This window comes from Podarcis raffonei, chromosome 1, assembly GCF_027172205.1.
Source record: "Podarcis raffonei isolate rPodRaf1 chromosome 1, rPodRaf1.pri, whole genome shotgun sequence".
Classification (NCBI taxonomy): Eukaryota; Metazoa; Chordata; class Lepidosauria; order Squamata; family Lacertidae; genus Podarcis; species Podarcis raffonei.
The window spans coordinates 40,355,814-40,478,986 of NC_070602.1; the positions used below are offsets into that span (position 1 = coordinate 40,355,814).

At 42.5% G+C, this 123,173-nt stretch overlaps 1 protein-coding gene across 1 annotated transcript; it reads left to right on the forward strand.

Annotated features, from left to right (window-relative positions):
* Positions 1-18,057: 18,057 nt before the first annotated feature.
* On the forward strand, positions 18,058-93,844 carry SPRED1 (sprouty related EVH1 domain containing 1). The gene is made up of 6 exons (XM_053381827.1): positions 18,058-19,068; positions 64,949-65,123; positions 73,431-73,599; positions 75,216-75,265; positions 84,882-85,040; positions 91,777-93,844. The coding sequence occupies exons 1-6, from the start codon at positions 19,037-19,039 to the stop codon at positions 92,434-92,436; spliced, it is 1,245 nt and encodes a 414-aa protein (XP_053237802.1). The 5' UTR covers positions 18,058-19,036; the 3' UTR covers positions 92,437-93,844.
* The last annotated feature ends 29,329 nt before the right edge of the window (positions 93,845-123,173 follow it).

Here is a 123,173-nt window from a genome sequence, read left to right on the forward strand (position 1 = left end):
TGTTAGTCCATCTATTTTAGTACAGTTGTACCTCAGAAGTCAAACAGCATTCGTTCCGGAAGTCTGTTCAACTACTGAAACATTCGGAAACCAAAGCATGTCTTCTGATTGGCTGCAGGAAGCTCCTGCAGCCAATCAGAATCCAAGGAAGCCCTGTTGGACGTTCGGCTTCCGAAAGAACGTTCGAAAACCGGAACACTCACTTCTGGTTTTTGATCATTTGGGAACTGGAACTTTTGACTCCCAAGGCGTTATGGAGCCAATATACGATTGTATTTGCACTGTCTAGCAATGGTTCTCCACAGTTTCATGGAAGAGTGTTTCCCACCCCTACCTGGAGATACCAGGGTTTGAACGTGAGACCTTCTGCATGTAAGGCAGATGCTCTACTGTTGATGCGCTTCTATTCCCTTCAGCATACTTCAGAGGTCAGAAAAGCAGGTGCCTTTGCTTACAACAGAAAATTTCCTGGTCATATCAGCACCAGTGAGCACATGAAGGCCAATGAGGACATTTGCTCTTTCCCTACGGCCCAATCTAGGAGACAGTGAGATTGTGCTCTGCGGACATCTTTCCTGTAATTAACCATGCATTTGGAAGAGCAGTATGCACCAGCAACAGGAGGGCATTGGTGTCATATGCCCAACCATTCTGACGGAGAATTTTTATTGGCATCAATGGCATAATGATTGTGTCAGCTTCCTCCTGTTTGTGTATCATCAACACAACCAGGAGGAAGTTGGCACCATCATTATTATTCTTCATCAGATGTTCAGTCTTCATCAGATGTCTTCATCAGATGCCATGGCTGCAATCTGTTGCTGTTCCTGCCACAACCACAAACTCTCTGTCACTGTGTCTTGAGGACCACAGTAGAGACTTCTCAGCCAGATACATTTCTCATCCAACATGTTTCAATAGTGCGCTTATTCCTCAGTTTTTCTTTTTTCAATCTACCTCCTCATCCTGCTTTTTAATGCAGATATTAGTCACATGTGATCAGTTTTCTGAGCTGTATTTGCCAGCGCCTTTTCACCCAACGGTGCAATCCTTCTCTGAGAAGCTTCAGGTACTGGGATATATTGGACATCTGCTAGTCGCTTGGTAGTTTCCACCAGTTCTGACATGGGGAGGGAATGAAATCTCAGGCTCAGGGGTTGAATGTGGATCTCCAAACTTCCCTGTCTGGCCCTAGGAACACCTTGCTGTTTGTCCTGGTCTGAGCCCTCCTTGAATGCTTTTGCCTAGCTGGAATATGTGCTAATGCCTCTCACTTGCTGGATGGAAGGAGAAGAGTAAAGCCTCTGACTTCTGCATTGCTGGAATGTAGCCTATTCTGTAAGAACTTGTGGCCACATACATTTTGCCTCTGGCCCTGACCACCACTGATATGAGGTCCTCAGCAGGTTGTCCATGAGGGAATGCAGACCTTGGGTTAAAAAATGGTTCTCTACTTGTGTTCTGGGGCAGGCATGGCTTTTGTTTGTGTGATGCAATAAGCTTGTTCCGTTTGCAGTAAAGAAGGGCCTTAGGAAAGCTGAGATGCCATACTGCCCAGGTATGCGTGGCTGACTTCACATTAACTAAATGAAAAATATGGCTTCTCCTGAGGATCTGAAAACCCAGGCTCAGTCGTACAGGAGAATGCAAGCTTGAAGGTAAGCCAAGTCGTTGAGGGCGCTATAGATCATAACTAGCACTTGGAACGGTGCCCAGAAATGGATTGGTAGGAGCCAGCTATGTTGCTGCAACACAGTTTACTTGCAAGATCACCTTACCCCGTACATGCGCACTCAACCGCTTCAAACTGCAGAGCTGGCACTGTTACAGGTGCCACATAATATTCATTCAGCACTTATAAAAGACTGATCTTCTAGTGTGCACTAACTTTGGAACTCACTGCCTATTGACCTCAGGCAGGCTCCTTCATTGTATTCTTTTTGACGCCCGCTGGAAGCATCCTTTAACATGGTTTTAGCTTATTGCTTCTTTCAATTCTTTTTGGAATATTTTAATACTTGTTTTTGACTGACATTTTTGTTCTTTTGTTCTTTTCTTTTTTAAAAAAAATAATTTTTATTAACTGGCCAATCACGTCAAATTAAATCACATCGTATAAATTCCAAATTCCAAAGCCAAATTTTTAGATTTTGTTGGGGGAACCCATACTTCAAGATTCAAAGGGGGATTCAGATCATCTTCTTATTACTGCGTTAGTGTCCAAATCAGTCCCAATCAGTCCAAACAAAGTTCATAATTCTATCCAGTCTTATCTTGGTGTTTCCACATCATATCTTGTTCATATAATTTCTCTTTTTCCTTTACGATCTCTTCTGTTAGTCTCCTTAAGCCGATAGCAAGTATAATAATCCTGTGTGGATTTCCCATTCCTCCACTAAGTCCAGGTGGTTTCCATATATCTCCTTCGTAGATAGCATCGCTCTTTCCATCATAAATTTTGGCATTTGTCGCTCTTAAGTCCCACCGAGGAGTTGATCCACGATATGTAAACAACTCTATTTCTCTCTTTCTCCTCCCAGACCCAAGAGCTCCAACAATGCCTCCCAAAATGGCGACGGCATTTTTAACTGCGTCATTCCAAGACTCTTAGCTTTCCAGCTTCATCTTGAAACATTGCTTTGGATCGAAAGTTTATCTCCACACAGCCTTAAATCCACAGCTTAAGTCCTTAATTTCTGACTCATTAGGGGAGGGGATTCTTGTTAAATCACATGAAAAAAGGGAAGGCAGGTTTTTCCCCCCTCCCCCCTCAGTCATGTCATACCGTATCTTGACGTATCTTCTCATATTTTATTCTTGTCTTGTTATCAGAGATCTCTTCTGTCAGCAGTCTTTACTCCCCTTTTTCCTTGAAGCATGTGCAATTAATCTCATCCAAATTGTTTCTTTTGAAGATGCTTGCAACTAGCGGCGTGAATCAGGGGCGGCGTTGAGGAGTGCCGGAATCCCACAGGAGGGCTTTGTGCCTAGTGCCCCCACCCCCACAAATTCGGGGGTGGTATAGGGCACAGCAGGCAAGGGCCGTCCCCCCCCCACAATCCTGGGGGGGTTAAGGAGGCTAATTACCCCCATCATAGCCTCCAAATTACCTCGTGTGGGTCGGAGAGATGTTATTGTCAGCCATCTTCTGATGCACCACCTAGTGCCCCCCCCCCCGTTCTTTTGTTCTTTTCAATTTTTTTTATTACAATCAAGCAGCAGATAAATGTTGTGAAATAAAACTAACAAACAAGCTTCCCAGTTCCAGTCAATAGTCTGGCTGCAGATTTAGAACCAGGTTTTCCCAGTAGTGATGTATGGAAATGAGAGCTGGACCATAAAGAAGGCTGATTGCCGAAGAATTGATGCTTTTGAATTATGGTGCTGGAGGAGACTCTTGAGAGTCCCATGGACTGCAAGAAGATCAAACCTATCCATTCTGAAGGAAATCAGCCCTGAGTGCTCACTGGAAGGAGAGATGCTGAAGCTGAAGCTCCAGTACTTTGGCCACCTCATGAGAAGAGAAGACTCCCTGGAAAAGACCCTGATGTTGGGAAAGATGGAGGGCACAAGGAGAAGCGGACGACAGAGGACGAGGTGGTTAGATAGTGTTCTCGAAGCTACCAGCATGAGTTTGAACAAACTGCGGGAGGCAGTGGAAGACAGGAGTGCCTGGCGTGCTCTGGACCATGGGGTCACGAAGAGTCGGACACGACTAAACGACTAAACAACGACGTTTCTAGATACTAAGGTTGACCCACCTAGAGCATCTGCAGTAGATCAAACACGATGTCATTAAAGCATGTACCACAGCTGTGCAGTTGCTGTCATCAAGGCAGGGCAGGGCAGAACTGTACAGCTTACCTGGCTTTGCTTTCCTGGTTGCTGCTGAATACTGAGAGTGGTGAGGTGGCAGAGAGGTCAGCGTGGTGTGGCTGCAGCGGCAGAACCAATCTGATGCTGAGACACGTCCCACGGCACGTTCCATGGTTTAGAACAGTGTTTCCCAAACTTGGGTCTCCAGCTCTTTCTGGACTACAATTCCCATCATCCCTGACCACTGGTCCTGCTAGCTAGGGATGATGGGAGTTGTAGTCCCCCCCCAAAAAAAAACCCAGCCAGAGATCCAAGTTTGGGAAACACTGGTTTAGAAGCACTCAGAATCACGTTTTGGTTGCACGGTTAGTGGTGGCAAAACCTTTTAAGCTTCTGAGTAATGTAACCACTCTGGTGTTAATACCTGTCTCTGGATTCTAGTAGCTTTTAATTACAGTATTTCTATATCGACTATGTAAGTGCATACTTGCCCACTAAATTTAACAGCCAGGTATAAGGCATAATTGAGCCTAGTGTGCGAGATTTTTAAAAAGACTTTTTGCAGACATTTAAGAGATGAACGACTTAGCAATGGAAGAATTCCACCAAAAACAGAGCACCTTTCCAACCACATGTTCTGTGTTATACTTGTCTAAATTTCCTATTTAGAGTGAATAACTGGAAACACTCTGTCAGTATCCCCGATCACAACAGCTGTAGTATGTTTTTGAATGACCCACATTTCTCAAATAAGAATAGGCTGTTTGAATGAATCACCATAGTGTTATGTTAGGCCGAGCTGAAAAGAATTCTCACAAACCTACAGAAAGCTTACACCTGAAGAGTGCTATTTTGCCAGAAAAATGACACCTGAACGTAACTATTCTATATATTTGAAATCCAAGGAAATGTGAATTTGATACACTGTGTTAGTAATAAAAAAAATGTAGATGTCCATAGGCAAACTGCGCCACACAATCCTATGCATTTTTACTCAAAGTGTGTCCAACTTTGTTCATTGTGGCTAACTCCCAATAGAAGTATGCGCAAGATTGCAACTTCAGAGACGTTTGGACTGCAGAAACTTGCACAGCAGTAGCTAGAGGAAAGAAATTCAAACTGCGCAACCAAGAGTCAAATCCTTGTTTAAGTGGGCTGCAAAATTTAATCACTAGGTTAAACAGTAGTCAACTGATTAAACTGTTGATGATGATGCTTAAGTACCCATTTCTGGTGTTAGTACAGTTCTCATGTATTATGTAACAACGGGGACCTGAAAAAAATGTTGGGGTCACATCCACACCATACACCATAGGTAGGCAAACTAAGGCCCGGGGGCCGGATCCAGCCCAATCGCCTTCTAAATCCGGCCCGCGAACAGTCTGGGAATCAGTGTGTTTTTACATGAGTAGAATGTGTCCTTTTATTTAAAATGCATCTGTGGGTTATTTGTGGGGCCTGCCTGGCGTTTTTACATTAGAATGTGTGCTTTTATTTAAAATGCATCTCTGGGTTATTTGTGGGGCATAGGAATTCATTCATTTTTTTTTTTCAAAATATAGTCCAGCCCTCCACAAGGTCTGAGGGACAGTGGACTGGCCCCCTGCTGAAAAAGTTTGCTGACCGCTGCCATACACTGAAAGGACATGTAAAACCCATGACTTCCTCCAAGAATCCTAAGAACTGTGGTTTGTTAAGTGTGCTGTGAATTATAGCTCTGTGTGGCATAAACGACAGTTTCCATGATTCTTTGGGGGAAGCTATGTGCTTTAAATGCTTGTTCAATGTATGGTGTGGATGTGACTGTACTGTGAAATACTCCCTGTTTCGAATGACAGCTACTATTTAATTACCCCTTCTGCCTTGTTTTCAGGCACCACCACCAGTCAGCATTCCACCGGTCAGCATTCCACAGCCACTGAGCATGCTCAGTGCTCATTGGGCTTCCCTCTCCACTTTGGAGTCCCCCCCCCCATTATTTTGGGGAAGCTTCTGCAAACGACTACCGACTGGAGTCTGTTGACTCCTCTTCTGGGTGGATTTTGCTGTTTTGGATAGATAACACCTGAACACCCGAAACACGGAGCATTAAAAATAAAACGGGATGTTTCTTCTAGCAACAAGTGATTATTTTCATTTATAACACTGTCAAGTCAATCTTTGCAATGTTTACTCGAAGGTAAGTCTCTATGTTCAGTCAGGCTTGCTCCTAGTGTTATTATTTTTGAAAAGACTCCTAACTGAGGCATTTGGTGGAACGCGTTTTTTAAAAGGAAGACCTGAATCCAAAAGAACAAGAGAAAATGAATTAGTGTTGTTCCAAGGACTTTTGCACAAGCGCTAGTGGAAGACATCCACAATGTGTCAGGGGTTGTGAATAAGGAAGATACTGATTGTAGCCATGTTAAAGACTTAAGAAAGCACTTGTCCAGTCATGCACAGGAGTTTGCACAAATAAATGAACTTCTCTAGATCCAGCGTCACTTTTATGATTCACAGCACACTTCTTCTACCCCTTCCAAGAGAAGAAGAGGCTTTCTATTAGAATAGGGAGGGAATCCAATCCACAGCATCCATTCCACTGACTGGTTAAAATGAGGTGATTTGTTACCCAACTGAGCTACTGTTCAGCAACAATCTTACCAGGAGGCCTTGGGCAAAGTATTTTCTCTCAGCATCAGTTTACCATCTATAAAATGGGAGCAAATTATTTTGTAACATAGCACTGAGGATAGTGTTGTGTATGGGCCCAACCCCTCTGAACTAAATGACCCTATGGAAGTGATAAGCAATAATAATGCAGATAAAACGACTATTTGTTTCTCGTTTGGCTACATATAACTGGGTCTTTTTTATTGACCCATAACACCTTATTCTACCCTCTGGATATATATTTTTTTGCAAATCCATTTAAGACAGTGGAGTATTTCTGCTGATAACATTTGCTGAGAGGCTCATAGTTGCCCAGAGTTCCTGTCACACCACCGATGGCACGGATGGTTATTATTTTCAGTTTGCTGCAAAAAAAAAAAAAAAGCTTCAATGACCCCATTAGCTTGTGACAGCTTTGAATAGCCAGTGGTTTCACTGGTTTCTTTTCATTTGACATAGTTAAACATTTATTTAACATTGTCAGCCTGGTGCACAGATCTTGTCTCTAGTGGGCCTAAAGACTACCTTATTTTCTTCTCTCTCTCTCTCTCTCACTGGTTCAGAGGTTGTTGCTGTAATCACATTGGCTATGGGCCTAAAGCAAGCTGTGTAACTCAGTGACAGTTGCAATCCATACACTAGAAAAGGACAAAGAACCAATACATTTGAAAACTGCAACAATGAATGGAACTGGTGACAAGGGATTTTTATTTTAAAATGATTTTGCACAGATAGTTGAATGGAGAGCGACAGTTTAAACTGTGAATTTAAAAAGCACCCTTTTCATTAAGAACCATGTTGCAATGATTGGGCACGTCTGGCTATTACTGCATTGCTATCAAGTTTCAATATACTTCAGTATTTGCCTTTTCCTGGCATGAGGAATGTAACTGCTACACTTGACTAAGCCCTCGTTCAGTAAAGCACCAGGACAGGAAAAAACAACAACTCCTGATCAGCCAAACCTGCTTGACTTTAACATGTACGTATACCTGAAGGCATGTTTTCAAATGACAGGAAATGTCTCATCACAAAAAAATCTTGTTATTTGTCTTATTTATACAGGACCGATTTTCCCCCTTTTGTTTTACAGCGGGTTACATATGCTTCAGGTTACATACGCTTCGGGTTACAGACTCCGCTAACCCAGAAATATTACCTCAGGTTGAGAACTTTGCTTCAGGATGAGAACAGAAATCGTGCTCCGGCGGCACGACCCCATTAGCTAAAGTGGTGCTTCAGGTTAAGAACAGTTTCAGGTTACGAACGGACCTCCAGAACGAATTAAGTACTTAACCTGAGGTACCACTGTACATAAATAATATACTTTTAAAAGATCGCACTAACAGCTTAGGCCTTTGCAGAATTAGGCATTTCAGTGGGCTCAGGTACACCTAACGCTGTACAGGATGAAGCTGTAAAGAAAAACAGAAAGGGGGAAAATAAACTATGGCTACAATTCTAATGTTTCTTGGAGGGCTCTCAAGAGGCCATAGGATGTTTTGGGTCTCCCTCTCTCAGGGTAGAGAGAGGGGTCCTTAATCGGAAGGGAGATGTGACTTCATGATAGCCCTTCCTGGACACAACTCGGCAGCTGTTGTCCTACTGCACAGAAATGCCTATGTCAGTAAAGGCCTGCCTGGAGATCAGGGGAAAGGTTCCCATTCCAGCAGTTCCCCAAAATGTGGGTGGGCGGGAGATGGGGAACGTGGACAAACACCAGTAGTGGAGCTGTCATATGTTTTTTCCTATTTTCCCTGTCACTGATTCCAACGTAGTTTTTATTTTATTTGAAAATACCTATGTTTAATTTTTAAAAGTTACTCTTTCCGGGCACTGTACAAAAATGGAAATACAAAAAAAATGAGTAAGAATAAAATCCAAAGCTTTCCAATATAGCCAGCAGTAAAAAATAAATAAATGTTTGAAACCATAACAGTCAGCATCGCCCAAGCCAACAAATGAAAAGTTGAACAACATGTGTCAGAACTACAGCAGCACCAGCACATTCCTTTTATTAGGAAGGAAATTGTTTTAAGGAAGAGGGGGATAAACGGAACAGGAAACTGAAGAACAACAAAAATCTTCCCATTGCACTGCTGACGCAGCCCAGCAGGACATTCAAAAAGACAGCTTATACAACTTTTGTCGGTCCCCCCTTTTTAAATTGCACATATCAACTAAGAGAATCTAGATTAAAACATGATACTTTTAAAGAAATGCTAATCTCAACGTCCTCAACACTTTGTCTGCCGATCAAGCAGCTGTTTAAGGCACAGGGGCAGGCCACAGCAGTTTTATCCTGGTCAGTTGGCAACCCAAGGTGGCAGCAGATATTGGTAGCACTGCTTCTATTTTTGTAGCATAGTTGCTGGGCTGTCCTCTCTTGATGCCCTTATCCCTTTAAATTGCAGCCCACATGGATTCCATGTGTCAAGCATGCTGATTCATCAAACATGACACTATCGGGTCATTCATTCTGGTAGTACCCTCAGACCAGTTCTATGCAAATTTGCTAAGACGTTAATCCATCCTGGATTTGTTTCCAGGTATGTATGCAAAGGATTGATGCTTATGTCAGATTGCCACTTTTTATTCATACAAATGACAGACACTTCTGCAGAAATCTTCCAGCAATACCAGATTTAGAGCAGTGTGGGTGGTTCCCCCCCACAGGGGGCACAAAATAAAATAATAATACTAATACCTGTATTATATGGGTACCTATTGAAAAGATCCATAAAAAAACAACTGTACAAAAATGAATTCTTGTGAAAATAACAAGTATTTTGGGTGTGCCAATTTTTGTTGTCACTCAGGGCACTATATTATCAAAGTCTGCCCTTGCTTCCAGCCCCTCAAATCGACCCAGTTACTGAGATGATCTGCCAACCCTCTTCTCTAGGTGTACCACACTATCAAAAGGTGAGGTGCCATGGTCAGATCGCTTCCTGGTGCAACTGGACTTCTCTGCGACCCATCCCCTCTGCAGGGAGGTGGGACCGATTCGGATGGTCCGCCCCCGCCACTTAATGGATCCAAATGGTTTCCAGAGAGTGGTAGGGGATGCTTTATCCCATGTTGATGGCCTTTCAGCCGATTCCCTGGTGGCCCGCTGGAATGTGGAGTTAACCAGGGCTATTGACTGTTTGGCTCCGAAGCGCCCTCTCCGATTGCATGGAGCCCGGAGAGCCCCGTGGTTTTCCACGGATCTGAGGGCAATGAAACAATCGTTGAGACGGCTAGAGCGCCGGTGGCGGATAACTCACTCCGAATCTGACCGGACACAGGTTAGAGCTAAACGTTGAGCCTACCAAGTGGCGATAGCGACAGCGAAGAAGACTTTCTTCGCCGCCTCTATTGCATCTGCAGAAAACAGCAGCAGGAGACTTTTTCAGGTGGTTCACAATTTAGCGGAACCACCTGCGACATCGGGGCCCAGTACGGGCCACATGATCTCCTGCAATGATTTTGCAAAGTTTTTTGCAGATAAAATCGCTCAGATTCGGGAAGAAGAAGAAGTAGACTCCACCGTGGGAGCAGGGCCAGGGCGGGAGAGTGCTAGAGTCCTGTCTAGTCAAGTTGTGTGGGATCAATTCCAATCTGTTACCTCCGAGGATGTGGACAGGCTGCTTGGACGAGTGAAGCCAACCACCTGTCTCCTGGATCCTTGCCCATCCTGGCTTATAAAAGCTAGCCGGGAAGGACTGGGCGATGGGCTTCGTGGGGTGGTGAATGCTTCCCTCCGTGAGGGAGCCTTCCCAGACCCGCTGAAAGAGGCGGTTATTAAACCGCTTCTTAAAAAACCATCTTTAGATGCGGCCACAATTGCCAATTATCGCCCAGTCTCAAATCTTCCATTCTTGGGCAAGGTGATTGAGCGAGTGCTTGCTGAACAACTCCAGGCATGCCTAGAAGAAGCGGACCATTTGGATCCCTTCCAGTCGGGATTCAGGCCTCATCATGGGACTGAAACTGCCTTGGTCGCACTGGTTGATGATCTCCGGCGGGCTAGAGACAAAGGTGAGAGCTGTTTCCTAGTTCTGCTGGATCTCTCAGCGGCGTTTGATACCATCGACCATAACATCCTTCTGGACCATCTTGAGGGGCTGGGAGCTGGGGGCACTGTCATACAGTGGTTCCGCTCCTTCCTCCTGGGCCGTGTTCAGAAAGTGGTGGGGGGGATGAGTGTTCAGACCCCTGGGCTCTCACTTGTGGGGTGCCTCAGGGTTCTGTCCTCTCCCCCATGCTTTTCAACATTTACATGCAGCCACTGGGAGAGATCATCAGGAGGTTTCGGCTGGGTGTTCATTAGTATGCGGATGATACCCAGCTCTACCTCTCTTTTAAATCAGAACCAGTGAAGGCGGTGAAGGTCCTGTGTGAGTGTCTGGAAGCGGTTGGAGGATGGATGGCGGCTAACAGATTGAGGTTGAATCCTGACAAGACAGAAGTACTGTTTTTGGGGGACAGGAGGCGGGCAGGTGTGGAGGATTCGCTGGTCCTGAATGGGGTAACTGTGCCCCTGAAGGACCAGGTGCGCAGCCTGGGAGTCATTTTGGACTCACAGCTGTCCATGGAGGCACAGGTTAAATCTGTATCCAGGGCAGCTGTTTACCAGCTCCATCTGGTACGTAGGCTGAGACCCTACCTGCCTGCAGACTGTCTCACCAGAGTGGTACATGCTCTGGTTATCTCCCGCTTGGACTACTGCAATGCGCTCTACGTGGGGCTACCTTTGAAGGTGACCCGGAAACTACAACTAATCCAGAATGCGGCAGCTAGACTGGTGACTGGGAGTGGCGGCTGAGACCATATAACACTGGTCTTGAAAGGCCTACATTGGCTCTCAGTACGTTTCCGAGCACAATTCAAAGTGTTGGTGCTGACCTTTAAAGCCCTAAACGCCCTCGGTCCAGTATATCTGAAGGAGCGTCTCCTCCCCCATCGTTCTGCCCGGACACTGAGGTCCAGCGCCGAGGGCCTTCTGGCGGTTCCCTCACTGCGAGAGGCCAAGTTACAGGGAACCAGGCAGAGGGCCTTTTCGGTAGTGGCGCCCGCCCTGTGGAACGCCCTCCCATCAGATGTCAAAGTGATAAACATCTATCTGACATTCAGAAGACATCTGAAGGCAGCCCTGTTCAGGGAAGTTTTTAATATGTGACATTTTAGTGTATTTTTCATCTTTGTTGGAAGCCGCCCAGAGTGGCTGGGGAAACCCAGCCAGATGGGCGGGGTACAAATAATAAATTATTATTATTATTATTATTATTATTATTATTATTATTATTATTATTATTGGGTCCTTGGGGCTGCTGTCCCCATTGGCCAAGGGAGGTTTGACAGCACATTCTTCCTCAAGGAAGCGGAGACCACGATCCAAGAAGCCAACTCCTTCCTGACGACACCACCTGTGCAGCCAGTGGTTTATCTCAAGTATTTTCCTCTTTCTTCTTGGGCCACAACCTTCAACAAGGAGTGATGAAAAGACTGCCAGTGCCCCAAGTCTCTTCGGCTCCCTGCCCAGTGTCTCATAGTCCCTTGCTATGTGCGGCAGTATCATTTGTACCCGCATGGATCAGAAATAAGGGGTAGTGGTCACTGGGCTTTAGAAGACTTGGCAACTTCTCCATCACATCGTGATTCTTTGTATCCGGAAGACAGCAGACCTTCTGTGACATCCTGTTTCCTCCACACACTACTGCCTCTGTTCCCCTCAGTAGGGAGTCACCTATCACCACCACTCGTCTCCTCCTCTTCTGGGGAGTAGCAGGGATCATTCTATGAGCTGTGCCTTCCAAAGGCCGCTTGGAGTGTTCTGAGATCTGCTTCCGTTGTTCTCGAGTCTTCCCCTCTTGTTTATTGGAGCTTATTTTGATATTGTTGGGATAAGTCACAAAGGCCGGAAACTTATGGTTTGAGTGCTTCCTAGTCCTTCCTCCCAGTTTGTCATCTCTAGGCTGCAATTCCCTTTTTCTAACATCGTCGCCACAGAAGGTAGCAAGTACATTATCAGCATACTCATCCGCGGTCAGTTGCCTTGGATCTGATCAACACATCCTTTTGCTATCACCATGCATTCTCAAAAAAGAAGGGAATGTTTCTAAATATTTTAAATATTCTAAATTGCTTTAAAGCTTGCCTCCCCCCCAAATAAAAACAAAAATGTTAAAGTAATGGGTATAAAATTGCTTCTTCCCTCCTCCAATCTTGGTTATACCTTCTTCATGAAAAAAATAAAACAAACCCACATGTCATTTGTGACTTTATTAACGGTGTCCCTAAACAGCCTTCCTTATATAACAGTCCTCCCACCTTGCTACAGATGCATTGTTTCCCCTCAAAGAACTGTCTCTGTAAATAGTTTTTCCCCAGTTGCATACATCCTCATTCATTTCTCTTGATCTAAATACATCTTTATTGTGCCATAAAAGTTCCTAAATGGACATTTTCGGTTTTAGAAAACCTAAAAATCTTTAAATTATTTGAGTGGAGGCTTACAGACAAATAACAGGGAGTTCATGACGGATGAGATTCCTAAATGTGAGGTATTGAACTGCCTTCCAAGAAATAAAAGTGGGAAGCATCTAAAGAAACTGGTGTGGCTGTATAAGGAGCTTTCAGATGAGCAGGGATTTAAATGTGACATGTATAAGAAAGAGAAGGGGCAAATCACAAAGGAAGAATATAAATGAGTAGCCAACATGGGCATGGAGTTTTCTGCTCGTCTCGTACTTTCTAGGCATGGGTCCAAACCATTTTCCATTTGCCCTGCCGGTTTGCCCAGGGATACCTGCTTTTTTCTGTGGAAAGTAATGCCCAGCGACTCTACTTTGCCACTCCAGGGTTTGGCCACTCTGCCAGTACAACCATTAAAAATATGAGAAAAGCAGAAGACAAAGGTTTACCAAGAGATCCGTCATCATACATCAACCAGAGAATGAACAGTGGCAGACAGATTGCTCCTCGCACCATCCATGCCAGCAAGGACCATCAGAAGCCAAGTAGGATCACTGGTCCATTTAGCTCAGCATTGTCAACAATGACTAGAAGTGGCTAGTTTCAGGAGTCTTTTCCTAGCTCTACTTGAAGATACCTGGGATTGAATCTAGGACTTTTCATATGCAAAATATGTGTTCAATCACTGAGCCCCACCTAGAAAGAACATACAGCCTCAACTGCCAAATGCAAGGAGGTGTGTTTTGGATGCTATGTTGTATATGTGTGCTTTGGGGTGTGTGGCTTTCTCACTTTCTTCCTTTCTTCCATACTTTCCATCAGTCTGTAATCACTGGATTGAATGGTCAGTATAAATCCTTAAAACAAATAATAATTAAAAATTCCCTAAGTGCACAAATGGTGGCAGAGAACTATGTAAACTATGCTGAGCTGGAAGGGTAAGATAATACATATGAGACATTGTGGAAGACTCTGGATGACTGTGTGGTGCAAAGATTTTACAAGATACAGTGGTACCTCGGATTAAGTACTTAATTCATTCCAGAGGTCCGTTCTTAACCTGAAACTGTTCTTAACCTGAAGCACCACTTTAGCTAATGGGGCCTCCTGCTGCTACTGCGCCACTGGAGCACAATTTCTGTTCTCATCCTGAAGCAAAGTTCTTAACCCGAGGTACTATTTCTGGGTTAGCGGAGTCTGTAACCTGAAGCGTCTGTAACCCGAGGTACCACTGTGTGTATTAAGCATTCCGGTTTTTACAGTCAGTGGGAGAGGCCCTCCAAAGGGAGTGGCAACTGAGGTGGGGGGAGTTGCCAGAAACATGGAACAGGAAGAAAGGTTTAAATTCACATATCCCCAATAGTTCCTGATACTAATCGTCTCTCTGTGTCTGCTGCTTCTGTTTGAAGTGATGCATTTAACCATCTGCTGCAAGAGTCTTATGTTATGAGTTTGTCATGTCTGACATAGATGTTGTTGCAAGTATTATTGGTTTTTTAATGCTTAGTCAATATATTTCTGTTCTGGCAAGCTTTTGGCCTGCTGAGCTTAAGAATTTTGGTGGGGGCTACTCTATGGTGTGATATTTTTTACGTTGGTAACTTTTGGTATTTTTTTGATGATGATGATGATTAGGGAGTGCAATTTTTAATTTTTAGCAAGCCACCCTGAGTATTGTGATTTCAACCAAAGGGTAGGGTATAAATTGTTTAAATAAATACATATATAAATGCCAATTTACTTTTAAACATCAGTTGTTTAGAATCATTTGCAGAAATTGGTGTATCTAGTCAATAATGCAGTTCCTCCCTTTCCCAACACATAGATCTGGTAGAAATCCGTTTATGAGATTTGTTAGAAAACCAATTTAGTTTAAGTACACAATTCTGTTATGCCCAGAAAGTATTTTCTCCATCTGACATTTATATGTGGATTCTCATTTAGAAATTAACAAGATCAGATATTGCTGAAGTGCTAATATAAGCAGCTCAGTCCAGCTAAATCCGTTATTAGCAGGATCTGGGCAATGACCTCTGTTTTGCCAGCCAAAGGATTGTGACTACAGAAAATAAGAAGGAATGCTAAGGTTGCAAGTCTGCATATAGTTAGGATCCTTAAATCTCATCAAGTTCACTGGGAGTTTAGGAGCTAAACTATGTGTTGGGTTGCAGCCATTAATCAATAAGGTAAACAATCATTGTAAGTGTCCCTTTTACATTCTATTCATTTGGAGACATTCTACTAATGAGTCCTGTCAGTACAAGGATTTCCACTTGTGAAATGGGACTTTATCCCCTATCCTCCTTTTCTGCACCCCATGCCCTCCTCAAATCTGTTCCAGAGGGCTGGAGGAAGCCCTAGAACCGTTCTAAAAGGTGAATGTGGCACAAGCAGAAATCTTTGTGATGATGAAACGATTGCCTTAGCACTACCTTGGATTCAACCCGCTGTTCCTTAGCCTGAAGATGCCTGCTGCTTTACTTTACCAGTGTAATTAATTTCATGACAGGTTTTCTTAGACTGGTGGGCATGCTATTATTCCAGGATGACCATAGGTTTCATCAAGGAAACTAATGGCAGATACTGTCCTGAAGGCCGAGGATCTCTAACGTTTGCAATGTGATAGCAATCAAGAGTTTGCAGAAACTGACACCGCACTGGGAGTTGTGGAGTTTGTGACCATAGTTTGTATTAAGTGGTCTGCGCTGCGGAATGTGTGCAGATCTCTTTCTGGCTGTCTGAATGGCTAATTTTAAGGATGTCTTCAGGTGGAAACTTCATGACTGGTGTGCAGCAATAAGCTTGCCAGCAACACTGTAAGGATGTCTTGTCAGTGTAGGTGCTTGTTTTTGCAGCTTTTGTTTCCCTTCACCACATGCTTAAGCCACTGCAGTTTACAACCTGCAGTCTTACCCTCTGCAGAGTTTGCCCAACGAGATGAAGAGGATTAGGAGGGGCCAGTTCTTCACAGGAAGGGGCTGTGCAGTTCCATCTTCACACCTGAAAGGCTGCAGGGAATTCTTTAGGAGTGATGTAAATTCCAAAGGGACATAAAAGGAGGGGGTGGATGAGGGGAGGGATCAAAGGCAAGTGTGGCTGATCAGTATCAATGTGCCTCTCAAGTGCAGGTTCTGCATTATGAAAGTAGCAACAGTTTCGGGATGCTGTTATATCCTACACACACTTATAAGGACTCCAATTCCCCAGTGTAACAGGACTTACTTCTGACTTGTGCTGCCCCCATTACCGCAGTCACAAAAAAGTGATGTCAACAAAAGCAATGAGAGAGGCCAGATTATAGGAGTGTCTTAAGAATTCACTTAAGCCTCTTTGGTACTGCTTTTCTTGCAAAGATGGTACATCGGATGCTGCTTTTGGGATTCCTGTTGCGACACAAGGAAGCAGCATCTGAAGCACAACAGAACAACTTAATGTCACCCTTTTGCTATGTGCTGATGGTTCAAATGTGTTGAAACCACAGATTGGGGCTGCCTTGTATGAAATGCTTGCCGCATTGTGAACATGCAACCAATTAACACAGCTACCACTCTTGCAACTGCTACATTTAAATTAACAATTTCATCCCTTTATAAAATCTAACTATTACCAGAGGGGTAGCCAGGTTAATAACCTGCTGCAGTACAAACAATAGTTTTGTGGCACCTTAACAGCTAAGATTGCCACCTTAACTAGTGGAGGGTGGGGGGAGGCAAAGAAATATCGGTGAACAACTACTGCAACGCTGGCAAGAGAGGAATGCATGCCTAAGGAATCAAATCCTCGCAGGGAGAAGGGATGTAATCACAACAAGGCCTTGCTCCCCCTTTCCCCGCCAGAAAAAAAGGCAGGGTTTTCACAGGAGTCAGATCTTAGGTGGGTTATTGCAATCACCCCCAATTAATTCCTCTCTTCAATAGGTGCAGCAATGCAAAGCTTTTTTCCCTTTCTTTCTTTCAAAGCAATGCAACCTTTTACCGTAGGGCTGCGAACGCGAAGCGAGTCCGCCGCCCGCGGCTTCCACTGCGCGGAGTTCTAGCACGGAGCGTGCGTAAGCAGCTGCACGCCTCGTGCCCGGAGGGTGCTAAAAGCGGAGCGCGCCAGCCCTTCCTTTGCAGAAGAGGAAGAGGAGGCGGCCACGGGGAAAGCCAACTTCGCGGAACGGAGGCAAATGCACGCGCCTTGCACCGTGCAGGCTCCAACTGCTTCCCTCTCTTCTGCAGCAGGGCTGGCTCTCCGGCCCTCGCGCCTAACTCTCCTCGCTCCCCTCCCCGCGCGTGTGGTCTTGTGCACAACTCCGCGTATCCCTCCGCGGTGCGCGTGTGAGACACTCGCAACTCTTTGAAAATAAGCGAGCGAGGGAACTACTTTCGGGAAACTATTTTTGCATGGCGGGCTGGGAATGTGGTCATTTAGTCTCTCCTCTCCCTCCTGTTCTTCCTTGGAGGGAGCCCAGCAAAAAAAGGGGGGGAAAGAGCGACTCCTTAGGAGAGGCATGAGAGACTTCAGGGCCTCGGTAGCGAGAGCCTTTTTCTTTCTAGGCACGGCGTGGTAAAGCAAACCACCCGAGAACTTGTGCTCTCCACTGTTCTATTGGGAGGAACCCGCTTCCTCGGGTGGCCAGCCAGTCTCGAGCAGGAAGAGAGCTTTGCGTGGCCTCCATAATAAAATCCCTTTGCGCCACAAGCCGGGGTTTTTATTGTGCAAACTTGAGGAACATTCCCGATATTTGCTTATCGGCGAATGAGCAGCCAAAGGAAACCGGCCTTCAAGCGCGCGAAGGAAAAGCAAGTTTGTGCTGTTCGGCTGCCCAGAGAGAGGGGAGGGAATCGGGGCCCTTGGCAGCCGTGTTCCTCCGAGTGAGGGGGCTCGGGGCTCCAGCCGCGTGCAAAGAGGGAAGGCGACGTAGCCCGCCTATGTGTGTGGGGGGGGCGCTTCTCCGCCCTTCCCCAGCCCCGTGGCAAAAAAAAAAAAAGTTCTGCGCCCTTCGGCGGCTCCTTCGGACGGAGGCGCTTCCCAAGTGCCCGGGGTCTCCTTCCCCGTCCGTAGTCTCGGAGAGTTGGCGGCGGAAGGAGCGTGAAGTCAACGCTTCCGCCCAGTTTTCCAGTCAGAGGAGGGGGGGCGCAGAGAGAGAGAGGATCGGGGGCTGTCGCTGCTCCGGGTGGGCCTGGGGAGCTGCTGAACTTGCTCGCCTTCTCGGTTGGGGAGAGGGCGGGGTGCCAGGGCTGGTGGCGGAGGAGGAGAACGAGCTCTTCCTACTTCTCCTCTTTCGTCCTCCTCCTCCTCCTCCAGCGCCACCAGCCGTGACGCATCCTCCCCTCCCCTTTTCTAACCTCCGGGCTGCTTTCAAACTCCCCCCTCCTTCTCCTTTCCTCCTCCTCCTCCTCCTCTTCCTCCCTCTTTCCCTCCCTCTCCTTTTCGCCTGCCTGGGGCTGAATTAGTTTCCCTCAGTGCTGCCTCTGCTTGTTGGCGGGGTAGTCGGACTTGAGCCGCCTGCTTCCCCCCCCTTCCTTTTTTGTAAAAATCGGGTTTGCAGACGCTGCTGCTGCTGCGGGCGTCCGGAGGAATTTCTGCCGCGGTGCTTTTCCGTCCTGCCCCGGGGGTTTGGCAGCGAGGAAGGGACGCGGCGGGGAGCGGGGGGACCTGCTCGTGGGGACGAGGGGAGGGGGGCGAAGCAAGGAAGCCAGGAGGCCAGGCTTGAGGAGGAGCTGCTGCCGCTGCAGCAGCGGGAGATGTGGGCTCCTGGTGCCGATGCGGCACAAGGACACGGCTAGGGAGCCTCGCTTGCAGCTGAGGCGCCAACAGCCGCCCGGTTCCCCGTGAAAAAGACCAGAAAGAGCTTCGATTGCCGCCGCCGCCAAATCAGAAATCGGTCCCAACTCTCGGCCGAACAGGATCCCTCCGTTTCCGTGCGAAGAAGAGGCGGGGAAGGCTGCTGCTGCTGCTGCTTTCGGAGGGGACCCATCTCAAGGATTGAGGCCATTCTGGAGGAAGGGTGTGCAGTGGGGGCATCGGTGGGGTTTAACAATGGTGAGGTTTCTGGTGAGCTCCTGCTGCGCCCTGGCTGCGTCGGTGCTGCTCCATCTCCGGATCGGATCACGGTGAGGAAAAAATGAGCGAAGAGACGGCGAATTCTAACAACGAGTAAGTTTCTCGGCTTTTCTTCGGGGCGGGGGGGTCTCTTCGGCTTGGCGTTTCTCTCTCCCCACCCGCCCCTACCCCGCCACCTCCGTTCATTGACCTGCTCTCTTCGGGCTCCTTACATAGCTGGATATGTTTTAAACGTGCTGATTGATGTGTGTGTCTCTCTGCATATGTAAACACCCCCCACCCCCCGAATCTGACTGTTTTGGTAATTTGGAAAAGTCATGGCAGACCCAGGATATGGTGAAAAAATTGCCTAGCTATGTGTGTTGGGGAAATGGACCCTCCGTCTCCCTCCTTCCCTCCCGCCACCCCCCTCGCCCCTCAACTTCCAGTGGCCTACGTGCAACGTTTTGTGGGGGAAAAAGAAGTCTATTTTCGTTTGCATGTTTCCTATAGAAAGTAGCGAGTGGGAGCTTCATCCCGAGGGAAACTGTTCCTGAATTTTAATTGGATGAGTCAGTGTAAATACAGTGTTAAACCTTTCCCCAAAGCTTTATATATACATTTTAACGAGCTGTTAGGACTCTTCCCCCTTCTTTAAATGGGGAATAGAATGAAGATATTTATATATATGAAGTGCAAGATATTAATATATTTAACATGCTTGGCTTGGATGAAATCTATAGGGGGCTTATGTTTTCTTTTTTACATCTGTAAGGATGTAGCCTTCAAAATTGCTAGGAAATATATAATTTCTGAAACAGGGTAGTCATGTCAACAATCCTGAACTTTCCCATTTCTTCTAAAGAATGAAAAATGTTGACGCTGCCTGTGACTCCTGCATCCTGCCCTGTCAATGGTTGTTCTTTTCTGCAAGAATGAGTTGCGAATTAGTCATTTTCTCAAACATACTTTGCAATAGTTGTGGCTCAATTATAGTGCAAAAGCATCCTTCTGGCAGAATTATCACACGGTAATTATTTTTTCAGTGCCTGTAGCAAGTAATTTGAATTGTAGGAGGAAATACTGGTTTTTGGTGGAGAAGGGAACACTTGTCAATTGCATACATTCCTCCATATAAAACCTTAGTTCCTTAAGATGGATCGGTAAAGGAACAGGCTTCTGCTTCTGCTTCTTCTTTTTTAATGAATGGCTTTACTCTTAAGCCAGAATCACATAATATAACAAGGACAAATCCTGAACTGTAACAGGAACAATTACAAAACATTGCATTGAGCTACTTGGGAAGATGAAGTGCTGCAGTGCCCGTGGAACCGAGAGGGAAGCGGCCGCCATATTTTCTTTTTTGTGAATCGCTCTAATTTGCATACCACAGTCTTCATTCATAAAAAATAATAATTAGACCTGTGCCACCTTCGACATTTCGACTGAACTTGGCTTGCAAGAAATGGGAAATTTTCATGAAGGTAGAAAGAGCCTAGTATGTTCGAGGTTTAGGGTTTTCTGGGTTTTCGTCTCGAAAAATACTGTTCTCTGCTTGTTGACACTGTTATGTGGGAAATATCGGCTCGGGGAAGTGCTGGGAGCACGTGATCCTCTCCATTCATAAAATACCTGGCTGGCCATTCACAGTGCAGTACACTGTGTCTACATGGATCCACTTTCACATTAGACCTGTTTTTCTAAAAGAAAGGCACAGATTTGTGTCAGGGTATCTGCAGAAGCACCACATTGCTTGCCAGAATATGAAAAGAAGTGTGCTTTTAAAGGAAAAAAATCGAGGCCATAATCTGAGGACTGCTGTAGTGTCACTAAGGGATCTTTGGGCTGGTGGAGGATAGAATCTTCTAGCAGCTAGCTTCCTTTTTTTAATGTGGCACATCAGAAACTGCCAGTATTTCTAAAACAATACAAGATTATGTGAAAGTGGCTTAAGACGTAAACACTGCTATAACTGAAGCAGCAGCAAAATGTTTCACCCTGTTTACTTGTGCAGTTTTGCAGACCTTGCTGGTTGATATCCACACCGTAATCAGCCCCTGTATTTTAATTGAAGAAAAGTTAATAAGATAATTAATTAGATATTGCATTTTACAATAAAAGGGCTTTTATGTAGTCAACTTTCATTAAGCATTTTAAAGCCAGTCAAATGAAAAAAAATTTGAAATACATTCTCAAGATTAGTCACAAAAGCTGCCTGAATGTGATTGCTGGGGAAGAGCCCTTTGTTAATGCATATATTTCTGTGTGCCACTTGGTGCATGTATTTCTGTGTCACCCCATGATTCTATGACACTTTAGCATAAATATTTGAACAAAGACCAATTGATTATGCTTTTTCGACAACATAGAATATTTATTTAATTAAGAGAAAATGTTTTCTTCAATAGTTAGGATGCAAAAACACCTTCAGAACATTTGATTATAACGTAAAATGTGTTTGTCAGTTTGAATTGTATTCATCATCTCTTCGATTCGTCTTTTGTATCGCCATCATACAGGAATTTCATAACTGAAGAAAATGCTAGAACATATCTACATATTCATACCGATTTTTCCTTCCTTGTGTTCTCATCAGGCTCTCCAGTCACATTTTGAATTTCTCTTCTTGGAACTGAAGTGATCTTCTATGCTTTGTGTGGATTAGCGTAGGGTTTTTTAAAAGTTGATTTTATGAACTTGGTATAGTGGAAAATACAGTACACTTCTGCTGCGGCTGCGGCTACAATCATCCATGCTTAAATATGGCAACCAATAATTCTAGTTTGGATCAGTTCACGCAGTTTTCACTTTGAAAAGTTCCTTGCATTCTAATGAATTGTGTAGTATATTGTCCATACTGAGTACAGTTAGTTAGGCCTTAACTGTGTTATGTGTGTCTGACTGTAGATGCAAAAAGCAACTCGCAGTGTTCAGCATACAACCATTGATATTACAAGACCGTTGTTAATTGTATTTTTCTCTTTTGAAAGCAGTACGTTGGTTAGATTTTCTTATTGCACCTGCACAACTCAATTTTCCGGGAGTTTTTAACAACAAACATCACCAGTTTGTGTTAGCCTGGTATGCTGTCAGAAAAAGTGTTTATGGTTTCACAATACCATGCATTATATAAATCTTGTTTAGCTCATCTTTCTCTAGCATGCTTTTTTTTGTTTTGTTTTTAAGATACATATTTCCCAAGTCTTCTGCAGTTGTACTTTTTCAGTTGCTTGCTGGATGGGCCAAATTACTATGGCAAGTTGTATATTGGTGACTAATCACTTCATTAATTAGAAAGTAGTCTGATATCTGTCCACAATTGCAGTTGCAAATAAATGTTGGATATTTTTGCTTCTAAAGTGACCTGACACTGTGTTTTGTCATGTTCATTTGCATTTTAAAAGAAAGATACTAGGTTTCAGTTCAATAGGTCAGGGCTTTAAATTTTTTGAACATTGTTGAATTCCATTTTAGGGAAAGTAACTATATGCATTGGATTGCAGATCTGAAGTGTGCTTGATAAGTTGACATGTGGCCTTACTGTAACATATGTGTATATAGTTTTGTTCAGATCCCTTATTAAGCATGCCATTTCAAAGGGAATCACACAGAAAATGCCCCCTGAGTAAAATAAATAAATGGAGGTAATGGTGGTTCCCTATATGCTAAAAGTAATATTCATGCAAACATTATGATACCAAAATATTGTCTCCATAGACCACTGCTTGAGAGAATGAAACTCTATGGTTCTCTCTCCCCCCAATCATTCATGGAAACTGTTCAGAGGTTATTACTTGGTGCTTGGGATTCTACCCTGGTTCCAGGCCTTGGCCACTCTCTTGGGTAGAAAGCAACTAGTGGACAGACAGACCCTGTCTACATTTGATTGTAAGGTTGCTCCCTGACCCTGCAAGATGAAACCTGCCAGGAAGGCAAGTTCTGTAATGCAAGGTCCAAAATCCTGTGTTGGATGCTTGTTAGAGGAATGAGAGAGGAGGTATGCAAATCTGAGGCTCTGATGGTAAATCATGCAATTCAGTGACTTGCAACCAGGAGTCCTTTTTGAATCCTGCTTCTACAGTAGTTTATTTGGGACTAGTTTAGCTTTTATAGGCCATATTCGCATGCCGTTGAATGCCCAGTAAGCTGTCTTCTTGCTATTATGTTCCAGTTTTTCTTGTAACAAAAAAATAAAAATGCATGTTGTACATTTGGGGGGGGGGATTGTGATGCCACATTCAAAGGCATACCCGTGATTGTCCTTTTCTTAAGACTGCTTAAAAATCTACCATGCAAAAGCATTGATTCTAATTCAATATGGAGACATCCTTTAATGTCACACACACACACACACACACACACACACACAAATATATATACACAGAGAGAGAGAGAGAGATATGCACCTTTTGTTTGCATCATGTATAGAATGTGTGTGTCAGTGTTTGTACTTACTAACAATATCTGCAAGAAGTTTTCATGATAGATAAAAATTCCATAATGAAAGTATTTTAATTGTGTCCGTTGGATCTCTTTTTATTGATGTACAGAAGGAGTTGCATGACAGCTAAGTTATTTTTTCTGCAAGTAATGCAGGATGAGGAGCACAATGCTTTGTCAAAAGAGCTTTCCCCAGTGAATTGCAAATGCAAAATTGCAAACAGAGGAATAATTCATTAGGAGAGGATAAGTGGGGAAATGGTATCTAGAGAAAAAGGACACAGAAAAACGAATTGTAGAAGGGGTTAAAAATTATCACTGGGTTGACTGAAAAAAGGCAAGACAGGCCACTGGATTTCAGTGAGGCTTAAGTGCACATAGTACTGTGCAGTATCGTGGTGATCTAGCATAGAAGTGAACATTCTTAAATTGCAGATATAAGCAGATTGAAGCATTGCATGACTTTAAAGTAATTGTCCAGTGTTTGGAGTGTGTGCATGCTCTGTAGATGTTACTAGCTGCTGTTGCAATTTCTTGCACCAGGTTGTGGAACTGTCTGGAGATAGAAGGAACTCAGACACCCAGTGGCCTACAAATTTGACATGGATGCATAAGAACTCAGTTTTTTTAAAATAGCACTATATTCTAGGAGTGCCTATGGTTACTAAACATCAGGTACTGACCAATAATCCAGTCATGGTTCCCTACCACATAGGTGGTTAAATAAATACACACATGAATCATTCAAAGCAGACCTTAGAAGGGCATGGGGTGTGTGAAGGTGAAGAGGAATCCTTACACAATTTATTTGCCTTTTCCTCCACATCCCTATCCTTATGACTGTTTGGTTCCCATTTTCTGAGCAGATACAATATTTTCCTCAAGTTGTTTCCCTGTAACCCATAAAATCTTTGTGGTGTGACATATTTGTGTTAAGATTTCCACAATAGCATTTAAATTACCATTAAAGCTGCAGTCAGCAAACTTGCAAACAAGTAAGCTCTGTTCAACATTGTGGAACTTAAGCCCAGCTTGGGCGCTCAGTTCCTCCATGTGAGAAGAATTGTGTGAGGAGAGCAGGCATGTGCCATCTAGCCTTGCCCCCCTCCATTGCATCCCCATGTCTGGCCCAGCTATTCTTGTGTTGGGAGAGTGAGCTTCAAAATTTGCCAGGCACCAGCCGCATTTTACACTTGGGTGTCTGCCTATTGCCACCCAGTGAAGATGCCCAGGCACCAGGATGGCATATCATGTCTGCACCATCTGGAGGTTCACGCCTGGGGATCCTTGGACCTTTCCTGTTTTTACACACTAATGACACAACCTGTAGAATTCTGTCCGTGATATTTTATCTGCACAAATTTCAGGAACCAAAAAGTCGTATGGAAAAATACAACTAATGAGCTGTCTGGCCCCAAAATGGCAACTAGACATTCCATTTTGGTGATTGATACCATGGTTTAAGGAGCTGTTTGGCACCTAGCGTATGAGTTTCTAACACTGACTTCTGTACCTGTTGAGGCTTCCTGTACCGTTTAGAACTGTGATTATGCAGAAGGATGCTATGAGGACTTGGCAGCAAGAACAGGGCAATCTAACTTCCCCACTATCCTCTATACAATTCTAAATAACCCAACATAGAATTCTTTCCATTTGAATATGTGTAGGGTTTGCACTCCAAGCTGTCAATCTCATGGGGTGCTTTTAGATTAGGGACAGTGACTGGTCCTACCTGTCTACCCAGGAGTGCTTAGCTTACAGTGGGAGTGGGGGAAAGCCAAGTATGTTGCTCGGAGCTTCTTAGAGTAATCACAGGACATAATGTAAGAAACAAATGTGTTTTCTTTCTTTCTTTCTTTCTTTCTTTCTTTCACATTGCCGTCAATATAATATGTTGGACAGATGTCAACTAATAAAATGACTAAAGCTTTAAAATGTTTTGGGATTGGTTTGAATAAACCAAAGTGTTAAAAAAAAATTCTGGCCCATTAGGAGGAATTAAGGAAGTCCGGTTCAGTGGATATGTTAATCAGCTGATAGGGCAACAGCTAATGGTAATATTACCTGCACGGTTCTTTCATTTGTACTTCCAATTTGTTGTTTATAGAATAAAAAAGTGTAGTTAAATATCTAAAAACCTTTCTGCTTTGGTTTAAATAAAACTGTATACTAAAGCTACCAGTGGTACAATGTTTTGGTGAATAAATGACTTGATGTTCCTTTCTTGCTTTTTTCTTTATGAGTTAATGGTCTGTAAATATAAAGGCTGTATTTTGTGAGTTGGAATTTTTTTTACTTATGTTGGACTATGTACACATTTTCAATTATTCTGCATCCAGATCCTTCCTGTGCCCTTTCTCTTTTTAAAGAAATACAGTGGTACTTCTACTTATGTGCTCCTCTTGTTATGTATCCTTCAGGATACACATGCAGCAAACCTGGAAGTATATTTCCGGGTTTCACCACATGCTCAGAAGCACTCTATCGTGCCGCACGTGTGTGCAGAACAGGCACCTCCGGTTGTGGAAACCTCGGGATCCAACCGGAGCTCCGGAACAGATCCCATCCGCAACTGGAGGTACCACTGTACTGCACTTGATGCCTTCCCCCCAAAACCAGCTTTGATCCGAATGGAAAGGGGGGGGGGGACTTGACCTAGCCGCATGTTAAACTGATAATGTGTACATATAGATAATTATATAGATTAATTATGGAGTTAGTTTTTTATGACATTAATTAATTATGAAGTTAATTTTGGTTGCAGGCTTCTATATTTAAAGGAGGGCACTGACAAAAATATTAGCAAGATGGGAGCGAGTAAGATTACAGTGCTGTCAATGTCAGGGGGCTTATGTTGTTGGCCCTTGTGCTTGTACTCTAAACCTGTCACTGATCAATATGATAGGCAGTAGTCACAATTTATTGGCCTTCTAATACTTCTTTAGCTGTGTCAGCAGGCTTGCTGGAACCCTGTGCTAAAATTAATTTTCCATTTGGAAAGCAAATCTGTCAGTCTAGTATGCACTGCTCTGGTTTGTTTTTATTATTTTTATTAATGATGTTAGGCTGCATCATTCCTCAAATCACAGTTTGTAAGAAGGCTTGGGCTCAAACATAGCACGAAACCTTATTTAGGTATTGCATCTAAATCTAGCCCTATCTCATTTTATATAGTTAGCCAACTATAATATGGAGAGATCTACAGCATAGCTATTGCTGCAGATGGTATGCTATGGCCCTTTGTGGATTCCCTGTACCTTTCCGGGTACCACCACCCAATTTATTTGCAGGGTCAGTAGAAGTTGATGCTTGTGTTATGGCCGCTGGTGAAAACTGAGTGTGTGTGTATGTTGCAAATTAGTTTATGTCATCTTTAGGCTTTTGTGGGCTTTCTTTGAAACTACAGTGGTACCTCCGGTTGTGGACAGGATCCATTCCGGAGCTCCAGTCGGATCCCGAGGTTTCCGCAACCAGAGGGACCACTTCTGTGCATGTGCATGCGGCGAAACCCGGAAAAATACTTCCGGGTTTGCCACGTTCGCATCCTGCAGGATACGCAACCAGAGGTGTGCGTATCCAGAGGTACCACTGTATTTGCGACTTGCAATTGCTGCTCTTGTCTTACGTACAAGCAACCTTGGTTTTGAGCAGGGGTTGCATTCTGAGCCATCACACATGTCGGCAGAGCGTGCATAAACACACCCGTTACACCCCATTCCCACTCCGTCCCCTGCCCCCGTTCTGCCCTTTTCCGGGTGTGAAAACAGCCTGTGCGTGCACAGACGTGTGTTCTTTGAAAGCATGCAAAACAGGGGTAAACATCCTCAAGTACAAAAGATGAGCCTTGCCGGATCAGGGCAAAGGCCCCTCTAGTCCAATATCCTGTTCTCAAAGAGACCAACCAGATGCCTGTGGGAAGCCCACAAGCAACAGCACTCTCCCTGCTTGTGATTTCCAGCACTGGCATTGAGAGGCACAATGCTCCTGACAGTGGAGCTAGATGCTAGAACATACCCACCATGGCTAGCCAGTGATAGACTTATCTTTCATCAATTTGCCTATTCCTAATGTAAAGCTATCCAGTACAGTGACCATCACTGTATTTCATAGCATACTGCATGAAAAGGTGCTTAACTCTTGCAGGATTGTTCCCATTATTGATGAAATGATGCATCTTTAACTTGTGGCTTTTAAGAGGGTAGGAGAACCAAAATATCAGATTAATGATTCCTTATCCATCTGATGTTTTGAGGGTGTGGAGGCAGAACAAGCCCTACTCAGTTATGGACCATTCCCCCCAACATCTTCTCCCTTCACTAATGTATTTACATTGTCAGGCAAAGACCCTTCTATTGTCCGAGGCCTTTTAATTCCATCTTAATCCTTTTAACATCATTTTAATGTTGATATTAATATTGTAATCTTTAGGATTTGTTTTGTTTTTGGTGGCTGGGACATGTTTTATCCCCTTAGGTTATTTTAGCTTTCTTGTGACCAGGTTATACCCTTTTTCTCGTTTCGGCTTCTGTACTATATGAGTTTTAGTGTATATTTTGATTGTATTTTGTAGATGTTATGTTACTGAGCACAGTTACGATAAGTACTGTAGAAACTGAGAGGAACTCCACGTACTTCACACTTTAAAACAAACCCTGTACTGTTAGTGAGGTGAAATATATTAATAATTTGACCTCTACTGCCCTTGCATATGAACTTCATTTATAGGGGAAAGGGTGAGTCTTTAAAAGTTGAACATAACGCAAATTAGATTATTTGCTTTGTATTGGTTAAACTACTCAAACTGAAAATTTATCATTTGTTACCTTACTATCAAGGCTTTGAACATCTATTTGGAAACTAAGCACACATACCTTTTTAGTGCTCTTGCAATGTTGCTATGGTAATAGGAAAATGTCTGCATAGTTAACAAGCCAATGTCAGGTAATGGAGGCTTTGCAAAAATAAGTTCAGCTAAGCATTTGCCTGGGGCACTGAAAAACAAGTTGCCCATAAAAGCTGCTTACCAACGAAAACTATTTTAGATGGAATTGGATTTATACAGTCTGTGCAGTCCTCTGATATGCTAATTGATATTGCTGTGGTTGGAGAGTTTGCAGATGGCAAATAACTGAGATAGGGGATTGCTGCAGAATAACTGCTTTTCCTCCTTTCTAAAAAAAAACCCCAAACATGTTATGCAACAGGTAACGTGCTTTATCGCAAGAAAGCAGCACACAACACACACAGTCACACAACACACACAGCTGTCAAAAGTTGTGTTGCAGTTACATTTTGTGCATGTGTTTGTGGCACATCTCACAATGTTTTTCATCATGAGAACTATCAATTCACAAAATGTTTCATGCTTTATTTAATAAAATCTTTCCTCTTCCTCTCTCTTTGAAAATGGGTTCTCCCTTTGCACCAGTGTTAACTATGTATAAGGCTAGCTACGGTTCACTCTTAACCAAGATTTGGCATGCTGCTTGATTACTCTGGAGATCAGGCAGGGAAATTACCTCTAAAGTGGGAAAGAGGTGGAAGTAAGGCACACAGTAATGTTCCTGATCTTTTCAGGAGCAGTTGAGAGAGACCCATACATTAAAAATGCACTGTCTAATAGTTGTGGAATGGGATTGGATAATGGTTTGCTTTTTCACATGAGCTGGTACAGATTTTGCACTGATATTAGTGTGTGGAAATGGATGGTGGTCAGTTCCCTGTCTTATCCATGAGAACGGTTGTGTACAAGATGCAGTCTTCCATGCCCAAATGACACCCCCCCTGCTTTCAATGGAATTGCCACAGTATTGGTGAGATGAATGAGACAATTTTTAAGGGAGTGAGCACTTGAACATTGAAATGGTTACAAAAATGCTAAATTTAGTAATAGCAAGAGAATGTCTTTAAAGTATTTTTAAATCCTTTCCAATTTTAAGGCCTCAGCGGATTGCAGAATGTTAAAAATAGAAACTCTGAAAAGGTAACTGCCAAAACCCTTGTTCCTAATCGTTGGACTGTGTGTTTGTCCAGAGTCTTACTAAATTTCTGCAACACCAACAACATATTTCTGGCAACAAGAGCCCCCTAAGCCATGGGTAGGCAAACTAAGGCCCGGGGGCCGGATCCGGCCCAACCGCCTTCTAAATCCAACCCGCAGATGGTCCGGGAATCAGTGTGTTTTTACATGAGTAGAATGTCCTTTTATTTAAAATGCATCTCTGGGTTATTTGTGGGGCCTGCCTGGTGTTTTTACATGAGTAGACAGTGTGCTTTTATTTAAAATGCACCTCTGGGTTATTTGTGGGGCATAGAAATGCATTCATTCCCCATCCCCCCCCCAAAAAATATAGTCTGCCCCCCCATAAGGTCTGAGGGACAGTGGACCGGCCCCCTGCTGAAAAGGTTTGCTGACCCCTGCCCTAAGCCATAGCCAATACAAGGACTATAACAAACATTTAAGTTTTTTCCATGAGGTTTTGAGTTGCCTTCATGTGTTTGCCATCCATGCAGAAATACAATCAGAAGTTTGGGAACGAAAACTGTTTATCTGTGTATAATCCTGCTTTGTTTCCTCCAGGCATGAATCAATCATTGTGTGTGGGGGGGGGGTGTTAAGTCAATTTCCTCTGCTGCTGCATCTCCCAGCATTCATTGCACATGTTGGGTGATGGTAGTTCCTGTTGAATATTTGTCTGCTTTGTGGCTGAACACTTTCTGCCTTTGTTTATGCTGCCGCTGCCATACCAGTTTCACTGGAACAGTGTGGCGTGGGTGATATTTTACCCTGGCTTTTCATGTGAATTATGCAGCATGCTGTGTATTTGAAGCTACAGAGCAAACCTCTGTCCAAACTCTGCTCTACTGCTGTGTACTGTATGGACTTTGCATTGTTATTTATGTGAATGCACCATTTCCATTAAGTTGTGCCCTATTATTAATTAATGTTATGGTTGTGTTAATATTATGACGTGGCTTTGAAGCACAGCGATTTTGGTACCAGCTCTAGAAATTATCATTAACAAAAATGCTAATGATGCCACAAGGCAAGCAGCACACAAAATTAATTACAAGTCCATGTTTTAGATGCATGCATCGCTTCTCGGCCTTTTGGCTAAGATCAAGTGTGTAGATGCATGAGTGAAGAGTTAACGATAAACGGTTTTTGAAATTAGAAATAAAAATTTAGAATTATAATTAGCAATGCAGTGGTGTTTTATATATGACAACTGTTATGTAATGTAATGTAAATAAATAAATACTGTACTACTACTCTTTGGATGCATTTTGATACTTGATACATTTGTACTACTAATTAAAACCACTATTTTTGGTGCTAAATAAAGCTCATTATTAAAAGATAAAGTCAAACTTTTTGTGAAATTGATATGACATTGTGGTTTTTAAATTAGGTTGTTTTACTGCACTAGAAAAAGAAACTCAAAATGGTCATGAAGTTTTAACTTCGTTTTTATGCTTTCAAAACAACTTTTCATGCAGGAAATAGTGATACTTTTCAAAAAGGAGTCTTACACTGTTGTCATACCAATCTTTTATTTTTCATATAAAACTTTTTAAAGTGGTAAGATAAAGAGTTTTCCTTATTCCCCCCCCCCCTTATATATTATGATTTAAGCCACATTTCTTAGAAGGACATGGGTGGTGCTGTAGTCTAAACCACTGAACCTCTTGGGATTGCTGATCAGAAGGTCGTATGTTCAAATCCATGCGATGGAGTGGGCTCCTGTTGCTGTGTCCCAGCTTCTGTCAACCTAGGAGTTCTAAAGCACATCAGTGCAAGTAGATAAATAGGTATCACTGCGGCGGGAAGGTAAAGGCGTTTCCGTGCGCTCTGGTTTCTGTCAAGTGTTCCATTACTCCAGAAGCGGCTTAATCATGCTGGCCACATGACCCGGAAAGCTGTCTGTGGACAAACGCCGGCTCCCTTGGCTTGAAAAGTGAGATGAGCACTGCACCTCAAAGTCGTCTTTGACTGGACTTAACCATCCAGGGGTCCTTTACCTTACCTTACATTTCTTAGACATTTCTTAGACTTAGAGGTTCTTCAGGGTGATTCCTAAAATGCTTACAATAATAGAAATTAATAATGTAAATTTTTTTTTAGTTATCAAAATTGGTTATTGTGCTCAATTTTCTGGTCAACAATAAAACACTGGTAGGAGCATAACAACAGTATTTTCAGTTTTTAATTTAACAGTTTTAATTTAACAGTTTAATAATTCATTTTGCCACATGTCAAAACTTTACACATTTTTTAAATTAAAAAAACAGTTTGGGTAACAGCACTATATTCCAAGCTACCTCGTGCAAAAACATGCTAGTAAGACTCACATTTGTTTTTGGAACTGGAACTTGATGACTTATTGTCCATGCATAGTACAGTGTTGCATACTGCTGCTTAATACAAAAAAAAGCTCAAGCAGCTGGTTAAATGCTGCAGAGCTGACAATATTTGTAGTATCCTTTTTGCAAATATGAAAAAGTGAACTAAGGCAGCTGTATCATTCCCCTTTCTGCTTGTGCTTTACATAGGATGATATTTTTCATGATTATGTGCTCAACATATCTTATACCTGATGTTCTTTTGAGACAGAGAAGTTATGTTCTATCAAGCCTTTTTTCAAATTCCAATCCCTATGAGTCATTTGCCAGTTAAAAAGATGCAGATGTTTTAAACTCATGGAATTGTCCTTACCATTGCATTGCTAAACAGCTGTCCCTTCAACCTAGCTAACACTGATGGCTGAAGGGTGGACAGCATGAACAGCAAGGTTTAACTTCCCTGTTCTTATAGTAGAGCTGTGTTGTCTGAGCTCATTTTTTAAAAGATATATATATATATATATATATATTAACAGGCAAGGGACAAGGAATGGAGGGCTTCCTGCCAAACCACTCAATATGGAACTTTTAGATTCAAAAGGTCTATGCATATGCCTTGGTTAGGGAGACACACCGTACATAATGTATTGTTTACCAGTGCACAGCAAAAAAAAAAAAAAAAAAAAAAGAATCTTAAATCAAATTTTGACTGCAGCCAAAAGCTTCCTTCTGGTCCTCTTCCAAGTTCTCCAGAATGCAGAGGAATATAAACTCAATATAAATGTACATTCTGAGTATGTGTGCTGTAATAACATTTGCAAAGGGCAAATAATTCTGGAAGAGTTGGCCTCTGACCTCAGATGTGTGCCATGTGAAGGCATTTTTGTGTGGGGTTTTTTAAGGGGGGAATTTAGGAAGCATGTTAAATGTGCAAACAAACCCTCACAGTATATGCATGCAAACACAATGCACATACGTATTCCTGCCACTATGTGTACCGTATTTTTCGCACCATAGGACGCACCGGACAATAGGACGCACCTTGTTTTAGAGGGGGGAGAACAAGGGAAAAAATTCTGCCGCTCTCTGCCCAGCGCCCCTTCAGTGAAGCGGCAGGAAGTGCTGCGCAGAGAGTGGGAGAATTTTCCCCCTCTTGTTTTCCCACTCTAAAACAAGGTGCCGTTTAAGGTGCGTTCAGGCGGCTACCTTGGAAGCCTGGAGAGCTAGAGGGGTCAGTGCGCACCGACCCCTCTCGCTCTCCAGGCTTCAGGTTCCTTTCGACCTGCTCTTTGGGGCTGGCGGGGGGAAGCCCACCACCAGCCCCAAAGAGCAGGTCAGGGAGCAGCGGAAAGGCGCAGCGGAGAGGCTGCTGCCATAGTCACGCGTCACTTCTCCAGCTGGGAGAGGGTTGCGGGGCTATGGCTTCTTTAGCCCCGCGCACGCTCTCCGGGCTGGAGAGGTGACGCGCGGCTATGGAGGCTCCTGCCATAGCCGCGCGTCACCTCTCCAGCCGGGAGAGGGTCGCGGGGAGCTGCTTTAGCTCCGCGCGCGCTCTCCCAGCTGGAGAGGTGACGCGCGGCTATGGAGGCTCCTGCCATCCGGGAGAGGGCCGCGGGGCTATGGTGTCTTCGCTCCATAGGACGCACACACATTTCCCCTTCATTTTTGAAGGGGAAAAAGTGCGTCCTATAGAGCGAAAAATACGGTAGTTAACATAAGGAGTCTTACTGGCTAGGTGACATGGGAAAACACTCAAGCAAATAGAGTAGAAAACAAGTTCCTAATACACAAAAAACTTCATGATTCTACATGGTATTTATTCAGTGGAAAATAGTGCAGGAAGAGTACATCTTCCTGGGAAAACTTTAGGTAAACGTTGTGGAGTCTAACAGTCTAATATTAGTTACAAAAAGGAAGGTAATGGATTGTACTTGAAATAATTCAGTTTGTTTTTACAATCCAGGAAATGATGACTACAGGTGTACCTCGGGTTACATACGCTTCAGGTTACATACGCTTCAGATTACAGACTCCGCTAACCCAGAAATAGTACCTTGGGTTAAGAACTTTGTTTCAGGATGAGAACAGAAATCGTGCTCCGGTGGCGCAGCAGCAGGAGGAGGCCCCATTAGCTAAAGTGGTGCTTCAGGTTAAGAACAGTTTCAGGTTAAGAACGGACTTCCGGAAGAAATTAAGTACTTAACCCGAGGTACCACTGTACAGCTACAGAGCAGCTTGGAGCCATCCTTGATGTTAACGAAGGATGGGAGGGATTTCCCAGTGCTGTGTCTGCTGCAGATATTTCCATAATAGGTTCACTTGTGTTCTGAGCAAGCACAGAGACCCCTTTTTGACACAGTTTTTCGAAATGCAGCCCCTCATATGCTAAGTTCTATGTGCATGGTAACAGTGCCTAAAGAAAACACTTGCTTGGCATGCCGCCACCATAAAGGAATGTGCTTCACCTGAGAGAAGGGCAGCAATAACTATCCACCCACTTGCTTCTGTTGCAAATTGCTAAGCTCTTTGTTACAATGTACCAAACGTTGGCTGAAGTGTCTGAATTGATTAGCAGAAAACTTCCTGGACTGTAATCAAGATAGGCAATCTGCAGTGATCAGTGAATTTGTAGCAAAGGAGACCTCCAATTGTGTTAGTGCTTGGGCAAAAGTCATGTGCCCCTTTCAGTTCCAGACATGTTAACTATTATAAATATTATTCCTTGCAAACCATAGTGGATTCAGAATGTTCAGATGTGTCTTGACAACTGTCATGATGCTAGAGTCCTGAGAATACCCTGTGGTCATTGGGTAACCATGACGAAGGAGAACATGGAAGTGAGCAAGTGTTGTTGGCTGTTTGGCTTATGTCTTGATGTCGTGTTAATGCAATAGTTTCCATGCTCTTCAAATAATGCGGGCAAAAACTTTAGCCATAATCTAAGGGTATCTGATAGCTGGGTAATAAAAGGAAGCTATAACATGCTTCTGAACTGTGTAGATTTCAGTGGCTTCTTTACACAACATTTGCTGCCATAAATGAGAGGTTATTGTGTGGTGCATCATTCATTTAGAGCAGAAATATGACCTTGGAGCTCTTCATCTGCACAGCACACACCTATCCCAAGATCTGAGTGAAAAATAGAGAATGTGGGAGGAAATGATGCAGAATGTGATTTACAATCACTTTTGGCCATTCACTAAATTTTCTTCATTTAAGACAATGTCTCAGAGATACTAATGAATTAAAACCAAATTCAGACATAAGAAGAGCTCTGCTGGATCAGACCAAATGCCTTTTTCGTCCAGCATTGTGTTCCCACAGCAACCAACCTGTAGACAGGAGCCTTCTCCCACTCATGATCGCCAGCAACTAGCTCCCAGAGGTAATACTACTGAGAGTGGAGGTAGTAGCTAGCCAACGATAGCCTATCCAAGTGGGCAGCCATTATTACATCTTTTAGTAGTGAATTCTGTAGTTTAGCTCTTCTCGTGCCTCCTTTTGGCTGTCCTAAATGTCTTTTGCCATTTTGCTTCATTGGAAGACTCTGGGTTCAAGTATTATGATAGAGGAATAAAAAACATTTCCAAACCAGCTTTCTTTATACTATGTGTAATTTCACACATCTCCATCCTGTCCACCCTCTTTCCTTTTTCTGAACTAAAAAAGTCTCACATTGTAATTTTTCCAGATAGGGAGGTTTTTCCAATTCCCTGATAATTTTGGTTGTCCTTTCCTGCAGATATAAGAGGCATTTTATTTTTATTTCATTCAATATGTAGAATGTGAGTATTTGTTCAATGAAGTATTTAATACAAACTAAGCAGCTTTAGTCTGTAAGCCTTAAAGTAGTTCCCTGTGTCATTATCAGCCAGTATACCAGTGCACACATTTTTTTAAAGAGTACATTGATTGATTATATAACACGGCAGAAATCCCAAATTTTATGTACAAGTTCTGCCAAGTATGAAACAGAGAATATATAATAAAATTATAAAACTGAAAAAGTGGGAAAGCAGTAAACCTCTACAGGTCAAACATTGATATCCATCTAGCCATAATGTTTAATTGTCTGTAAATGGTCTCAGATTGTTTATGTGTGTATAAGCATGTTTCGTGCACAGTTCTGGCCGAGTTTAGAATTTGCAGATTACATCATTCACTTCTTACAACTGCATCCAATAGGCTTCACACATTATCAGTTTTCATTTTTAAAAAATAAGTATCTTTAAAAACAGCATATTGTGAACTGCATTGCTCACCAGATATCAATAAAGATGCAGTTCCAAGAGATATCAGATTGGGTTACAGAAGTGTATGCCTCCTCCTTGTCCCTATATTAGGGATAGGATGTGGACGTGTGGTTCTACTTTTTCTTGAGCAAATCCATTTTTCCTTGAAAGTGATACTGTCTCTGGATACATAGAAGTGATGTTTAGAAATCATGCTAGCACAGAAGACAACGACGAAAGGAATGGCAGGAAAAATACCCAAGTTAATACAATTAAAGGGGATGCCTAGAGACAGTTGTTCCAAATTAGTCTTTTGTAATTTGCAGTACGTGGCTGGATAAATATTTGATAGTGCACCCTCATGAAACAGGCTGTAGTCATGATTTCAGCTGTAAAAAGAGAAAGAGAGAGAACCTATAATTTATGTGGAAAACATGGAATGTCATTCATGCAAACATGAAATCCATATCAAAACAATATAATCATAGGAGATTTGTAAAATTTCAACTGGACAACTGGGGAGGGAGGATGAGAGAAGCAAACACAATAATCAGTTCTTACAGTTTCTTACTACAACCAGCAAGGATTGAAACAGCCTGATGAAATGGCTGCTGCCAGGTGACAGCTGAGGTCTCTCTCAGTAAACCTGATGGAATAGCCTTATTTTCCTTCTCTTCCAATACTTTGCAGCCTGTCTGAATAGCTGATGCTAGGAGACTTTTGGGGGGAGAGCAAAAGACAGCTGGTTTCTCAGTGGAGCTAATGGAATAGATGTTCTTCCATTATTTCCTTTTGCTGCAGCCACTGAAGACAGTGAGACTGAAATAGAGGTTGTGTGGAATCAAGGAGGAGTTGAAGGGCAGTGTGCACGCATTTGCCATTCACATTAAACTCCTTTTCGTAGACAGAAGGTAGCCTCAGTTTAAGAAAGTGCTTAGCTTGTATTTTAATGAATCACGCTAATGAGTTCCTTCATTAAAATATAGCTTTCCTTATGTCTGATTTTGCACAGAAATAGCAAAGACAAAATAAAATAGAGGTTGTACAGTATCTGGCAAAGAAATAGTGCATTGTGTCTATCCATTGCAGCTGAGAAGGGAAGGACATGCAAGAGGCTGGTTGAGTTTGTAGGAACTGTTGCCAAGAGGCAGAGTCTAGGGTTTAGGTTACTTGGTAGGAAGAGGAGGGGAGGATTAATCTTTAAGGCTCGAGGTATGTATTTTTCCAGGCCTTGGAAAAGCATGTCACTTGTGTGGGCAGAGAAGTGTTTTTGCGCCTTGTGATCCAGACTTGGGGATGGTTATTTAAAACTGTTGGATGCCTTTGGAATTAAACATGCTTCTCACTCCTGCCTCATCCCTCATGCTAAGAGAGGTGTGTTGTGAGAGACTAGAGAGGGAAGGCAGATACAAAGATGGTGGGGTTTTTACATCTGTTAATTATTCCAATACAGTTGAACCTCTACTTACCACCGCCTCTTCTTACAGTCGCAACTGTGGCAAACCCGGAAGTAACCAGCGGGTTTGCCGCCATTTGCGCAGAAGCGGGCAATCGCCGTTCACACATACGCAGAAGTGGGCAATTGCCACCTGCACACAATGGCGTCTCTCCCAGCGACCCGTTTCGACCTCTGGACAGATCTCCGGAAAGGATTATGGTCGCAAATAGAGGTTCCACTGTAGCGTAGGGCACTGGGAAGAAGACTTTTCCACCAGTGACTGCTGATACTTTGCTTCAAAGCTATTCTATGAATATGCTAAATCAGGCAACGTGGTAGCACATATGAATCACATATTTCTGTAGCTCACCTTTCTTAAGGCTGCTTCACACATTGTTTCCTCGTCTAAAGAGGCTTCTGTTAAAAAAAGGTTACCTCTATGTGCACGATGAACACATGGGGGTAAGTGTGCTTCACCTTCAGAGAACTGTGGCGTGCTCCCTGACGTACGTACACACAGCAGCAAGCGTTCATTTGCCACTGCATCATGTGTCATATGGCCCGTATGTGCATATGTGTGTTCTTCCTCTTTGCATATAATATATTGATTTCCTTAGAAGTGTGCCACAATATGCTCTTTTTGGTTTCTGACTTGTATTGAAGATATTTCAAAATATTGTAGGAATAGAAACATGTAAAAATGAACATTCCAACCGGAGTTTTTAAAGCCGTTAAGATCAGCCAGGCTATTTTTCACGCTTGTTTAAAGCCACAGCCAGGGAAACCTGGGCAATGGGGATGGCCCTTCTAGGCTTGGTGCCGCATATTATCTTCATAGTGCAACAAGTGGCAAGTCTACGTTACTTTTACATTAGCAGCAGCCAAGTTAATTTGGCAGGGAAGAATAATGTGGAAAACAGTACATTGAAAGGATACGACTCTTTCCTATCACTCAAATAGCATCAGGCTTGGTTGGTAATAAGTCATATGGAAATTGCTGGGGTTTAATTTTAGGTAAACCTGTTTTGGGATTGACATCCAGTTTTGCTCTGGAACTGAATAGCAGATAAACAGATGAGTGGACAGAGGAGCATGTGTGAAGAAGTGCTAAACATGTCTTTTTTCTGGAGTGGACAGTTATTCCTCAAATAGCCCCCTTAGACTTATAAACCAGACAGGTGCATTTGTTAAATCATCTTCTGATGGATCTGATTGGTACAAAGCAAAGTTTATTTACACCTCTCACCTTTTGATGTACATTCTGAAAGATCATGGGACAGTGGCATTTCTTGATTCAGTTCGAAAGTACCAGTATAACAGCTCTCACAAATACTTATCTTCAGTTACCAAGGACAGGCATAATGTAAAAAGATGCCATCATGAGCAGGTGGCAGTGGCCTGATTTCTTCCTGCCTTTGCAGTTCCTTTGACAGATGCAACAAGTTGAATGGTGGCTCAGCTGCAAGTCTTGACCTTAGGTGCTTCCTGCCCTGGGCCAGGAGGTGGGCAGCTTTTGTGTTTTTAAGTACCATGTGCCCTCATGTTATCACAAGGAAACAGCCTATCAGCATGGTTTTATAGCTGACTGAATCTGCAGGTGCTGCCCAGTCAATATGGGAGAGGAAAAGTTCAAATTCACTAAAGTGGGGAGCTTTCCAAACGGGACTCACTGCTCTAAAAACATCCCATCTGCCTTACTTTTCGGTTAATAGTTTTAGTTGATTTTGCATATCTAGTATGCAAATACGATAATTTAATCCTTTAGCCTGTTGTTCAGCCATTCATAAAAAAATGCCACTATAAAATTTTACAATTAGCTAGCAAAATACAACCAAATATGGTCATGGTCAGAGCAATAATGCCATATTCAAAATAGGATGCTGTACTTACTGTAGGTGACTTCAGTGTTCCAAATTCTGTTTCTGGGCAAGGGAGTGTTGAGTATACATTTAATTGTTCAGGCCAGATCTTTTGCGTTGTATTTTAGTACCTGTTCCAGTGATCAGTGATTTATTCTTAAACATTTAGATGACTGTTCCATTCATCTTTCTCTGATACCACTATATTTGCACAAGTCCTGTCTTCATATTTGCCTTTATTTTATTTGCCACTTTCTATTTTTGACAGCTTAAATGATCATAGGAAACATGTAAAGAAGGACTTCACTTGTTTAATAGATTTTAGGAGTAGTGCAGGGTAATAGTGGAGGGAAAGTCAGTAATTTTTAAGACACAATTATTATCATATTAATTAAAAATATAAACAATATATTATTAATATTGGCATCATTGCATTGTAACTACCCAGATTTAAGCTTGATGAGGCCCTAAGCTACTGAAGGTTATGTCCTTTGTCAAGAACAAATTGTCACTTTTTTTTGTGTTGAATATTTTAGGGAGCAGGCTAGCAGGCGGGGCCCATTACTTACATCATAGGAGCCTACACAACGCAAAACACTGTTGCTGTATGTAGGTTTTATTTTGTTTTTTATCTTATATTTTGGTAAGGTACATCCAGTTTCCCCCCCCCCCCCTTTAAATTTTTTTGAGGGTCCCCCCCCCAAGAGAATGGGGCCCTAAGCTATAGCTTGTTTAGCTTATACATAAATCCGGCACTGGAACTACCTATGACCTTACTGTGGTTATAACAGAACAACTTGGCAAGAATTCTTGCATTTAGGTTCAGAATTTGGTGCAAGAGCTATTGAGAAAGACAAAGTAACAAGGAAAACATTGCTACGTTGATGAAAACAGTGGGTTCTAGGACAAAAATTAAGCCAATACATATAATATCAAAACAATGATATTTAATAAAGATTCTCAAATGACTTTTTTTTAACTTGACAGTTCAATTTTTATTTTATTTTTTGTTTTAAAGATCAGCTTTCTTTCTTTCTTTCTTTCTTTCTTTCTTTCTTTCTTTCTTTCTTTCTTTTTGCAGATTTGCCCTCATTCTTCTCAGTAACAGTTTATTCATCTTTGCATTACAAATTTCTTGGAGTAGATTTAGGCTTGCTGTTGTTTTGCATTGCAAGCAGGAACTGATTAAAATCTCCCTCTGGAAAAAAAAAACCCCCTTGTAAGTATGGACTGTGTGGCTGCTGAATAGAACATCTTTTCCGTTCACTCTCATGGTTCCTGCTGCTATTCATGCTCCGTTTTGCAGCCATTAGATAGCATGGGGAACTAACTACCTTATGAGACAAATATAACTCCATTAGTCAGCTTGCGTGGGTTGCTGATACAGAATGCAGTCAGTAATTTCTCCTGGTGGATTTTTTCAAGTCTGTTGCAGCCTGTTAAAGTGTGTTGAAATGTACATATCCAGAATTTGACACCCCCCTCCCCGTTTCCTACATCAGATAGCTGTCTTCTTCTAATGTAATTGTATTAAGATACATTGAGACTAAATCTGTATGACATGTAATCCCCAGGAGAAAAACACCTTCTGAGATGTGAGTGTGCTTGCTGTGGCAAGCTGAGATCCCCTCAGTGGAACATTCTGTTGTGAAACGTTTGTTACAGGACCGATCATCGGGGATCCCTTTTGGGACCAAGTATAAATATTTGGATAAATATATATTACTAGGCATATTATACCAGAATCACCTGTTTTGCAAGCCCTCTTAATAAAATAGTAATTTGTAGAGTTATTGAAAGGATAAGAAGGGTAATGATAATGTACTCTGTCATCTTAGTGGCAGAATTGGGTTTTAAAGCTAGATGACCCACTTGCATTCCATACGACATTGCGACACACAGACATATTGTTCCCTTTTTATATTGATGGGAGTTGGAGCTCTTGTGCAATTCAATGCAGCTCACACAGAAACCCTTCCCAGCAGACAGTGTCCTTTACTTTCGGAAATGCATGTCCAGAATACTTTGAAATCTTATTAGCTTGCATAGATACCCTCTGCCAGTACTTGGGAAATGTAATATGTGGGCCAAATGTTCAAGTTAGTATTTTTAAAATCTCTCCACTTACGAGAAACAGTTCATCTTCCTGAGACCTTCAGAACATGGGTGGGTGTGGTGTTTAAGGCTGGTTATGTATATATATGTGGAAAAGGTGCAATTTGATACTGAAGTACCAGGAGTTCAGCCCAATGTAATTTAAACTAGGCACAAGCATTAAACCAAAACCTCCTTTTATTAGTGTTAAAGTGCAGTGTTTCAGTAATACAGAATAGATTTAGAAATGTTATGTAACAATATTGTGCAGCTAGTTAACTATTAGACAAGTAGGTTTTCCTCCTAGTTGCTAAGCAAAGAGGAGAGGAGTTGTCAATGTTAAGAAATCATGTAGGGGCATTGCTGGGACTGTAATACAGTCCTCTGTTTCTATAGCCAGGAGCAGACCTATTGGCCACAAGGTTTTAAAACTCTGATATCTTTTCAGATAGTGAGGTGCAGACAAGTGGTATGTTTGTCATTGGAACTGTCTCTTGCTGGCCTGTGTTTGTGGAGCAGCAGTGTTTTTTCGACTATGCCAGGGCTGGTTAACCTTTGTTGGCCTGAGCCTTCCAGGGACTCATGCTAATAGGGGGTGCAGCCACCCTACACTCTTGCTAGCACAGGCAAACTGCTTCTTCTTCAACTGATTGGTGCGTATGAGCTGAGGAGGCGGTTATCACCCTTTATCTTATCAGATGAGCTAGCAGTTGACTAGAGATGGACAATTTGCATCCCTATCAGGGCACTGGGCAGCGCAGAGCATTTGCCACAGCATGATGATTCCCTCCCTCTTCTTTATGTTGTGGGAGGGATCCTTGTGGGAGGGACAAAAAATTGTTTGGGAGTGAAGCCCCTATGCCAAGGGTAAACCCCCTATGAACCGTACACCTGTGATGGTGGGGTTGTTGTTGTTTGCGGGGAGTGGATTGAATCAGAAGAAGTTTCCTATGAAAACTAGGGTGATTTGTGTCAGAAAGAAACTCAGCACCTGAACATTTTATAAGAGCAAACTAATTTGGCCTGTTTAATATACTTTTATTTAGTAAACGGTTCTAAGAACATTGAAACGGCCCAGGAATACCCCGCCTTCCACCCCCAAAATTGCAACTAGAGTCCATCCATTGTTGCTAATGAACTTATGAAATAGAAAATTTTCCGTAGGAATTTTCCACCGCACACCACTGCTTTACACTTAAAAATCTGCCTTGCTGTTAAGTATCAGAAATAATAGTTTGAATCCAAACAAGTACTGCAGGACTCTGTTTGTGCCATGGGGCCTCCTCACCTACTTCTCTCTGCAGCCTTCTGTGCCCTCTGGAAAGCTCCTAATATTTGTGCAACTCTCCAAAATGGTGTGGAATGTGACACTAGGGGGGGGGCGTGCAGCATGGGGGGGGGTGAATCAATTTAAACCAAGGAGGCCACTTTGCATAAGCACAAGCCCACATTTCCTATGACTAATCTTTTTTACACCCATTCTTTCTCTTTGTTCAGTTGTTCTGCCAAATTGAAATTTCTCAGTACAGATGCATGAAAAACACACTTTTTTTATTCTTCAAAAAAAGCCTACATGTTGCTTTACTTTCCTATATTCTCAGAGCCTGGTTCATTTTTGCATTATCTTCAGTGGTGTATTTTGGATGACAGGAGCCTAGGAAATAGTTTGTTTTATCTGACCAGCACTACCATTCTACCCATGGCAGTTGAATCCCAGGTCAGGCTAACCATTTTGCAGGGACAAAGGTACAAAGACTACTGTGACATACTGTTAGCAGATCTGCTAGAGTGTCTGTCCTCATGTATCATGAAAACATGCCTTGCACACTTAAAAGTTAATGTAGAGGAGTTAGGAATATTATTCTTGGTATCTTTAGACAATGGTTGTGCACACAGGCAAAATTGCATTAGCTTTGATAATCTTGTTTATTTTGGGAGATTTAGCACAAACAAATTTATTAGTGTGTTTTCTCCAGAGGAATAGCATTGCTGCTGTTGTAGTTTTTATAAATTAATGAAGGTTTAAAGGTGACAACATGCCAATATAACATGAGTTAAAAGCAACAAAAGCAGCTTTGCAGCTTGAGGCATCGTTTGAATAGATCTATATATCAATATCTATCTATATACAAAAACTCTTTTGATGTTTAATTGTTTTTTAATGATTGCTTTTCTCTCTATGTTTTTAGCTGTTTCTATGTTAGCTGTAAGTCACCTTGAGTCCCTGTGAAGGAAAAAGGCAGGCTATAAATAAATATTAAAATTACAGAATCACCACTACAGAATACAAAGGGTTAAGAACATTGTACAGAGGACAGTCATTCACCCATTGCCTGGACTGTGTACTTAGTTAGTAAGACAGAGGGGAGAGACTAGAGGCAGAGTCACTTAATCAGGAATTATGAGGCAGAGTCTTGGAGAGCCAGCTTTGGTGCAGGAAACACAAAAGAACCAGGACTCGAGAAAGGTGGTATGTAAAGTAGTAGTTTCTCCTTCTCACATGACCATCTATCATGGATGCTTTTTAGTTGAGATTCCTGCATTGTGAGACGTTGACTGGATGATCCTCAGGGTCTCTTTCAACTCTACAGTTCTATGATTCTGTGACCCAGAGGTAGATGAGATTGAGGGAAAACAGGAGAGAGAAGTAAGAATGTTGGGACACTATTTGTGGTAGATATGGTAGTAGATTCCAGAGTTTATGGGACATGATATAACCTCCTTGTGACTGCCATGTGCCTACTGCTTATGCCAGCTTAAACCATGAGGGCTTTCCCTGGTGACCACAGTGATGCTCTCGTTGCTCGGAGCAAAGCCAATTTATACGCATACTCTTGGACGGGGGATGTACAGAGTTCCAGCTGAACTGAGCTCCTTGGTAACAGGAGTTGCTAGGCAACAGCATGATAAATTCTGCAAGTTGTCAATATCTCAGGCACTTGTTACTTGGGTAGAAGGGCCCAGAGGTCCAGTTCAGACCAGCCTTGGTTAGATTATTGCACCCTTATTCGACAAAATAATTCCTAATGGGACTAAACCCAATGAGTAGGAAAAATTCTCTCCCCTCCCCCATTGCATTTGTATACATCTATGTTTTTGTGTTCATACCTGTTATGAATTCTATGCAGAAAAACACTTTGGAAACATTAGAGTCACTTACGTTCAGTAGCCACGTGACCACCGCAGCACCACTCTTCCCAGTATGACAGGGTGATTTGAGAAGCCCCAGAGCACATGGGAAGAACTCTTCCCAAAGCACTTGGTTTGGGGAAGAACCACAGTTTGGGCTTCTGTGTAAACTTGAAGTTAGGTGATATGACCTTGTGCCACCACAGGAAGATGTAGTCTTTCAGCAGCTCTCAGTTAAGGAATAACATGAATATGAGGCTCTCAATCTCCAAGTAAAATGGATACTCTCTCCATTGTAAGTAAGAAGACATTCATCTCAGGGAAGTGTTCGCACTGAGGCTGGGAAGGCAGGGCTAAGACACCTTTCCTGATAGGTGTATGTGAACTTGAGGTCTGTTTTCTGTTATTCACGTGGGTAGCTTTCTGATCTGCAGAGACTCCACTGCACAAGGTTGTTTCCTGCTGTCTACCATGGGATATTTACTGGATGTAGTTTTATGGCCTGCTAGAAGCCTGTTTGTATAGTGTTAGAAAGCAGAAAGTAATTTGGATGGCAGTAAAGTTTCATAGCTGTAAAAATCCCAACTGTAAGCAAAGTTTATGCAGCAGTTTCTCCCTGGTGGCGTGGTGTATGTCTTCGCCTCCCCCTCATCCAGCCTGCGCTGTTGTGTATAATGAGTTGTGGTGGCAGAAACGGGAACACAGACATCTACATTTCCTTCTTTTCAAAGTGCGCCGGTAGGGGAGCTTTCCTTTCCTCTCTTGGAATGAAGGAACACACCAGATGGACCATTGAAGTTTTTATGTACTACTGCGAAGTGCTCTCTAGAATGAAGGCGACCTCTCAACCCCCTACTGTAGTTTTAAGAAAGGCTGAGACATGACTAAGTGGAATGGAAATTGGGGGGGGGAGCATGTGGCGTTGTGTATATTTGGGTGGGGTGGGGGGTTAATTTGTGAATTTTCTATCTCAAGTTTTCCAGAAAACTAGCACTCCATTGTATGTGTATCTTAACTCTTTTATTGTTTTGCACACATTTATAATTCAAGATGATTACAGACTATCGGTAATTAGGAGGTTTGTTTTCCAGCTGAAAATGAATTTTACTTTCATAAAGAACAATGCCAGGGTAGAAGTTGAAAGTGCTCATTCAGCATTGTGGGTCACCATTGTGGTTCCTTGCAAAAATCAGACGCTTACTTCAGTTTGTGCAGAGTGGGGTGTGTGCATCTCTACAGAATTTGCTCCTACACAATTTGCTCCTACACCACTTTTAAGTTTTAAAGAATATAAATTTAAAGTTATAAAGAATATAATGTGTGTATATGTGCTGTAAATATTGTGCTTGATGTGTGTGTTTTTTTTGTGTGTGTCTTCAAATGTACCTTGTGGTATATTTGGAAGGCCCTATTTGGAAAGGAAAACAAGGCCCTTAAAACCTAAATTGGTCAGTTCCTTGTCATTTTAAGGCTGAAGCGACGGAGGAAAGAGATGTTTATTTCCTTAAACTGTTTATCTCCTGCTTTTTGAAGTGAAAAGAATGAAAAGGCAGCTTACCAATTTGAAACCCAAGTATGATTTTAAAACAATAATCAAAACAAAAGAGAACACAACAGCAAAGAGCAGAACAGAGGCAAACGTTAATTAACTCATTGATTAGCAGTTTTTTAAAAAACGAACAGCCAAGCGAAAGAATCCCTTCATACTTTCAAGGCCCCAGAGGCACTCTGGAAAAGCACAAACTTTGCATAGTGTCTCTTTATTGGAATTCAATAATGTTTTGTTATATATAAATAAGGGGATTACTTAAATTGCCATAATGAAAAACATACTATTTGTTATTAATCTGCTAAGTTCCTACATCTTTGTCAAGCATCCTGTTAGTTTCTCTGTAAACGGTAATATTTCACATATTTACTCCATTCTTTCCAGAAATCAAGAATGTTTACTCTTGTTTTGCATGACATACAAGTAATATACAAGTTTAATTTTAGCAAGCAAAATCTCAAATGTCAGTGGATCTTTTTGAAAGTTTTGCTATGAATATTTTTGATAATTACTGTGGTGTCACTTACAGAATATAACGACCAAATGATTATAACTACCAAATGAGACCCTTCAGCTCTCTTATTAATAATTGTGTCCATAGGAGTAGTAGCATGTATAATTGGGTTGATAAATACCTGAATCATTTGTCAAGAAATTCTGATTTTTGGGACACATCCACAATTAATTATTTTTGAGGGGGGGGCGGAGTGTGCTATTAATATAGCCCCATCTGTAGCATGTACCACCAGACATTAGAAATGTCAGTTTTAAACAGTGCTTTTTTTCCTGAGGGTACTCAAAGGTACGCAGTACTGGCACCTTTTTTTTCCTAGAAAAAAAGCATTGGTTAAAAATGTGGCACTTACTGTAACAACTTCACAGTGAGTATCAGCACCTGGTTTTGACCTTGATATTATTCACTGGGAAGTTATATAACTTTTTTTAAGTTTTAAAATGTGTTAAATGTTTTTAAAGTTTTTTTTAAAAAAATAAAATAAAAACTTAAATATATTGTTTCGCTGTTTCAGTTGCTTTTCTGGGCTCCTTTGAGAGGAAGGTTGGGATAGAAATTTGATTAACAGCACTGCTAAGGAATCAGTTTGCCTAGTGTCTGAAAACCAGGAAAGATGGGCAGAGTAAACATCTGGAAAGCGGGGGCGGGGGGAGTCCCACAGTGTGTCACAGCTCAAAAGTTCCCGCTTTGGGCTATTTTCCACCATGTTCCAGATGACAGGGGCAAGGTGCAGGGCTTCTGAGAAAGATCTCAAATTACATGTAGGTTCCTTTTGAAAGGGGTGGTTCTTAAGTTATTCAAACCCAGGACTTTCAAGTTCAGACTAGCACTTTGAATCTGGCATGAAAGCCAATGAACCTTTTAAAATATTTTCATTATATGTTCCCTCTAGCTCGCTGCGTCTTCTTGATCCTATGTTCTGAATCAGTTGCAGTTTCTGATAACTCTTCAAAGGCAGTCCCAGGTAGAGTGCACTGCAGTAATTTAGTTTCTATGTGACTTAAGGAATGAATTACCAAGGCTTAAGCCATTCTTATCTAGAAAGGTTGCAGCTGGCATATCAGTCTATACTATAGGAAAGTGCACTTGGGTTTATACACTGAAAAGCAATAAAACTTCCTATTAAAAAAGATAAAAAAGAGAAAGTGCTCTTGGGCACTGCAGTTTTGTGGGCATTTAGGAGCAGTTTGATCCAAGAGAATATCCAAGCTGCAAATGTGGGTCTTTAGGATGCATACAGCCAGTGTTAGAAACTCAGATATATAAGCCAATCGCCAAATGGCACTGTAATGTTACAACAGAATGACTAGGTACCTTTTTTTGCAATGAAATAATTTGTTGTTGTTGTTATACTGCTTTATAATTAAAAGAAAAGAAAAATCTCAAAGTGGTTTACAACACATTAATACATCAAATAAAAGAATCCAGAATACTGTAAAACAAATATAAGCTTCAAGGGAAATATTTCAGATCCTTCTCTAAGTGACATTTTGCTTTCATCATATTTATTTACCTACTTCATTTATATAGACTTCATTTATATAGCTTCCCCATAGCAGAAGTACTCTAGGAAGCCAATGTAGTGTGGTGGTTAGAGTATTGGACTAGGACCTGGGAGATCAGGGTTCTAACCCCCATTCAGTCATGGAGCTCACTGGGTGGGTGACCTTGGGCCAGTCACAGCCTCTTAACCTATCTCACAGGGTCGTTGTAGGGATTAACTGTGGAGGGGGTGAACCATGTACTCCTTGGAGAAAAAGATGGGTATAAATGCAGAAAATTAACTCTTCTGCTTACCTATTTAAGAAAGCTGGAGGGGCTAGACAGATGGATATTTCAAGTCACCAACCTGGCATCCAGAGATCTCCACATAGTTGCAGTTGGACCTGCGCCAGTCCCAAAATGCATATGGCACCTGGCGAATTTCTAATACTGCGTGCAACCCCATCTAAAGCAGGAGGTACACATACTGCAGAATCACCCATGTTCTCAACCAGCAGCTCTGTATTGTTTAGATTAACTTTGAGTTTGTTCTCCCTTCTCTAAACCATCAGTGAGACCTGAGACATATTTTTAAGATTTTCTCTGCATCCCTAGGGTCAAATGGAAAAGAGGGAGAAATGGGTGCAGTCTTATATACTCAAGGCATTGTATCCCACACCTTAGGATTACCTCACCTATCAGCTTCATTTAAATAGCATGGGAGACAAAGTAGTTCCTTGTGGCAACCTGCAAGCCCAAGGCCGCTGATGTGAATGACACGTCTCCTGGCTCAATTTTCTGAGATCTGTTTCAAAATAAGTAGAAGAAGAGGAGTTTGGATTTGATATCCCGCTTTATCACTACCCTAAGGAGTCTCAAAGTGGCTAACATTCTCCTTTCCCTTCCTCCCCCACAACAAACACTCTGTGAGGTGAGTGGGGCTGAGAGACTTCAGAGAAGTGCGACTAGCCCAAGGTCACCCAGCAGCTGCATGTGGAGGAGCGGAGATGCGAACCCAGTTCACCAGATTACAAATCCACCGCTCTTAACCACTATACCATACTGGCTCTCGTACTGGAACCACTGCAAATTAATGCCCCTACAGTTCCATTATAGCAACACAACCCAGAAGGACACCATGTTTGTTCCTCATGAAACCACTGAGAGATCAAAAACCAACTGGAAGGGATCTCATCCTCCCCCATCCATCTGATGGAGTAAGATCACCCATCAGGGTTTCTCCCCCCAAACGGGATCATGTAATTCATTAGAGTGATAGCTTTTACTACCTTGCCTTGATTTAGCTGTGTCCTAAGAGAAGAAAAACCTAAATTATGTTTACATATGAGTAGTTCTATTCATAGAAATGCATGTTTTCTAAACACAGTTGACCAGAGCCCCTGTATTGAATTTAAAAAATTCAGTTCCTTGTTTGTTCCTGTGTTACAAGTAGACCATTCCACAGTACCAACTGAAATACTAGATACACTGTGGTGAAAGGGCTTCAGGATGTCTTGTGGTGGTCCGTATATTTATTTATACAAGTGAACCTATATTTCCGTTTTCGGGAAGAAAACAAGTTAGGAAATAGCAAAACTAAATGTAGAGAAAACCAGTGTGTGTTAGAGACGAGCCAGAGACAACAAACCATCAGCGCTATTAAATAGTGCTGCTTTATGCATTCTGAAATGTATTACACTGGATGGATTATCCAGGCCCAGTGTAGGTTTATGCACTTTCCATATAAATTGTGACTGCACCTCCATTGTAAAAAGTGAACAGCTACTGGTTTAATTGCTCCCTACTTCAGACAGTTGCAGCAAGTGCACATTTTGGAGAATGCCGTGTAGGTGTGTGATGTTGTATAGAAACATGCAATCAAATATGTACACTCTAATTTCCTTTCATGTCACTGATGGGGGGCGGGGGGCGGGGAATGCTTCAGCATGCACCAGCCTGTGAATAAAGTGGAAAAATGCAGATGGTAAATTAACTTGCTTGAAAATAGTTTCTGGTTGAAGTTGTGGCTATAAAACAAGTAGGGACAGTGTATTTGCTCTTGTGGAAGACACTAGTCTTTGAATTTGCAAAATTTACTATTAAAACCGTTTGTGCACATTTCTGTAGTTTCATCTGTTAGTGGGGTTTCCCCCCTAATTTGGCTGTTTTTTAAAAAATCATATTGATTGATATTAACTGCTTTCCAGTGCATTTTAATATATCCAGGCTCAGGTAAGTAAACAATTGGGGTGGGCTGATGGTTTACCTTTTCCCATCCTCACAACTTCTTACCATCCCTCCATATTCTTCAGCAAAATAGTTTTCTTCTCTTGTCCAATGAAGTGTGAAGCAGCAGTCTCTTATCACTGTGTCAACTTTTAGTGTCCACCACATCCGTATACAAGTAATAACACTGTACCACTTTTTGTTGTTTATTTCTAAAATTTATATGCTGCTTAATATAAAAAGAAACATCTAAGCAGCTTACATAAAGCATAATAAAATCAATATAAAAGCATGTAAAACAGAGCAATCAAAAACTTTTCCAAAGTAGAATAAAAATATAAATAAAATTGAGTATATAAAAAAGTTGTCTTAAACACAGTGCTTTTTTTCGGGAGGGACACAGGGGTACGCATACCCCTAAATGTTTTGTGAATCTTAAGTTTGGCCTCATTGAGGGGCAGTATTTCAATAGGAGTAGGAAAATGGGAGTACCCCTAAACATTTTTTAGAGAAAAAAACACACTGGGTAAACACATATGTCTTTAAGAGGCACTTAGAAAGCTTATTTCTGTATTGTCACCAAGTGACAATCCACTGGTCACAAAGTGGCCAGCAAGGTTTTCTTGGAAGATCTTAAGGCCTGGTTTGGTCTGGAGGAAGCAGTCTTCTAGGTACCATGGTCTCAAGTTGTTTGGAGTTTTAAATGTCAACACCAAAACTTGTTAGCTAATAGGCAGCTAGTGCAGATGTTTCAACACCAGTGCACCTGCAACCCAAAATTGTATGTTTCACTGTGCTCCAAAGCAGCTTCATTTTGTGCCAGCTGCAGCTCCCAAATTAGGCACAAGGTTAGCCCCACATACAGTGCATTACAGTAATCTAGATTGTGTACAGCACATTACAGTGAAGTCTGCATGGACCACCATGACAAGGCTGTCCTTGTCCAGTAACTGTTGTAGCCAAAGTTGATAATAAGTGCTCAAAGCAAGTGAGGTCAGCTGGGCATCTTGTGACAGTGATGGATCTAGGGGCACACCCAAACTGCATACCTGCTCCTTCAGAGGATGTGCATAGGTGCAGGTGCACAGCCCAGTTCCCACACCTGGGAATGAACCATCCATTGCTAAGATTCATTTGCAGTTTATTAGCCTTCATCCAGCACATAACTGCATCCAGACACTGGTTTAGGATGTGCATGACCTCTAATTCAGATGTTGCGAAGAAACTGAGCTGGGTCCCATCAGCATACCAGTGTCTCTTTGTTCTAGATCTAATGATGGCCCCCAGTAGCTTCACACAGGTGTTAAATACCTGTGGCATTCCACAGACCAGCTTTCATGGGATTGGGGCACAGTCAACATTTCTGTTATTTGGAACCAATCCTGTAAGTGGAAGTGAAATCACTGGAGGAAAGTGTCTCCAACCCACAGAGATCCAAGTTTTCAGAAAGAGGTCTTTCTGGAGATGCCAGGGATTGAACCTTGAATGTTCTGTAGTCATAGCACATGTTTTACCCTCTGTGTTGTGGACCTCTAAATTTGAGGTGGTTTTAATGCTCGTTACATAACCTAGCTATTGCCGCGGCTGGAACTGTTTAAGCAATATGATCTTGTCTGCCCTATTTACATTTGAATATTTGCATTTAACTGTTTGATTTGGTGTGTATTTCCTGGTGTGTGAGAAGCTCATACAAAGAATGACTCGGGCTCTGTAAACAGACATAAATATACCAAGGCACCTTAAAAAATGTATGCTTCCTTGCCTTCTACATGTAAAATAGCCTGGGGAACTAACATTAGATATCTGTATAAATAAAGAGTGCCACGTTGTTTTAGTTTAATGAAGAACCAATCAGTATTTCTCAAGTCACTTTCACCTATGTCCTGCTTTAAACATTTACTTCCTCTCCTCCTCCCGACTCAGTGCCAACAAACTGCAAAAGAGAAGTTCGTAGTGACTTTCACATTTATATCTGTGCAGGGGTCAAAGGGATATTAAAGATTCTTTTAGTGCAGGTGCTCCCTTCCTCCCTTGTTTGCCAACTCCCTTCCCACGGCCTCTCTTGCACAACTGGCCTCCCTTTGCTGAGATCAGCACTTGGGTTGCAGAAAAGTCCCAGTGAAAAGAGGAAGGGCTCCGTTATCTTGGTGGCTTCTTTTCGGTAACTGGTGTCACTCTCAGGGTCATGGGAAGAGAGACTGATGGGGTTGTAAGCGGCAACTGCAGTGAGAAAGTAAATTAGGGATGGGCATGAAAGGCAAGGTGGAAACGGAGGACGGTAGAGGCCAAGGTCACCAAGGTCTCATTTGAGTCATCTGCCTGGTGGGTAGCTATTGTTTACCACACAGATAGGCAGGTTTAGCTGGGAGAAGAGGAGAATAATAAATACCTAGCACTGACCAGCACATTCCAAGAGCACTTCACATATGCCCATAGTTATCCTTGCAACAGCCCTGTTTGATCTGTATTAATGCCATGCTGCAGGAGCTCTAGCCAGTGAATAATCACAGCCAAAGGATTTAGAAATTACCTTCCCTCACTTGTGCTGTTTGAACACACACACACCAGACACCAGACTGTTTTTTGCTGCAAATTGCAGCTTGAGGTTTTCAGCAGGAAAACGTCACAGGACGAAAGCTCCTTCATTTATTTTGTGCATAGGATTTCCCCCTATAGACATCTGGGTCTAATGTGGAGGTGTCGGGAGGAAGCCACCTGTTCTAGGATGTGGGGCTTAACCACCCCTTTCTTTGTGTGGACCCCCTTTATGTGAGTTAACATATGAAGTAGTGAAGGAGTTGAGCGCGCACACTGTTTCAATCTGGGTAAGGATTCCTCCACATAGCTGATGAAAGAAGATTGAGATTATATTCTATCAAGAGATTCAAAGAGATGGCTAGCATCCTATCTAACGTTGACACTTATCTTTCAGACACAACCAGTCTGTTGACTGTAACAGAATATTAGAGAAAAGTATATTTTCTCACCTTAGCAGCCAAAGTAACACAGAGAAACTGGTGCCTCAATTGGAGAACTTTTTGATCAAGTATTTTATACAAGTATTTTCCAGTTAAAATAAATTAGCTTGTTCATCCTATATATAGATCTATATAATCTATCATCTATATATAATGTATTAAATTTGTGGCAGCAAAACCACTAACACTGATTGAGCTGGCTTGATGGTTTGGAACATTTGGTTCCTTAAGGGAAATAAATAGTTCACAATCCAGTTTCTGTGCAGGAAGGGAAAATAATCAGTTTGCGTGTTAAATAGTTAAAACCTCATACAGGAAGCAGGCTGAGGACTTAAGTAATCTAGAGCAAGTGTCACCAATATTTTTGGGCCCATTGGCAAATAGGAGAAACTGTTGTGTGCACCACATACATAACAAGGAAACATACACTGCAACCCATCTGTTGGGTACAATATAATTCTGCTTCTTTCAGACCTACTTGCAGTGGGGTAGGAGAGCCTATAGAGGTAGCAGGGAAGGCTTCTGCAGGCACAATGTTGGCTACCCCTGATCTGGCCTTTGCCAACCTCCATGTGTTTTGGACCACACCTCCCATCAGCCCCAGCCAGCATGGCCAGTGACTGGGGGTGATACGGATTGCAGTGTTGACATCTAGAAGGCACCAGGTTAAGGGAGGCTGATACAGAGGATGGAGGCTAAAATGGCCTAACATGAAGGCAAGGGAGTTGAATAATGAGATGTGTGAGGGAAAATGCAGGAACCTGCTTCCTTCTCCCTTCCAGAAATAAGTCTCCTGCAACAGTCAGCTGCTCTGTTACTACAGAGAAAACAGGACAAATAGTTTGGCCCACAGCAAGAAGGGCAACTGGAGACACATTTCTCCTCCCAACAACAAATTCTGTCTTTTCAAATGTATATGTGCAAGCTACTCAGGACCGTGGGATGGAGCAGGATATACAATGGATATACAATGTAAGTGATTCCAGTTTATGGAATTCTTCAGCTGATAGCTTCTGATTGGCCTATAAATGATACCACACAGCAGATAAAATGGAATGAACCAGTTTAGACAGAAGCCCTTCTAGGTGTTCCTTGAGTGAAAGGGGCTCCACTTGAGTGACGAATAATAGGGCCATCTGACTGACCGTGGTCCTGACACCACATCCATCCTCCTGGTTCTGCCCATCCGCAACTCCAGAACATTGAGCAAAGCTGCCAATGTAACAGGTGTGACAGTTTTGCAGTTGGGGTGTGGTTGGACCGTATCGGCTTTCCTCTGCAAGCTGCACTGTAATTTCACCTCCTGGGTGAGGCTCGTCAAAGAAATACCTATAATGGACAAGGACAACAGTTAACTTGCCATAGCAAATCATCTTGGCTTGTAAAAATATCCCATTTGTTTTGCTAGCTGTGGTGAGCAGTAGTTAATTTCTGACCGTAAAATCTTTTTCTAAACATCATTATTTTGCTTCCTTTCTTCCCCCTTGCTCCCTTTTAGTTTATTTTAACACTGCTACTTTGTTATCTGCCATATACAATCAATGTGGCTTACTTGTTAAAATGACCACAAATGCCTTGCAAATGCTCATTCACGGTGTAAAGATTGTAACACTCTTATCATCAGGGAAGAGTTGCCTTAATCTGAAGAAAACCTTTAAAGTACCTGCCATGCCAGATTCTGGTACTGAGAGGCAAAAATAATTACGAATGATTAAAACTGACCACAAATGCTAAGTGAGAATTTCCTTTGCATTAAACCAGAGTTCTGTAACTTGCAGTGAGAGCTCTTCTGAAAGAGAGAGTAGAAGAGCATCTGACTTTCTAAACATAATTATTCTGTATTTTTAGAAAACAACGTATTTCCTTTCAGGCCGGGTGTTGTTAAAGTACTTTTTTATGTCAGTTTTCTTTAGCTTCAGTCAAGTCTGCCAAAGTCCATGTTCTTGTTCTTGTTCTAGGTTTGGTAAATTGGCTGGGAAAGTTACATAGCCTTGTATTTCTGAGTTTGGGAACAGTTGGCTTGGGGAATTAATATTAAGAATAACAAATCTGTATTGTGAATGAAATGCTTTTCATTTGTTTTCTCTACTATAATACCAAATGCGCACAGGTGCTTCTCTAGTAAGCACATGTTCAGTGAGTATAAATGGATAAAATGAGACATGCAAATGGTGGAAATAAGAACAGTTGAAAATGTAAAAAAAAGAGTAGTTAAAAATGACCATCGTATAATGTGAGTTTTCGCTTTCCTCTGCTCATCCGTAAGAGCTTGTGCCACTTCATTTAGAGCAAGAATAGGAGAACTGAGAATTGTTTCCAGTGAGTGCCCTTAAATGGGCACAAGCATTTTGATTAAGTGTAGATCCTTTCCACTAACAGAAGAGGAAGGGAGGTAATTTTTGCCATTTTGCACCCCAAAGCCCTTAGCACTCACCCCCACTAAAAAAAAAATGCTTTGGAAGTTTAGGAACCAGACGGATGCCAGTTGCCATGGATCTGCAACAGAAAAAGACTACTACTTTTATAGGTTTCCCAGAGGGATCTGGTTGGTCATTATGTGAAATAGGACACTGGACTAGATGGACCTCAGGCCTGTTGTTACGGTATGTTCTTATGAGGCCGTGTGGATAAATCAATCATAGCTTTAACTTATCCCAGCGCTGCTTCCATTTTTAAATGTTGGGTTTGTCTTCCCTTTTGTAAATTTGATACCTCTTTCTAAGACAAGAGGGCCACTGTTCATTAGAGTATGTTGTTGTTATTGTTATTTAGATTTATTGCTCACCCTTCACCAGCATGTCTCAACAATGCTGTCACAGCCCTGTTTAGGGAAGTTTTTAATATTTGATGTTTTATTCTGTTTTTAATCTGTTGGGAGCCGCCCAGAGTGGCTGGGGAAACCCAGCCGGATGGGCAGGGTATAAATAATAAATTGTTGTTGTTATTTAAAATTCAGTATTAAAAATGGTTAAAACAAATTACAGTTGCAGGAGTAGGGTGGGTCCTGAAAACACACATCTCAGGCATCAAAGGCCAGGGTAAAGAGGTGTGTCTTCACCGAAAACTGTATAGTGAAGCTGACAGGTATATCTCCATGGGGAGGGAATTCAACAACGTAGGGGCTGCCACAGAGAATAGGCTCTCCCAAGCCGCTGCCACCCCTGAACTTCTGAGGGCAGTGGAAGTACCAAGAGATTGTCACACCCAAGGGAGCCCATAGGGAAGGAGGGGGATCTCTCATGTTTTTAGTGCCTAAGTTGGTTAGGCTTTTAAACACTAGCTTGTAACATAACAGGATATTTAAAGTAAATGCAGCTTTAGATTTGCATGCTTTCTCCTTTTTCTCATGCCAGTGAAGGAGAAAAATTAGAATCATTCACTTCCCATTTTAAACAAGTCACAGTTCCCTGTGATATCCAGACTCCAGGAGCAAACCATGGCTTCAGATTCAGACTTGTTCTGAAAACATAATACTGCCCAACCATGGTTTTCTGTATTCAGACATGTGGAAACAATTGTTCATTTAGAATGGAAGCAGAAGTTTCAGATCTCCTCTTCTTGTCCACCAGGGAAGAGTGGAATGTGTGTTACATCTAAACTGAACTTTGTGAAATGGACTGCTTATTCTCTGATTTCCTCTTTACCTGATATATCATACTGCTGCTATCTTCCGGCGTATCGGAGCGGTGGTATTGCCTTTTCTCCTATGAAGGAGGATACTAAGCCTCTTGAATCTATTCCACTTCTTTGACTGAGAGTTAAATAAATCAATTTATTTAATATATTTACATCCCACTCTTGATTGAAGGTCTATATATTATTACTATGTAGATTTTCATCCAGGCATAGCTCAGAATCCTTTATCTTTTGCGAGCTGGATTGTAGCACATGCCTTTTAGGTCTTAAAAGTCATCTTTATGAGCAGGAAACCTGAGGTAGAAAATATTGAATGTTTAACCAGAAGTAGGACCTCACCTATATTCCAGTTGGTTCACAGTGACAGTGGCTAAGCCAACCAGTATTAATGGTGGTGGGCATTTGCAATGCTTCCCCAGGGTTTTGTGCTTCTTCCCAATAGAAATTAATGGTAGTCATTTACGTTTACGAGTTGGATAAAAGTTGGATGGACACCATGGGAATAGAGGATACAAAGGCCCTGGAATACCCAGTTTTGTCCCCTCCCAACTACAGTATGTCCCAAACCTCAGCCCCTTTACTTTGCTCCCATAGAACTTGGAAGGAGGTACTGAGACTTGAGCCAGTCCTTGCTACAGATCTCAGGCCTTGGTTCTGTTGGTCACCCTGGGCTTAGAAGGTGATGGAATGTAGGAAACTTTTATAATGATACAGTTCCATTTGTAAACCATCTAATATGGAATTGGAATCAATATGATTTATTTATTTTTTAAAAGAAGGAGCCTCTTTGTCATTGGGTTACAATCTAGCAAACACAGCACAAAGACTTTCTGTTCCGGGATATAGGCTTCTTGGTGGCCTGTCCCCCCCTTGGTGCAGGCTGACAACAGACACTTCCTTCCTCTTCCTTAAATAAAGATCCTCCTTCCCTAAATAAAAGTAGCCTTGTTTATCTTTGACTACTCTCGGGAGACTTGTCTTTTTGCTGGCCAGAGGTTAGAATTTCGCTTTAGCAAGTACATTTGTGTCATAGCTAGCAGAACATCTTGTACTGCTATCTGGCCTGTTTGCCTGAAGGGAACTGGAAGTATTGTTTGATGTCCTGCATACTAAGCAATTGTCCATAAGGCTGTGCGGATTGCATCCGGAATCTTATCAGGATCAGAACACGAGTTGTCATTTGGGTGGACTAGAAGACAATTGGCAGCCCCTGGTATCAATTGAAGATTGATACCAAGAGCTCATAAGCAGAGGGTGAAAGACATACTAGGCCCGGAATCGAGTAGATCAAAATTGTCTGCACATTAACAGAGCCCCACATGGCAGCCCATATGACAGCTGCTACGATAGGGTAAGGTCTTGGTTATCATACACAGCAATTTTTTTCCAAACTACCACAGTCATTTTCAGAAGAGGGTGGAGCAGTGGCTGAAACCTGGAAAGGATGTGGTGTTTCCACTTTGATCTGAGAGGGCCTGGTACAGAAACATACATAAAGTTATCTTTCTATTAGTAAGTGAGAAGCATAGTAAATCAAGTTGTTGTAAGTAGTGTCCTCCCTTTGCTCCAGCAAAAAAGAAAGAAAGAAGATGCTATACTTTTATTACTTTTACTACTCTCCTAATATGATTGTCAAGTAGTGATCCAGGAAACCCTCAATGAGAAGATATATGCAAGCTTCTCTGAAAGATGCCTGGCCCATGACTGCTGACCAATGTTCCCGGTGAGTGGAACTATAGACAGAAGTAGTAATGAGATTGCAATGCATCAGTGCCCAGCAAATTCAAGAAGTACATAGCACACAAACACACATATGTGTACAAATATATGTTAACAGCTGCAGCCAGGTAAGTATTGTTACAGAAGGAAGTGTCACCTTTGGGATGTGTACAGCTACTCTGCATCTCTTCATATATGGTTAATGCTTAAACAATAGAGCTCTGTGTTGGTTGGTTGAAATAATTAAACATTTTCCTTTTTTTAATAATCAAAATGAAAACATTATTTACTTTACTTAAAAAAACTAACTAACACGAGGAGCCATAAATGTTTGTTAGCAATTGGTAAATTGTTCTAGATCAGGGGTAGGCAACCTAAGCATCCCAAGGGGGGTCGTTTAACCGGCCCACGAGCCACCCCTGAACCGAGCTGCCTGCTCGGCGAGTCCCCGCGCGCTGTGCTAAACCGGCCCAGCGCAGGGACTCGCTTCTGCGGTGCCGAAATCACGTCTGCGCATGCTCAAGTGCCGAAAATTGTGTCTGCGCAGACGTAGATGCTAGAAATCGTGTCTGCGCAGACGCTGGAAATTGCAGCCGCGCATTCCGGCCCATGGAGGGATCTCTGCTGGAGTGAACTGACCCAGGCAAGGTAAACCTTGCCGACCCCTGTTCTAGATGATCTTGTGTCTTGCGAATTAAGGCGCTGAGTACATAAGCTTCTTTATAAATTTGCTATCCAAACAGCCCCAAGGGATGATTTTTAGTCCCATTTTACAGATTTTAAAGATTTAGGGCAAGATCCAGTGTCATGCCAGTGGACTCATTGGGGTTTCACCTTCCACTCTGGAGCTCACTCTTCTCCCCATGTGCTCCCAAGGTGCACAAGGGTTGCAGGAGACAGAAGAGGAAGTGTAAGGAAGATAAAATGAAGTCAAGCAGAATGCCACAATTGGATATCACCCTGTAGCTGCACTCTTATACTGTCAAGGTCCCAGTTGACCTAGACCAGGAGTCAGCAACCTTTTTCAACCATGCGCTGGTCCACCGTCCCTCAGACCATGTGGTGGGCCGGACTATTTGGGGAGGGGGGAGGGAATGAATTCGTATGCCCCACAAATAATGCAGAGATGCATTTTAAATAAAACACACATTCTACTCATGTAAAAACACCAGGCAGGCCCCACAAATAACGCAGAGATGCATTTTAAATAAAAGGACACATTCTACTCATGTAAAAACACGCTGATTCCCGGACCATCTGTGCGCCGGATTAAGAAGGCGATTGGGCCGCATCCGGCCCCTGGGCCTTAGGTTGTCTTCCCCTGACCTAGACTCTAGAGAGACCTCTTTAGATAAAGACTTGAAACAATTTTGAGAACTCCACTGAGATGGAAGACTAGAGGAACCCATAGTAGTCTAAAAGCAAAATGAGGAGCTCTTTGTCTCAGGGATTTCTTGCATGAGCCCCCTTCGACCCCATGCTCAAAGAATTTGGATATAAAAATACAAGGATAATTGGGATTAGCAGGAGAAGGAGGAAGGGCCAATGGATTGTTTTCTGAGCATAGTTGGAGACTGGCATATTTAAATGTAGTAGCAAGAGGGTGAAGAGCGGAATAATTGTGGGGAAGGTGGCAATCAGGAGTAGGGAGATCAAGGGATCACTTGGTCATTGTGGAGTCAGGGACTACAGGTAGTCAACTCTTCAAGTGAGACAAGGAGTTAAGAGGGGAGAGAGGAAAAGAGCAAAGTATTTGGTTTTGATTTTATTACTGGAAACGGAAAATCTTGGGCAGAGAGGAAGGAAGGAAGGAAGGAAGGAGAAGGTACTTGGGCGAGCCAGAGCAGGGCATCACAGGTAGAAATGTGGTGATGCTGAGAGTTTCTGAGAGTGAGTGGGATGTACAAGTGTTCTTTTGCCAGGTAGATGGCAGTTGAGAAGCAATATATTGGCAGCAATATGGTCAGCCAACTCATTCTTCTTCCAAGGCTTTCACCCACACCAAGCATATTGCTAAATATGTTCAATAGAAGTAGCACAGCAGGCTTGGGGGTATAAGGAGCTTCTTCTTCATTGGGAGAGTGGGGCCACCATGTTAAGAACTGATTAAAAGAATGAATTGAAGGTGGGAACTGCAGAAGGTACAGAGCAGACAGAAGCAACAAAAGCGCATAGAAAATGGCGAGGCAAATCCCCACCATTTATTTCCTGTGATTCACCCAGAATGAAGTTGTTCTTGCATTTAGTTGAACCATAATGTTGCAGTTTCAGAAAGATCTGCTTCCCAACAACTGCAGCATTTCCTAGTGGTAATTTGGCATTCAGGATTTGGGAAAGGAAAGGGAGGGAGGGAGCCCATGACCTGTTCTCAATTCTCCCTAGCGGGCAGATGAAATATTGTTCTAGCAGGCCCCCACTCCTTTCCAGATTTGAAATCTGTGCTCATAGTTGCTGCGTTGGATTCTCTCAGGAAGAAGGGAGGTGCATCTGTGAAATTATTTTTTGCTGAAAACAGTTGATTATGATAATGACAGCCCCAGTGAGAAATTCATTATTCAGCAGAGACTTCCACACCTCAAGATCACAGAAGATGGGTTTCAGGTTTGTACAGTAACAAGCCTAGTAGAAGAAGAAATACTTTCTTCATGTACAAGTCAGGCAAAAGAAAAGCTTGCCTGCCAAGAGTACTTTGTATTCAGAGTCTCTCGGTACAAATTTGAATTTTCTTTATAGTGCAACCAAGCAGTTGAATTGGTCTGTCACTCCTTTACTCCTCTTATTACTTTCTCACCAAACCCGAATATTTCAAGATACTGACTGAGTAGATAGATAGATCCTACCTGAAATGCGAGCCAATTCTACGTAATGATGAATTTTATGAGTAGAATTGCAGCAAAGAAAAAGCCTTTACTATTTATAGTAGTTTGCTCATTAATTCATGTTTCTCCTCTTCTGGATTTCTGGGTTCCTCTTGAGCTCATGGTGATAGAAGCACGTCCATAGCGTTTTGCCTGATTAAACTGGAATAGTATTCTGTATAACTGCTTCACATGAGAGAGGAAAAAATAGACCATTAACTTTATTGAATTTACTTTCCTTCTGAAGTTGAGGACAGGAGATCCTTTTTCCTGCTTTAAGGGGGAGAATGTCATTTTTGGGATTCCTTTTTCTAGTTTGTTCTGCGAAAACTGACATTCGTCAACATCCTAAACTTACGCTTGTCAGATAAAAGAATAGAAACACAAATAAACTCAACATCCTCTAGACATTCTAGAAAGATGAGGTATGCATACAATCCTTTCAACTCTGACCTTTGTAACTTTAATTGACATATTGGAAACTTCTGTGGGTTATTTAAAAAAAACTAAGAGGTACTTGACTGGAAAAAAATTGCAAACATTAAGGCAGCAATAGCTATCTGTGCATACATAATAGGGCCTGCAAACTCAAAGGATAGCTTCGATGATGATGATGATGATGATGATGACGACAACAACGATGATTGTTTATCAAGCGTTCAACACAGAACTTTCACATCACCTCATATATTTGCCTACATTAGTTTGTGAGACTACCCTAAGATCCTCCTTGTTTCTCTAGACAGCACATTTGGAACAGTTGATGCAAAAGATCTATCTCGCATGAATACACAATTTGAGAGAGACAGAGAAAAAGGGTGGGATACAAAAAGTTTTAAAATGCTTATATGAAGGTATGCCTATAAATAAAGGATCTTTCTCTGACTTCCATCTCTGTCATCTTGTCTCACTGTGTGATTGCACAACAGTTTCCATCACAACAATCAGCACAATGATTTTGGGCTTCTCGAGTAAGAATGGGCACTCCCTTAAAACTAGAAATGCTAAAATCTGTAAGTGAGCTTTTAAAAACTTCCTTGACACTCCCTAAGAAACCTCAGTGAAATTTAGTTCCAAGGAATATGTAGCGCATGAGTTGCAGATCAGGAACTCATTTAAACCAGGACGAGAGTCTATTTTCTCATTACAAAGACTGAGTGATTAATTTATTGTGATTTCCAGTGGAGTTAGCAGTATAGATTACCGTACCCTTTGAAACTTGTGATGGTTGAGAGTGAAAATTATACGGATTCTTGACCTTTATGTTTCCAGTTGTTCCACGTTTGCATGTGTTTTAGGGAAACGTGTGTGTGTGTGTGTGTGTGTGTGTGTGTTTGTAGCTGGTGCAAAAAATAGAAAAGGGGGGCACCCCACATTCCACCCTGGCTAGCATGAGGCTAGCTTGGGATGTGGCAGTGACTCCACCACTTCTTTCATTCCCACTGCTCAAAGCTAGAAGTTAGACTTGCTAATTCTAGCAACTCTATACAACAAAATATCTAAATACAAGTATTTGGATATGTCTAGGTAACCTTTATCAATTAAAGAGAGTTTTCCTTCTGTTGAAGTGTCGTGTGATTCTGATCCGTGGTAAACAGAGGAGATAGTGGCTGTTTCAGACTACAGTCATACCTCAGGTTACAGACGCTTCGGGTTGCATGTTTTCAGGTTGTGCACCATGCCAAACCTGGAAGTACCAGAACAGGTTACTTTCGGGTTTCAGCGCATGCGCAGAAGCACCAAATCGCAACCCGTGCATGCGCAGACACGGCGATGCGGGTTGAAAACGTGCCTCCCGTACGGATCACGTTCGCAACCCGAGCGTCCCCTGTACTCTGATATATCTGAAGAAGTGTGCATGCACGTGAAAGCTCACACCAATAACAAACTTAGTTGGTCTCTAAGGTGCTACTGGAAGGAATTTTTTTATTTTGTTTCGGCTATGGCAGACCAACACGGCTATCTACCTGTAATTAGAACTCTGATATAAAAGGCTCTGATCTTACATGCATGCCCCTACTAGTGCAGAACAGCAACAAAGTAACTCCTTTTAACCATTATAAGGGCAAAGGGGGAGTTGAAAATGTGATAAGAGAAGCTTGCGGGACAATTTTAAGTGGCTCTTCTTAAGAAGCAAATGTGCAAACATAATGATCTTTTACTTGGTTTAGGCTTTAGTGCAGTGGGGTATTTTGATCCAATCTGTACCCATTCATTTCTTACCAAATTAAGACAGTGCACAACTGAATACAAACAGGACCATTTCTGCCAACACTGTTGCCGTGGTTACCAGTAGTGAGTGATACTGCCTTGCCACACATTCTGATGCAAGGCTGTCACAAACACCCTGGTATTTTGAGTTTGGTGAGACCAGATTTTTTTACATTGTTTTGACTTTTTTTTCAGTCAATAAATTGTCCAGCTCTTACCTCAGCATCCATTTTTTTAATCAATACCATCAGGAATTCATGCAAATGGCTCGAGGACTAAGCTTTGGGAACACTTCTTGAAGACCTAGTGGTGTATCACCTAGGTTTTTGGCTTACTACAGCACTATGTAGCACTCTGCTGAACATTTTTGGACAAGCTAGGAATGTTGAATAGTCCATTCAGTTAGAAGGATCTGGTAAACCCCAACTGCAGCTAGGGAGAGAAATGCAAAAGGCAAATTAAATATTAGTAAGAAGTAAATAAGCTTTATTGTACTAGCCAAAGGCCATGACGAAACCATAGAAACACTATCAGAAAAAGAAATATCTATACATCTATATATCTGTATAAACCTCTGCCTAAACCATTGGAATCATAAAATACAGGTGCATGCCTAAATTGGGGGTCTCCACACAGCATACAGTATTTTCCTATTTAGACCCCTGAATTGCTAAGGAGTGCGCATTTAAGTAGAGTTGTTGAAGAGGTAAATGTTTTGAATAGTGCTGTCAGGTGTGGAGAGCCCTTCTCTTCCTTCAGTAACGTCACAGATAAGAATTAACACGCAGTTGATATAGTCCTTTTATTACAGCATCATGCTGCAAGCACAAATACACAGCTCTCCGCAAGGAGGGCAGTTGGCTACTCTAAATCCTCCTTCCGACTTCCACAGCATTTTAGGCACCAACGGGAAGTTCCTCCCTCCTTCTGACTCCTTTACTCTCTGATATGTACGTTCGGATCTCCGAGTTCATGGGGAGGGGGGTCCCCCACACTCTCAAGTGACGTCTCGACTAGCTGCCCCCTCCCTTCTGGCTCCCTTGTTATTATCTTGTAATTGGGTAACTCCTCCCTAAGCTGTTCAGCTTCTGTGTCTCTCTATGTGACTCTTCCCCCTCCAGCTCTCCATCAGAGAGAAGCTGGTCTGCCATAGAACGCGTTCCCCAGTCCTCATCTTCAGACCATTCCCTGACAAGTGCAAATGACTGTGCTGTGAACTGACTTAGTTTAAATCACATTCAACTAAATGGAGAAGCTAACTGCTTTTTCTCACCTCTCTCTTTCAGTAATAGTTATGCCCGTGTGCGAGCTGTGGTGATGACCCGTGATGACTCAAGCGGTGGATGGTTACCACTTGGAGGGGGTGGTCTAAGCTATGTCACCGTTTTCAAAGTCATTCACCAGGAAGAAAATGGCTGTGCTGATTTTCTTATACATGGGGAGCGTCTCAGGGATAAAACAGTAAGGACAACTGTTTCTTTCTTGTGCCATTATGAACATTCATATTTCTGTGTATCTTTCTAATCTAGACAATATGGGAGTAAGGTACTTTTATGATAATAGTTTCGTTTTGTTATTTGACAAAAATAACAAAAACAAGCAAATGTCTGAGACAGAGGAGAGTGTTTATTTTAATTTTTTTAAATTGCCTCTCATTTCATAACCCAAATAATATTTCACACTAGGCTATAAAAATCACAGTAAAACTGTAAAACAAACAATAAGAATAGGAATGTAGTCTAGAATACTGTTACACCAACTTCTATTTTTAAAGCTAGACCACTTCAAACTGGGCTTCAATCATTTTGGAAAACTTAAAACTAATAATGTTTAAGAACAATAAATGGTGGGATAGAATGCATAAATATGACATTTATTTTATGTGGAAACAGAGTTTTATTTATTTATAAATATATTTATATGCCACTCATAGCAGTTTACAACAATGCAAAACTATAAAACCAAACAGTGAAATCGTAAAAAATTAAAAACAAGTTAAAAGCAAAAGTTTGTGCCAGAACAGAAGAAGCATTGGACAGGTGTGGGAACTTTTTGCCAATTCCACTTTCCCATTGCAGCACCCTGCAACCCAAATCTGTTCCCAAAAGTTCAGGGACCTTTCCGTGCAACATGGAAGGTGGTGTAGAGGCTGCAGGGAAACTGCCCAAAATTGCCTTCCTTTTTCTTACATCAGTGGATGCCTCATTTGGATCAGAAGTGCTTCTGCAAACAGGACAACAACTTTGTGTTTTATCCAGAATTGCTTATGCGTGTTTGATACAACTACCCACAGAATCGCTAGAAACCAGGAGCCCTTTAAGTGTTATCTGAAACCTAAATGATGTCTCTTCCAAGATTGGCTCCCTCAAAGCTGGGATTATATATGCAGGACCATTCCACAAGGGCAGAAGCCAGCCACATAAGTTCAAGCCATTCAGCATCCCTCCTCTAAAATATCTCCATAGCCAATCCCTGCCCCTGCGGTTTGGTCCCTTAAATGTTAACGCCAGCCTTGCAGGAGCCACTTCCATAAAGGCTGCTCTCACCCAGCAGACCACCACCCAGCACATGGCAATCCAAAGAAATAAATATTTATTTGGGGGGTATATTTATTTATTTATTTGGGGGGTATTCTTGTTATTATTATGCATTTTGTGTTTTTTATCTTGTATTTTTATGTTGTGAATAGCCCTAAGATCTACAGTTGAAGGGCAGTACACAAATTCAATTAATAATGAATAATTTGTGCCCTAAATAATGTTTCCGCCATTTAAACGAATCATAAGGCTTTCTTTTAATATGCCTTGCTATCCTGTGAGACCATTTCCTGTGTTCATGCCACCAGCTGAGCTGCTGATATGTGATGTAAATCTTTTCATGAATGTGGTTTTGGTCAGGTTTTATTTGTAGTGCTGAAAATTATTCTTAGATTTTTGAATGAGTATCTTCAGAGATGACATGTCCAATGACAAGAAGCAACATGTTCCAGATAGATATAGATAGATTTCTATTTTTTTGTGGCAGACCTTAGCGTAGGAACAGAAATAACTGGTTAGTGCAGGCGAAACAGTGGTATTGGCTAGAATATGAGACTGGGGGCGGGGGCGGGTTAAGCATATTATCAGGTGCTGTAGGGTGATAGTCAAGGATATACCATATTCACTCGAGTCTAATGTGCCATCAAATCTAATGCGCACCTTGATTTTCAGAACCTTGAAACCAAAAAAGTATTTGCTGGCAAATGTAAACGTGCCATTGAATCTAATGTGCACCTTAATTTTCACAACGTTATTTGGCCAAAAAAGGTGATATTAGGTTTGAGTAAATATGGTAGCACCCTCTAAAGAGAAACTTCTTTTTTCCCTTGAAAGTGTTGGCTGATTGCTTATTATCCTCTTTTAAAGGGGCACCACTCAACTGCCCCTTTCTACCCTGCATCTTGATTTGTCATCCTATATAGATGCTGACACCCATATGCTGAGCAAATAAATTCCTGTTGCCATTTCACAATAGCCCTAGGTAGTAACACTAAGTTATTTATTGTCCGAAAAAGCAAGCAAATCCTTTCCCCGCTTCTTTCTTTCTCTCTGCCAGCAGCTTTTCCTACTTGCATCGGCCACAAAATTTGACCTGTATCTCCAGCCAGATTTGTTTCAGAGCTCCTCTGTGACTTTTCAATGTGGCTCTCAATTTAAGACTGAATTTGGCCTGTTTAAAATGTTTCTCCTTTTTGCCCCCATTTGTAGTAATGTGCAGTCTAAAAGAAGCTGTAAGTTCTTTTCTTTTTCAACCGCCCATCCGGCATGGATTAAGCCTGCCCAAATTATAGACAAATACATCCAGAAGTATTTGTGCAGGGTACCTTTAAAGTTTGATGTTTTAAACAAAAGAAAGTCTATAACCTTTTGATTTTCTTTGAGAATTGTATGCAATTTGCTGGCTTGGTCACCCCTTCTGATGGGATGAAACCTGCCAAATTTCTGAACGACAGCTGCAGTACAAGAAGAATCAGGAGGGAGGGGGCACCAGAAACCCCCAGGAAATACTAGGATAGGGTTAAAGTTGTCTCCCAGCAGTGACCCTTTAGGTCATTCGTGGAGAATTTACCCACCCCACTGGATTTTGGAGTTACAAGGGAGATCTCTGCATTGACTTACATATGGGAAGATATGACACCCGCCCGCCCCCCAAGCAATGTGATTGGAGTTCTCTGGGAAAATAATTCACTGTGATTACAAAGCTAGAACTCTCCATAAAAACGAAAGATTTCCCCCTGACACCCCTCCCCCACAAAAAATCTTGGTTTCACTTCTCCAAAATGTGTTTTTTGAACATCCAAGGCCACAGAGCTACTCAGAAGCTTAGGAGTCCCTGCTCTGACTCATGACATCTTGGAGTGCTGTCCAACTTGGAAACATGAGAGAACCTTCCCTGAATCACCCCAATCTGTCTTGTAATTTTGGGCACACGCAGAACGAATGCGCTCCCTAACGTGAACAGTTGAAAGTGGGAAGAACTGGGAAGAGAAGCTTCTACTGTATCTGAGAAGAGCTGTGGCAATGATTTACTAGCTCTTACCCATGAGGCCAAGTTTGTTTCTGCGGCTGCTGTTTAGGCTGAGCATTTGACAATGGCATAGACACTTATTGATGGTGGTGGGGGCTAGGCAAGCATTGTGCAAGACCTACAGGTGATTCTGTCTCTGCCGACTGACGCAGGAGGGCAGCAGAAACAGCGTGGGAACTTCAGAAACTTTGTTTTCACTGATCCTAGGAAATAATATATAGTATAAGAGTTCCCATTAAAACAAGTTTCAGAACCAACGTTTAACTCAAACTATCAGGCTTGTTGCCTGGTCAGTTCATTTTCTTCCCTGCATGGTTGCTCCTTTCCCAGTTAATGTGTTAATGCGCAAAATCATAAGGAAATGTGGCAGCTGGGACTGGGTGCCAGAGGAAATCGAGAATAGCACTGAAAGGTATGGAGCAAATGGCAACAGGAAGGAATGACACATGGGCTCAGCTGGCCAACTGGAGAGATGTTGTATTTGTCATCTCTTGCATTTCCGCCGTTTGTACCTGCCATAAACCACCCATTAAGGTTTAGATCAGGCATGGCCAAACTTGGCCCTCCAGCTGTTTCGGGACTACAATTCCCATCATCCCCAGCCACTGGTCTTGTTAGCTAGGGATGATGGGAGTTGTAGTCCCAAAACAGCTGGAGGGCCAAGTTTGGCCATGCCTGGTTTAGATGAAAAACTAAATTCGTGTCATCTGCTGCAGCGCTATCCACGCTGCCCTGAGTAGTCAAGTCATGCAGTATGGGTGGATCACACACTCTCTTGGTTTATTTAACGTAGCTTTTGTTAACCTGGTTCCCCTCTGCATGTTTTGGGAGTTATAACCCAGAACATACAGGGGCATCAGATTCACAAAGCTTGGTTTAGAACATATCAGTCCCTCTTTTCAACAACCAAGAGTGAACATAGGAAGCTTAGTATTGTCCATACTGACTGGCTTTCTAGGATTTCAGCCAGTAAACCTAGATTGAACCTGGGACTTTTTGCATGCAAATCTTAAGCTCCACCATTAAGCCAGGGTCCTTCCCCCTCAGATATGCTTGCAAAAGTTTTGATTTAAATTAATATTTTGTATGCTGATATTCCAGTAACAAAGTTCACCTTAAAGCAACCCACAGCGATAGTAAAGCATTGGAAAACAACACAAATTACACTTCCAACAATTTCAGCATATAATTACAGTTAAAAAAACACACCAAGCCGTAGTAAAGTAAAACCAAAAAACTCATCTAACAATTAATGCAGTTCAATACAAACCCATAATAAGTCAAAATACTTTTAAAACAAATAAGAACATGTGACAGTAGCAGAGCAGCAGCCTAAGAAACATTTTGAAAGTATCAACCTGCTCATGGTCAGTGCTGAGTTTCTGAGACTTTCCTTATAGTCCCTTTGCCAACCAAAGTGCCGAGAGAAGGGACGAGAGAGAAGAGCCTTTGCAGCACTGGCATCTGAACTATGGAATAACCTTGCAGGACAGATTCACCAAGCCTGCTTTAAGCTCTCTCTTAAGAACCTGTTTTATTCTGTTGGACATTTTTTCCAATGAGTTGTTTAATGCGTTTTTTAGCCTGCTGCTGTTACTGTGTGTTTTTTATCATGGTGATTTAAAGTGCTAGTTGGTTTCTTAAATGTGCTTATTTTTTAAAAAAGTTAAAATTTAATATATCTATATATATATATAGATATAGATATAGATATAGATATAGATATATAATTACATTTACAAATATATGTATATAACTATATATATGTATATAACGTACATATACATACACATTTTATGCGCACACACACACACACACACACACATATATAAAATAAGCTGCCATGAGTTAAATTTTATCATGAAATAGTGGGATGCAAGTGGCGTAAAACAGAGCTAACAGCACACAAGTTAAAACTTATTCTTAAAATAAAATAGAACAATAGGAATGCTTCCAGGAATGGGTGTTTCATTCATCAGCCCCTTCCTGTACATGAAGTGATACCACCAGGCAGCACGACAGCTAGGATGTCATGACTCTGACTGACTGGAGATTTCTCAAGCTTCCCTTCCTATACCATACCATTTGATGAGGTGATTAAGGGTGGGTGGATAGAAAGGGAAAGCAAGTCTTCATGATTGAGCAAATTCCTGGAAAATTGAGAAAAAAATCCAATTAACCTTTGAGCAGTTGGAATTCCCCTGTTGGAAAATGAACCAAATGTCTTAAATTCATAGGTTGAATTAATGGATAAAGCATAATTTTACCACCTTTCAAACATTACTTACAATCAAATTTCATAATGGCAATGTATTGTAGTTCATATCTGAAATGATCCAGTAGCTGATGAACTTTGCTAAGGAAAGAACTTCATTAGTTCTTTTTAGAGAACATTCCTCTCAGAATCTTCCTCAACAGTACTGATTCACGGTACTTTCTGTTCCTCAGAGCATCCATTCTCCTTTATCAGGCTTTTGTTTTGTTTTAAGATGTCTTTGACCTGACACCAGAAATTCTAAAATAGGGCTAACTTCTGTAACAGCACTTCCTCTATCACACCAAGGCTTCAGGCAGTGAGAAATGAATTGGCTAGAACTCCAGTGGTTCAAGGTAAACTAAATAGAAAGCAATGGCCCAAAACCTCTCTTCGTTTTGTTTTACAAAAGGAGCAATGAGACGAATTACTTTAAGAGAAAATAGATCGCAGGATACACACTAGATGAGAGGTAGAGAGATAGATAGAGAGATAGAATCATGAGCTGGTTCTTGCAAGTGATAAAATGAGCAAGCTTTTATGAAAACACATTGGGGAGTGATTCTACTTGCTAAGCTTTCAGACATATTTGGCTTTGCATTATGAAGAATGCCTTTGCCATTATGATTGCTCGAAAACATAAAAAATATAGCTATAGCTGAAAATATGTGTTATCTTTGGCACAAAAAAAACATTTGCATTAGACCCAGGAAGGAGTTTTAATCGGAATTCAGGCAAAAGGTTTGCTTGCTCAGCCTGGATGAGATGTGGTGTTATGATACACAGTAAAATCACTGTATTTTAGTTGAAGATAACTTGTGGCAAAAGACAGGGTACAGCTTCATGAATAAGAATGTTAGCTTGATATGTTATTGACAAAGAGCCTGTCAGGTACCTTGAAAAGTGATAGCACCCAGGATATGGATTTCACTTTGGAGTGACAGAGACTATTTCTGGACTTGTTTACCCAGCTTGTTTAGATCTCTGTTGGAATGTGAAGGGTTTTCTTCTTCTTTCTTTTCACAAAGCACCCCTGACATAATTGCACACTTCCTCCTTTATTATACTTCCCTTCCGAGATCTGGCTCCAGCCAGTCTAGTTGGAACAATTACCTTCCACTCTAACCTGGACAGGTCTGCTGCTCTTTTAAGCTATGTAAACATCAATGGAGAGTTTCTTTTATATGCAGAATTAAACATACATTCATGCTTCAGTGTTTTAGATTTTCAAATGCCACAGACTTGATGATATTTATTTTTGCTTTCCGGTTTAATAATGAGACATTTATTCTGTTACGTGTTACGCATCTTATTGTCTGGTATCCTCGCTTAACCGCAGCAAGACAAATGAATTCAAAGAGAAGGCATGGGAAGAACTTCACCATTCATGACTTTCTGAACAAAGAGCAATTGTGCACACCCTTTCTTTTACATGGTTCTTCTCCTTCCAAAGTGGATCCTTTCACAGCATTTGGAGACTTAGCAAGATTAGAGTAGTCAGATGAGAGAGGTGGGCATGGATGTGGTGTTTTGCTTGAGTATTGGAGACACTGGTTCAAATCCCCATTCAACCATGAAGTTCACTGGATGACCTTTAGCCAGGCATTACACATATGTCAGCCTAACCTCTTTTACAGGGTGAGTATATAGTGCGGGGAGCCATGTATGTCACCTTGAACCCATTGGAGGAAAGACAAGATGTGATTGAATGAAATTGAATAGGAAGACTGAAGGAGAAGGGAGACCGGATACAGTCAATAGCCCCTTGGCCAGTTCTTCACTAATACCTGATTCAGGATGTTGTCTACACAGTTCAAGAATATTGTCCAAAGTTTTAGAAGACCTGGGCAGTGTTTCGAGCCAATGTAAAGGGAAAATCAGCTTGTGAGAAGCCAGTCAGAGTGGAAGAGAAAAGTGGCCATGTTGCTGTCTTCAAATTCCCTTCTCCATAATTCGCCTTCTTTTAATAAAAGGCAGCCTGGGCTTGCTACATGTGTTTTGCATGTAATTAACTGTTACCTCCCTTTGTAACATTATAAAAGATCTCCTCTGATTCACCCAAGCACAAACTGAAGTATGTGTGTGCGTACATATGTACACTGGAATAAACTGCACAAAAGCATCTGTGGGTTCATCAACTGTCATATTTGTGTGTATCCGAAGAAGTGTGCATGTACAAGAAAGCTCATACCAATAACAAATCTAGTTGGTCTCTAAGGTGCTACTGGAAGGAATTTTTTAATTATATTTGTTTTGGGATAAGAATCCTGGGCAATGACATGAAGTTCTAAATTTAGTAGATTCATAGGGTTCTGTTCATACATTTAGTTGCTTTTACCTACTTGTTTTAAGTTTACAAGCTGGCCTGGTTCATACATAATGCTAAAACTGTTGTTCTTGATTTATAAACCTTGGTTAACTCAAACCATATCTTGGCATTACGTGTGAACTCCAGCCTCCTCCCATATAGTTAAGGAGCTGTCACAACCAAAAAGCTGTAGCCATGGTGTAAGAGCAGCAAAAATCAAAATCAAACCACTCTCAAGGTTTGACTGCTCTTGTTGGTGCTTTTAACTATTTTGTGGTGTAATAAACCGAAGTTTAAGTGATCATCTGCCAGGTGCCTTGGCTTCAACTGTGGTTTATTAACTATGGTGAACGTTAATCATGGTTTAGCATTATATGCCAACCATGTCACTGTGTACTTACAAAAAAATGCATTGGTATTGCTGTATTATAGCCTGGAATCGGGAACAGCCAGTAACTAAGGCAAAAACTAAATTTCTTTCAAGTAGGTTATATATAAATGGTTTTTCACGAACTTGTCTGCTTTGGGGAGGAGCTAATTGGTCCATGACATGATTCATTTGAGAGTAGACTTTATTTTTAAACCTTGTTGTGTACAGAAGTCCCTTATGCTAAGTTTTTCCTTTAACTCTGCTTTTCAGGTGGTTTTGGAGTGTACGTTGAAGAAGGACCTTATTTACAATAAGGTTACGCCAACTTTTCACCACTGGAAAATAGATGACAAAAAATTTGGCCTGACATTTCAGAGTCCTGCTGATGCAAGAGCATTTGATAGAGGCATTCGTAGGGCGGTAGAAGATCTTTCCCAAGGTATGAATCTCTGTTGCATAAGCATTTTAAAATATATAGTCATAATTTTAAAACAATTATAGTAGTACCCACGATGTAATACTATATGTGTTAATGAAACTGTGCTGGTCATCTTTTTGACTGGTTGTCTACAGGCAGTTGTTTCTCTTTTCCCAGTCTGGGCGGCCCCATTAATATTCAAAATAAACATGAAGAGCAGAAGCATAACTATTGTACATTTAGGTACTGTGTTAATGTACATTCATTCATGTTAAAAGGCAAGCACCTGTTTTAGCCTTGAGCAAGTGAGCAACATGCAGCTCCTACAGAGCTGGTCTATGTGGCTGAGGGGTAATGAACAATGGTTACAGCAGAGATAGAAAATGACGGTGCAGGTCTGCCATGGTAATAGTCCCTGCTTACCCAGGGAAGAGGCAAATCACAAATTTGTGTTTAATATTTTTAAAGCCATATACAAAGCTACCAAAGAGAGTCAAGATCCTTTCATTGAAGGACCTTCGCTACCTTTTATAGAGCATTGGCCACTTATCTAATTGTTTGGATTTCACTTGTATAACGTTAACTAACCTTCTTCCTTGGCACTCTGTCAGCTTCTATGATGCTTTGCTGTGAGTTGTGATTTTGAATAGTTTCCAGAGGATTATTTACTTGCAAATGTGTTTAGTTCATATTATGCCAAGTGAAGTGAGGCCTTCAGGTTTAGCAACCTTGTTCAGCAGCATGTGTCTTTTGTTTTTGAGTCTGAATGTGTTTACTGTTTTGTAACATACTAGCTTTCTTGGGACGTGGGTGGCGCTGTGGTTAAAACCTCGGCGCCTAGGGCTTGCCGATTGCATGGTCGGCGGTTCGAATCCCCGCAGCGGGGTGAGCTCCCGTCTTTTGGTCCCAGCTCCTGCCCACCTAGCAGTTCGAAAGCACCCCTAAGTGCAAGTAGATAAATAGGTACCGCTTTATAGCGGGAAGGTAAACGGCATTTCCGTGTGCTGCGCTGGTGCTGGCTCACCAGAGCAGCTTCATTACGCTGGCCACGTGACCCGGAAGTGTCTCCGGACAGCGCTGGCCCCCGGCCTCTTAAGTGAGATGGGCGCACAACCCTAGAGTCGGACACGACTGGCCTGTACGGGCAGGGGTACCTTTACCTTTACCTTTACTAGCTTTCTTGAATGTTGAAATATCAGAATGAAGTGTGCTGTGCACATTCAGGACACCATTCTGTATTTAAAGTTCAAACCCCTGTCTGATCCAACACCAGTTTTCATACGGCTTAGGAAAGGCATTAAACACACTGCAATGTAATGCTTCTCTTGAGCACTGAATTATCAGAATGAAATTTGATACATAATTCTCTGTTTGCTTGAACTTGACATTGGTAGTGTACATGCCTTGCATGCAGAAGGTCCCAGGTTCAAACCCTGTCATCTCCCATATAACAAAATTTAGGTGATGGGAAGGATCTCTGCCTGGATTCCCAAAGAGCCCCTATCACTCAGAATAGCTGTCTCAGAAAAAATGGAGAGTCCAGCTAGAGAAACATAGGAAGCTGCCTCATACTAAGTCCTCAACTCTCACATCTGAAAGAAACTTGAGATTTTTATGTTTGTCTTATTCTTCCATAGGTTGTCTGCCGTCACATGATGAAATTGAAGTACCTGTAGATGGCTTTCCAGTAAGTGCTTTAAACTTCCATTATGTTAATTGTATCAGAAGAGATGGCAGGAGTTTTCAGTGCTGAAAGTGGTCTTACTTGTATTCGTTAAAACTTTTTGAACTTTAAATCTGCAGAAGGATAACCACGTGAACCGTCTTGCCTTGTAAGTATAGAGTTTAGGCTGGGTGACTTTTCTTTGTCATATTTAATTCTCAAAGACATAAGCTATTGCTTCGTTTGAGAGACATTTCTTTTTTTTTTTACCCTAGATGTGTTAATGAAAGAGTGAGTGCTAAAGGGGTGCTAAAGTGCCTGAAGCTTAATTTGAATTATGGCTGAGCTCTAGAAGAAAAATGTTCATTGCCAAAACTGATACTTGTGAAGGTTGTAGTATTATAAAAATGTCCTCTGGTTGCATGCGGATTAAAGGGTTTAATGTCAGGCAGGCCTCATCAGGATTTAAACCTGTAACCCATTTTCAATGTTGAGGTTCAGTCACACAACATGAGAAGCAACAGCAAGATCATTAGTACTTCAATGTTCTTCCCAAGGCTCCTGTAGACAAGTAATACACAGTGACTACAAAAAATCCATGGGTGAAATCCAGTGTAGTGGACGTATGGGGAGTCAAGGGTTAGAGTTTATGGATTTCATTCACATGAGCTGGAAACTATTGTTCTAGTTTGGATTATCAGACAGGCTTCACTTTAACAAAGGTAGTGAATTGAAAGCTTTTCAGCCATGGTCTTAGTGTGTGATGATAGTCTATCGCTTTTAAAAGATATACAGTGGTACCTCAGATTAAGAACTTGATTCGTTCTGGAGGTCGGTTCTTAACCTGGAATGTATCTAAATAAGAATTATATTACTTTCTCATTGCAGTGTTGGAAAACCCAAAGGTTGTGATGCGTTTTCAGTGGGTTTTTTGTTTTGTTTTTAGTCAAAGATTGTTGCACACAAGTAGATCACTGTTTCGTAAGTGTGTGACTTAATTGCCATATATTAAGATGAGTTACAAGCCTGGAAATGGGAAAAATTGCCAGTCTTTGCTTTTAAAAGCATATCATTACTTGGCAACACATGTGGGTCTTTCAGGCAGTATATGTGTCATCCTTATAGGCAGCAGGCTGCATCATCAAGATTATCACACATTCTCATATATTTTATCTGAGAATAAACTATACCATCCCTTCTGTAATCAGATGGGGTGTGCTTCATCTGTTTAACAACATTCACAAATGTTGATAAGCAAAGATGAAAAGGTGTAGGGTGGGTGGCCATAGTTTGCCCAAAATAGCCTCATATGCCTGGTGGGCCAACACTGGCCCACAGACTGGAGGCGCCAATCCTAGAGATAGAACAAAATCACCTCAGAAGGTGAAGGTCTCTTGCCTCAGGGAGCAGGAAAAACCCCCGTTAAAGGTTGGAAAATGGACACAAAATGTCAAGTTGTGGTGTGTGTTTGTTTTTACATAATTAAAAACAAACACCACAGACATGATGTCCGTATGAGAAATGTGAATATCCTGGAAGAAAGTTTTAGAAAAACAGCAACTGAAATACTGGTGTCAGTTGGCAACTTCATTAATGTTGAGCTTGAGAATGAGAAATTGGTGTGGGGGGGGGATAATGGTTGGCCCAGTGATGCAATATGATATCCATTATTCTTAAAAAAATAAATATGAGGACTTTGGTGACATTTGTCTTTCATGCAAATGATGATAATGGTGGGTTGAAAAGAAACAGATCATTAGGGTGTTGCCACAGCTAAATGTAAATCCCTGTGGTCATTACAGTTCCCACACGGGCTTGATGCTGACCTGCAACTTGTGAATGCATAGTGAAGTGTCATGGGCCCAGGGCCTCGCTTAGGAGGCATTTATTTATGGGTGTCTATCAATGAATTGTAACATGTTACATTGGTCACTGGTCTTTTGCCTGAAAACCGTTTTTCCATAGTTTCTAATAAAAATTACCATAAGTTTTCACACTTGCCCATGAAACATTAGCTCCTTATGTATTTTGCCTCAGGTGAGATTCCCCGCCCCCTACTTTTAGAGAAAACACTTGTCCAGGTTACAGATAAATTCTTGAGATTACAAAACTGTTTTGTTGGTCACATTATTTTAAAACACCACATTTAAACTACTTGTGGCATACTTCTTTATTATTTTTGTCGGGAAGATCAAGCCAGTTAACTCACAAATGGTTTTGTGTTATTTGGAGTTCAAATAATATTAGCTAAAACAGAAAATACTCTGTAAAGAATCTTACAATTTTTATGTTGGTCACTGCGGAATTACCCAGCTGGTTTTATTTAATAATTTATATGTAATGTGTTTGGGAAGGGAAGTAAGAGTCCTGACATTAGCAGACAATCCTAATTTGGGAGGCATTATTAATACAGAATAAGGATGAGGAAGTTCCACAGGAAGAACTGGGTGACCTCAAGAACTGCAGTAATGGAAATGGAATGAAACTGAGTTCTGCCAAGTAGAAGGCTGTGAACTTCGAGTGATAAGAGACGTTTTTGTTTTCGGCTGGGGGCTCAGCAACAGGGGAAAGAGCTTGGGATCTTGGTTGATCACAAAATGACTGTTTCATTGATGCCGTGTTGTTACAGTATTGCTAAGAAGATAGAATCAATGTTTGCATTGATTTTGGCAAGGAATTATTACTACATCTGTAAAATGCTCTGAAGGGACCCCATTTGGAATGCATTGCTTGAAAAAAATTAATTTAGATTGCAACAAATGCAAGGGGGGGGGACAACCAGTAGGATTCTGGGAAATGCGGACCAATGTGGAGAGCACAGAGCAAGAGAATGTTGCTTTGGCTTAGCTTTTAGAAGGGTGAGTTCATGCTATGCAGAACTTAAGAGGAACATCGTCCAGTGGGGAAAATAAAAATTAATGGTTACCGATTGTCTGCTAATTTAGACTGGAGCTTTCTAGTGGATGAAAATCTGATTCTAGTGCAAGATTCAGAAACCATCTCCCTGGAAAATTTGAGAGTAAAAATCAATGCTTTTTTCCAAGAATGCTGAGATTTCTGCAGAACATTTTATCATAAAAAAACCCCAGACGTTCTGTAATTTGTTAAAAATATGTTAATGCCCAGGGCAAAGAAAATCCTATGTCTTGGATTCACTTCTAAATATTTAGCTTAACTGAACTGATTAGGAATTTCCAACCAAAAGTAGCAGGATTAATCAGGAACTCTTAATCTCTTTATCCGATAATAAAGTCAAGGCAGTTTGGCAACATGTTTTGGGGTTTTTTTAACAAAAATTATGTTCTGTAACTGCAAATTTAAATTTCTGGTAACTATTTTTTCTAGTTCCAGTGTCTGAAGGATGTTCTGGGTTGGATGAGGGTAAACAAGCTGAAGCTTAATCAAGATAAAACAGATGTGCAGTGGGTGGTGGACATGTTAAAAGAAAAAAAGGAGGAGTGTATTGAAGCATTGGCTAGAAGGGGGAAATGTTTCTTTGCCTATATGACATCAGGACTAAGAAAAGTGGCTGTCATTAGCCCAAAGTGCCAAGGCAGGCCAATCTCAGAGGTCTGCCAGACCTAATTTAGGCCCACCAGATAATCCACCACTGGTTTAAAGCTTTAAAGCTTTTCATCAGCACTTAGGATTGAGCCTAGATATGCACTGACAACCGTGTGCACTCATGAAGTTTCAGTGTGATCCAGGAGTGCCAACTTGTCCCCGGAACCATGGGTGCCCAGTGCCATGGATGCCATGAAGCATGCATGACCCTGGCACCTAAATTTGTGGGTGCCCGGCCCCTTCATGGGGAATTTTGTGGGTGCTCAGGGTCCCAGGGATTTGGCACCTGCGGCGTGATCTGATAAGATCATCGGCCCTAGCCAACCGCTGGAAGGTCCTGCAAACCAGCTACACTTAGCCATCACAATAGCCTAGTCTGGAAGTCACTAGTGCATGAACAACTGTGGCAAGGTAGCTGGAATACCAACTGAAATTAATAAAATGTCCCTCTGGCCACCCAAATTTCCCAAGTTAGTGCAGAGTCCAGAGACACATTCAAGCTTTCAGGCCACCCAAGCTAGTTTGGGTGCAGGCTGTCCTGAGATAACCATCTACTAAACTGCTTAGGGAAAGTTAAGAACAGGATCAGGCCAACAGGCCAGGTCCTGAACTTTCCAACCATGATGCCAGGGTGGACTTTGGCATGTTGTTTTTCTTCCATAGGCTTTGCTGGGGTGATTGTGGGGGAAAGATTTGTCCTGTGTGTACTGTGGACTTTGGCAAATGGTTTGTGTGTGTCTTTACCCATGAGTTGTTTGACATGTTTTTAGTTTATATTTTAAAATTGTTTTACTGGCTAAAGTTAGTCAGTGACATTTCATAAGGGTGTTCCCCACACACACACACACACATACGCTCAGTATGAACCTTTCTTGAGAGAAAGTTAAATGGTGTTGAATGGAATGCTGGGTAGAATGAAAATGAATGTTGGGCAGAGAGGGTCAGTTGAAAAATGACCATGTGAGATATGAAAGTACAGACCAGGCCTCAGTGTTGAAATTTAAAGTTCAGGTAAGCATAGGTGTGGCAGGAAACAGACAGAAGAAATAAGAAATGTGTAAAAATAGTTTTGAGGGGTATGAAGGGAAAGGGAAATACAGCTGAAGTGCACAGCAGCAAGATTTCTGTCAGACAGTTTTTGAAGGCACAGGGGAGCCTTCAGCTCTTATTCTGTGTGGATGATTTTGGTTGCCAATTTAGTACTTGTAACATAGAATGATAACTTCAGTCGCATAGACTCCATTTGTCTATTCAGTGAGCGGACAGATCTGGGAAGTCCACCACTTTGCCACCGGCAGCCAACCAGCACCAAGGTGATGGTCATGCTGGAACTAACAAGATAGGATGCCATATCCATTTTGCTCGGAATAACATGTCTGCTAAGACTGTGGTTGCAATTTCCTGGCAATTTGGAGCTTGAGCGGAAACTTCTGTTAATATGTTATTTTGTTAATTGAATTAATGTCAAAACACGTTGGCCAGCCTTCATAAAATGGCTGACCATTCTACTTCACTGCAATATCCTAGGTTTGGAGAACAGGAGTTTGTGCTCTCAGGGTATTTTTCTGTATGCTAAAAAAGCGGAAGATGCTATATTCAGTGCTGTACATGCCACAAAGTACAGTACTAAAAAGCCACCTTTTTGGCTATAGTATAGTGGTAATGACTATTGCCCAGACTATCTGCTGCAGATTGCCAGAGCCACTGAAGTTTTGCTCATAGGGTTGTTGTTTTTTACAAAAACTAATGGTTCATTTTGGGTTTTGAAAAAAGATTTCAAAGTTTATGACAGCTCACCTGGCAGCCATAGGCAGCAAGGAATTACATACACTACAGATAGGTGAATGGGCTCCTGTAGGATTAATCTGCCCTTCCTCCACCAGCCCACTTGGTTTCTCTGCTCACTGCAGAGGAAAAGTCTTGCCTGTCTCCTTTTGTTTTTCTTTTGCAGGTTGGCAACTGTCTGGTTTGTGAACTCTTACAAGTGGTGTGAACTGGTCTACTGCTGTAGTTTCTGTAATTAAATTTGGAGGCTTCATAGAGCAGACTGTTGTCTGTAGAAATTTATGACACAATAACCTAGCTAGGTAAACTCAAAAGCTCTACAAAAATCTGTTAGTCGCATCAAATTTTCTGTGCTGATTTGCAGTTATAAGTAGTCTAATCCCCCATGAAGCTGAAGTGAGTGCTCTTATCACTGCTGTTCAATTTAGGAGGCAAATTTTGCATGAAGATTAGTATGTCTGTGTTTGCAAGAAGATTGAATTGATCCACACCTGCCAGGAATTGAACATTGCTTGCAATACAAAAGGTTTTGAATTACATAACTTTATATGCTGTCTATATCCTTTTATGCTTCTTCAAAAGATACTCTTCCTGTTTTGCTTTTGTAGTTTGCATTCATTTTGGATCCTAAAAGAAGGGAAGTGTTGTGTCTGTAATTCAGCTATGCTTTTAGGATGTGCTTTATATGGGAAATGTTCTGTCTTAAATGACCGGAAAATATTCTGCAGATTCTAGGCCGCTGCTGAAGGTATTCAGGATGTAGGGCAGAAAATATGCAACTAATTGTAGGGAAACAGCTGTTGGCATTGAAAGTAATTGCTCTGTTCTGCAGAATCACTAAAGCAGAGGTTATTTTGAACTTGAGTCTTAATTCATAATTCAAATGGGATATGGGTGTTGCTTTTAAAAATACAGTCTTATGAAAGGGCTAATAAGCACAAGGGTCAGAAAATACGTAGCCTTTTCTAAGAGGTAGGAGAGTATAGTCTCCTTTACTCTTTTGTCAGATCACTTGTTCAGGGATAGAGGATTGTTTTAACAAGGCTTGCAGAAGAGCGCCGCGTTCTCTTACCCAACCTTCATCCTGGGAAAAGTGAGGAGAGGAGTTTTGAAGAAGAGAGGATCTCAGTCTGGTTTTCATTTTCTCTACAGCTGTCATCTGGCTTTGAGTTCTGCTGGGCTTCTACAGCTGGAGAGTCATTTTATTGCTTTTACCCAGCATCCTTTTGCTTGTGCACACAGAAATGTTTTAATAGTCTTGGAAAAAAGTCAGAGTATCTCTTAGCAACCATAGGACAGTAATTATTATACCAGCAGCTGGGAGCAAACCAGATTTCCGTTGTGCATTAAAAACTGGCGTAGGTTACTTCATAGATGATACTGGCTAGCCTATGCCAGTGCTGTGGTTGAAGGATATCGAATGTGGGCGGTGCGTAATTGCTTTGGCAGTAGAAAAGAAGTGGGGATTTGTGCATCTATGTCTGTGTTTTATGTGAGATAGAGACCATCAAACACTGTATTTAATGTGGCATGTTTTTATACTGTAAAAATATTTTGCTGGTTTTATTTAGTCTTGTTTTCAATACAATAGTAGCCTGTGTTTGGGCCTCTTACAGTCAGAACCGTATTTCTTGATTTTATTTTGTTGCTGCTGCTGTTTTAAGTTTAATAACCACCCCATGACAAAACAACTTAGACTAATTGTTTCCCATCCAAAGAACTGTTCTGAAATACTTCATCAAATGGTTTGTTTGGAAACCAAGATATTTTTTATTAGGGACTGTGTAGCTACTGGGAGTTATGACATTAAGGGATTGAGTGTAAAAGGATGGGCACTGAGAACATGACACAAACACTGAACTTTTGTATGAACTACAGAAAAGATGTCAAGCGTTTGTTGAAAATGGTAATAACACATAAATAGCCCCCAAGACCAAATAAGGGTGTAGTTTGCAGTTTCCCACTGCACTGATATCGCCTTCGCTTACTTAATGTTGAGAATTCATATGCCTCCAAAGGAGTATCTGGAGTCCAGACGCTGTTATAGCCCAACTCCATGCTGCAGTGCTGTGGCTTGCTTCATCAGATCCTTGCTATTTATACTGGATTGTTAGTGGTTGTGTGGTACACTGGACTATAAGATCTTTGGACCCCAAGAAGGCTTGGCGTTTGCTAATGCACACTGTGCTTGTCAGAAAAGCTTTCCACAGCACCATCTGGTGTAGCAAGAGTTGCAGAAGAAGCTATTTCATGGGAGTGTTTTTGTAAACTCTAAAGGAAGGCAAAATGACACAGTCTCATTTGGATTGATGAAATCTCAAACCTGTCTGCACATCACATTTCTTGTAAGCCTCATGGACGCTTGACCATGTTCCTCTGTTAATTGGAAGTAATTATTCTTTAAAAAAAATGAACTCTTGGGTGAATATGGAAAAAATAGTATATACCATTATGCACCCAGATTTCCATAAAACTAGGATCAAGTTTGACTATAAATTTGTTGGTCTATGCCTGAGACAACAAAGAAATCTTCAGACCATGGTTTGGATAGCCTTTCTTATATTGGAAGTCATGCATACATTAGGTTGCCAAATTCTGTACCATTACCATTGGGACTTGAGTGCTACAGGTAAACTTTGGTAGCAGATGCTCAGGCAGCTTGCATATATGCTATTTGTATTCATATTTGGAGTGTGTGCATCTTGACATGGTATGTGAATTTCCCCATCAGACATTACACTAGAAGTATTAACAGCATATAGGGATTGGTTAAACGAGCCAATGTCATAAGCTGTGGTTTGAAGTGGGCTTGCCCAGCAGCTAACTAAAGTTTAACAAAAACTATTGTGATAGAAGTTCTTCTGGCCAGTTGGTGAGAGGACAGTCTCTAAGGCTTATGAAGGCTCATCCATGTAGAGCTAAACCACAATGTAGTCTTTCATAAGAATGCAGTCAGTGTGTCTACTTTTGCTTCCTTCTTAAGTTTCCAAATTCTAAGTTTGAGGAGCCAATGAAATATGATAGATCTTAGAGCAATGATCTCTAAGGTGTTGGGCGTTTTAAAGCTTGGAAAGTTATTTTCCTCCCACCCACCCTTTTATGTCTATAGCAAGCATATTAACATGCTCTTCCACAACAATTGATTAGATTCTGCCCGACTTCACAGTAGTCGGTTCAGCTCCTGATGAGCACTGTTTTCTACAATCTAGGAAGCTGTAAAAAGTGACTTGCTCATTGTATTATCTTAGAATTTACTACTTATTTACTACCTTCAGCACTTAGGAATGAGACTTAAAAGTGAATTGTGGAGAACATTGTCTTTTGTTGAGGTGGCTGAGCATATCTGTCTATTAAATACAGTGCCCATCTGCACAGTAACAGGACTTCTAACAAGTCTCATTTTGTTGAAGGTGCAGAAAGGTGTAAGCATGTAAAGTGCATTTGTCAGAAACATGCTACAAAATGAGCATCTTGCACATTAAGGCAACCTGCGCCAATGTATTTTGGACTACAACTCCCATAAGTCCCAACCAGCTGGTTAAGACTGAAAGAGCTGCAGGTTGCCAAAGGCTGCATCAAGGCACAGCCATCATATACTCTGAAAACAGCAGGTGTGGCATAAGAATATATATTCTGCCTGTTTGAAGTGTTAAATTCCATGGAAATCCTTGCCCTAATTATGGTCTTGCAAATAAGTGTTCAGGTGATCACAGTTTCCCACACCAATTTGGTGGCCTTCTATTACAGAAGTGAGAGTGAGTCACACACCCAACCCGGTTGGCTGCTCTATTTCAGGGATCTGCCGGAACCAGGGGCAATTGCTGTGGTTAGTTGGTGGTCAGGTGGTTGACAAATATCAAGTCTTCAGTGCCAATCACTGCTTGGAAAAGGAAATGGCATACAATCCTCTCTGTAGTGATATTTTCTAGATGTATAAATAAGCAACTGGGAAATGGAGTTTGTGTGGTCCCATATCCATACCGTGCAATCATGGAAATTGTAGGTCTGAAGGGCTGTTAGTGTTTTTCTTGTGCTGGGTGTGTTTGTGACTTGTACATTCAGTAAGCATTCCATAAGGAGGATACTAGAAGTATTTTTGACACTGCATAAATGCTACCTCCAGCATGTAATCTGTGGCATTTGTTTACAATAGAATTTTTGTAAATGTTTAGTATGCAACTTGTTTTGATTTTAATTGAAGTCATATGCATTGTCATCCATCTGAATTGCTGGGATGACTCAAGCACAACACAACAACAAAAAATGAATTATAATTTATTATCATTCCCAGGCTATTCCAGAAAGCATACCGAGTTTGCTAATGAAAGATCATCTTTTCCAACATGAACCTGGAGTGAGCAACGATTCCTACAAAAGCTTAAGTATAAGACCCTCAACCTTTGAAGATTTCAGCTCAAGAAGACCATTTTTCCACAACCAATCCAACCAGGTAACAGTTCTGCAATTAGGAAAAAACAGCTGTCTGAAATTTGGCTTAGTTATTTTATTGTCTAGGCTAGACCTATAATGGGAGCCAAAGGTTTTCCACTATGTTAGAGAGCCATGGCAAGCCTCAGGCTCACATACTCCCTTCTCTACCCTCTTTCATGCACCAGACTTAAAAGTGGAAGAGACTACAGGAAGAAGTTAAAAACATCTGCTTCCACTTTTGAACAAGCTATAGTTCTTTGGGTTCCAGTGTCATGGGAAGTTGCAGCTTGTTTAAAAGTAGAAGATGCTTCTGATACCTCTTTGGCTGTATTCACACTTGGGGTTTATTGTGTTCGTTTAACTGACTATAAGGCTAGTGCTTCTTCTTTTTTTTCTAACTTTCCTTTCACACTACACAAGCCTGTTCCATCATATCTCAACCACTATACCCCCAGGTTGCGGTAAAGGCCATTCACACAGCAAGAACTAGCAACAAACATTAACAGATGTCAACATGCCACCACCATTGCTACTCTGTGCTGAAATACTAGCCTTTAACTGGGCAAGGAATGCACTACATGCTGGTAGTCTGCCACAAAGCTTGTCATGTGAACACAGCTGTGGCATGAACCTGTAAAAAAATCAGGAAAATAACCATACAAAATCACGTGGTTTTCCAAGCTGGGGGGAGGGGGCTGTAAGAGGGTGGTTTTTTGCAATCAAATAACATGGAAATGAGTGCTGGACTATATCCTCATACATATTTTCAGAAGTGGCTTTTATGTTGTGTGAAAGCTCAGTTATGATGTGCAAAATAACTCCCAGGGAAACATCAGGGAAAGGGAATAAACTGCTGTGTGAATGAAGCCTTTCTCTGCTGAAAGGGGTGGTGGTGTGTGTGGCTCATGCAACTGGAAACCATGACTTCCCATTTCTTCTGAATTGAGCAAATATGTGCAGTCGCAGCAACTTCCACCTTGTGCCTCTCCCTTCCCATCTGCACGCTTCCCTCTTTTCCCTCGCCTGTTATGTACAATTCTTTCTGTCACGTAGGAATTTTTACTCACCCAGGCTTTCTCATTGACATATACTTGCTCAGTCCCATGTATTCTGCCTTCCTTTCCACTGCCATACAGCTTCTCGAAAGATGCTAAAGTCCCTACCAGGCTACTTGCCCTCCTTCCTGGGCCTCCGGGCCACATAGTTTCCTTATTCCCCTTTACAGTTTCCATTGTTGCCTCCAGGCAAGCAGCTCGGTCTGTGTCACAGTCCCACCCACTTCCTGCTCTGGACATTGATTTCTTCCTCTCCTCCACCCAAACAATCCTTCACTTCACAAAGCTCGTCTTCTGTTTTCCACCTGAGCAGTAGAAATTCTTATTTTTAAAAAATACAGCAGCCAGGGAAGACTCCCCAGCAAATAGTCCCATTTTTGTCAGTCAAGGGATATTTTACGAGGTCTCAAAAAATCCATTTGCCAGAGAAAAAGGCCCCCAGCGTCTCCCTTTCCCTCCAGCCTCATAGGAGGATAGAAAGAATATACAGATACGTAATTTCATTTGTCTGCTGGCTCTCCACAGTTCAAGGCATGCTCAAGGCAGCTTACAAGATAACAAAAATACAATTTCCACATAAATCACAATATCTAAAATAAAGATAAAACAAAAAATCCCGCCCCGCAACAAAAACTTCTGCTTTTGTAGCTGGAGTCAGCCAGGGCCCTGCTCTCTCTTTTTTTTTTTTTAAAATATTTATTAGCATTTTCAAATAACACACAACAAACAAAAACAAAAAATAAACGAAACAAAAAAACACAAAAATACATAACATTCAAAACTAAACAAAAAAAAAATAGAAAAAACACATAAAGTTTCTAATACTTATTATTCTTAACCTTATTTCTCAGACTTCCTCACACCTCCCCTTCTTGTATTCCAATTTAAATTGTCAGTTCAGCAAGTCCTTAACTTATTTCTTTACCTTAGCTTAAACATTTGTTCCAACATACTATTACTTTACTTTACTTCTTTTTTCCATTTCTTCAATTTATTTTTAACAGCCTTATTTTCAATTAATTTAGAAAGAAAAGAAACCAATTTTACCTTATTAAAATTACACATCAATACTTATACCTCATTGATTATTCTTAAACCTTTTTCCTAAAGTCGACCAAAATTTCCCTTCCACGATTTACCCAATTTCCTTACCACTAACAAAAAATATAAAAAGCAAATTATCCTTATGTACCCTTTGGATTCCCAACCTCCACGCACCCTTTTCCCGGTTCCAGTCCCTAACCAATATCCATCAGTCTTTATATTATTTTTTTTAGCCTGGAGATCTCACATCCGAGGCCCTTATATCTCTCTCAGTTCCTTTCTGCCGGTCTCTTTGATAGTCCTTGATGTTAAACCCCAAGTCTCGGAGGGACTCCGGCCCAACAGAATCCATGTCGCTTCCAGCCAGTCCTCCATACTTAAAGGCAAAGCCTATGGGGTGCTCCAACTCTTGTTTCAAATTTCTTTCAAATCCAGATGTCCCCAAAGCTCCAGCTTTCACCAACAAATTTGTAATCCTCAGGTCTTCAGATCTCCTCCAAAAGGGATCTCTCCATTTTCCAGACTCCCATTCAGACCAGGCTTTCCACATCCACTTTTTATTATCCTTTTTTATCATCATGTCAGGCCTCATATTGTAACTCTCGACTCCTGCAAATCTCCTGCTCCTCCTTCATTTTCTTCAAAAACAACATATTGCTCCATCGTATCTACACTTTCAGTTTCATTTATTTGTTCAGTTGAATGGGCTTCCTGTTTCAAGTCCTTATCAGGCTCAAAACTGTTGTTTACTGTCCAGTGTAGTAGTGATACCTTTGTAGACAAAGCATTGTACTCATCTTGCAAGTTTCCCAAGAGAACGAGTGCTCTGTCCAATTCTGCTTGGATTTTACATACTCCAGCCATTTTTGTGATGTAATGTCCCTATTACCCCTCTAGGGGGATTTTAGTTCCTTGTTGTTCCTTTCAGCTCAAAACCAAAAGTCCAGTTATTTTGTATCAGCCCTCCTTATTTTCAACAAATTATACCAAGTAAACCGGCAAAAACAGCAGAAACAATGTTCTCTTTTTCCAGCTGACAGCTAGCTGACTAGCAGCTCACTTGACAGCTGTCAAAATCTTTAATGCAACAGGCTTTCTCATAGGACGTTCCCGGGTCTCGGGGGGGGGGTGAAATTTCAGCTCCCAAAATTCTTTTTATCCTCCAGTAAATCTTCTTATAGTATCAAAACCGTGAAGTCAGGATCTTTCATTAAAAAACAAAAAACAGATTCTCTCGACCTTAGCTGCCCAGTCCTTTGCTTTAGATTGTTTACAAAGAGGGGGGGGTGAACTTCCTTTTTAGCCCCTTCCCGCTCGTTCCAAATCCAAAATTAAAAATTTTTAAAGTTCCAATCTCCGTATTACTCACGGGTTTATATTTTAGAGTCCAATCGGTCTTGGAAGAAGTTGGCGCTCTCTGTCAATGGCTTGCGGCTTCACTCCGTAGGTGAGGGAGTACTCTCAGCACCACGCCTCACCCTGCCTCCGTTCCGAAGCCTTTAAAAAGGCTCCGTCGCGGATTGGGGGGGCGCAAATGGTGCCCGCCGAGTCTCTGTGTTCACAGGCATCCGCGCCTGTGATTTTAAGGGTCCCCGCTTCGCCGCAGCAGCCAGACCCAGACGCTACGGAGCCGATTCCCTCCGGAGCTCGGAGGGAATCCGCCATTAAACAATGGCGCCAACCCGGAAGTCCCAGGGCCCTGCTCTCTCAGGCCAGGTGGGAAAAGGCCTGCAAGGCAGGGAGCGGGTCTTCCAAGACTCACAGCCAAGATGGTCTCATGTTGTGTTCAGCTCTGGAGCAAGCAGAAGCAGAACTGGCCACACACACTGCTTCTGCCCTCAGCAAAGCCCAGAACAATACAAGACCTCCTGTCCCAAATTCTCAAGAGGAGAGGAGAGGTCAATGATAGCCACAGACCGCAGCTGGCTAGTAAGCAAAGTCAGGCCCTGGTTTTGTTGGTTTATTGTTATGATTTTAAGTGGAAAGAAGAAAAATGTCTGCTGGCATTTAAATTCATGAATTGTCTTTTTTTTATTGTCAAGCCTCTAAAATCCTTTGTGGTGAAAATAGAGCACTCCATGATAAATTTAATATTATCCTTTCCTAACCTTGTAGTTGATCTTATGCCTCTTTTACCCACGATTCTGTATTGTGGCACCCAGGTACCCTGGAGTACCTCAGATATAGGCATACGGTTTTCTCTCACCTGAGTATACATGGGTTAGGGAAATTTCTCATGTGCAGGTGCGCAAAGATCACATATGTCTACTTTGTAAGATTTATATTTGTGAATGCTACTGCTTGCAGCTCTTCAAATGTACTCCAGCATTACAGTGTACACCACCACCCAAGGTTTTTTTTGGGGGGGGTTGCCTACACCATTGTACTGTACACCCATGTAGAAAAAATGTTTTGTGCAAAGTAGCTTTTGCCTGACTTCAGCCTGATCTCTCCTTTTCCTGACTTCGTTTTTCCCCCCAAGGTTGCAGAGTTAAAGCCCAGAACAATCTATTACTGAAGCTTAGGCTTGCATTACTCTGTTTTATTTTAGAGTGATCTTCTACTTAGATTTCAAAGATTTCCCTATTTAGCTTGCTCTAGTTGTTTAGACAGTTTTAACCATTGGCAAGGGTGACCGATTACAATTTTTATTACTTTGAGCCAAGCCATTTTGAATCTCAAATATTCCAGCAGAAGTTTGCTCTGCCCTATAATGGAGTGTCTTGTTTTTGCCCTTGGCAGGGATGGGAAAGGATTGTTTGCTTTTTAATCTTTGCTCATAAACTAAAACTTTATAGCAAACTTATTTTCATTAATAGTGAAAGATGTTTCTGTCATCGCTGGCCGATCCTTTAGAAGGTTATGGAAAAGTTATTTCTGTCTTGGTTTTGTGGATTTCCATTGGTGCCAGCAAAGTGAGCAACTTCTTTGGTACTGGCTACAAGTTCTCACCACAAGTGTTAATGTGTTTGTTAAGCAAGTACTTCAGTAATCAAGGACTGCTTCTTCAAAAAGCATTTTGAAATAATTCAGGCATGAGTTGCAAAGTGGCTTTTATTTCTACACCTGTAAGAAATCCTCCACCCTTTGCAATATGATTTAAAATTAACCACTTTTTGCAGGCAGCCTGAAATCCTGGTCACACCTACCCAGAGTAAGTCCTATTAAACTCAGTGGGGCTTACTTCTGAGTAGATATGCACAGAATTGCACTTGGGGGCTAGTTCCAAGAATTTCAGAAGCATGGATCACCCGAGCACCTAATTCTCGACTTCTTTGTCATTTGGAGACTTTTTTGAGTCATCACCCATGTTTGAAAATGGTCTGCTTCACAATTATCTCAGAGTGTTGTGTTGCATTCGCAAATCCTACTTCACATTGTTAAAGCAGAATTGTGAGTTGAATAATTTCTGCTTCTGAAATTCCTGCTCTTTGTTAGACACTACCTTTTCTGAGACACATCCAACCCAAAAGGTGGCAGTGGAGGAAATAAAGGCAGATTAACTGCCTTTCCCAGTGCCCTGCCAGCAAGACGTGTGTGTGTGTGTGTGTGTGTGTGTGTGTGTGTGTTTTTCTCTCCTCTCTTCTTCCTGTTCCAGTTTTGAATTCCCTTCTGATACTGGCAGTGCTTCTTCAACTTGTTATCATGCAATTTTATTACTGGTCAACTCTTTCCCTCCCACCCCCAATTTGCACTCACCATCTTTTCTTCAGGGTTTTTGTTTTTCATTTGCTTCACCTTTCCATCTCCTCATTCTTTTCATGTCTTAGGTGACCTACGATGGGCATTTAGGGGAGGGATGTTCAGGACTGTGAATACCTTTGTATAGCATTTAATTGTTAAGGTGCCTAATAAGCATTAAATATGAATAGATTTCATGAAGCTGCAATCCTGTGATTCCAAGGAGGGTGACCCATGAATTGTAGGAATCATTGTACTGAACAGGAAGAGGAAAATGCACCCGCCACCACTTTTTGTCTTACCAGTGCAAGCCCAGATGGGAAATGGCAGTTCATCCATTTTTGGTTCTGCCCCCCCCCTCCATAGCACCCCCCCCCCACTCCATTTGGATTACTCTGCCTATCATCTTTGTCAGAAACTCTTCAATTCAGTTTGCAGAAAACAAGTAAGGTTGAAACCTCCTGACAGTAAAGTTCTCTGGTACTTAATCATCAGCTTGTGCTGAGAGATTCTGTCACACTTAGCAGAATCCGTGACCAGGGAGAAGAGTCGGCAGAAGAAGATTGGAAAAAATTTAAGGACTATTTACAGAAATATTGTAAAATTATGGAATGCTGAATGATGTTGGATTGAAATTGAGTGGTTTCTAGCTGTAATGATATAAAGGAATATGGATGAAAAAAAGTGTTTGGATAGAAAATAAGGTGATATTATAAGCTGTAATGCTTTAAGTTAAGGATTTGCTGAACAAATAATCTGAAATGGAATACAAGAAGGGGAGGTATGAGGAGGTCAGAGAAATTTGTTATTGAAAAGTATGTTTTATGAAGTATATGTTTTTTTTTTTGTTTAATCTCTTTGTTTGTTTTTTGTTTGTATAAAAAATTGGAAACTTTAATAAATATCTTTAAAAAGAGAGAGAGAGAGATTCTGTCACACTTGTGTGTAAAACAAAGTGTCTTGCTTCCCTTTCAGATACCCCTGAAGCCAGTCAGGAATGTCAGTTTTCAGGACGATGAAGAAATTGTTCGAATAAACCCTCGTGACATTTTAATACGCCGCTATGCAGACTATAGGCACCCAGACATGTGGAAAAATGACTTGGATAGGGATGAAGGCGACGCCTCGCTGCAGTGTCCCAAGGCAGATAGTAAAAAACCAGACTATCTGTACCCTTCCGGGGACGGAACTAAGTTGAATTCGCTAAAAGATTCCAAGTGTTCTGTGGTACTGAAAACGCAGCCTTCCTCGTTCAAATTGAAAAAGTCGAAAAGGAGGAAAGAGGACGGGGAGCGCTCTCGCTGCATATACTGCCAGGAAAGGTTTAATCACGAAGAGAATGGCCGGGGCAAATGCCAGGACGCTCCCGATCCCATCAAGAGATGCATCTACCAAGTTAGCTGCATGCTTTGTGCTGAGAGCATGCTCTACCATTGTATGTCAGACTCGGAGGGGGATTTCTCTGACCCCTGCTCTTGTGACACTAGCGACGACAAGTTCTGCTTGCGATGGCTCGCCCTTGTCACGTTGTCTTTCATTGCGCCGTGTATGTGCTGCTACCTCCCCTTAAGAGCGTGCCACCATTGTGGTGAGGTCTGTGGATGCTGCGGAGGGAAGCATAAAGCGGCTGGATGAACCTGTCCGGTGCCAAGTTTGGGCTAACAACGTCTTTAATTTTCAGGAAGGATCTAACTCGTGGAAGCATTTGGCAAGCAGAAGGGGGAAACCTGTCGTGTATGAGAGGTCAATTCTGAAAGAAGCATCAGAACTTGTTGCATTGTGGGAATGCTGGCCACGCCAAATGACCTGCTTTTAAGTGCATGGTGCAAGTTGTGTTGGGAGTTCTTGCGAAAGGAAAGCCTTTTCTTAACGATTGGTGGTTGAAAGAAGTATAAACTGCAGTCCGTACTATAAGGGGTCAACTTCAGCAATTTGTACATATTGAGGTTAGGTGATGGGGGCTGTTGAAAGAATCTATTTAGCAGAAAATTTAACTAAACCTGCAGTAGCAAGAGCTGATTTAAAACTAAGGAAAGTTTAAAACTTGGCGACTGCAAGAAACTAAATTGATTTTAAATGCAACTAAATTGCTTATAAATAGTTTTTTTGGAAACAACTTTATGTACAAATAACAAATGTTTATATTTAACAAAATATATGGTACGAATTATTAAATCTTCCTTCCCCTTTCCAGTTGCAACACAGTTATGGACCACATTTCCAGTCACATTCCATGGTAGTATTTCTCAATATTTAACTAGTTAACTTAGTAGCATTTCTATTCAAAATGGACAAATCAATATTTTCAGTCTTGTTTCCCTTCAGCTACATTTTTGTATTGAGTTCTCTCTGTACATTCTGGTAATCTGAAAGCCTTTAAAATATTAATTATTGTAGTCTTGAATGACCAATGTTTTGTTAAGCACAGGTGTAATTGTCTAATGCTCTTATAAGAACATAACATTTATTTTTATATATAAATTACTTTGTATTCAGCGAAATGGCAAAGGAGTTTTTTTCCTTTCTCAACCAGCAAATTTTCTTCTAGGGTTTCCTTGATTTCAAATGTTTGGGGAAAGAAAATTACAACAAGATATTTGACATAGAATATATATATATATTTATCATGCAATTCAACTTGGTACCACTTATTACTTCAAACTAGCAAAGGAACAAAAAAGCATCCATTATTCTAATCTTATTTGGCCTATCAGAAATTTACAATACTTCGTATATCAAACGATAACCCAGGTAGGGAAAAGCAAATGAATTTCTTGTGAATGGAAGTGGGTTTTATTTTGTCTTTGTTGTAGCTTATTAATAATGAATGTTTAACTTAACATTTGGCTATGTGTCCTAAATACCAATATGGGGAAATTTCTAAATGTCATCCATCATATAACATAGCTGAGTATACAGATTTTTAATTAATAAAACTCTCTAAAGCAGTGAAGCAGTCATTCATTCAAAATCGTTAATGGGTGGAGGGGAAAAAACCATGTGTTTAATATGCTCTTACGATTAAAATTATAATTGCACACTACCTTTTCTTTTATTTCTATGCATTTTCCCCCCAGTGAAATGTTTTGGTTTATTTTCTTCCGAAGACCATGTTCAATCACAGGAATCTTTCCTTCCCCTCCTCTTTTCAGAGCCCAGGTATCAAACTGAACAACTGTATATAACACTATCTGTAAAATACTTTTTTAAAGAAAGCATTTATATTTATATGACAGCTTGAACTGACAACGTTATGTACATAGATCATCTTGAAGTATTATTTCACATTGAAAAGAAGACAAATATATTGATAACTATAGAAGTTAAGAGCTCCTTTCTAGTTTTGTACTTTAAAAAAAAGCCTGTATGGATAACCGAAGTCAGCAAACACGACACTGTAGCAGCAATCTCTTTAAATCCTTTCCTTTTATATATTTGAGAGCTGCTGCTCCAGAAGACTTTCACGCTTCACATATTGAGCTAAACTTGGTTGCCTAAATAGACTGTTAACTTTTTTTCCAAATAAACAAACAAAAACGAGACAGAGATTCGTAACCTGCATTTCACTGTTGACATAGGACCTGCATCTTGTGATATAGCATTTACTAAAACATTATGCTTTCAATTAAAAATGGAGCATTGTATCAACAACCCAAGAAAAGAACTTGCTGGCTGTACAGAAAAGTCCTTTGGAACTTTGTGTGTATGTGTGCGTATGTGCATACTTTGGGAAGAGACAAATCTAACCATTTTCTATGAGCACTCATCGACATAGTGCAACTCTTGGTTCTTGTAGTAGTGAAACCTTATATGCTTTAAAAAAAAAAATACTGAATATGTGCATTAATATTTTCAGTATATATTTAACCACTTTGCTGCTAAACATTTACTATCCTTTACTCTTGAAGAAATATTATTCCTATTTTGTTTTTTTTAAAAAAAATACAAATTAATATGGATACTGGTATATAGGTTGTGTTATTTGCAACTGATCTAATTTGAAATAATTGCATCGGTTCAGTATCTGGTTTCATGGATTGTGTGATGTCGGCCACATTTCTGTATGTTTAGGCTTTTGCTTTAACGAGGGAATTTCTTAACTAACTGTGGCCAACTCACATATGAAGTTGCCTTATAGGGAGTCAGACCATAGGTGAATCCATCTGTGTGCTCAAATTAGTGGTCATTTTTCAAGATCTCAGGCAGACCTGCTGCTCAGCTCTGCTAACTGAGGTGCTTTTTTAACTGGGGATGCCAGTGATTAAACTAAGAAATGATGTATGGCTCTATCTTCCTGGAACAAACCATTGAATCGCCACTTCTCAATCCACTAATTCTAATTCATAGAATCTGCCATGGAGTTGTTTTGTTGAATCTCATGGATTTCAGTGCACTTAAATGTTTTTGTCCTTAAATCGGATTGTGGCCCCTGTGTGCATTTTATCTTTTCACCCTGCTTTCTCAGAAAGAGGTTGGGTTAGGGACAAAGAGTCAACAGATAAGAGGTTTACTGTAAAGCATGTAAATTCAGGTGCCTTTTAAGGTGTAATGTAATGAGGGACTTTTCTCCAAGCCTATATCAACTCATGTGCAGTAATTGCTGAAGGATGTTCAGGTTTCAGCCTCCTAAAAGGTGTTACCTGAAAAAAGGGGTGTTCTGTCTGAGGTGAAAGCAGCTAGCTATAACATTAGGGTACCACCTACTGGACAAACATGATTTAGGAAACTTAACTTCATTCATGCAGCCTATATATACACACACACACATTTTCTCTGATAGTTGTTTAAAACATAAATGCCAAAATAGGGGATGGAAAGAGATCCTTGCAATTTCAGCAATTGCAGTTGTTTTAGACACAATTGAATTAATAACCATGTCCCATTGAAAGTCCAGTAGTGTAAAACAAGACATTCTTACTATCAGGCTTTGTGGAAATGCAAATGTTCCAGACCAAAATAAAACAATAGCTGGAAGTTTCTGGTTCCTCCCCACCACACCTCCCATCCTGTTAATTGACATTGTTGGTCTTATTCCAGAAGACTCATTCTTGAAAGTTTAGATGATTATATCCCACCTTGCAAAACAGTGAGCCTTTAACTTTTCTATATTATTTTGTTGTCAAAAAAAAAAAATCCCCACAAAAGCCTACGTTTCTGTTTCATATAGAAATCTCTGGGCCAGTAGTTCTCAAACTTAGGGCCTTGAACTTGAATGAAAACAGTCATGAGTTGTACCACACGTGTCCCGCTATCCACCTGCTTGTTATGCAAAAATTCACTTATCTAGACACAGTTATGCACAGCTGAGTCAGATATTTGAATAGCTGGAGTTTGCCCACTTCCTTACATGTTTGTGCTGTTCTGGTCTACGGCAGCCATTTTTGGGAAGAAACCATGCAGGGAGAGTGCAGACAGATCAGTTTTTCATTTGTCTCTATTTCATAGCTGTCAACTTTTCCCTTTTCTTGCGAGGAATCCTAATCGGAATAAGGGAATTTCCCTTTAAAAAGGGGAAACATTGACAGCTGTGCTCTATTTTGCTGGTTGGCTGCAGCCATTTTGGGCAGAGGGGAGAGAGATTACGGATTAGAAATGTTCCCATAGGAAATGGAAATTGCCAGCTCACTGTGTGAATGCTTGCCTAACAATTTCCTGGGAATGCATTGTGTTCAGAAAGTGTGAACTGTGTGTATTTTTCCCACCAGCCAACACCTGGGGCACTTGAATGTTCTGGGCCCCTAAGCTGTTGCACATTAAAGTTGTTTGGAGGTAGTTTCACCTTTACCTTCACCCAGTGGCGTAGCGTGGGTTGTCAGCACCCGGGGCAAGGCAAGTAATTTGCGCCCCCTAATCTGTGGATTTGCGCCCCCTAACCCGTGGATTTGCGCCCCCTAACCCTAACCCCCAGATGTTGCGCCCGGTGCGACTGGCCCCCCCTGCACCCCCCACGCTACACCACTGCATTCACCTTCTCATCCCAACAGAATTTTGAATTTGCATGATTTTTTGAGAAATCTTGTTCTGTTCCTCCTTCAGAACCAATGTTAAGATTTGTGCCCTAGTGTATACAGATCCTTGCATATAGCAGCTTCATTACCTGCAATCTCACCTGTGGAAGAGACTTATTCTTGCTGGGTCAGAAGGTCTCAGAGGACGCAGTTAGTTTAAAAGTGGTGCCCAAGTTCAAAGCAAATTTAGATCTAGAGCACAGACTTCTGTATTGACCAAACTGCACACTTTCAAACAGCAATTTCAGATATTTTTGCATGCTGGAATGCAACATTCCCATTTTTCTTCTATAATCTTTCTGTGAGTAATCCTGTATGTGTGTACAAGGAAGAAAAACCTCGAGAACTCCCCATGTAAATAATACACAATGTTTGTGTTGGTCTTTCGATCTCCAGAGAACATAGAACACTGTATATATGGAGTCTACAGTGGTCCACACACTCTTGAGGGAGGAGAATAAAGGAGATGGTTTAGTATTCCAATTAGTACTATTAAAGTTGGCAGCCTGGTGGTTAAAACTTGCATATGCTTTTTGGTGCACTGATGAAGTAGCATTTAAATGGCATCTCCCTGCCCCCCCCCCTCCAGCATCTTAATTGCAATAGCTGTGGTTAGCTTTGAAAATTAAAACAAAACCTAGTGGGGAAAACTTTGTATTGGGAGCTGCAGCATAATCTGTACATAGGTTTTTTTCCTCCCTCTTGTTTGTGAATATTTTGCTTAGTGCAATTTGCTTTCCACCCTATTGACCTCAAAAAAGTGCCTCACTTGTATATTATTTCCATTAAAATATTAATTGCTATCTCTTTCTACTAAATGATGTAGGTTTAAGTTTTAATTCCATGCCATAGATGTATTTCTTTCTATGTATAAGAATATAGCTGGTTACCTTGAGGACATAATGTAAATACACATACGAGTTTTAACTGTTTTGTTATCATACCCTTTGTAAGTTGCCATACTGGATAATATCATAAAACAGATTTAAGTTTCAATGTTTTCCTGCAATTACCTGATTAAAACTATCATGAAATTAAAGGGAGATATGTCATGTGTTTTTGTATTTCACTTTTGGGATGGCTCAGCGCAGGGAAAGAGGAAAATATTGGTGCAGAAGAGTACCTTTCAGAATTGTGTAGCATTAAGATGGATTCAGCAACATGGGCCTACTGCCTTGTATAAAATAATAAAATTGTAGAAGTGACCCTGAAGGCAATCTAGTTCAACCCCCTGCAATGCAGAAATCTCAGCTAAAGCATCCCTAACAGATGTCCATCCAACCTCTGCTTAAAAACCAAGGAAGGAGAATCTACCACGTTCCAAGGGAATCTTTTCCACTGTTGAAGAGTTATTACAGTTTAAAAGTTCTTCCTTCCTGATGTTTAGTCGGAATCTCCTTGCTTGTGACTTGAGGCCATTCAGGTCCTACCCGCCACAGGAGAAAACAAGCTTGCTGCATCTTCCATGAGACAGCCCTTTCGATATTTGAAGATGGCTATCATATCCAATCTTGATCTCCTCTTTTCAAGGCCAAACATACCCAGTTCCCTCAACCACTCCTCATAAGTCTTGGTTTTCAGAACCTTTATCATCTTGGTCGCCCCGTCATGGGGATTCAAACCACCGACCTTCTGATCGGCAAGTCCTAGGCTCTGTGGTTTAAAATTCACCAAATAAAATTGTTGAGAATAGCCTAGGCTTTCAAGTAAGTAATTGGGTTTTTTGGTCAAATATCCAAAAGAACCACCACCTTTCCCCAGTTTGCCACCTTAGTGTATTTTGCTATGGAAAAGGAGCAAGTCAGATGCACATTTGCCCCCCTCAAGCGATGCAAGGCCTGTTTCATACGTATCTGGATCAGGTGGGGAGAGGACTGTTGTGTTCAGGTCCTGCTTGCAGGCTTGCCATTGGTGGGCCATTGTGAGAGCAGAATGATGTACTAGATCAGTGGTTCTCAACCTGTGCCCCAGATGTTTTTGGACTACAACTCCCATCATCCCTGACCACTGGTCATGCTGGCCAGGAATGATGGGAGTTGTAGTCCAACAACATCTGGGGACCTACAGGTTGAGAAACACTGTACTAGATGGACCTCTGATCTAATTCCGGAATGGCATTTCTTATGTTCTTACATTCACCAGATACCAAATGTGAAACAAAAACTGACCCTCTGTGCGATACTGATCTTTACTCATATTTTAGTGGGGTTGGTCAGCATTGTTTTCTGGGTAGCTGCAGATCCTATATTCCTGCATCCCTTACCTTCCCTCAAGTTATTGTGCTACATTTTGGAGTCATGGGGCACTGAGGATTTGCATAGAATCCATGCCCTGGAGCCTTGATCTAACTACCATAGTTCCATTGCCCTCACAGGACTCCTAATTATTATTATTATTTATACCCCGCCCATCTGGCTGGGTTTCCCCAGCCACTCTGGGCAGCTTCCAACAAAATATTAAAATACAATAGTCTATTAAACATGAAGGGCTGCTTTCAGATGTCTTCTAAAAGTTTGGTAGTTGTTTTTCTCTTCTAAATAGGGACAAACAGTGGGTGACTTTCTGTAATGACCTCTCTGTGGACTTCCAGAGACATCTGGCCATGGCAAGAAGCAGGCTTCCTTGATATGATCCAGAAGTGCCATTATTATTTGGAGGTTCTGGCCATAGCTGTCAAGTGTCCCTTATTTGAAGGGACAGTCCCTTATTCCAGTGCCATGTCCCGCTGCTGTCCCTTATTGATGGATGTCCCTTAAATGTCCCTTAAATGATGTCCCTTAAATTTCAAAGGAAGCAGCTCCTCTCCCTCCCTCCCTGCCGGCCAGGGAGGAGGGAGGCTCCAACTGTGTTGCTTGGCTGTGTTGCTCACCCGATAAGAAGTCTAAGAACGACTGGGAGGTGGAGCTTGCATGCCTTGTGTGTGGCTAGTTAATGCAAGCTGAGGGGTTTTTTGAATGCTGGATGCCATTTTGTTGCACGTGCTGCTGCAAACTTTGCAGTGCAAAGCCAGGCCGGGGAGCCATCTTAAGTTGAGGCTGCATAGGCCTTGTGGTGCATGTAATTCAGATTCTATTCAGTTGAACCTCTGGTTACAAAGTTGGTTGGACAGTGTTCTCGAAGCTACCAGCATGAGTTTGACCAGACTGCAGGAGGACAGGAAGACTGGAGTGCCTGGAACAGGTGAGGCTGCAGGTCCCTTATTTTGGCTGCTGGTCCCTTATTTTCAAGGCTGCTGGTCCCTTATTTTCAAATCTGTAAGTTGACAGCTATGGTTCTGGCTGCCACATACACTGCTCCAAAAGGTGCACACGGAGAGGGGTATTGTCGCGAGGGATGTGGAAGATTAAATTTGTTCTTGAATTTGCTTCAGGTGTTTCACTGAGTTTTATTGTTTTTGTGTTTTAACCCCTTTTAAATGCTTGCTTTAATTTTAATTTTATTTTATTTGACTCTCTTGTGTTTCCCGCCCGTTTAGAGGACAGGAGACAGAAAAGCCATAAATAAGGTTAGTGTTTTTGGGGAAGGTGACTTTAGGGAAACAATTCCCATGGTCTCCATTAGGTACATTAGAAGTAGTTAGCTGTCCTTCCCCTATTACTTCCCCAAGAGTTACACAACCACTTAAGTTACATCCACGTTCTCTAGCCTGAGCACTGAATATTATAAACATATTCAAATATTTATGGCTAGCAACATTAAGTTGCACAGACTTTAAAACCAGATCATATTGCAGTACCACTGTAAATCACATCTTCAGCAACCCCATTGTTCAGTCGACAGAATTCCCAAATGCCTATATACAGTAACATTTGATCCCTGGGAAACAGGAACTGAGGTTCTGGTGCATCAGATACAATTTTCCAGCTCAAAGCCACGAGGAACTGTTAAAACCATTTTTATTCTTAAGAGGCACAAAGTTATTTCTTTTTAATTGTACTTAAAAGAGGAACGAGATGTGGAGGGGCAGTGGTAGAAGTTATTTGGGGGTATGAGTCAAGGGATAAAAATAGAAAAGGGCAGGAGGAGGAATATGAGAAGCCAAGAGATACTGCCTTGCCATCGTCTAGGGTGTGTGTGTGTGTGTGTGTGTGTGTGTGTGTGTGTTAACTAAGCAAATCTTAGTAAACCGGCCCATGCTTTGTCAGCAAAGCTTGCCAGATTTCCATCTTTCTGTTAATATTTAAGTGCAGGAAGGAATGTACTAGCAGATAGATTTAACTTTTCAGAAGTTATATCCCATTTCAGAAGAACACCAGAAATTAATTTAGGATAATCAATAATTATATTGATCAAAAGCCACTGGTTACATTCACTTTTCACCTAAAAGGGAATTAAAATCACAAGTAAAACTAGACCTTAATAAGCTACTGTGGTGAAATCAAGATCTTGCTTTTACGATTTCCAAGGATTCCAGGGGGGAAAGGAAGAAAATAAACAGAAATGGACTTTACTGCAAAATGTTATCTGTTAGCTTTCCAAAGAGGCAATGGCAGAAGTACAGTTTTGGTTTGAAATTTACTATCATTTATTCCCTATCCATAGCTGTCAACTTGCAGATTTGAAAATAAGGGACCAGCAGCCTTGAAAATAAGGGACCAGCAGCCAAAATAAGGGACCTGCAGCCTCACCTGTTCCAGGCACTCCAGTCTTCCTGTCCTCCTGCAGTCTGGTCAAACTCATGCTGGTAGCTTCGAGAACGCTGTCCAACCAACTTTGTAACCAGAGGTTCAACTGAATAGAATCTGAATCACATGCACCACAAGGCCTATGCAACCTCAACTTAAGATGGCTCCCCGGCCTGGCTTTGCACTGCAAAGTTTGCAGCAGCACATGCAACAAAATGGCATCCAGCATTCAAAAAACCCCTCAGCTTGCATTAACTAGCCACACACAAGGCATGCAAACTCCACCTCCCAGACGTTCTTAGACTTCTTATTGGGTGAGCAATACAGCCAAGCAACACAGTTGGAGCCTCCCTCCTCCCTGGCCGGCAGGGAGGGAGGGAGAGGAGCTGCTTCCTTTGAAATTTAAGGGACATTTAAGGGACATCCATCAATAAGGGACAGCAGTGGGACATGGCACTGGAATAAGGGACTGTCCCTTCAAATAAGGGACACTTGACAGCTATGTTCCCTATCTCATTTGGCCATGCCTTCTGTCTGGGTTAAAAACTTCACTCAGTCACTGACCTGTCCTCTGGATCAAATGCAATAAGCCTATTAAGTCACCTGCACTTCCTGCTAGGAGACATTGTGTAGTCTCAATAAGAAAAGAACATCCAAAAGAGTAATCCAGACATGGCTGATGGAATCACAGTATCAGTTTATTTAAGTTTGCTATTCTTTACATTTTCATTTTGCCTTGGCAATGTCAACATACTTGAGAGGGTTGTTGCAAAAAAATACCAAAAAGCACTCTGAACCATGAATGTAGTTTGAAAGTTTAAAATTACTTTAGTAACTTATTATCGAGAAGTATTTCTAGCTACATCAGCAAAGCTGCAGCACTGCAGCCAGTTTCCTGGCCTACATTGCCCAGAATGCTGTGCCTGAAGGACTACCAACCCTTCCTTTGAGTGGGGAAAGGCAAGGCTGGCCAGCCCTGCTGTACCATTAGCAGCCATAAATCAATTGATAGAGTGTGGGTGGGATACAGGAGCAAGCAGGGCAGAGAGGATGCAGCCTTGCTTTGGCAACACAATGCCCTGCTCTGACTGCTTACTTTCTGACGTATAAGATAAAGCTGAGAGCAGAAAAATGTGAGATTCAATGTAATTTTGGACAGAAGTACACATTTGCCTATTTCCCCTTCCTGGTTCCCATATAAGACTGCCCCTGATAAAATGCAGCTAAATTTCCCTAAAACCGTCTCAAAGGTTGTATTGACAGAGGAAGCGCATGCTCCCGATGTTTTAATTTTGTCCTGAAAGTTTCGGGTTCATATTCATTCTCACGAATGACCTGATTTGACAGACAGCCTTTGCAAAGAAAATTAACACAAGCTTCCCTGTCTCCTGATCATCTTGCCGGAAAGAATACAGCAAGGATTGTAAAAGTGCATGCTTAATGGCTGTGGAATTAATGGGTTTGAGTTCTGTGTTGACAACAAAATGCAAGCTCCTTGAATTCATGCTTTAAAACGTATTTAAAGCATTAATTTGCTGAGCTTTGAAAACACACTAAGTATGGGTGCCCTTTTCTCTGTTTGTTGCATGCTTTTTGTTTTTAAAGGGAGGGGGGAGTATTGATCTGTCCTCTCTTGTGTACTTTGAGATCAATTAACTGCATTAGCCCCGAGGACACTGGGAAATGTGAGTGCAAGATATGACACTCTACTTCCTGGGCCAGGAGAGGAGTTGGCTGGCCTAAGGCTGTGTGGTGGAATAGAGCTTGCCTATTAGTCATCTGCTATGCTAAGTCCAGCGTTCTCTTTCCATAATCATCACACAGCCATGTGTTCATCAGTTATTCCAAGAGTTGAACCAGATGAGTTGTTTTCTCTTCTTCTACACTCCACAGGACTGGCTTCACATTTCCTTTTCTTTTTTGCTTCTTTTCTTTTATTATTATTATTATTATTATTATTATTATTATTATTATTATTAATTAAGACTACCCCATCCATCTGGCTCACCCATCTGGTTTCCCCCAAAAAACAAACCTGCTTCCTTAAAATAGGGAGACTGCTACCTATTTCGGAGAATCAGATGACATAAATTGTTTGGAGAATCAGATGACATAAACTGATTAGAATTATAAACCAAGTTTTTAAAAACTCACTGTTCTATGTGAACCCTATGTGAACAAGGTAATGGGCTCACCTGAAAGCTTCACTGATAGCTTGGTGGGCACTTTGAAAGATAAGAACCACTTCCCCACTTGCTGTTATTCCTCCAGCAACTAGTATACTGCTACTGAATCGTAAGCTTCTTTTTAAGTATTGTGGTAAAAAACAATAAAGCCTGCCATAAACCAAGTGAAATAATTAGTTCGCCCAGTTCAGTGCTCTGTATGTGGGCATTGCTGGGCAGTTTCTCTCCAGGGTTCCAGACAGGAGTCTCCCAGCCAAGCCTGGAGCTGACAGGGATTGAATCTGGAACCTTCCGCATACAAAGAAGCTATAGTTCTTCCCTGATAGCTAGGCTTGGCTTCCATTAATTTGTCTAGTATTCTTTAAAAGCAATCTAAGGTAGTGGCATGAGCAAATTTTTATTCTGAAAGTGTGGTCCAGGGGGGAAAGTGTTAAATAGTGGGTAGACATGGCAGACGACACAGCGATTTCTCCAAAGCAGCTCTTTATTTTGTAAGCTGGAATAGAAACTGAACTGCAAACAACTCAGCCGGCCTGCTTTTATAGGCAGCTGGCTGTCAACATTGTAGCAACAACAACCCAGGGTTTCCCACCTAAAATAACTGACGTGGACCTGAGTGAAAACTATCTACAGTATCCCCCTGCTGGCCCAGGATGAGAACTTCAGTACATAACACCCCTCCCCACCGAGATAAGGCATTAGTTACAATCGTAATGGTTTCCTTATACACAGCACTACACGTAATGGTTCAATTAGGCACAAAAGCATATCGGTTACATTTCCCATACTTAGACCAACAGTGATACATGTCCAACAACATAGTCCTTTAAATAAGTTGGGTGCTTGGAAACTCTGCCAGACCGCCGGGGACTGGTAGCCAAGTCCGGGGGGGCCACACAATTCTTGCTGAGGCTGTGGTGCGACCCTAGGTGGCGTTGAAACCAAATCCCCTGGATCCGCTGCTGTGGGTGGAGCCTCCGCAAGTGGAGTGGTCTGAGTCTGTGGTAAGTCTGGCAGACCCTCTGAAGTGGCTTGGTTCGGCTCCACGCTGGCAGTTTGCGAGGGAGGTGTAGGTGGAGCCTCGCCATCTGTAAGCGTCTCTTCTGGAGCCACAAGCGCAGTTGGGGGCACCACGGTAGTGTCCAAGTCCCCAACCCTGCGCCTAAGCTGGTCTATGTGCCGGCGCCACAAACGTCCGTCTTCGAGTGCCACCTGGTACGAGCGAGGTCCAGTGACTCCCACAACTGTGGCTGGCACCCAAGGAATGTCCCCCACATAGTTCCGGGCAAAGACCTGGTTTCCTGGAACAAATGACCGTGGCGCATTGGTACAGCCTGGGGGTTCGGCCACGGCAAAGTCCGGGTGCAGCTGGTCGAGCGGTGACCTGAGGCGGTGGCCCATAAGCAGTTCAGCAGGACTCCGCCCTGTGGCCGCATGAGGGGTGATGTGTTGCACGAACAAGTATTCGGCGACCCGCTCGTGCCAGTCTCCCCGGTCCAGGCGCGCCAGTGCCTCTTTTGCCGAGCGCACCATTCTCTCCGCTTGCCCGTTGCTGGATGGATGAAAGGGTGCCGTTAGGGCATGGCGGATGCCCAGTCCCAAAAGATACCGCTCAAAAGTGCCTGACGTGAACTGCGGTCCGTTGTCGGAGACAAGGACATCAGGACACCCATGCGTCGCAAACAGGCCTCGCAGCACCTGGATGACGGCCTCGGTAGTGGTGGAGGGCATCAGGGCCACCTCCAGCCATTTGGAATAGGCGTCCACCACTACCATAAAGGTCCAGCCGTGAAAGGGGCCAGCCAGATCGATGTGCACCCTCGACCACGGTGTCTTTGGCGTCTCCCAGGTGTGTCCCTTAGCTGCCGGTGGTGCAGGCCTCAACTCTTGGCACGCTTGACAGGCGGACACCCAGGCAGTGATGGCATCGTCCATGTTAGGCCACCAGACGTAACACCGAGCCAACGCCTTCATTTTGACAATTCCCGGGTGGCCAACGTGCAGAGCCTCCAGGACGCGTTGACGGAGTCTTTGGGGAATCACAACGCGGTCTCCCCACAGCAGACAGCCACGATGAGCCGAGAGTTCATGTTGTCTGGTTGCGAAGGGCTGGAACTCCGATGCAAAAGGCCCTTGTGGCCACCCCCTCCACACCCAGTTGAGCACACGGCTGATGGTGCGATCCTGGGCAGATGCGGAGGCCACAGTGGCAGCCGATACAGGCGCTGCCGGAAGATCCTCAATCAGGAGGAGCGATGAAGCTGGAGCCGGGTCTTCCACAAACACTGGAAGAGGGCAACGGCTGAGGGCTTCGGCATGGCCCATCGATTTCCCCGGGCGATGGACGAGCCGGTAGTGGTAGGCAGCCAGGAAAACAGTCCATCGCAGCATGCGCGGTGAGAGGACCGGTGGAGTTGGACAATCACCGGCGAGGAGGCCCAGGAGCGGCTTGTGGTGATGAGGTCAAAAGTCCTGCCACAGAGGTATTCATGGAACCTCTTCACTCCAGCCACAAGTGCCAGTGCCTCCTTGTCGAGCTGGCTGTAATTCTGTTCCGTCGGAGATAGTGTCCTGGAAAAGTAGGCGAGTGGTGCTTCTCTTCCGTCTGGAAAATGGTGACTAAGGACAGCGCCGATGCCAAAAGGTGAGGCGTTGCAGGCAAGGACCAGCGGCCTGGCTTCACTGTACTGTACCAGCACACTGTCCGATGAAAGGAGAGTCTTGACCGCGTTGAAGGCCGCCGTCTCCCGATGACCCCAGGACCAAGGCGTCTTTGTGCTGAGGAGTCGGTGAAGAGGCTCAGCCACCGTGGCTTTGTGGGGCAGGAACATGTTATAAAAGTTCAGCAGCCCCAGGAATGCCTGCAACTCCGTCTTGTTCTTTGGGATGGGGGCCTGCTGGATAGCGCGGATCTTGGATGTGGTCGGGTGAAGGCCGGAGGCGTTGATAAGATAGCCCAGGAACTCTACCTGTGGAACGGCGATCTGGCACTTCTCCCTCTTTACCTTGAGCCCGGCCTCTTGGAACCTTGTCAGCACGGCACGGAGGCGCTCGAACAGCTGCTGGTGTGAGTCTGCGGACACCAAGACGTCATCAAAATATGGTACCACGCCCGGAAGCCCTTGCAGGAGACGCTCCATAAGGCTTTGGAAGATGCCAGGAGCCACACTCACCCCGAACTGCAACCGGCGGCAATGGAATGCCCCTCGGTGGGATCGTCTGGGTTTTAGCAGTGGCATCATCGACGGGCAGTTGTTGATAGGCTTGGGCAAGGTCCAGCTTAGCGAAGATCTTATCCTCACCCAGGGAATGCAGCAGGTGTTGGACAACAGGAACCGGATAAGCGTGCTGCTGAAGTGCCTTGTTGATCGTGCACTTGTAGTCAGCGCAGATTCTCACCGACCCGTCTGGCTTGACAGGCGTGATGATGGGGTTTTCCACTTGGCGTGGTCAACCGGCTCCAAAACTCCTTGGGCGATCAGCTTGTCCAGTTGTTCGTCCACCTTAGCCTTGAGAGCAAAGGGAACCCGGCGTGGCTTTAGCTTGAGAACCACTGTTTTTAGAGTGAATCAGCATTCATTAATAATTTTATTAAAAACAAACGTACACCGTCAGCCAAACAATTGGCCAGATGTGACCCATAACTTCTAACTAAACAGTCAAAGCAGTTTATGGTTTACTGGGAAGAACAAAATGAGTAATAAGCTGGGCTTGCCCTACTATAAGATAATTCACAAAAGTAGTACACATTGCCACATTTCAGGGGAAATGCAGGCCCCTGTGACTGTGGAAGCCACAGCTTCAGTGCTGTAGAAATAGCTATTGGCGGTGGGGACCTGACACCAAACCCATTTTGATTGAAACCATTATTGATTTATTTTTTGTTTATTTAGTTACTGATTTGACTTTAAAAGAGAAACCCACAGAAATTCAATATAGTCATAGCATTTCTCAATCTCTTGTTGCAAACAGACTTGTCTTTGCATTCTTTGCTGTGACATATTTGCCAGATTGTGGGGGCAGAGTTGGGGCCTTTTCCTTTCAGTTGTTAGGCATGCCCGGAAGCCCATCTTCATATTTCCAAATTCCGACTCCACTTACTCAGGAGCGAGCATCCAACATATTTTCAGAGGAACTGTCATATTTATCTGTCTAAAATATGTATCTCTCAGACAACCAATTTCCAAAGGGGTGAATGTGTTAGTCTGTTGCTGTAAATACAAAAACAGAAAAATCTCGTGGCACCTTAAAGGCTCAACACATTTATTGTGACATTGACTTTCATGGGCCGGAGTTCACTTCATCAGTTGCATCTTGGCAACGCTGAGTAAATTAATATCCGTAGTGGGATAGGAATCTATTGGCTTAGATTCAGAGATGCCTGGAGTGAGTGGAAAAGCACTTCCATTTGAGCAAGGCAACGCTGTTGAATTTCTCCAGTTTGCCCATCCTGCTGCAGCCCCTATTCCATGCCAACACAGAGGGATTTTTTGTGGGGTGCAGGGGATTATAATGGGGGGCAAAGAGACAGGAAAGTCCCAATGTGTGGCAGGGATTCCACTTGATCTTTTCCAGGGCTTTTTTCAGCCGGAACTCCCCAGACCGTAAGTGGGCGCTATTGTAGGGTTGCCATAATTCAAAAAGCGGTGTGTTGTTGTTTTTTTAAAAAAGCTTTTTTTTTTCTTTTTGGAAATGGGTTGCCATATGTCCGGATTTCCATCCAGACACTGTTTCCGATGACTGAAACTCAGCTATGTCTGGGAAATTCTGGACGTATGGCAACCCTACACTATTGCCATTATAAGAGAACAAGGGAGGAATTTATGGTGGGTTCCAGCACCTCTTTTTGTAGAAAAATAGCACTGATCTTTTCTATGTTGCCGCTATTCAGTTAGATTTGAACAGAGACAGTGGGTGGTAATTTACACAGCGTTATTAAGATGATTGCCAGTTATTTATTTATTTTTTATAAGATATTTATTAAATTTTTTAGAGGTACAAACAGAAAAAACAAAAAACATAATTTTAAACAAAAAAAGATAAAATACAAAAAAGAAAGAAGAAAAATAAAAAAAGAGCAGAGAATTAAAATCCATTAAGCAAAAAAGAAAAATCAAGGAACAAATACAGCAAATCTTCCCATTACTTATCTTTCATTAGCTTATTTCCCTGACCTCCTCACACCTCCCTTTTTTGTATGCTAGGTCAATTATCCATTTCAGCAAATCCTTTCCCTCTTTTCAAATTTTTGTCCTGTAAATTTATCTTGATATTAATATAACTTTAGTTTCCCTCCTTTCACCAATTAACAGTCTGTTTTTTCCTAAATCTTTGTAGCATTTCTGCTAAAATCACATAAATTCATTCCAACATCATTCTAACATTCATTAATCTCGCAATGTTTCTGTAAATAGTCTTTAAATTTCTTCCAATCTTCCTCCACCGACTCTTCTCCCTGGTCTCGGATTCTGCCAGTCATTTCCGCCACTTCCATGTAGTCCATCACCTTCATCTGCCATTCTTCCAGGGTGGGTAGATCTTGTGTCTTCCAATACTTTGCAATAAGTATTCTTGCTGCTGTTGTAAAGATGATCGCCAGTTATGGCTGCTTGCTTATTTTGCATACATTCATTTGTCATGAACTATACTTTCTGCATTCCATCGTCACCATGCAGAAGTTGTTCTACATTTCAAGACCTCCGTGCTGAGATAAAACTGGAAGCCTATCCAGACACTGGATTATCCCAGTATTATTATTTTTTTATCTTCCGCTCGGACTACTGCAATGCGCACTATGTGGGGCTACCTTTGAAGGTGACCTGGAAACTACAACTAATCCAGAATGCGGCAGCTAGACTGGTGACTGGGAGCGGCTGCCGAGACCACATAACACCGGTCTTGAAAGACCTACACTGGCTCCCAGTACGTTTCCGAGCACAATTCAAAGTGTTGGTGCTGGCCTTTAAAGCCCTAAACGGCCTCAGTCCAGTATACCTGAAGGAGCATCTCCACCCCCATCGTTCTGCCAGGACACTGAGGTCTAGCGCCGAGGGCCTTCTGGTGGTTCCCTCACTGAGAGAAGCGAAATTACAGCGAACAGAGGGCCTTCTCAGTAGTGGTGCCTGCCCTATGGAACACCCTCCCACCAGACGTCAAAGGAAAAAACAACTACCAGATTTTTAGGAGACATCTGAAAGCAGCCCTGTTTAGGGAAGCTTTTAATATCTGAAGGACTATTCTATTTTAATATTTTGTTGGAAGCCGCCCAGAGTAGCTAGGGAAACCCAGCCTGTTGGGCGGGGTATAAATAATACATTATTATTATTATTATTATTATTATTATTATTATTATTATTATACTGGTCAGTGGCAGCAACAAGGAGTGGGGCAGGGGGGCATCTTGTTTGGGGGTGATCTATCAACTGCAGGGGGTTCCAGCAGCAAGGGAGCATCAGTTGCATGATGCTGATGACCCCCTGAAGCCTGGTGCCAGTCCTGTTTTCTGGAAATGCTCTGAGAGAACGATCCCATTCGAAATTGAGATTCCAATCTCTAAACTGGAACATCTGGGTGATCTGTGTGGAGCAAGAGAAATCATCACAGTTTCTGGGTTCCAGGAAACTGCAAAGGCTACGATGAAATCCTGATGAGTATTTCTTGCTAAATTAAGAGCTGCTTGATTCATCCCCATTGAGAATTTATTTTTGCACATGGTGTATCACACAATGCATCCTCCTAATCCAGTGGAATCTAGCCCATTCTTAATGTTCCAAAAGGAAATGTCAGTCCCTGTGATCAAACAGCCTTTCCCTATCCAGCAAAAATTTAGTCCGCAGAGTAATATTTAGTTTGGCAAAGAGGAAAATTCTCAAGTTGCACAATATTGTCATAACTTTTGCTGCACCCCTCCCCTCCTCCTTCCCCCCTTTTCTTCTCCCTAGACTCGCCTGCCCTGTAGAAGTACATGTGTGAAGACATTCTTCTGTCCTTTCGGAGTTGTTTTGGTTAGTAATTTAGTGATGGCTAACAAAGACACGTACTGTTTATGATTTCCATTCTCCCAGATTCCTAACACGTTCTACATACCCTGGCAAGGCAGTGGGCTCTGTCAGAGGAAGATAACCAGACGCTTAATGATTCATTCAAACTTCTTTTTTTAAAACAAAACTTGAATTATTTTAATGCTTAATAAAAGAGTTTTCCCCCTAGGATTTATTATTATTATTGGGGAATAGGGTTGACATTCAGTTTCTTGGAGGAGGGGAGAATTAAGGAGATGGCCCACCTACATATACATATGTAATTCACTATATAGTGCATCTCACTCTGTAAATTGGGGTCACGGCAGACTGAGCTGCCTCTCTAGGAACACATGTCAATGGTCTTCATCCGCAAGGGCAGGAAACTTGGGGCTCCTCCAAACAACCTGTTTATTGAGGATTCACCCTGATTTGCTTGCACAAAGCTTATGTAGAGGTTTATCTATGTCTGGTTTTTATTGAATATTTGTTCTGATTTGTTTGTGAGGAGGTTATACAGCAATGAGTGGATATAAATGCTTAAAATAAATAACTGGTTAAAATTTTAGATGGCTTGCTGTTGAATTAATGCTTGGAGGACTTTTAAAAATATTCCATTTTAAAGGGGCTGAAAGAGGAGCTGCGTCTCACCATCCAATAGCATTGAGACTGTTCTTTTGACCTAAACGGGACCATTTTTTAATAAATGGGCTCATACGCAATGTTAACAAAGCACATGGACTACTGACAGATATAGTTAAGAAATTTATCAGGATAGCCCACTTGTCCAAAAATGAACATAAAAAGATGTTCAAGTCTCCTCAGTGTTTCATAAAAACAAAATAAAAACCACTAGACAATTGTTGAAAATGTTTGGAATGTACTGAATGTAGCAATGTACAATTTTTTTTTTAATGGTATGGTTTATGAGTTACTCATTCTTAACATGTATTTTTACCTTTGTTAGCAAACTTCTGTAGTCAATATGTGAGATTTTAGAGTTAACTTTTTTTTTTCCTTTTAAGAGTGCTCTACGATGCATTTACCTAGAGGACTGAAGACCAAAATTCACCTTTATTACCTCATCCCAATAGTTCCTCCCCTTGCTCATAATATGGTACATCTCTGTTTTCCTTCAAGGGGGAACCGCTAAGGGTGGGGGAAATGTGATGGTTAGATATTTACGAACCTCAAGTTGCTAGGTGATGCCATGTGACTTCTTTGTTTAAAGAGCCACCCACATTTTAGCATCAACAACTGAAAGAGAAAATAAGGTTGGAGGAAAAACAAAGTGCTTTTTTTTCCTGGGTGGGGTGGGTGAGTTGACTTGAGCTACAAAAACTTCCTAAAAATAATCTGCTCCTATATGCCTTGCAGCATAGTTCTTCTATCTACCAGCTTGTGCTATGGATGGGTGACTCGTTTATTGAGGAAGGAACATCAATGAATCATCCAGCAGAGAGAGCCTCAGAATTAAGCCTCTTCCACACACCCACATCTCATTATGTATATGAGTCATGCCACCAGGATGTATATATGCATTTATCTATGTAAAAATGTGTAAGAGAGAGAGCAAGCGGGGGAAAGCATGGAAAGGTAGGCATTGCTTGTTAAGTACAGACAGATCCTATAATATATAATCAACTTGCATAATGCAAGTCCTTTTTTCTAGATGTGCGAGCTCCTACTGATGCTATTGCACAATTGCTTCTAGCCATTAGAACAGCAGTCGGAAACATTAGAAGAAGAAGAGGAAGAGGAAGAGGAAGAGGAAGAAGAAGAAGAAGGAGGAGGAGGAGGAGGAGGAGGAGGAGGAGGAGGAGGAGGAGAAGGAGGAGGAGAAGAAGAAGGAAGAAGAGGAGGAGGAGGAGTTTGGATTTGATATCCCGCTTTATCACTACCTGAAGGAATCTCAAAGCGGCTAACATTCCCCTTTCCCTTCCTCCCCCACAACAAACACTCTGTGAGGTGAGTGGGGCTGAGAGACTTCAAGAAGTGTGACTAGCCCAAGGTCACCCAGCAGCTGCATGTGGAGGAGCGGAGACGCGAACCCGGTTCACCAGATTACAAGTCTACCACTCTTAACCACTACACCACACTGGCTCTCTCCAGTCCTCCCCTTTTGCCTCTCCAAACACTTCTCTGGCTTTTTGGCCCAGCTGCACTGGGTACCAGCAGCTACTAGCCACCATGGCTATGTTCTACCTTCAATGTTGATAGAAGTATGCCTCTGAAGGCCGGTTGGTGAGATTTGCATGTGGGGACAGTGCTGTTTCCTTCCTGTCCAGCTTGCTGGCTTCTCATAGGCACCTGGTTGGCCATTCTGTGAACAGAATGCTGGAGTAGATGGGCCATTGGCCTACTCCGGAAGGCTCGTCTTGTGTTCTCACGCACTGTTGTCTCACCCATTCTGTTCAAAGAGAGTGGGGCAGGTATAGATGCAGCTGGTCCAAAATGGGGGTTGCTGGCACGGTCAATCAGTTTCAAAGGTATCCGTAGCAATCCTTCTCTACAAGTACCACTGAGGCTGTTTAAGAGCTCTGTATTTGGATATCTTCTAGTTTCAAATGCTAACAGTTGTTAGGCCTCCACAACTTGAGATCCACCAAGCGAAAGTCAGTCCATCAGTCGTATGTGGAAGTCTATGAGGTGCTTAATAATTGTCCCTCCTCCCCTTTTTTTTTACCTGCCTGCAATGAAAAATGTAGAGTAGAACCAACTGGTGGGCTCTGTACAACTTAAAAAGACCACAGATTGTGTAGATCCAGCTCAAGGATCCAAGAGTAAGAAGTGGGAAATCTTGAGTTTATGGTGTCTGAACCGTATCGTGAAGGCTATATTAGAAAAACTAATAAAAGTGCAATTTGTGGTTTAAAGTGAAACCAGATGGCTCAGCATGCTGTGAAACAAACATGCAGGGCAAGTTCAGTTCATTTCTCCAAAACTGTCATACTTGTCAGGAGCCTCTGGTAACTGTGTTCAGCTGTCCCAAGTGGTGAACCACTGAACTGCAAGTGGCCACCTTTTCAGTGAAGAACCTTCCAGGCTGATTCTGCCCACTCAGGCTAGCTGTTAGATCTTTTTCATCAGCAAGAGCTACAAAGGCTTTCCAGTGGAGACTTGTCTTGCCATCTGGCTTGCTCCTTGGCCTTGTCTCCTGGTTTGTCCTCCATTCCTGCCATCTCATTTGCCACATGGTACATGGTTCCTGGTTCCTGGGCAGGCTCACCTCAGACAATCTGGGTTCTGGCCCTAGGTGGCCTTGAAAGCCCTAGTGGATTATCTTAATCAGCCAGTGGCATCGGTGGTTTCCAATGCTATGGGTCTCACTATTCTCTTAGGTCACATGGGCCACACTCTTCTGATTGGTTCATCAGTGCAAGTGTTTCTGTTTGCCCAGTAGAACGATCCTCTCTCTCCTTCCCCCATACACTGTTCTGGGTTTTTCCCTGATCCCCCGAGAGCCAATTTCAGGGGTGGTGGGCATGGAAGGTGGTGTGGGAAAGCCCTGTTGCGCAAGTGACAGTCCTTTATGCAGGGCACAAGGCCCATGGCTCTCTTCCTGACAGATGCTGAGAGGTCAAATCATATTCAACCAATGCAGTGCTGTCAGGGACTGGGCAGAGGAGAAATGGTGGAGACCACCTCCCCATCCTGACCCTTCCAGGAGGAGGAAGAGGAAGACAGTTTAGAATTACAACAGGGGGTTGAGGGAGGTCACAGCTCAGAGGCAGATGAGGGGGGAAGTTGGGAAATCGTGGGAGAGTCAGAGCAACACCCGGCTGACATGTTGTCATTAGAAAGCATTCCAGACCCTCCATCTCCCAGAACCTGGCAAACCTTAAAAGTGGGAGAGCAAAGAGCTCGAAGACAGAGGACACGTAGTAGCATCCATAGAGGAGACAATGAGAATGGCAAAAGAGGAAGTGGGAGAGACGGGGGTGGAGATTCACTCGGGACAATGACATTATCCATGAGTCTGGGTTCTATAGCCTCTCTCTGTAAAGACTGAAGTAAAAAAGGATGGTAAGATACTTTTCCTTGACTTTATACTTTCCTGGGCTGACAGCATCCTGACAAACGCTCACCATTAGCTTCTCAGTATGATTTGTTTTTATGCTTGTTTCGGGTTCGAGGTGAAAGAGGGTAAAGCAGAAAGATTGGCGAGGGCAATGAGAGAATGAGAAAATTGGGGAATCAGAAAGATGGACATAAAGGCTTTGATCCTATATTCACTGAAGGAAAGTTTCCTTCCTATTTCTCTGCTCTGGAGAGTCAGGGGGCTCCCCAAAGGAATGTCGGAAGGGACACAGGTTGCTCCTCCCATCAACTTCCATACATTAATGCTTAGTTTAGGGGTAGTCTTTTTGGCACCCCTCCACATCCTATCTCCCATTGTTCAAGAGGGACAGCACTGCTCCAGAAAGGCTTTGAGGGTTGGCACAGATGTCTGCAGGCAGGAAGCAGAGATAGAAAACTTTCCTTCCCTTAGCTTTGTCTTAGGAGCCCCGGCACAATGAAAAAAATGAGAAGGGAGTTCACCAATTTATCCATTTATTTAGCTGTACAGTGGTACCTCGGGTTAAGTACTTAATTCGTTCCGGAGGTCCGTTCTTAACCTGAAACTGTTCTTAACCTGAAGCACCACTTTAGCTAATGGGGCCTCCTGCTGCCGCTGCGCCATCGGAGCCCAATTTCTGTTCTCATCCTGAAGCGAAGTTCTTAACCTGAGGTACTATTTCTGGGTTAGCGGAGTCTGTAACCTGAAGCGTATGTAACCTGAGGTACCCCTGTATTGTGGTGCTTCTCCCTAGCCTGTCTTCTCTTGGCTTCTGACATTCTGTAATCTACAAGACCTGGTATCCTTCAGATATTTCCCCCAACCTGGTATCCTTCAGATATTTTTGGACAGCAGCTTCTATCACCTGGTGCTGGCTGGAGCTAAGGGAGAGTTGCTTCGTAAAAAAATCTGGAGGAGCCTGTTGGGGAAGGTAGATCTAGATGAGGGCACATTTGTATTATTTGGGCTTATCCTTAAGGAACACCACAATAACCACATATCGGGGTTAGCCGCAAATATGAGTGCAAATCCTCTGAAGTGATTTCAGGCTGCGGCCTGGGAAGTTCTTTCTGGCAATTTCTTAAAAACAGCAAATCTGATCACACCAAGCCAACTTCCTGGCATAACAGATGGAAACTATTTAAAAAAAACTATTCCGATATTCTGTGAACACACTTCGCAGCAAATGATGAAGCATGCCTTGTGAGTCAAGCCCCATTATAAAAGATGTCTCATATATACCTCATATTACTGCCTTGCTGTCGAGCCACAAGTGGTTTCCTAGCAAAACAACCTTTGGCATTTTATCACAGGGTTTTTCAGACTTATCTGCCTTCAGGTAAGTTTTCCCACCACTGCATTCTGCCAAGCAGTCCTTGCATATTTGCCCCAGAGCCCCAGTGTGTATTTCAGAGGATTTGGCAGAGACAGAGACATAGTCTAGGGAGCAAGCTCAGTCCACATGGTGTGCTGGTTGGGCCTTTGGGGCTTCACTGTTTCTCTGCATGTACTGACACTGTACTCTAGAACAAGAATAGGCTGACTTCAGGCTTGTCACATCTTCTATGTTTTCATTTTTTTTACCAGAACCCCAAATAAAGTCAGGTGCAAAAGACATACATACAGATGATACCCAGAATAGGATGATACCCAGAAAAAGGACGTGGGTGGCGCTGTGGGTTAAACCACAGAGCCTAGGGCTTGCCGATCAGAAGGTCGGCAGTTCGAATCCCCGTGACGGGGTGAGCTCCCATTGCTTGGTCCCTGCTCCTGCCAACCTGGCAGTTCGAAAGCACGTCAAAGTGCAAGTAGATAAATAGGTACCGCTCCGGCAGGAAGGTAAACGGCGTTTCCGTGCGCTGCTCTGGTTCGCCAGAAGCGGCTTAGTCATGCTGGCGACATGACCCGGAAGCTGTACGCCGGCTCCCTTGGCCAATAAAGCGAGATGAGTGCCGCAACCCCAGAGTCATCCCTGACTGGACCTAATGGTCATGGGTCCTTTTTAAGTGCTTTCCTCAGGGAGGTTCATATGGCACCTTTATTATACATCTTTAGGCATCAGGTGAAAAGGTTCCTCTTCACCCCAGGCCTTTGGCTAATTCATATTCTACAGCCTTTTAAATGTGTGTGTTTTTTGGGGGGTATTGTTTGGTTTGGTTTTGCTTTTATCCTGTATTTTTCTGTTGTAGACAGTCCTCAGATCTTCAGATGACTGGCAGTATATAAATTTAATTAATAATAGGCAGATCATTTTATTCATAATTGCACCACTTTTTCAGGTGTTTTCTTAAAGTCAGTTCCATCTCATTTCTGCTCAATCCGCAACTTAATAGAAACAAACAAAATCTGCCTTCCAATATTAATTTAAATACTTATTTTAAAACAGAATTTCTCTTAAAACATGTATTTCTAAACACATGTTGGTATAAAGACCCAGCCCAAGACAAACAGTTGTTGATGCTATTCTTCTCAGAACAACATTTGCATTAAGGCTCAAGTGCAAATTTAAAAACAGCAACAACCCAGCAACATCAATTTAAATCATGTTGTGAACTGTTGGATGGTTCAGTAAAATGATTCACACCATATGGACCATTTTATTTTTAAAAGAAAAATGAGAAATAGTGGAAGGAACATACACTGCACTTGGATGAGGTTGGCTACAGAAGAGGCCAATGTCACAGCATGTCTGCTTTTGTTTTATTTCAGTTGGTTAGGGATGAAGAACAGATAAGCTCCATACACTGAGCTAGTGGAACATAAGAGCACGATCCAACTTTTTAATCCTGTTGATTTCAGTGGGAAAGATGTAAAGTTGAATCTAATCCATGTTTGTTAGACACACCAAAAAAGTTCCTTAGTACCGCTAATAAAATACAAAAATGGCCATTATTACCATATTTTTTGCCCTATAGGACGCACTTTTTCCCCTCCAAAAGGGGGAAATGTGTGTGCGTCCTATGGGGCGAATGCAGGCTTTCGCTGAAGCCTGGAGAGCGAGAGGGGTTGGTGCGCACTGACCCCTCTCCCTCTCCAGGCTTCAGGAAGCTCTGCAGTTCGGGGTGAGTGTGGCTCCTGGCATCTTCCAAAGCCTTATGGAGCGTCTCCTGTAAGGGTTTCCGGGCGTGGTACCATATTTTGATGACGTCTTGGTGTCCGCAGACTCACACCAGCAGCTGTTCGAGTGCCTCCATGCCATGCTGACAAGGTTCCAAGAGGCCGGGCTCAAGGTAAAGAGGGAGAAGTGCCAGATCGCCGTTCCACAGGTAGAGTTCCTGGGCTATCTTATCAACGCCTCCGGCCTTCACCCGACCACATCCAAGATCCGCGCTATCCAGCAGGCCCCCATCCCAAAGAACAAGACGGAGTTGCAGGCGTTCCTGGGGCTGCTGAACTTTTATAACATGTTCCTACCCCACAAAGCCGCGGAGGCTGAGCCTCTTCACCGACTCCTCAGCACAAAGACGCCTTGGGCCTGGGGTCATCGGGAGACGGCGGCCTTCAACGCGGTCAAGGCTCTCCTTTCATCGGACCGTGTGCTGGTACAGTACAGTGAATCCAGGCCGCTGGTCCTTGCCTGCAACGCCTCACCTTTTGGCATCGGCGCTGTCCTTAGTCACCGTTTTCCAGACGGAAGAGAAGCACCGCTCGCCTACTTTTCCAGGACTCTATCTCCGAAGGAACGGAATTACAGCCAGCTCGACAAGGAGGCACTGGCACTTGTGGCTGGAGTGAAGAGGTTCCATGAATACCTCTATGGCAGGGCATTTGACCTCATCACTGACCACAAGCCGGTGATTGTCCAACTCCACCGGTCCTCTCGCCATGCTTGCTGCGATGGACTGTTTTCCTGGCTGCCTACCACTACCGGCTCGTCCATCGCCCGGGGAAATCGATGGGCCATGCCGACGCCCTCAGCCGTTGCCCTCTTCCAGCATTTGTGGAAGACCCGGCTCCAGCTTCATCGCTCCTCCTGATTGAGGATCTTCCGGCAGCGCCTGTATCGGCTGCCACTGTGGCCTCCGCATCTGCCCAGGATCGCACCATCAGCCGGGTGCTCAACTGAGTGTGGAGGGGGTAGCCACAAGGGCCTTTTGCATCGGAGTTCCAGTCCTTCGCAACCAGACAACATGAACTCTCGGCTCATCGCAGCTGTCTGCTGTGGGGAGACCGCGTCGTGATTCCCCAAAGACTCCGTCAACGCGTCCTGGAGGCTCTGCACGTTGGCCACCTGGGAATTGTCAAAATGAAGGCGTTGGCTCGGTGTTACGTCTGGTGGCCTAACATGGACGGTGCCATCACTGCCTGGGTGTCCGCCTGTCAAGCGTGCCAAGAGTCGAGGCCTGCACCACCGGCAGCTAAGGGACACACCTGGGAGATGCCAAAGACACCCTGGTCGAGGGTGCACATCGATCTGGCTGACCCCTTTCACGGCCGGATCTTTATGGTAGTGGTGGACGCCTATTCCAAATGGCTGGAGTTGGCCCTGATGCCCTCCACCACTACCGAGGCCGTCATCCGGGTGCTGCAAGGCCTGTTTGCGACGCATGGGTGTCCTGATGTCCTTGTCTCCGACAACGGACCACAGTTCACGTCAGGCACTTTTGAGCGGTATCTTTTGGGACTGGGCATCCGCCATGCCCTAATGGCACCCTTTCATCCCTCCAGCAACGGGCAAGCGGAGAGAATGGTGCGCTCGGCAAAAGAGGCACTGGCGCGCCTGGACCGGGGAGACTGGCATGAGCAGGTCGCCGAATACTTGTTCGTGCAACACATCACCCCTCATGCGGCCACAGGGCGGAGTCCTGCTGAACTGCTTATGGGCCGCCGCCTCAGGTCACCACTCGACCGGCTGCACCCGGACTTTGCCGTGGCCGAACCCCCAGGCTGTGCCAACGCGCCACGGTCATTTGTTCCAGGAAACCAGGTCTTTGCCCGGAACTATGTGGGGGATATTCCTTGGGTGCTAGCCACAGTAGTGGGAGTCACTGGACCTTGCTCGTACCAGGTGGCACTCGAAGACGGACGCTTGTGGCGCCGGCACATAGACCAGCTTAGGCGCAGGGTTGGGGACTTGGACACTACCGTGGTGCCCCCAACTGCGCTTGTGGCTCCAGAAGAGACACTTACAGATGGCGAGGCTCCACCTACACCTCCCTCGCAAACTGCCAGCGTGGAGCCGAACCAAGCTGCTTCAGAGGGTCTGCCAGACTTACCACAGACTCAGACCACTCCACTTGCAGAGGCTCCACCCACAGCAGCGGATCCAGGGGATTTGGTTTCAACGCCACCTAGGGTCACACCACAGCCTCAGCAAGAATTGTGTGGCCCCCCGGACTTGGCTACCAGTCCCCGGCGGTCTGGCAGAGTTTCCAAGTGCCCAACTTATTTAAAGGACTATGTTGTTGGACATGTATCACTGTTGGTCTAAGTATGGGAAATGTAACCGATATGCTTTTGTGCCTAATTGAACCATTACGTGTAGTGCTGTATATAAGGAAACCATTACGATTGTAACTAATGCCTTATCTCGGTGGGGAGGGGTGTTATGTACTGAAGTTCTCATCCTGGGCCAGCAGGGGGATACTGTAGATAGTTTTCACTCAGGTCCACGTCAGTTATTTTAGGTGGGAAACCCTGGGTTGTTGTTGCTACAATGTTGACAGCCGGCTGCCTATAAAAGCAGGCTGGCTGAGCTGTTTGCTGTTCAGTTCTGTCCAGCTTACAAATAAAGAGCTGCTCTGGAGAAATCGCTGTGTCGTCTGCTGTGTTCGTCCACAACTTAACATTTTATTGCAGCTGGGACAGATGAAGCTGTCCTGTTTCACTGGGGCAGATGCACCATGGCGTTTCTACTCTCTGTGCTCCTCCCAGCAATCCAGGAATTGCAGTCGTCTGCAGGGGATTGCCACAAGGCAGGGTTAATGTTGGCAGCCTCCGTGTTACGTCTGCAGACATCTTTATAACACAGAGTTGGTATTTTCCGCACAGTACTCAGCAGGGAGATTCCACAGTAGTTGTTACACAAAGGTGGCAGTCACCTTTGTCCATGTAAAGGGCCACAATTCTGGAGTTGTGTGTGTCTTGTGGCACTGTTTTCCAGCACTGCAAGAGAAGGCCATGGAGGTGCATCATGAGGGAGGAGATGAGTTCAGCTTTCAGAACTTCTGTTGGGATTCCATCCTGTTCCTGAACTTTGTTGTTGTTGTTTAGTTGTTTAGTCATGTCCGACTCTTCGTGACCCCATGGACCAGAGCACGCCAGGCACTCCTGTCTTTCACTGACTCCCACAGTTTGGTCAAACTCATGCTGATAGCTTCAAGAACACTATCCAGCCATCTCGTCCTCTGTCGTCCCCTTCTCCTTGTGCCCTCCATCTTTCCCAACATCAGGGTCTTTTCCAGGGAGTCTTCTCTTCTCATGAGGTGTCCAAAGTATTGGAGCCTCAGCTTCAGGATCTGTCCTTCCAGTGAGCACTCAGGGCTGATTTCCTTCAGAATGGGTAGGTTTAATCTTCTTGCAGTCCTGAACTTTACCACATGCCTAATAGTTGATGGCATTCTTCAAGGGAGGCAGGAATATCCAGCTCTTCCAAACAGGCAGAAAGCTGTCAGTTGCTGTGGCGAAGACCATGCTTTCTGCTGAGTACAGTTCTTGATAGTGCACCACCCATCACTTCATCTGCTTGCTGTGATCTGTGATTATCTTTCCAGACAAGGTTTTCAGTGGGACAGTTTTTCTGACCATTGGTCCAAAGGCCATCTTCATGCTTTCGTACGTTTTGTGAGTGTTGCCGCTGTCAGCAGAGAGTTGAATGCTCTGACACAGCTTTAGCCAGCAGCCACTGGCACAATGTCTAGCAATCTGCTGGGCATCGCTCCTTGCCTTTTTCAGTGCAGCAAGTGTCTTGTTTTCTGTGTGCCATTGTCAAAAAGGCTATTTTAGCCAACATCTTTCATGTCAAGTGATGCTATTAGAGAATCAGCTCAAAGTATAGATTTGGATCTCATAGTAAATCCTATGAGCCATCCTTTTCAAGGGTTTCTTGTGAACTCTTATTCTTTAAAAACTCTGGGCATTTAAAGAGAATTCAATTTAGAGAAAAATATTTTAAATGTGACTTTAAAAAGGGTAGGCATGAAATAGAACCTCATTAAGAACACCTTAATGTAACTCAATTAAATCTTTGTTGGTTAGTTGTTATTTTTAAAATCTAACCACTAGCTTAAATTCTCTGGTCACCAACATATAATAAGAGATCTTCTATTTTTAGTTCATCTGTTTTTCTAACAATAAACCACCATGTGCTTTCAAAACTATCACCATCTTTTATATTTTGAAATTTATTAAATTGTTTTAAAAACTGAATAGGGCGACTGGGGGGGTGCAATGCTTTTCCTGGAAGCAAGCCTCATGGAAATCAATGGGATTTACTTTTGAGTAAACATGCAAAGGATAGCAAAATTGTTTTTCAAGTTCTCCTTCTCTCTTTGCTGCTAACACTGTGATGCCCTCCAGTGGCTGATAATTTTCTGCTCAGTACTATACAGAGAATTATTTAAACAGAAATAAATCATGGAAAGACTTCAGTGATTTGCCCGTGGTGAGTTCAGCCCATATGTGATCTGGATAGTTGTTCAGATTGCATAACCAGTCATTTTATCAGCTTCCCTCAAAAATATAATAAAAGTATTAATCATCTCAGGCTTATTACTAAGATGTATAATACCATAAAGACAAGGAGAAACAAAACACCTATTTGACCTGTTCTTTTATAGAGTGGAAAGAGAGTTGTTCAGACCTGCATTCCAAGAGGTGTGAAGCTTAATCAGAGATCAAATACAAAACATGCCACTGCGATGATACCTACTCATCAGGCTTTTGACAAGACAGTTTCCTGTGACAGCTTAATCTGCAACATAATCTAACAACAAATTAAATGTACCCTGCAGAACTAATATACTCCAACCTATCTTTATAACCTGAAAGCTTTGATATTTTTAAAAATAGCCTTGGGGTAGTGAAGAGTTAGCATGTTCCTTCACGCTAATTAAAATGATGTTTAAGTATAGGAAACTCAATCAGGGATTTACCACCTTCAAAGAGAGGGAAAGCACTATATTCTTCAGAACTTCAATGGTTCATGCCTTAAACATAGTTGTGGTCTGATGGAAGTCTCTCATACAAACACAGTCACCAACAGACAATAGCTTTCAGAGAGACAATATTGTACAGTATTTCAGGGGTGAGGAACCTTTTTCTGCAAAAGGGAGTCACAATTCTGGGGTCTGCATCACACTGTTGACTCATGTTCAGCTCATGGATCATTTCCACAAGTACTACTAGTAGATGTCCCCCATCTTATAATTGTGCAGCTGGGTCCTCCTGCCTAAAGTGTAGAAACTTTGACCTGTTCCTCTTTAGCTACAGAAATTCATTTGATTAGTTTTGGCCCAGTTCGTTATTGCCCCTTT

Bases quoted from the DNA above. Each gene is read 5' to 3' on its own strand.
- SPRED1 (XM_053381827.1), top strand. From the start codon at position 19,037: ATGAGCGAAGAGACGGCGAATTCTAACAACGA. The intron at 65,124-73,430 runs GTAAGGACAACT...TCTGCTTTTCAG, and splicing joins AGCGTCTCAGGGATAAAACA to GTGGTTTTGGAGTGTACGTT. The intron at 73,600-75,215 runs GTATGAATCTCT...ATTCTTCCATAG, and splicing joins GGTAGAAGATCTTTCCCAAG to GTTGTCTGCCGTCACATGAT.